Here is a 130,039-nt window from a genome sequence, read left to right on the forward strand (position 1 = left end):
CTGAGATCCCCCCAAAATCCACCTGGGAACCCCAAAAACACCTGAGATCCCCCAAAATTCACCTGGGAACCCCAAAAACACCTGAGGTCCCCCCAAAATTCACCTGGGACCACCCCAGAATTCAACTGATACCCCCCCCCCAAAAAAAAACACCTGGGAACCCACCAAAAATACCTGGGGACCCCAAGTTCACCTGGGAACCCCTAAAACACCTGGGACCACCCCAGAATCACCTGAGACCCCCCCAGAAATTCACCTGGGAACCCCCAAAAACACCTGAGACTCCTCAAAAAACACCTGGGAACCCCAAAAACATCCGGGACCTCCCAAAATTCACCCGGGACCTCCCAAACCTCCTTGGAAGCCCCAAAATCGCCCAAACCCTCCCCAAAATGCCCCAAAATTCTCCCACAGCCCCCGGATTTTGGGACCCTCGTGGATTTCAGAATCTCCCCCAGTTTGGGGTCGCACCTCGGGGTCCCCCAGCCCCCCCCCCATTTTGGGACCCCTCCCCAATTTGGGGTCCCACCTCGGGGTCCCCCAGCAGGGCCCGCAGGCGCCGCTGCCGCCGGTCCAGCAGCGTCAGGTGCCGGATGGGATTGCTCAGGGCCTCGGCCACGTCTGGGGAGAGAACGGGCAAAAACGGGCAAAAACGGGCAAAAACGGGGAAAAAAGGGCAAAAACGGGCAAAAACGGGGAAAAAAAATGGGGGAAAATGGGGGAAAAACGAGGAAAAAGCGGGGTTGGTTTGTTCCCAGGTGTGTTTAACCGCCCAGGTGTGTTCCCAGCTGTACCCAGGTGTGCCCAGGTGTGTGTGTTACCTGCCCAGGTGTGTTGGTTACCTTGGTGCCCCGCAGGTACGTGGTCCCCGGCCCGGGTCAGCAGCAGCAGCAGGGGTTGGTTGGTGTGTGTTTAACCCCTCAGGTGAGTGCCCAGGTGTGCCCAGGTGTGCCCAGGTGTGCCCAGGTGTGTTGGTTACCTTGGTGCCCCGCAGGTACGTGGTCCCCGGCCCGGGTCAGCAGCAGCAGCGCCGGCAGCAGCAGGGGTTGGTTGCAGTCGCTGCGCAGCGGCACGTAGTGATAGCCTGGGGGGGAGAGACCCCTCCCCAAATTGGGATCGGAGACCCCTCCCCAAATCAGAGACCCCTCCTCAAACTGGGAACCCCCCTGAGACCGGAGACCTCCCCTCAAATCCGGGACCCCTCCCCAAATCAATCAGAGACCCCTCCTCAAACCTGGGACCCTTCCTCCAACTGAGACCCCTCCTCAAATCGGGGACCCCCCAGAACTGGAACCCCAAAGGGGTCAAATGTGGGGGGGGAGGATGGGACTGAACCCCCCAGGGACCCCCAACCCCTCACCTGGCCCCACCTGTCCCCTCACCTGTCCATGTGTCTCACCTGAGCACAGGGCTGTCCCCATTCCCCCCTCACCTGTCCCCTCACCTGTCCGCGTGTCTCACCTGAGCACAGGGCTGTCCCCATTCCCCCCTCACCTGTCCCCACCTGTCCGTGTGTCTCACCTGAGCGCAGCGTGGCCACGGGCAGCACCCTCTGGCCCAGGAGCCGCCCGCCCTCCTCGTAGGCGGCCACGCGCAGGGAGGCCAAGGCGGGGAGCACCACCTGGGGGCACAGCACACCTGGGCACACCTGGGCACACCTGGGCACACCTGGGACAGCCCAGTGCCACCCCAGTGCCACCTGTGTGCAGGGCTGGGAGCACCACCTGGGCACACACCTGGGCACACACCTGAGATCCCCCAGTAACGCCAGGGACCCACCTGAGCTATTCCTACCCCTAAAATCGCCATTTCTCACCCCAAAACCGCCGGGATTTTTGCCCCCAGCCTCTCCCGGTCCCTCCCAGTTTATCCCGGTCCCTCCTGGTTTATCCCAGTTTATCCTGGTCTGTCCCGGTCCATCGCAGTTTGTCCCAGCTTGTCCCAGTTTATCCCAGTTTGTCCCAGTTTATCCCAGTTTGTCCCGGTCCCTCCCAGTTTATCCCAGTTTGTCCCAGTTTGTCCCAGTTTATCCCAGTTTGTCCCGGTCCATCCCAGTTTATCCCGGTCTGTCCCAGTTTGTCCCGCTCCGTCCCAGTTTGTCCCAGTTTGTCCCGGTCTGTCCCAGTCTGTCCCAGTTTGTCCCAGTCTGTCCCAGTTTGTCCCGCTCCGTCCCAGTTTATCCCAGTTTGTCCCAGTTTGTCCCAGTTTATCCCGGTCTGTCCCAGTTTGTCCCGGTTTATCCCGGTCCCTCCCAGTTTGTCCCGGTCTGTCCCAGTCTGTCCCAGTCTGTCCCAGTTTGTCCCGGTCTGTCCCAGTCTGTCCCAGTCTGTCCCAGTTTGTCCCAGTCTGTCCCAGTCTGTCCCAGTCTGTCCCAGTTTGTCCCGCTCCGTCCCAGTTTGTCCCAGTTTAGTTTGTCCCGCCCCGTCCCGCCGCGCACCTTGTGCAGCACCAGGGGCTCCTCGTCCCACACGGGGTTGAAGGCGTTCCCCGCGCAGGTGCGGGTGCGGCAGCGGCGCCGCGTGTCCACGGGCAGCCCGAACACCTCGAGCTCCACGAAAACCCCGACGCGGCGCTCGGTGAGGAACTGACCCGACAGAACCTGCGAAAACATCAAATTTGGTAAAAAAACCCAAAAAAACCCTGCAGAAATAGCCCAGAATTCAACAGAGATACACCAAAATCCCCAAAATCCCCAAAATCCCCAAAAACCCCAAAATCCCCAAAATCCCCAAAAACCCCAAAAACCCCAAACCTCACAGCAGCGATCAGTGAGGAACCGACCCGAGAGAACCTGCAAAAACACCCAAAATTACCCAAAACCCAAAAAAACCCCGCGGAAACAGCCCAGGATTCAGCAGAGACACCCCAAAATCCCCAGAACCCAGGTCAGGGGGCTCCGTCCGTGGGGGTTTTGGGGGGTTTTCATGGGATTTTGTGGAGTTTTGGGGTTTCCTGATTGGGGATCAGTTCCAGGTGAGTTCTGGGGTGGTTTTGGGGCAATTTTGGGGCCATTTGGGGCCAATTTTTGGGGAAATTTTGGGCCAATTTTGGGGCCATTTTGGGGGCCATTTTGGGGCAGTTTTAGGGCCATTTTTGGGGTGGTTTGGGGAGGTTTTGGGGCTGTTTTAGGGCTGTTTTTTTAGGGCCTTTTTGGGGCCTTTTTGGGGCTCACCTGCACGCTCAGGGTGCTGGCCACGATCCCATGTGTCCCCAAATTTGTGGGATTTTGGGGGATTTTGGGGGATTTTGGGGTTTCCCGGTTCGTGATCAGTTCTGGGTCAGTTCTGGGGGTTTCTGGGGTGGATTTTGGGTTCCCCAGGTGTGCCCAGGTGCGTCCAGGGCTCACCTGCACGCTCAGGGTGTTGGCCACGACCCCGCGTGGCCCCACATTTTGGGGTTTTCGTGGGATTTTGGGGTTTCCCGGTTCAGGATTAGTTCTGGGTCAGTTCCAGGCGTGCCCAGGTGCACTCAGGTGTGTCCGGGGCTCACCTGCACGCTCAGGGTGTTGGCCACGATCCCGTCCAGCCGCTCCTCCACGAAGGGGTCGAAGGTTTTGTCCGGGCGCCGCAGCGGCTCCGGCTTGAGCAGGAACCCCGAGCCGGCGTTGGCCTCGAACAGCGCCAGGTTCAGCTGCAGGGGCGTGTCTGCGACAGGTGGGACAGGTGAGGGGTCACACAGGTGGGACAGGTGTGCCCAGGAGTGCCCAGGTGTGCCCAGGGGCTCCGGCTTGAGCAGGAACCCTGAGCAGGCGTTGGCCTCGAACAGGTTCAGCTGCAGGGGCGTGTCTGCGACAGGTGGGACAGGTGTGCCAGGTGTGCCATGGTATGTCAGGTATGTCCCAGCTGCCCCCCAGGTGTATCCCAGGTGTATCCCAGGTGTGCCCAGGTGTGCCCAGGTGTATCCCAGGTGTGCCCAGGTGTATCTCAGGTGTGCCCAGGTGTATCTCAGGTGTATCTCAGGTGTGCCCAGGTGTGCCCAGGTGTATCTCAGGTGTATCCCAGGTGCTCACCCAGGCTCTGGAAGTTGAGCGCCGCCATCTGCACGCCGGCGTTCCAGAAGAGCTGCGGGTGGAAGTTGGAGGAGTCCACGCGGGTGCCCTTGGGGTACACCCGGCTCAGCTGGCGCTTGTTGTACCTGGGCCGGGGTCAAGGACGCACCTGGGCACACCTGAGAACCCCAAAAACCCCAAAAACCCCGAGAATTCACCCCAAAAACCCACCCAGAAACCCCAAATCCACCCCAGGCACACCTGGGCACACCTGGGAGCCCCCAAATCCCTGAGAATTCACCCCAAAAACCCACCCAGAAACCCCAAATCCACCTGGGAACCCCAAAAACCTCAAGAATCCACCCCAAAACCCACCCAGAAACCCAAAACCTCCTAAACTGAGACCAAAATCCCCCCCAACAAAGACCCTGAATGCCCCAAAATCCCCCAAATTCCCCAAAATGCACAAAAAGCCCCGAAATGCCCCGAAAAGTTCTGAAAAGCCCCATTTTTGGGCTGGTTTTGGGTCATTTTTGAGCCATTTTTGGGGTAATTTTTGGGGCCATTTCGGGGCCCATTTTGGGCCATTTTTGGAGTCATTTTTGGGGCTGTTTTGGGGTCATTTTTGGATCGGCTTTGGGGACTGGTTTTGGGCCATTTTTGGGCCGTTTTGGGTTTTTGGATACTCGACGAACTCGAGGGGGCTCTTGGTGAGCTGCTCCAGCCCCTTGGTCTCCACGAACGACGACATCTCAAAGCTCCTGTTGCGCTCTGGGGAGCCCCAAAAAACCCCAAATTCACCCCAAAATCCCAAACCGACCCCAAAGCCACAAACCCCACCCAAAATTATCCTGGAAACCCCCAAAACCCACCCAAAATTAACCCCAAAGCAGCCCAAACCACGAAACTCAGCCCCAAAACATCAAAATTCACCCCAAACCCACCCAAAATTCACCCTTAAATCAACACCAAACCCCCCCAAATCAACCCCAAAATTAACCCAAAATCAGTCCCAGGATCCCCAAACCTCCCAAATTTCACCTCCCAAACTCCCTCCAGTCCTCCCCAGACCCCAAATTCCCTCCAAAATTCCCCCAAAATTCCCTCAAATTGCCCCAAATGCCCCCAAAATCCCCCCAAAATTCTCCAAATCCCCCCCCAAAATGGCCTCAAATCCTCCGAATTCCCCAAAATCCCCCAAATTTGCCCCAAATCCTCACTCTGGGCGGCCTGGAAGGATTTGAACTTGACGGGCTCCACGTAGGTGACCAGGGTGGACATGGCCTCGGTGGCCGTCACCTCGCTGCCCGCCGTGCCCTGCCCACAAATCCTCATTGGGCACCCCAAAAACACCAAAAACCCCAAAATCCCTCATTGGGACACCCCAAAAACACCAAAATCCCTCGATGGAACAGCCCAAAAATACCAAAAACCCCAAAAACACGCAGCCAGGAACACCAAAAACCCCAAAATCCCTCATTGGGACACCCCAAAAACACCAAAACCCCACAAACGCACACCCAGGAAAACCCAAAATCCACACTGGGGCACCCCAAAAACACCAAAACTGCACACCCAGGTAAAACCCCAAAATCCCAAAAACACACCCAGCAAAACCCCAAAAATCCCCATTGGGGGAACCCCAAAAATGCACAGCCAGAAACGCCAAAATCCCCAAACCTCCCTGGCAACCCCAAAACCCCCAAATTTTCCCCCAAGGGGACCCCAAAGTTCCCCCAAACCTCGTCCGTCGTCGGCTTCTTCATCTCCGGGGGCTCCTCCTCCTCCTCCTCCTCACTGTCGGCCTCGCGCTCTGGGGACCCCAAAATCACCCCCAAAACACACCCCAAAATCACTCAAAACACCCAAATAAACCACCCCAAAATCACTCCAAAATCACCCCCAAAATAACCCAAAAATGACCCCAAAATCACCCAAAAATCCACCCCAAAATCATCCCAAACACCCCCAAAATCACCCCTAAGATCCACCCCAAAACACCCCAAAATCACCCCCAAAATAACCCAAAAATCACCCCAAAATCACCCCTAAAATCCACCCCCAAAACACACCCCAAAATCACTCAAAACACCCCAAAATCCACCCCAAAACCACCCCAAGCACTCCAGAATAATCCTGAGAGCCCCAAAATATCTTGAGAAAAACTCCCAAAAAAAATCCAGACCCAAAAAAATATTTTACCCATAACATCAAAACAAACAAACAAAAAAAAAACCCCAAAAACCCACAAAAAATAACCCCAAAAAAAACTGCCATAAACACAAAAAAAACCCCATAACCACCAAAAATCAACCCAAAAAAACTCCCAAAACACCACAAAAAATAACCCCAAAAAAACCCCAAAAATCACACCAAAAAAAACAAAAACAAAAACAAAAACAAAACAACCCAAAACCACCAAAAAAATAACCAAAAAAAAAAAAAAAAAACCAAAAGCCCCAAAATGCCCCAAACAGCCCCAAACTCACCGAGGGGTTTCCGGGGCTGCGCCCCCCGCTCGTCCCCGTTGGGGACCCCAAACTCGGGGGGGCCTGGGGGGCACAGGGGGGTCTGGGCTCATTTTGGGGATGATTTGGGGGATTTGGGGCAATTTCGGGGTTTTTAGGGTGCGGATTTGGGATGGATTTTGGGGCGATATTGGGGAGATTTAGGGGTTTTAGGGGGTGGATTTTGGGGGGCATTTAGGGGGACTTTGGGCTTTTTAGGGGGTGGATATTGGGGGGATTTGGAGGATTTTGGAGATTTGGGGTTTTTCGGGGATGGATTTTGGGGCTTTCAGGGGATGGATTTTGGGGAATTTTGGGGCAATTTGGGGGGCAGGATTTGGGATGGAGTTTGGGGGGGGGTTTGGAGGGGATCTGGGGTGGGTTTGGGTCATTTTGGGGTGGTTTTGGGGTATTTTTGGGTATTTCACCGCTGGTTTTGGGGTGGGGATATATAGGGGTATTTTAGGGCATTTTTGGGGTGTTTTAGGGTGTTTTTGGGGTAAGGATGTTTTTGGGATATTTTGGGGGTATTTTTGGGTGTTTTACCGCTGTTTTTGGGGTGAGAATGGTTTTGGGGCATTATTGGGGTATTTTGGGGTGTTTTGGGGGTATTTTGGGCTGGTTTTGGGTGTTTTACCGCTGTTTTTGGGGCGCAGCGGGGCCTCCCCCGGGCGCCGTTTCTTGTTCTTGATGAGGATCCGGCCCAGCAGCTCCTGGGGGCTGGGCAGGGGCACCCCGGGCTCCAGCTGCGCCAAAATCGCCAAAAATTAACCCAAAAATCAGCCCAAGTATCCCATAAAAACCCTACCAAAACCCCTGGCTCCAGCTGCGCCAAAATCGCCAAAAATTAACCCAAAAATCAGCCCAAATATCCCATAAAAACCCCACCAAAACCCCGGGCTCCAGCTGCGCCAAAATCGCCAAAAATTAACCCAAAAATCAGCCCAAGTATCCCATAAAAACCCCACCAAAACCCAGCTCCAGCTGCGCCAAAAACACCGAAATTCAACCCAAAATTAACCCTAAAACCACCCCAAATGTCCCACAAAACCCCCGGCTCCAGCTGCGCCAAAACCCCAAAAATCAACCCAAAAATCACCCCAAAACCACTCCAAACCCCCCGGATTCGCCCAAATCCCCCCATTTTCCCCCCAAACCCCCGGATTTTCCCAAACTCCCCGGTTTTCACCCCAAACGCACCGGGTATTTGTCCAGGGGCTCCGTGAGCAGCGCGGCCCCGAAGATGCTCCGGCAGTACTCGGCCATCTTCGCCTGCTGCCGCGCCCTGGGGGAATTCGGGGCATAAAACCCAAAAACGGACCCCAAATCTGAGAAAAGCACCCCAAAAAACCCCAGAAACCGCCCCAGAAACCCCAAAAACCCCCAGAAAAACCCCAAAACCGTCCGAGGCAGCGCTCGGACATCTTCGCCCGCTGCCGCGCCCTGGGGCGAAATTTGGGCTCTGAACCCCAAACTTTGACACCAAAAACACCCAAAATTGCCCCAAGAACCCCAGAAACCCCAAAAACACCCAGAAAAACCCCAAAAACTGCCCCAAAAAACCCCAAAACCACCCAAAGAAACCCCAAAAAACCAGCCCAGATAAACCCCAAAAACCGCCCCAAGAAACCTCAGAAACTGCCCCAAAACCACCCCAAAAATTGCCTCAAAAAACCACCCTAACAACCACCCCAAAAACCCCACAAACCGCCCCAAAAATGCCCCCAAAACTGCCCCAAAAACCCCACAAACCGCCCCAAAAACCACCCCCAAAACCACCCCAAAAACCCCACAAACTGCCCCAAAAATCCACCCCCAAAACCACCCCAAAAACCCCACAAACTGCCCCAAAAATCCCCCAAAGGATTCGGTTTTGGGGCACTCAAGGTGTTCCCGGGTGGGGGTTTTGTGGTTTTGGGGTTTTTTGGGATTTTGGGATTTTAAAGTTTTTTTGTGGGTTTTGGGTTTTTTTTTTTTGTTTTTTTTTTTTTTTTTTTTTTTGTTTGTTTTTGTGGGGATTTTTGGGGTTATTTTGGGGTAATTTTGGGGGTTTTTGGCTCACAAGTCCACATGGTTCTCGAAGCTCAGGATCACCGGGGTTTCTGGGGTTATTTTGGGGTAACTTTTGGGGATTTTGGCTCACGAGTCCACGTGGTTCTCGAAGCTCAGGATCACCGGGGTTTTTTTGGGGTTTTTGGGGTTATTTTGGGGTGATTTTTGGGGATTTTGGCTCACGAGTCCACGTGGTTCTCGAAGCTCAGGATCACCGGGTACGGCGACGTCTTGAAGGCGCTTTCGGCGATGGCCTCGATCACCTCCTGCCACAGCGGGGACCCAAAATACCCAAAAGTGACCCCAAAAACAGCCCTGGGACCCAAAAACCCCAAAACCGACCCCAAAACAGCCCTGGGACCCAAAAACCCCAAAAAACTGGGGTGGTTTAGGGGCAGTTTTTGGGGCGGTTTTGGGGCAGTTTTTGGGGCAATTTTGGGGGTTTTTGGGGTTACCTTGAAGAGCACCTCGGTGGTCACGGTGAAGCCGTGCTGGGCAGTTTTGGGGGTGTTTTTGGGGTGATTTTGGGGCAGTTTTGCAGTGGGTTTTGGGGCAGTTTTGGGGCAGTTTTGGGGCAGTTTTGGGGGTGCTTTTGGGGTGGTTTTTCGCTGGGATTTGGGGGTGGTTTGGGGCTGGTTTTGGGGTGGATTTTGGGGCTTTTGGGGCAGTTCTGGCTCACCTTAAAGGGCACCTCGGTGGTCATGGTGAAGCCGTGTTGGGCAGTTTTGGGGCAGTTTTGGGGCGATTTTGGGGCAGCTTTTGGGGCGATTTTGGGGCAGTTTTTCGCTGTGTTTTGGGGCAGTTTTGGGGCAGGTTTTGGGGTGGATTTCGCTGTTTTTGGGGCTACCTTGAAGGGCACCTCAGTGGTCATGGTGAAGCCGTGCTGGGCAGTTTTGGGGCAGTTTTTGGGGCAGCTTTTGGGGCAGTTTTGGGGCAGTTTTTCGCTGTGTTTTGGGGCAGGTTTTGGGGTGGATTTCGCTGTTTTTGGGGTTACCTTGAAGGGCACCTCGGTGGTCATGGTGAAGCCGTGCGTCACCAGCGGCTCCTCCTCCGGGGGCCGGCCCTGCCAGCAATCGAGCTCGACGCAGCGGCAGCCGCTGAGCAGCACCTGCCGGTACATCTCGGCCGAGGAGAGCCCGGTCAGCTGTCCGGCTGGGGCGGGAGAGACCCCAAAAATCAGAAAATTCACATTGAATATGGGGGAAACGCAAAAAACCCCGAGAAAATCCGATTGGGTACGGCTGAAATACAAAATATCCCAAAAAAACCCAAAAAAACGCTAAAAACCCCCAAAAAATCCCATCTCGGCCGAGGAGAGCCCGGTCAGCTGTCCGGCTGCAGTGGGAGAGGCCCCAAAACGGGAGAAAAAATCAGAAAAATCAGATTTGGTATGGCAGGAACAAAAAAAAACCCTGAGAAAATCCCATTAGGAATGGCTGAAATAGAGAAAACGCAAAAAAAAACCACCAAAAAAACCCTAAAAACCCCAATTTACAGCCCAAAACCCCAGCCAGAGACCCCAAACTTTGGAATTGAGCACCAAAACCACCCCAGAGATTTTGGGGTCGCGTTTGGGGTTTTTAGGGCGCGATTTTTGGGGTTTTTTGGGGGAGTTTTTTGGGGTTTTTGCAGTTCGTGCGTTTTTTGGGGTAGAATTTCGGGTTTTTTGGGTTTCGGGGTTCTTCGGGGCGCGGTTTTCACCTGTCAGGTAGGTGTTGTGGGAGGAGTTGATGAAGTAGCTGCTCAGGGGCTGGGTCATGTCCTGGTGCAGCCCCAGCGTCTCGAGGGGGACGATCGCGTTCTCGTCCCCGCCCAGGTAGCGGCAGAAACCCTCGAGGGAGAGCTGGCCTGGACCCAAAAATGGCTAAAATTAACCCAAAATTAACCCCAAAATACACACAAAACCATCCCAAAATCACCCCTCGAGGGAGAGCTGGCCTGGACCCAAAAATGGCTAAAATTAACCCAAAATTAACCCCAAAATACACACAAAACCATCCCAAAATCAGCCCTTGAGAGACAGCTGGCCTGAGCCAAAAATGCACAAAATCACCCCAAAATCACCACCAAAATCATGCCCAAAATAACCCCTCCAAGGACAGCTGGCCTGGACCCCAAAAATGTCTAAAATTAACCCAAAATCCACCCCAAAATTACCCCCAGAACCACCCCAAAATTATCCCCAAAATACACCCAAAATCACCCCAAACTCACCCCTAAAAACCCCCTCAAGGACCCCAAAAACCCCAAAATCTCCCCCAAATCCCCCTCAGCTTCTCCTTCGTGACCTTCAGCCACCCCAAACCATCCCAAACACACCCAAAACCCCCGGATTTCACCCCAAGTCTCACGCCTCTCTGCCGGAAGGTCCTGTTGGGTCCATATTGACCAATGAGGGTCTGGGCCCCCCGGGGGGGGAACAGGAGCCCCAAAACTGCCCCAAATCGCCCCAAAATCGCCCCAAACTCACCCAAATCACTCCAAATGCCCCAAAACCCCCGGATTTCACCCCAAAACCCCCCGATTTCACCCACACCCCGTTCTCTGAAGGTCCTGTTGGGTTCGTGTCGCTCGATGAGGGCCTGGGCCCCGCGGGGGTTCCGGGGGGGGAACAGGAGCCCCAAAACTGCCCCAAATCGCCCCAAAATCGCCCCAAACTCACCCCAAACTCACCCAAATCACTGAAAATGCCCCAAAACCCCCGGATTTCACCCCAAACCCGCATACCCCGTTCTCTGAAGGTCCTGTTGGGCTCGTATCGCTCGATGAGGGCCTGGGCCCCGCGGGGGTCCAGGGGGGGGAACAGCACCTCGTTGAGTCTGGGGTCTCGCTGCCGCGCGTTGACGAAGTCGCGCAGCTGCTCCCGGCTCACGTACGGCTTGCCCGCCGCCCCGCTGGGGGAACACCCAAAAAACGCGGAAACCAGCCCAAAAAAACAGCAAAAACGGGCGTGAAATCAAAATAAAAAACCACCCAGAAAAACCACACCAAAAACACCCAAAAAACACCCCAAAAATCCCAATAAGCACCCCAAAAATAACACAAAAATGAGCAGGAAATAAAAACTAATCCCAAAAAACACACCCCAAAAATCCCAATAAACACCCCAAAAAACACCCCAAAAATCCCCAAAACCACCCCAAAAATAACCCAAAAATGGGCAGGAAATAAAAACTAATCCCAAAAAAACATCCCAAAAACCCAATAAACACCCCAAAAAGAACCCCAAAAAACACCCTAAAAAAACACCCCAAAAATAACCCAAAAATGGGCAGGAAATAAAAACTAATCCCAAAAAATCACCCCAAAAAACACCCCAAAAATAACCAAAAAAAAAAATGGGCAGGAAATAAAAACTAATCCCCAAAAAACACCCCAAAAACGGGCAGAAAATAAAAAATAAATCCCAAAAAATCCACCCCAAAAACCACCCCGAAAATAACCCAATAAACACCCCAAAAGTAAGCAAGAAATCAAAAATAAATCCCAAAAAAACCCACCCCAAAAACCCCCCAAAAATCCCAATAAACACCCCAAAAATAACGCAAAAATGGGCAGGAAATAAAAACTAATCCCAAAAAAAAACACACCAAAAATCTCAAAAACCACCCCAATAAACCCGAAAAAGTGGGCACAGGAGCAGCCCTAAAAACAAAACAAATCTGACAAAAACACCCCAAAAAACACCCCAAAAAAACCCCAAAATCAGCACCAGAACGGCTCCCAAAACAAATCTGAAAAAACACCCCAAAAGCCCCCCCAAAATCCACCCCAAAAACCACCCCAAAAACCCCAAAAAATAGCCCAAAAACCCCAAACCCCCCAATAAACAGCCCAAAAACCCCCCAAAAAAAACCAAAACCCCAAAAACCTCAAAAACCACCCCAAAAATCAGCATGGGAACGACCCCAAAACCAAAACAAACCTCAAAACCAATCCCAGGCTTTTGGGGGAATTTTGGGAGATTTTGGGGGTTTTTTGGGGGGCGATTTGGGGAGGATTTTGGGGCATTTTGGGGCATTTTTGGGTCTCACATCTCCAGCAGGATCTTGTCCAGCTCCGGCCTCAGGCAGAGTTTGCTCAGAAACCTCCAGAAGGTCTCGAAGGGGAAAAGCTCCAGGGGGATGGCGGCGCCCTGGGGACCCAAAAACACAAAAATTCACCCCAAAAACAAAAAAATCAACCCCAAAACCCCCAGAACCCCAAAAACCACCCCCAAAAAAAAACCCCAAAACCCCCAAGAACACCAAAACCTCCAGAAGGTCTCGAAGGGGAAAAGCTCCAGGGGGATGATAGCGCCCTGGGGACCCCAAAAACATCAAAATTCACCCCAAAACCCCCAAAAAATCTACCCCAAAAACCCCAGAACCCAAAAACCCCAAAAACCACCCCAAAACCCTGCAATTTTTGGGATCCCTAATTTTTGATATCACCAACATTTGGCACTCGGGATCCTTGATTTTTTGGGACCTTTGATTTTGGGGCCTCCAATTTTTGAGAGCCCCCAATTTTGGGACTCCCATTTTTTTTTTGGAACCCGTGATTTTTTGGAATCCCCAAATTTGGGACTCCCATTTTTTTTTTGGAAACCGTGATTTTTTTGGAGTCCCCAGTTTTGGGATCCCCATTTTTTGGGACCTCCATTTTTTCAGGATCCCAAATTTTATGACCCCCAATTTTGGTTCCCGCCATTTTTTTAGGACCCCCAATTTTGGCCCCCTATTTTTTGAGACCCCAAATCTTAGTCCCCCATTTTTTGGGACCCCCAATTTTGGGATCCCAAATTTCAGGACCCTCAAGTTTGGGACCCCCAATTTTTGGGACCCCCAAATTTCAGGACCCCCAAGTTTGGGACCCCCATTTTTTTTTGGGGATCCCCAATTTCAGGATCCCAAATTCTGGGATCCCCAATTTTTTCGGGATCCCCAATTTTGAGACCCCAGTTCGAGCCCCCTGCTATTTTTGGGATCCCCATTTTTTTCAGATCCCAAATTTTCGGGGACCCCCAATTCTGGCATTCCCTATTTTTAGGATTTCCCCCCCCCCCGCCCAGATTTTGTCCTTCCCCAATTTTGGGACCCCAAATTTTGCCGTTTTTCCCCATTTTGGGGCCCACCCGGCCGCAGCCCAGCCCGCACGACTCCAGCGCCGCCTCCGCCCTTTTCTTGTCGGCCGAGAACATTTTCAGGATGCTGCCAAAAAAACCCAAAATTTCGGGATTGGGACCCAAAAAAAACCCAAAAATTCGGGGAGGAGTCCCCAAGATTGGGGGGATTCGTTTTAGGGGGAAAAAAAAAACAAAATTTTTGGGGTTCTCTCACTTTTTGACAGGGATGCGCCCGTCAGGGTTCAGCTGCAGCGTCAGCTTCGTGTACCTGGGGAATTTGGGGAAATTTGGGGGATTTTGGGGAAATTTGGGGGAATTTGGAGAAATTTGGGATGGGTTTGGGGTGGGTTTGGGTGAGTTTTGGGGCAGATTTGGGGCATTTGGGACATTTGGTTTTTGGGGATTTTGGGGGCAATTTCTGGGAAGATTTGGGAAAACTTTGAAGGAATTTTTGGGGAGGATTTAGAGGAATTTTGGGAGGGATTTTGGGGAAGATTTGAGGATCATTGTGGGGAATTTTTTTGGTGATTTTTAGGGAGGATATTAGGGAGATTTGGGGGGGATTTTGGAGAGGATTTTGAGTGAATTTCAGGGGATTTTAGGAGGGATTTTGGGGAAGACTCAGGGGTGATTTTAGGGATTTTTTTGGGGTGATTTTAGGGAATTTTTTGGGGGGATTTTAGTGAATTTTTTTGGGGAATTTTTGGGGAGATTTTCGGGGGGATTTCTGGGGAGAATTTTGAGCAAATTTAGGGGGATTTTGGGAGGGATTTCGGGGTGGTTCTTGTGGGGATTCTGAGGAGATTTGGGGCTATTTTCAGAGAAATTCTTACCAGGATTTTGAGGGGATTTTTGGGATGATTTTTGCAGGATTAGGGGCTCGTTTCGGGGAGGATTTTGAGAGGAATTTTGTGTGAGATTTGGGGGCGATTTTTGGGCTGGTTTTGGGCTGGTTCTGGGAGGGTTTTTGGGGTGATTTCAGGGGTTTTTTGGGGTGATTTTGGGGGATTTTGGGGTACCCACGCCTTCCTGAGCAGCGTGTTCCGGGACGGGTTCCGGGCCAGGATGTTCGTGGCCAACCTGAACAGCTCCTCTGTCCACACCTGCACGCCCGAATTTGGGGACCAGAACACCCCAAAAATACCCAAAACCACCCCAAATCACCCCCCCAAAAAAATCCCCAAAAAATCCCCAAAATCCCCCCACACCCAGGGTGGTCTCAGCACCCCCAACCCCTCCCAAATCCCCCCAAAATCCCCCCGGACCCCCTCCCCAAACCCTCAACCACCCAAAAACGAACTCCGGAACCCCTAAAAGCCCCCCAAATCCCCCCAAAATTGCCCCAAAACCACCCAAAAGGTCCCAAGCCCCAAAAATTCTCTTTAAAACTGCCCCAAAATCAACCCCAGGTCCCCCAAACCCCCCAAATTCTCCCCAAAATCGCCTTGAAACCACATCAAAAGGTCCCAGCACCCCCAGATCTTCCCCAAAACCCCTCAAATTCCCCCCAAAATCACCCCAAAAGGTTCCAAACCCCCCAAATTCTGCCCCAAATCACTCCGAAACCGCCCAAATTTTCCCCAAATCCCCCCAGAAGCGCCCCCAGCCCACCTGGGCCTCGCCGTCCTGCACGGCCACCAGGTTGAGGAAGCCGAGGGTGACGAGGTCGGGGCCGTGCACCACGGTCAGCAGGCGCTGGGCAGGGGGACCCCCGGGCCCCCCGAAACTGAGGGCGTCCCGGGTGCGGGGGTCCTGCCTCGGAGAGCCACAAATTGGTGAAAAACGGGTGAAAAACGGGTCAAAAATGGGTCAAAAATGGGTGAAACACGGGTGAAAAACGCGTCAATAATGGGTAAAAAACGGGTTAAAAATGGGTCAGAAACACCCCCGGGGACCCCGAAATTGAGGGCGCCTCTGGTGCGGGGGTCCTGCAAAGGGAGCCCCAAAACGCAACCAAAATGGACCCAAAACTGTCCGAAATGGGCCGAAACCCACCCAAAATGGGCTGAAAATGCACCCAGAGACCCCAAAACGGCTCCAAACGCCCCAAAACGGGACCAGAAACCCCCAAAAAAAGGCGCCCAAAGCGCCCCTGGGGAACCCAAAATCGGCGACCCCCACCCCAAAACCACCCAGGACCCCCCAAACCCTCCCCAAATCCCCCCCAAAGCCCCCAGGACCCCCCCAAATCCCCTCTGGGACCCCCAAATCCCCCCCAAATCCCCCCCAGGACCCCCCAAACGCCCCCAACCCCCCCCAGATTTGGGGGTCCCACCTTGGGGGCGCGGGCGAAGCGCCCCGTCCGCGTGTCCCGGACACTGCACAGGTCCAGCAGCTCCACCTCCTGCGGGACCCCAAAATTGGGTTAGAAACCCCCAAAATCGGGTCAGGGACCCCAAAAATGGGTTATGAACCTCAAAAAATGGGTTAGGGACACCAAAAAATGGGTTAGGGACCCCAAAAAATGGGTCACGGACCCCAAAAATCGGGATAGAAACCCCCAAAAATGGGTCAGGGACCACAAAAAATTAATGAAGGACCCCAAAATTGGGTTAGAAACCCTAAAAAACGGGTTAGGGACCACGAAAATGGGTCAGGGACCCACAAAATCAAGTTAGGGCCCCCAAAAATGGATCAAGGATCCCAAAAAATGGGGGGAGACCCCAAAAAACAGATCAGGGACCCCGAAAATGGATTAGAAACCCCAAAAACGGGTTAGGAACCCCAAATTGGGTTAGAAACCCTTAGAAATGGGTTAGGGGCTTCCAAAATTGGGTTAGAGCCCCCAAAAATGGGGGGCAGACCCCAAAAAATGGGTTAGAAACCCCAAAATTGGGTTAGGAAGCCCAAAAATGCGTTAGGGACCCCAAAAATTGGGTTAAGGACCCCAAAAATGGGTCAGGGACCCCAAAAAATTAACAAAGGACCCTAAAATTGGGTTAAGGACCCCAAAAATCGCGTCAGGGACCCCAAAAATTAATCAGAGGCCCCAGAAAATGAACAAAGGACCCCAAAATGGGCCCGGGACCCCCAAAGGAGCCGTTTCCGGGTGGGGGAGGGGCGGGGGCACTTCCGGGCCAGGGTGGGGGAGGGGCGTGGGAAAAGCCGCCCCCCCCTCCCCCCCGCCCCTCCCCCCTCCCAGGGGACCCCGCATCCGGCGGGGGGGGGGGAGGGGCCCCAAAATTGCCCAAAATTCCCCAAATTCCGGCTGGGGGGGGCTGATAAGGGGGGGGGAGGGGCTGATAAGGGGGGCACGGGGTGGGGGAGGGGTTTGGGGGGAATTTGGGGCTTTTTGGGGCCTTTTTGGGGGGTTTGGGGTCACTTTCAGGGGAATTTGGGGGCACTTTTGGTGTCGCTTTCAGGGAAAAATTTGGGGTCTCTTTGGGGTCATTTTGGGGCATTTTGGGGCATTTTGGGGTCACTTTCAGGGGGCTTTTGGGGCACTTTTGGGGTCTCTTTGGGGTCATTTTTGGGGCATTTTTAGGGTCATTTTGGGGTACTTTTGGGGCATTTTTGGGGTCACTTTCAGGGTAAATTTTGGGGTCACTTTCGCGGTGGTTTTGGTGCCAATTTGGGACATTTGGGGGTCACTTTTGGGGTCATTTTGGGGTCGTTTTGGGGGCATTTTTGGGGGCTCTTTGGGGTCATTTTGGGGACACTCGGGGTCATTTTGGGGCCAATTTGGGGTCGTTTTAGGGTCAACTTTAGGGCATTTTTGGGGTCACTTTCAGGGTGGTTTTGGGGTCACTTTCGGGGTGATTTTTGAGGTCACTTTTGGGACATTTTGGAGTCACTTCGGGGGGGTTTTGGGGCAATTTTGGGGTGACTTTCAGGGTCATTTTAGGGTCCCTTAAGGGTCACTTTGGGGTCACTTCAGGGCCGTTTTTGGGGTCACTTTTAGGAGACTTTTGGGCCATTTCAGGGCACTTTTGGGGTCACCTCAAGGTCACTTTCAGGGTGGTTTTGGGGTCACTTTGGGGCCATTTTGGGGTCCCTTAATGGCACTTTTGGGGTGCATTTTGGGGCGGTTTTTGGGGTATTTTGGGGTGCATTTTGGGGTGTTTTGGGGTGCATTTTGGGCTCTCACCGCGCTGGGCCCCGTCCAGTAGAGGAAGAATCCGTCGGGGTCGACCCTGAGCGTCACCGGGGTGTGGCTGGGGGGCTCCTGGGGACCCCAAACACTCCTGAGACCCCCAAAAACAACCCCAAAACCACCCCAAAAACACCCCAAAAACCCCACCTAAAACCTCTAAAACCTCCCGAGCCCCCCAAAACCACCCCAAAAACCCGCCTTTGAGACCCCAAAATCCCCCCTGAAACCCCAAATGCCCCCCAAAAAACTCCAAACTGCCCTAAAACTGCCCCAAAAAACCCCAAATACCCCAACTCCCACCCCCCACCCCAAAACGCCCCCAAAAATCCCCCCAAAAAACCCAAAACCCCCCAAATCCCACCAAGACCCCCAAAAATGGGGGGGGGGGGGGGCAGCACCCCGAAAAGGGAGAGCTCCCCCTCCCTCCCCGGGGCGGATTTTGGGGTGAAATTGGGAGATTTTGGGGTCCCGGGGGAGCTGGGGGGGGGGGGGGCAGGACCCAATTTCGCGGATTTTGGCCCCAAAATCGGGGTCAGGTCGGGAATTGGGGGCACGGGGGGGGGGAGGCGGGGAATTGGGGAGATTTGCGGGGGAATTTGGGTGATTTTGGGGGCAATTTTTGAGGGTGATTTTTGAGGTCTCCCGTGGGTGATTTTTGGGTGATTTCGGGGTAATTTGGGGGTAATTTTGGGGGGCGATTTTGGGGTAATTTCAGGGCGATTTTTGGGGTTTTCCAAGGTGATTTTGGAGGTGACTTTGGGGTGGTTTCGGAGTAATTTTGAGTTAGTTTTGGGGTGATTTCTGGGGTAATTTCGACGTGATTTTTGGGGTCATTTCGGGGTGGTTTGGGGATAATTTTGGGGTTACTTGGGGGCGATTTTCGGGGTAGTTTTGGGGTGGTTCGGGGGTCCCCCAACAAGCACCATGTTGCGGTAATTTGGGGGTAATTTTGGGATAATTTGGGGATAATTTTGGGGTGATTTCAGGTGGTTTCGGGGTAATTTCGGGGTGATTTTGGGGTGATTTCGGGCGGTTTCGGGGTCGCTCACCTCCTCCCAGCGGATGAATTTGCTGCCCCGCACGAGCAGCTCGGGCACGCGCGGCGGCTCCAGCGGGAGCGCGGACGGGACCGGAACCGGGACCGGGGCAGGAGCGGGGGCAGAACCCGGGGCAGGACCCGGGACCGATCCCGAACCGGGCACCGGACCCGGACCCGAGCCCGGCCGCGGCGCCGCCATCGCTGACCGGGACGGGGGCGTGGCCCGCAACCGCCAGGGGCGTGGCCTAACCAGGTGTGTCCTGAGGGGCGTGGCCGCAGCGAGGAGGCGGTACCGGAACTGGGCGCGGCTATAATCGGGTGCGTTCGCGCGGGGGGCGTGGTCAAAGCAACGCGGGGGGTCGAGCGGGGCGTGACTCAGAGTGGGCGTGGTCTCAGTGGGCGTGGCCGCGACACAAAGGAGCCCCCGCGGCGGCGTCGCGCGGGGTGGGCGTGGCCGCGGCGGGGGTGGGCGTGGCCGCGGCGGGGGCGTGGCCGCTTCCGGTCGGTGGTCGCGGCATGGCGGAGCCGCGCGGCGGCCCCGGGCCCCCGGTGCCGGTGCCGGTTCCGGTGCCGGTTCCGGTGCCGGTTCCGGTGCCCGGCGGAGCCGCCCCCGCGCAGGGCGGGCCCCGCGTCTGCTTCGCGCCCGCGGCGGCGGCGGCGGCGGCACCGGAGGAGGGCCCGGGGCGGGGCCGCGGGAAGGTCACGGTGCGCTACGACCGCCGCGAGCTCCGCAAGCGCCTCCACCTCGAGGAGTGGATCCTGGGGCAGCTGACGGCGCTCTACGACTGCCCGGTACCGGGAACGGGAACGGGAACCGGCAACGGGAACCGGGAACGGGGATCGGGAACCGGGAACGGGGATCGGGGCCGGGACAGGGAACCGGGACAGCGGGGACAGCGGGGAATGGGGGCCGGGCACCGGGGACAACGGGAAACGGGAACGGGAAACGGGAACGCTACCGGGCCCGGGACGGCGGGGACCGGGACCGGGAATTGGGGCCGGGCACGGGATCGGAGCCAGGACCGGAGACATGCGGGGAGAGGGGAGGGATCAGTACCGGGATGGGAACCGGGAACGGGACCGACACGGCGGGGGTGGCACCGGAACCGGCACCGGGACACGTGGAGAGAACGGGACCGGGACCGGGGACAGGGGTGAGAGCCCAACCGGGACCGGCTCCGGGACCCCGTCGGAACCCCAAAATTGTCCCAAACCAGCGCCAAGAATTGCCCCAAAATCACCTCAAAACCATCTCAAATCACCTCTAAAATCAGCCCCAAAATCATCTCAAAACCACTCCAAAATCACCTCAGGGTCATCCCCAAAATCAGCCCAAATCACCTCAAAAATCACTCCAAAATCAACCCCCAAACCATCCCCAAATTATCTCAAAACCCTCCCCAAAATCGTCCCAATCTCGCCTCAGAACTGCCCCCAAAATCACCTCAAAGTCACCCAGGATCAACCCCAAAATCTTCTTTTGGGCTCTCTCCCCTGACCTGGGGTCCCCTGCCCTCATTTCGGGCTTTTCTGGGTTCCTTTCCCCTGATTTGGATTTTTTGGGAGGTTTTTTTGGGTCCCCCTCCCCCAATTTGGGTTTTTTGGGGTTTTTTTTTTGTTTCCTTTCCCCTGATTTTGGTTTTTTTGGGTTCCTTTCCCCTGATTTTGGTTTTTTTTTTTGTTTCCTTTCCCCTGATTTTGGGTTTTTTGGGGTTTTTTGGGCCCCCAGGAGGAGGAGATCCCGGAGCTGGAGATCGACGTGGACGAGCTGCTGGACATGGAGAGCGACGGCGCCCGCAGCGCCCGCGTGCAGGTCAGAACGGGCAAAAATGGGCAAAAACCACTCCAAAACCACCAGAAACGCGCAGAAACCACCCCAGAACTGACGAAAACGGCAAAAAAAACCACCCTGAAACAGCCAAAAATGGCCAAAACCAGAGAAAAATGGCAAAAAACCCACCCTGAAATCACGAAAAATGACCAAAAACCACACTTAAACCACCAAAACCAGCTAAAAATGGCCAAAACCAGACAAAAACAACGAAAATAATCCCAAAATCACCCTGGAACTGCCAAAAACCACCCTGAAATCACCAAAAACGGCCAAAAGAACCTGAATTCAGCCCCAAAACCAGGAAAAGAACCTAAAATCACCCTAAATAACCCCAAAATCACCCTAAATAACCGCCAAATCAACCTAAAATTATTCTAAATAACTCCAAAGCCACCCTGACCCCACCTAAAGCAGCCAAACACAGCCAAATCACCCCAAAATCGTCCCAAAATTATTCTAAAAAACCCCAAAACCACCCTAACAGCCAAACACTGCCAAAGCCACCCCAAAATCATTCCACAATCAGCCGAAATAACCCCAAAATCGTTCTGAAATCACCCAAAACCGCCGGAAACCATCTGAAACCACCCGAGAAAACCCCAAAACCACGTGAAATCACCCAAAAAACCCCAAAACCACCTGAAATCACCTGAAAAAACCCCAACACCACCGGAAACCACCCAAAACCCACTGAAACTACCCTGAAACCACCCAAAAACCACCGAAACCACCCAAAATCCTCCTCACAATCATCCCCAGAATCGTCTCAGGTATCACCCAAAAATCACCAAAACCACTCCAAAAATCCTCCCAAATATCCCAAAAATCATCCCAAAACCATCCAAAAAATCACAGCAAAATTACCCCGAAATCATCCCAAAGTCAATCTCAAAAATTATCCCAAAAATAACCCCAAAAATCAGCACAAATCCACCCCAAAATCTCCCCAAAATGAACCCCAAAATCCGTTGGGGTCCCTCCCAGGAAGAATCCCCAAAATCTTCCCCAAAATCCTCCAAAATTACCCCAAAAATCCCCCAAATCCCCCCAAAAATTCCCCAACCCCACCCCTAAAATGCCCCAAATCCCCCCAAAATGCCCCAAAATCCCCCAAACCCCCTCAAATTTCCCCAAATTCCCCAAAATGCCCCAAAATGCCCCAAAATGCCCCAAAATGCCCCAAATCCGGGCGTGGCTGTGGGGGCGGGGCCTGGGGGGTTCAGCCCCGCCCCCCAATTTTGGGGACCCCAAATGCTGACCCCGCCCCCTCCCCTCCCCCACAGGAGATCCTCGTTGACTGTTACAAACCCACCGAGGTGAGCCGGACTTTGGGGTGAATTTGGGGCATTTTGGGCAATTTGGGGGATTTTTGGGGGATTTTGGGACAGTTCTGGGGGGGGGGTTTTGGGAGAGAATTGGGGGCATTTGGGGGGAAAATTGGGGCATTTTGGGCAATTTGAGGGGATTTTTGGGGCATTTTGGGGGGTTCTGGGTTCCTTTTTTGGGTGGGGGGGCTCCCATTTTTGGGGGGGATTTGGGGCAATTTTGGGGGGGATTTTTGGGACGGATCCCTGGGAGTTTTTAGGTGGAATTTCGGAGATTTTGGGTGGGATTTTGGGGAGGAATCCCCGGGAGTTTTTTGGGGGGAATTTCAGGAATTTTGAGGGCAATTTTTGGGACGGATCCCCGGGAGTTTTGGGGGGAATTTGGGGGATTTTTGGGGGGGGAATTTGGGGAGGTTTTGGGGGGATTTTTGTGAAGGGATTTCCAGGGAATTGGGAGGAATTTTGGGGGCATTTGGGACAATTTTGGGGGGCATTTTGGGGCAATTTCAGTGGGATTTTGGGCTGGGGAATTCTGGGGACCCCCGGAGGATTTTGGGGTCCCCTGACCCCCGTTTGCCCCCCCAGGCATTTGTGGGGGATCTCCTGGAGAAGATTCGGGGGATGCAGAAACTCAACACGCCCCAGAAGAAATAACCCCAAAATCGGGGGAATTCCCCCCAAAATCCGGGGGAGCCCCCAAACCTCGGGGGGACCCCCCCAAATCCCACCCCCGCCCCAATTTTGGGGGGACTCCTCCATTTTTGGGGTCCCCCCCCTGCAATGATAATCACCCCCCCCTCCCCCACTGGTTTTGGGGGGTCCTGGGAGGGATTTTGGGGGGCATTTGGGGGTTTTTGGGGTTTTTTATTTTAGTTTTTTTTAAATTCTGGGGGGTGGGGGGGTTTGGGGTTGTTTTTATATGGGTTTAATAAAAGCAGCTTTGACATTTTTTCCTTTTTTGTCCTTTCTCGCCCCAAAAAAAACCCGGCACCAAAACCTTTGGGTTTAACCCTTTATTGGCCCCAAAATTTGGGGGTTTCCCACAAAAAGTCCCCCCCCAAAAAAAAAAAACAGGGGGGACCCCAAAATCCCGGGTTTGTGGGGGGAGGGTTTGGGGGAAATTCTGGGGGTTTTGGGGTCCCCTAAAGCTCCGGGCGCCGCTCGATCTTCAGCAGCTCCACCTCGAAAATCAGCACAGCCCCCCCTAAAAACGGGGGGTCAGCACCTCAGAATTACCCCAAAATCCCCCCCAAATCACCCTGAAATCACCCCAAAAATCACCCAAAATCCCCTCAAAATTACCCCAAAATCTCCTTAAAATTATCCCCAAAATCACCCTGAAATCCCCCCAAAATTACCCCAAAATCACCCCAAAACTACCCCAAAAATCACCCTGTAATTACCGCAAAAATTGCCCTTAAATCCCCCCAAAATTACCCAAAAATCCCCCAAAATCCCCCCAAACCCCAAAATCCCGTATTTTTACCCCAAAATCCCCCTTTGGGGGGGTCAGGTCTCACCTGGGATTTTCGGGGGGGCTCCTCGGTCCCCGTAACCTGGGGGGGGAAATGGGGAGGGGTCACCGGGGCCGTTTGGGGGATTTTCCCCCAATTTTGGGTCACTTTTTTGGGTTTTTCTCCAATTTTTGGGGTCCCCCCGTTTTAGGGACAATTTCCCCCATTTTTAGCGTTTCTCCCCAATTTTGGGGTTTCTTTTTTGGTTTTTTCCCCCCTCCCCCCATTTTAGGGTCTCCTCACCCCCAATTTTTGAGATTTCCCACCCAAATTTTTGGGTTTTTCCCCAGTTTTTTGTATCCCCCCCCCCCCCCCCAGTTTCATTTTTTCATTCCCACCCAAATTTTGGGATTTTTTTCCCCATTTTTGGCATCCACCCCAAATTTTTTTTTTGTTTTCTCCCCATTTTTGGGATCCCCACCCAAATTTTAGGGTTTTTTCCCCCAGTTTTTTTTAATCCTACCCCAGTTTTGGAGTTCCCACCCAAAATTTGGGTTTTCTCCCCCGTTTTTGGGGTCTCACCCAGCTCCGGGGGGATCACCAGCTTCCTCTTCTCCCCCTCGCACATCCTGGGGGCCAAAATTCACGGAATTCACCCCAAAATCCCTGAGCCCCGAAATCCCCAGAATTCACCCGAAATCCCCCGAATTACCCCCAAAATCCCTGAGCCCCAAAATCCTGAGAATTCCACCCAAAATCCCCAGAATTCCCCCAAAATCCTGGGGTCAGTGGTCACTCAGTGGTCACTCAGTGGTCAGTTGGTCACTCAGGGTCACTCAGGGGTCACTCAGGGTCACTCAGTGGTCAGTTGGTCACTCACCCCAGCAGGCCCTGGTCCCAGCAAGAACACGAACGGTCAGTGATGGTCAGTGACGGTCAGGGATGGCCAGGGTGGGTCAGTGGGCACTCAGGGTCACTCAGTGGTCAGTTGGTCACTCAGTGGTCACTCAGGGTCACTCAGGGTCACTCAGTGGTCACTCAGTGGTCAGTTGGTCACTCAGTGGTCACTCAGTGGTCACTCAGGGGTCACTCAGGGGTCAGTTGGTCACTCAGGGGTCACTCAGGGGTCAGTTGGTCACTCACCCCAGCAGGCCCTGGTCCCAGCCCTTGATGACCTGCCCGGTGCCCAGTGAGAACACGAACGGCTGCTCCCGGCTCAGGCTGCTGTCAAAGGGGGTCCCGTCCTCCAGCGTGCCCTGCGCCAGCGCCACCAGGGAAAACCGGTAAAAACCAGCACGGACCAGTATAAACCGGTACGGACCAGTACAGGCTGATATAGACCAGTACGGACCAGTATAAACTGATATGGACCGGTAAAAACCAGCACGGACCAGTACAGACTGGTATAAAGCAGTACGGACCAGTAAAAACCAGTATGGACCAGTACAAACCAGAACAGACTGGTACAAACTGGTACGGACCAGCAAAAACCAGTATGGAGCAGTGTGTGTCCCAGTCCCTCCCAGCGTGCCCCAGTCCATCCCCGTCCATCCCAGGGTGTCCCAGGGTGTCCCAGCACTCCCAGTTTGCCCCAGTTTGCCCCAGTCCCTCCCAGTTTGCCCCAGCTCATACCGTGTAGTGCAGGGTCAGCACGTCCCCCCGCCGCGATCTCTCCCCGCGGCGCTCCGGGCGCCTCCCCGCGTGTCCCAGCGTGTCCCAGGGTGTCCCAGTGTGTCCCAGCACTCCCAGTGTGTCCCAGTCTGCCCCAGTTTGCCCCAGTTTGCCCCAGTTTGCCCCAGTGCCTCCCAGTGCCCCCCAGTACCGTGTAGTGCAGGGTCAGCACGTCCCCCCCGCCGCGATCTCTCCCCGCAGCGCTCCGGGCGCCTCCCCGCGTGTCCCAGTTTATCCCAGTGTGTCCCAGCGTGTCCCAGTTTATCCCAGTTTATCCCAGTGTGTCCCAGTTTGCCCCAGTTTGCCCCAGTTTGCCCCAGTACCGTGTAGTGCAGGGTCAGCACGTCTCCCCGCCGCGACCTCTCCCCGCGGCGCTCCGGGCGCCTCCCCGCGTGTCCCAGTGTGTCCCAGGGTGTCCCAGTGTGTCCCAGCACTCCCAGTGTGTCCCAGTTTGCCCCAGTTTGCCCCAGTTTGCCCCAGTGCCTCCCAGTGCCCCCCAGTACCGTGTAGTGCAGGGTCAGCACGTCCCCCCGCCGCGATCTCTCCCCGCAGCGCTCCGGGCGCCTCCCAGCGTGTCCCAGTTTATCCCAGTGTGTCCCAGTTTGCCCCAGTTTGCCCCAGTTTGCCCCAGTACCGTGTAGTGCAGGGTCAGCACGTCTCCCCGCCGCGATCTCTCCCCGCAGCGCTCCGGGCGCCGCCGCACCCCGATCTGCACCTTGCGGGGCTCGGCCGCCAGGGGGCGCTCGGGGGGCAGCGACAGCGCCAGCGCCAGCAGCAGCCACTGCAATTAACACAATTAATGGCGTTAATTGGCGGTAATGTCACCTTATTGACACCTCAACGTCACCCCGAGTGTCACTGACGGCGCCAGCGCCAGCGCCAGCAGCAGCCACTGAAAATTAACGGAATTAATTGTAGTTAATTGTGTCATAAATGTCACCTTATTGACACCTTAACATCACCCCGAGTGTCCCTGACGGCGCCGGCAGCAGCCACTGCCATAAACGACATTAATGTCACCGAAATGTCACCGAAATGCCACTTATTGTCACCTTAATGCCACGTACTGTCATTTATTGTCACTCGATGTCCCCTATCGTCATTTATTGTCACTTATTGTTACTCAGTGTCTCCCATCGTCATTTCTTATCATCTGTTGTCACCCCTTGCCATTTATTGTCACCCAATGTCCCCTATTGTCATTTATTGTCGTTTATTTTCGTTTATTCTCCTTTATTGTCCCCGCCCCCGCCGCGGCCGCTGGGAGGCGCCGTGCGCGGGCGCGCCCGTGACGTCACCGGCGCCGAGGCGATGACGTCACGGAGCCCCACACCTGCGGTCCCGCCCATTCCCCGCCCCCGGGACCCCCCCGCGCCCCTCCCCCGCTCTCCCGGGCCTCCCCCACCCCCCCCCGGGATCCCCGGAACCCCCCCCGGCCCCTCCCGAGCCCCCCCCGCCCCCAAATCCGGTCCCGGGACCCCCAAATCCGCCCCTCCCCCCCGCACCTCCGCCGCCATCGCGGTTCCCGTCGGGATCACGTGACCGTCGCCGCGCCTCCGATTCCGGCCACGTGACGCGCTGTTTCCCGCCGCGCGATTGGCTCCCGCCGGTCACGTGGCGCCGCCGCCGGAAGCGGAAGCGGCGGGGATGGCGGCGCGGCGCGCGGTTGCCATGGTAACGGCCGGGCCCCGGTGGGGTTAATTAACCCCCCAATCAGCGCTAATTAGCGCCCCCCTCCCCCCCAGCAGCGCCTCATTTGCATGGGGAGCCCCCGGCGCGGCCGCCGCTCGGCTGCGGGGTTCGGGACGGCGTTAATTGGGCGTTAAATAGTCCTGCGGGGTTAGGGGGCAATTAGCGTTAATTAGCGGGGCGCGATGGGGCCGCGGCTGCTGGACATCGATCGGCACTGAATAAGTTGCCAATATTTTGCTAATTCATAAGCAAAACTAATCAAGGGCCTTATTGACAATAATTATGAGCTGATTAACATTAATTATGACCTAATTAGCATTAATTAACGGGCGGTTTCTTGTTATTTCATCACCGATAAATCGTTGTTTAATTAATAAAAATTAATGACTTTATTAATAAATATCAGAAACTTAGAAGTAATTAATAGCCTGAGTAATTCAATTAACGCTCTAATTAGCAATAATTAAGGACCAAATGCGTGGGAATTGCTGATTTAATGGTAATTAATGTCCTGAATAACGGTAATTAACGCCGGTCACTCCCACAATCCTTAATTGTCGGGTCTCTGAATTAATTAATGGTTAATTAGTGCTTAATTAGTGCTTAATTAAGGGTTAGTCGCTAATTAAAGGCGTTAATTGCAGGGGCCCTGGGCCGCGCCGCTCCCCGCACGCTGGGCCCGGGCCTGGAGGGGCCTCAGCACCAGGTGAGACCCAAAATTATCCCAAAACTGACCCAAAGTGTCCCAGAATATCCAAAATCTGCTACAAAATGCCCCAAAATTGCCCCAAAATGTCCAAACATACCCAAAACCTGCCCCAAAACTTCCCAAATTCACCTGGGAACTCTGAATCCACTCCAAAATATCCAAAAACTGCCCCACGATTCCTGAAACTGCCCCCAAATCCCCCAAAATGGCCCAAACTGCCCCAAAATACCCCAAAACTGTCCTGAAATTCACCTGAGAACTCCAAAAACTGCCCCCAAACTGACCCAAAATATCCCCGAACTGCCCCAAATCATGCAAAAATTCACCTGGGACCCCCAAAAACTCCCCCGGGACCCCCAATTCTGCCCCCAAAATATCCCAAATCTGTCCCAAAATCCCCAAACTGCCCCAAAATATCCAAGAACTGCCCCAAAATATCCCAAAATTCACCTGGAACCCCCCAAAATGTCCCTAACTGCCCCCAACTATCCCAAAATGGCCCCAAACTGCCCCAAAATTCAGCTGGGAAGCAAAGAAAACGCCCCCAAACTGCCCCAAAAACGCCCCCAAAATGTCCCAAACTGCCCCCAAAATGTCCCAAATTCCCCCCAAATCGCAGGCAGGGCCCCCCCGACCCGCACTCGGTGCTCGGGGTCCGTCCCGGGGCCTCCCCCAGGGAGATCCGCGCCGCCTTCCTGGCCCGCTGCAAGGAGGTACCGGGAGCACCGGGACGGACTGGGATAGACTGGGGGGAAACCCGGCACCCGGGTTTGGGGTGAAAAACGGCGATTTTGGGGGGGAAATCGGCACCGGGAGGGACAGAAACGGGAGGTTTGGGGATAAAAATGGGGCTGGGACAAACTGGGAGGGGATTGAGGAGAACTGGGGGAGACTGGGGGGCAAAACCAGGCGGTTTTGGGGTGAAAAACTGCGATTTTGGGGAGAAAACAGAGGGGTTTGGGAACTAACTTGGGCCTGGGAGGGGACCCCCCCCCCCCCGGCCATTGTCGCCCCTCACGGGACCCCACTCGGACCCTACCAAGTGTCTCAGGGGGGTGTCCCGCGTTTTGGGGACCCCGCCCCACCCTTTTCTCCACTCCCAAGGACCCCAAATTTTCCAGGGGGTGTCCTCAGGTGTCCCAGGTGGGGTCCCGTGTTTTGGGGACGCCCCCGTGGTCACTCTCACCCCCCCGGTGGTCGCTGTCACCCGCCCGGCCATTGTCGCCCCTCATGGGACCCTCTCAGACCCTACCAAGTGACTCAGGGGGATGTCCCGTATGTTGGGGACCCCTCCCCACCCTTTATTCCCCCTCCCAAGGACCCAAAATTTTCTGGGGGGTATACCCAGGTGTCCCAGGGTGTCCCCAGGTGTCCCAGAGGGTTTCAATGTTTTGAGGACCCTCCCGTGGTCACTGTCACCCCCTGTGTTCACTGTCACCCTCTGTCCCCTCCCGGGACCCCCTCTCGGACCCTACCAAGTGTCTCAGGGGGGTGTCTCGCAGTTTGGGGACCCCTCCCCACCCCTTTTCCCCGTCCCAAGGACTCCAGATTTTCCAGGGGGTGTCTTCACCTGTCAGAGGGGATCGTCCCGATTTTGGGGTCCCCTCCCTGCCCGTGTCCCCCCCCCAGGTTCACCCCGACGGGGACCCCTCGGACCCCTCCCGCCATGGCCGCTTCCTGCGCCTGGCCGAGGCCTACGCGGCCCTGAGCGCCCCCCGGGCCCCGCCCCGGGACGGCCCCGGGACCCCCGCCCGGGACAGCGCCGAGACCCCCCCCAGGTAACGGGGACGGGGATGGGGAGGTCCGGGACAGGGGGTTTGGGCGGTCCTGGGGTGGTTTTGGGGGGGTCTCGGGGGTCCCTGAGGGTTTTAGGGGGGACCCAAGGAGATCCTATGGGTGTGGGGGGGCGGTCTTGGGGGTCCTTATGGGGTCTCTGGGGTCCCATGAATTCGGGGGGGTTTTCCTGGGGGTCCCTGGGGGTTTTGCGGAGATCCCTGGGGGTCCCTGGAGGGGTCATGGGGATCTCTGGGGGTTTTGGGGAGGTCCCTGGGGGTCCCAGAGGGTTTTGGGGGCTTTCTGGGGGTCTCCCGGGGGTCCCACGCGTGCCCATTCCCAGCTGGGATCGGGAGCGGCGGCGCTGGGAGCAGAACCGGCGGCACTGGGACGAGAACCGGCGCTACTGGGAGCAGTTCCGAGCCCCCCGGGGCGCCCCCCGAGCCCCCCACCGGCGGCTGCTGGGGCTGCTGCTGCTGCTGATGGCGCTGGGGGGGCTGGCACACGGGCTGGCCTACAGGTGGGGGCTCTAAAATGGGGCTGGGGGCTCCAAAATGGGGCTGCTGCTGCTGCTGATGGCGCTGGGGGGCTGGCACACGGGCTGGCCTACAGGTGGGGGCTCTAAAATGGGGCTGGGGGCTCCAAAATGGGGCTGCTGCTGCTGCTGATGGCGCTGGGGGGCTGGCACACGGGCTGGCCTACAGGTGGGGGCTCTAAAATGGGGCTGGGGGCTCCAAAATGGGGCTGGGGGCTTGAGAAATGGGGCTGGCGTACGGCCTGGCGTACAGGTTGGGGCTTCAAAATGGGGTTGGGGGCTTCAAAATAGGGTTGGGGGCTTCAAAATAGAGTGCATTTGGGGGTGCATTTTGGGGTGAATCCCCCCCGGATTTGGGGGTGCATTTTGGGGTGAATTCCCCGTATTTCAGGGCACATTTTGGGGTGAATCCCCCCGGATTTGGGGGTACATTTTGGGGTAAATTCCCCGTATTTCGGGGCACATTTTGGGGTGAACCCCCCCATACTTCAGGGCACATTTTGGGGTGAATTCTCCGTATTTCGGGGTACATTTTGCCCCCTCCCCAGGTACGTGGCCGGGGCTCACGCCGCCTTCCTGGACGAGCAGGACCGGAAGCTGCGCGCGGCCTACGAGAGAGCGCGGAGCCGGTGGGCACCGGGGGGCGTTTGGGGGGTCCCGGGGGGATTTGGGGGGTTCGCAGGGGGTTCGCAGGGGCGTTAAAGGGGATTTTGGTGGGACTTTTGGGGACATTTTGGGGGTCTCTAAGGAGGGGGAGGGGGTGAGGAGGGGTCGGGGGGGAGGGGGTGTCTCTGTCCCCGCCCCCCCCGTGACCTTTTGACCCCTGTCCCTCAGGGCGGGGTCGCACGAGGAGCTCCTGAAGCGGCTGCGGGAGCGGAGGCGGGGCCGGCCGGGGGGAGGGGGAGGGGAAGGCAGCGAGAGGGGGGGAGGGGAGGGGTCCTGACCCGCCCCCCCCTCCCCCTCCCCGTCCTGCCCTCGGACCCCTCCCCCACCCCCCCAACCTCCTGCCCCTCCCCCCGCTGCCCCTCCCCCTCCGCGCTCCGCCGGGAGCCCCCAGGTGAGGCCGGGGTGGGGGAGGGGCGGGGATACCCCTGGGGAATCCCCTGGGTGGGGGAGGGGCGGGGAACCCCCCCGTTGTCCCCAGGCCACGCCCACCCCGCCATCAGGCCACGCCCCCTCTTCCTGTATGAGTTTTCGCGCCCTTTTCTTGGCCACTCCCCTGTCCCCTCACGATCTTCCCCGCCCCCTCTCCGGCCGCACCCCCTCCGCACTCCTATTGGCTCGCTTCGGCCGCGCCCCTCCTTCCCGCGGCTCTGATTGGCTCCGCCGTTCCCGTCGTGCCACGTGACCGCCGGTCCCTCACGGAGCCGCCGCCATGTCGCGGGCGGCGCGCTCGGTCCGTGCCGCGGCCGGGGCCAGGTCGGGCCAGGCGGCGGCGCCGAGGCCCGTCCGGATCCTCATCCCGGCTGGCGGGGCCGCGCCGGGGCCGCCCCTGGGGCCGGTGCTGGGGCAGGTGCGGGGAGGTTTGGGGGGAACCGGGGGGGTTTTGGGGTGTCCCGGTGCTTCCTCCGGGCCCGAACCGACCCCGACCCCTCCCCGGTGCTTCCGCAGCGCGGGGTCTCCATCGCCGCCTTCTGCAAAGACTTCAACGAGCGCACCCGGGACATCAAACCCGGGGTCCCTCTGAGGGTCCGGCTGCTCGTGAATGTGAGTGGGGGGGGGGGGGTACCGGGATCCCCCCCCGGGGCACCGGGACCGCCCCGTGACCTCCCCGTGCCCCCCCGTGCTCCCCCAGCCCGACCGGACCTACTCGCTGACCATCGGGACCCCCCCCACCTCCTACTTCCTCAAGGCCGTGGCCGGAGTGGAGAAAGGCTCGTCCAGACCTGGTCAGGGAGGGGTTCGGGGGTCCTGAGGGGGAATTTGGGGATCCCGAGGGGAAAATTGGGGATCCTGGGGAGGGATCTTGGGGTCCTCACGGGATTCTGAGGTGCTGGGGGGCGCTTGAGGGGTCCTGGAGAGATTTTGGGGGGGGATTTGAGGGAATTTTGGGGGTCCTGGGAGAATTTGGGGGGAATTTGAGGTCCTTGAGGGAGTTTTGGGTGTCCTGGGGGGGGGGGGATTTGGGGGGTCCCAGGGGGAACATTGGGGGTCCCAGACTCACTGACCGCAGCCCCCAGGCCACGAGCCGGCCGGGGTGGTGTCCCTGGCGCAGCTGGGGGATATTTTGGGGTGATTTGGGGATATTTTGGGGTCCCGCAGGTCACGAGCCGGCCGGGGTGGTGTCCCTGGCGCAGCTGGGGGATATTTTGGGGTGATTTGGGGATATTTTGGGGTCCCGCAGGCCACGAGCCGGCCGGGGTGGTGTCCCTGGCGCAGCTGTTCGAGGTGGCCGTGGCCAAGCAGAGGGACCCCGTGGTGGCCACGCGGGGGACGCCGCTGCCCGCCCTGGTGCGATCCCTGGTGGGCTCTGCCCGCAGCCTCGGCCTGCTCGTGGTGCCCAGGTGGGACAGAGCCCCCGACCGAGACGGGAACTGACCCTGAGACCCCAAAACTGACCCCAAAAACTGACCCAGGACCTGATCCTGAGAACCCCAAAAACTGAACCTGAAACCCCCCTAAAGTGAGCCTGAAAGCCCCCAAAACTGACCCCAAAAACTGACCCCAAAACTGACCCTGACACCCCCAAGCCGGCCCAGAAACTGACCCTGACACCCCCAAAATAGCCCCCCCAAAACTGACTCTGGGCCCATAAACAGCCCCTGATGCCCCCCAAGAAACTGCTCCTGATGCGCCCCAAAACTGCCCCCCACTCACCCAAAAACACTCCCCAAACCATCCCCAAAAACTGCATGTAAGCCCCCAAAACCTGCCCCAGACTGCCCCAAAACCACCCCCCAAATCAGCCCTTGATCCCCCCAAAACCCCTCCCCAACCAGCCCCAAAAAGCAGCTCCTGAGCCCCAAAACTCTGCCCCAAACCGCCCAAAAACAGCTCCAAGTCACCCCAAATGACCCCGAACCCCCCCGACTCTCCCAGGCCGAACCCCAAACTGACCCCAGACCCCCAAACTGACCCCAAACTGACCCCAGACCCCCCCAAACTGACCCCAGACCCCCCCAAACTGACCCCAAACTGACCCCAAACTGACCCCAGACCCCCAAACTGACCCCAAACTGACCCCAGACCCCCCCAAACTGACCCCAAACTGACCCCAGACCCCCCCAAACTGACCCCAAACCCCCCAAACTGACCCCAGACCCCCAAACTGACCCCAAACTGACCCCAAATCCCCCAAACTGACCCCAGACCCCCAAACTGACCCCAGACCCCCAAACTGACCTCAGACCCCCCAAACTGACCCCAAACTGACCCCCGACCCCCCAAACTGACCCCAGACCCCCAAACTGACCTCAGACCCCCCAAACCCCCCCAAACTGACCCCAGACCCCCAACCCCCCAGGCTGAGCCCCCAGGCCGTGGCCGAGGCCCAGCGGCGCCGCCGGGAGCTCCAGGAGGCCGCGGCGCCCCCTGGCGGGCAGGACGAGGACGAGGGGGGGGCCCGCAGGAAGTGACCCCTCCCCAAAATGGACCCCAGAACATCGGGGACCCCTCCCCGAATACACCCCAGAACATCGGGGGGGCGCAAAACATCGGGGACCCCTCCCCAAATAAAGAGCTCCTCCCACAGACCCACGTGGGGTTTGTAATTTGGGGAGGGGTCCTGAAATGTCTGGAGTCTCTTTAGGGGGGATTTGGTGTCTTTTTTGGGGGGGGGGTTGGGGTCTTTTTGGGGGGGATCTGCACTCTATTTGGGGTCTTTTTTTGGGGGGATTTGGGGTCTCTTTTTGGGGAGGGGTTTGGGGGTTTGAGGTATTTTTTGGGGGGATTTGGGGTCTCTGGGGGGATTTGGAGTCTCTTTTTGGGGGGGGTTGGGTGTCATTTATTGGAGGGATTCCCTCATTTTTGGGGAGGGGGCGAGTGGGAGTCCTTTGGGCCTTCATCCTCATCTTCATCTTCCTCCCCCTCCTTCTTCTTCCTCACCCCCCCTTTATGGCTCCTTGCTCGTTCTCATCTTCCTCCCCTCCTCTTTCATCCCCCTTTATCCTCACTCATCATCATCATCATCATCATCTCCCCTTTTCCTCCCTCACCCTGCTCCTCCTCTTCCTCATCCTCAGCACCTTTCCAGCTCCTTCCTCATCCTCACCTTCCCCATCTTCATCCCCTTTTTCCTCCTTCTCCTCATCCTCTCTCCTTCCTCATCCTCTCCCCCCCCCCCTTTTATGGTTCCTTCCCCCTTCTCATCTTCATCTTCATCCCAGTTCCTGCTTCATTTTCCTCCTCATCCTCCTCCTTCATCCCCCTTTATCCTTCCTCATCTTCCTCCCCCTCATCATCCTCATCTTCATCCCCTTTTCCACCATCCTCATCCTCCTTTATCTTCATCCTCATCCTCCCGCTCCCCTCTCCTTCATCCCCCTCCTCTCCATCCTCATCCTCCCCCCCCCAAACGCCGCCGTTGCCATGGAAACGCTGCGGGGGCGGGGGGGAACCCCGGGAATTGGGGGAGACCCCTGGAATTCGGGGGTGGGGGGGGGGGTCCCGAAAATCTGTGAGGGGTCCCGAAAATTTGGGAGGATCCCGGGGATTTTGGGGGAGATTCCGGGAATTTGAGGGGGTTCCAGGATTTTTGGGGGGGTCCCGATGCCTCGGGGGGGTCGGGGGGCGCCCCAGTCTCTGTGGGGGGTCCCGGGGGTCTCCCCCTCCCCAAATTCCCCCCCGAACCGCTCCCGGGGGGGTCCCGGCGCGGCCCCGCCCCCCGCGCTATTTTGGGCTCCCCGCGCTATTTTTGGCTCCGCGGCTTCGGCGCCCAAATTTGGCAGCGGCGGAGCCGGGGGGGAGGGGCGGGGGGCGGGGCCAGAGCCGGGGGCGCCCGCGCGGGGGGAGGGGAGCGGGGGAGGGGGAGGGGGGATCCCAGAGGCCCGGGGGGAGGGGAGGGGAGCGCAGGCTCCGCCCCCCCGGCCCGAACGGGGTCCCTCGGCCGCGGTGACCCCGCCGGTGTTCAGTGAGGGCTCCCGGTGGTCAGTGAGGGCTCCCGGTGGTCAGTGTGGGCTCCCGGTGGTCAGTGTGGGCTCCTGTGGTCAGTGTGGGCTCCCGGTGGTCAGTGAGGGCTCCCGGTGGTCAGTGTGGGCTCCCGGTGGTCAGTGAGGGCTCCCGGTGGTCAGTGTGGGCTCCCGGTGGTCAGTGTGGGCTCCTGTGGTCAGTGTGGGCTCCCGGTGGTCAGTGCGAGCCCCCCTTGGTCAGTGTGGGCTCCCTGTGGTCAGTGTGGGCTCCCGGTGGTCAGTCTGGACTCCTTGTGGTCAGTCTGGGCTCCTGTGGTCAGTGTGGGCTCCCGGTGGTCAGTGTGGGCTCCCGGTGGTCAGTGCGAGCCCCCCTTGGTCAGTGTGGGCTCCCTGTGGTCACTCCCACCCCCTCCGGCCACGCTGACCCCCAGGCTCCCCCCCGACCATCGCTGGACCCTCTCCCTCCCCTCACTGACCCCCAATGGTCCCCCAGCCCCACTGACTGCTCCCTCTCCCCACTGAGCCCCATGGGCTCCTCCATCTCCCCACAGCCCCATTGACTGCTCCATCTCCCCACCGGCTCCTCCCTCTCCCCATTGACCCCTCACTGTCTCTTCCATCTCCCCATTGCCTGTTCCATCTCCCCATTGATCTGCCATTGACTCCTCCCTCTCCCCACTGAGCCCCATTGATTGCTCCCTCTCCCCATTGACCCCCATTGACTGTTCCCTCTCCCCATTGATCCCCCATTGACTGTTCCCTCTCCCCATTGACCCCCATTGACTGTTCCCTCTCCCCATTGATCCCCCATTGACTGTTCCCTCTCCCCATTGACCCCCATTGACTGTTCCCTCTCCCCATTGATCCCCCATTGACTGCTCTATCTCCCCATCTCCCCATTGCTCGTTCATTGGCTCCTCCCTCCCCACAGCCCCCCATCTCCCCCCATCTCCCCCCATCTCCCCCCATCTCCCCCCATCTCCCCCCATCGCCTCCCCCATCTCCCCCCCTCCCTCCCCCCCCGCCGGGGCGTGCCCCGCCCCCCGCTGGCCCCGCCCCCCGCGCCGTCTCCATCTCCAATTTGGGAGCGATCCCCGCGTCCCCCCCGGCCCCGCTCGCGCGTCAGCGTCACCGGTGACGCCGCGCTCGCGTCCCCCGGTGTCCCCCCCGCGCGGGGGGCGGCGCGGCGCCGGTGACGCGGCGCTGACGCGGGGCCCGGGCGCGCATAAAGCGGCGGCCCCGGGCGGCGGCGCGGGCGGAGGATGCTCCGCTCCACCAAGGGCGCCTCCAAGGCGCGCCGCGACCAGATCAACGCGCAGATCCGCGCCCTGCGCGACCTCCTCCCGCTGCCCGACGGCGACCGGCCGCGCCTCTCCTACCTGCACGTCATGGCCCTCGCCTGCATCTACACCCGCAAGGGCGCCTGCCTCCGGCCAGGTACCGGCACCGGGCACCGGCAGCGGGGACCGGGACGGAGCGGGGAACGGGAGAGGGACCGAGCGGGGATGGGGACAGGGAGCGGGGATGGAGCCGGGATGGGACCGGGATGGGAGCGGGGACGGAGCGTGGACCGGGAGAGGGACCCGGGATGGGGATGGACCGGGGACGGAGCGGGGATGGGACCGGGGATGGAGCGGGGACAGAGCGGGGACAGAGCCGGGACCGGGGACAGCACCGGAGCGGGGATGGAGCAGCGAGAGAAGCAGGAGCGGCGGGGACAGGACCAGGAGAGGGAGCGGGAACGGGGATGGAACCGGGAACGGCACCGGGAAGGGAGCGGGGACGGGGGATGGAGCGGGGATCGACCCGGGGACAGCACCGGGGATGGAGCAGGACCGGGGATGGAGCCGGGAACGGCAGCGGGAAGGGACCGGGGACCGGGCTCGGAGCGGGACCGGGAGCGGGACGGGGACCGGGTCAGGGACAGGGACAGGGATGGGATCGGGGACCGGGACCGGGGACAGGGACCGGGGCCGTTCAGCACCGCGGGCAGGGACCGGGGCCGGGGCAGCACCGCGGAGAGCGGCCGGAGTTCCCGTTCAGCACCGCGGAGAGCGGCGGGGACCGGGAGGGGCAGCGGGAGCGGGGACCGGGGTCGGGATCGGGGACGGGGATCGGGGACGGGGATCGGTGACGGGGATCGGTGACAGGGATCGGGACCGGCGACCGGGAGGGGCAGCGGGAGCGGGGACCGGGATTGGTGACAGGGACTGGCATCAGTGATCAGTGACAGGGACCGGGATCAGGGACCGGGATCAGGGAGAGGGATCGGGGACCGGGATTGGTGACAGGGACCGGGGACAGGGACAGAGGAACCGGGACAGGGACAGGGACCGGGACGGGCCCGGCGCCGGTCACACACGGGAGGGCTCCGCTGCCCCCGGCGGCCCCGTTGGTGCCGCCCCGCGGTGCCCCCGGTGCCGGGCGGGCTCTGACCGCGCTGTCCCCGCTGTCCCTCGCCAGGCCCGAGCCGCGGCGCGCCCCTGGAGCTGCTCGGGGGGCCCGAGCTCGCCGACCTGGTGGCGTCGCTGCCCGGGTTCCTGCTGGCCGTGACCCGCGAGGGGAAGCTGGTCGGGGTCACCGACAACGTGGCGCAGCACCTGGGGCACTCCATGGTGAGCACCGGGGGTCCCGGGGGGCTCGGGGGGCCCGGGGGGCTCCGGGGGGCCCGGGGGCTCACCCCGGCCTCCCCCCATGCCTGCCCCCCCAGGTGGACCTGGTGGCACAAGGGGACAGCATCTACGACCTGCTGGACCCCGCCGATCACCCCCTGGTGCGGCACCAGCTCAGCCTGCCCGGGCCCCCCCAGGCAGGTGGGTGGGGGTCTGGGGGGTTGGGGGGAGGGTCTGGGGGGTCCCGGGGGGATTGGGGGCGTGGGGGGTTTTGGGTTTCGGGGGGTCCTGGTGAGGTTTGGGGTCTGGGGGAGCGAGGGAGGGATGGGATGGGGAGATAGAGGGGTGGACAGCAGGACAGAGGGATGGACAGAAGGATGGACAGCAGGACAGAGGGATGGACAGACAGACAGAGAGTTCGGCAGAGGAATGGGCACCGGAACAGAAGGATTGGCAGCAGGACAGAAGGATGGACAGCTGCACAAAGGGATGGACAGAGGGGTGGACAGACAGGCAGAGGGACAGACAGATGGACAGACAGACAGCCGCACAGAGGGGTGGAGGGACGGACAGGAGCATAAAGGGATGGACAGATGGACAGACAGCCGCAAAAAGGGACGGACAACCGGACAGCTGGACAGAGGGACAGACAGCCGGACAGCCGGACAGAGGGACAGACAGCCAGACAGCCGGACGGACAGCCGGACAGCCGGACAGACAGCCCCCTCTCCCCCCCATAGAGCGCCTGTTCCGCTGCCGGTTCACCACGTCGCGCGCCTCGCGCCGCCCCAGCGCCGGCCGCAAGCTCGTTCTGCTCCGGGGGCGCTTCCAGGAGCCCCCCGGGACCCCCGGGACCCCCGGCAGCGCCCCCCCCGCGCTCTTCGTGGCCTTCTGCGCCCCCCTGGACCCCCCGCCCTGGCCCTGCCCCGACTGCCTCCTGCTGCCCGCGTTCCAGAGCCGGCACGCCCGCGACCTCGCCCTGCTCGACGTGTCCGACAGGTGAGGGGCTCACCTGCCATGGGAGGGGGCACCTGGGATGGGGAGGGGGCTCACCTGGAGGGCTCAGCTCGGCTGGGGTCACCTGGGCTGGTCTGGGAGAGTCCCGTCCACGTGGTCAGTGAGTGACCGTGTCCGTGTCCGCAGTGTCCTGGCGCACCTGGGCTACGGCCGGGCCGAGCTGCTCGGCCGCTCCTGGTACCGCCTGCTGCACCCTGAGGACCTGGGGCACGTGGCCCGCCAGCACCTGCGCCTCGGTCAGTGCCACCTGGGGGTCCCTGGGGGTCACCTGAGGGTCCCTGTCCCCTCCCCTGCCATCCCTGGGTGTCCCCAGGGTCCCTTGGGTGTCCCTGTCCCCCTCGTCATTCCTGGGGTCCCTCTGTCCCCTCTGGGTGTCCCCCATCGCTGTGGGTGTCCCCACTGACCATCCCCTGCCCTTGGTGACCCCACTGACCATCCCCTGACCCCACTGACCATCCCCTGACCCCACTGACCATCCCCTGACCCCACTGACCATCCCCTGACCCACTGACCGTCCCCTGACCCCACTGACCATCCCCTGACCCCACTGACCATCCCCTGACCCCACTGACCATCCCCTGTCCCACTGACCGTCCCCTGACCCCACTGACCATCCCCTGACCCCACTGACCGTCCCCTGACCCCATTGACCGTCCCCTGCCCTTGCTGACCCCACTGACCATCCCCTGTCCCCACAGCGGGCGCGGGGCCGGAGGCTCGGGGCGAGGTGGTCACTCGGCTGCAGCGCAAGGACGGCCTGGGCTGGACGTGGGTGTACGCCCGCCTGCGGCCGGAGGGGCCGGCCCTGCTGGCCCACAACTTCGTCATCAGGTCAGTGGTCACTGCCCAGCGGTCAGTGCTGAGTGCCCAGTGGTCAGCGGTCAGCGTTGAGTGCTTAGGGGACCTTGGCTGCCCCTGGTGACCCCGGGTGGCTGCAGCGGCACTGACCGCACTGACCGCTGCCCCGTCCCCCCGCAGCGAGGCCGAGGCCTGGTGCCTGCGCCAGCAGCTGGCGGCCGAAGCCCCCCCGGGACCCCCGGAGCCGTTCGGGCCCGGCCTCGACTTCCCCGCGAGCGACCGCGAGCTGCCCCTGGAGCTGCCCCTGCGGCCCGGCCTGGGGCTGGCGGTCAGCGCCGGGGGCGCCGACGGACACGGACACGCGCTTGGACACGGCGCTGACCCCGGCCTGGGGGCCACCGTCGGACACGGGCTCGGACACGGACGCAGCGCTACGGCCATGGCTGACCCGGGCCTGGGGTCCGGCATTGCACATGGCCTTGGACATGGACGCGGTGCTACGGCCACAGCTGACCCTGGACTTGGAGCCACCATCGGACACGGGCTCGGACATGGCGCTGACCCTGGCCTGGGGTCCGGCGTTGGACACGGGCTCGGACATGGACACAGCACTCCGGCCACTGCTGACCCCGGCCTTGGGGCCACCATCGGACACAGCCTCGGAGCTGCCCTGGGCAGTGGCGTGGAGCCCGGCCTGGGGCCTGGCATTGGACATGGGCTCGGACATGGACACGGTGCTACGGTCGCCGCTGACCCTGGCCTGGGGCCTGGCATTGGTCACAGCCTCGGACACAGCGCTGCGGCCACTGCTGACCCTGGCCTGGGGTCCACCATCGGCCTCGGACACGGCGCTGCGGCCACTGCTGACCCCGGCCTGGGGCCTGGTGTTGGACACGGCCTGGCAGCCAACGCCACGGTCACCGTTGACCCTGGACTTGGGACTGGCATCGGACACGGCCTTGGGGCCACCACTGCGGCCACCACTGACCCTGGACTTGGAGCCACCATTGGACACGGCCTTGGGGCCAGCACTGCGGCCACCCCGGGGTCAGTGGCCCCAAACGTCGGCCACGGCCTGGGCTCGGACACCGGCCTGGGTCTCGGCGTGGGAGGCGGCCTCAGAGTGGACATCGGCCTGGACGTGGCGGCTGGAGCTGACGCTGACCTCGGGGCCGAACTGGGGCCGGCCGGAGTGACCGCTGGCGTGGCCGGAGTGACCGCTGGCGTGGCCGGAGTGACCGCTGGTGTTGCCCTGAGCATCGGGCCCGGCCTGGCTGGCGGCGCCATCAGGGCCAGCGTGGGGCTGGGCATCGGCGCGGCCGCGCTGCCCCCGGACATCGGAGTGACCGTCGGGGCCGGAGCCGCGGCCGGACTCAGCCTGGGAGCCAGCGTAGGGTCAGCTCTGCCGGCCGGCGCTGGACTGGACAATGCTGGGCTCGGACACAACGCTGGGCTCGGACACAATGCTGGACATGGACACAACACTAGCCTCGGGCAGAACCCTGGACTGGACAACGCCAGCCTCGGACACAATGCTGGAAATGGACAGACCCCTGGACATGGACACAATGCCAGCTTTGGACACAACTCCGGCCTTGAACAGAACCCTGGGCTCGGACAGAACCCTGGCTTTGGACACAATTCTGGACTCGGACAGACCCCTGGACATGGACACAATGCCAGCTTTGGACACAACTCTGGCCTCGGAACCAATTCTGGACTCGTCTCCGGTGTGGGCCTGGTGTCTGGAGCCTCCCTGGGCCCCGAGCTGGACATTGGCCTGGGCATGGACATCGACCCCTGCTCGGACACCGGCCTGGGCCCCGTTTCCTGTTCGGACACCGGCCTGGGCCCCATTCCCTGCTCGGACCCCGGGCCTGGGCTGGGCCTGGGCCCCATTCCCTGCTCGGACACCGACCTCGGCCCCGTTCCTGTCTCCTGCTCGGGCCTGGGCTCGGCGCTCGCTTTCGCCGTGGGCGCCGCGCTGGGCTCCGGCCTGGCCCAGCCGGGCCTCGCTGCCGACCCCGACCTCGGGCTGGGCCTGGCCGGGCCCCTGGCGCCCCCCGCCCCGCCGGGGCTGCTCCGCCTGGGGCTGGGCGTGCCCGAGCCCCCCGGCCCGGCCGGTGCCGAGACCTGGACGCCGCCGTACACGCCGCGCCAGGCGCCGCCGTTCCCCTTCGGGCCCCCCGAGCCCCCCGAGGAGAAGCTGCCGCCGAGCCCCGAGAGCCCCGGCGGGGCCGGGCCGGGCGCGGGGGGCCCGGGGGGGGCGCTGCTGACCCCCGAGACGTCGCCGCCGCCGGTGCCCCCGCTGCCCGCGGGGCCCGCGGGGCCCGTGCCCGGTGCCGGCGCGGCCGTGCCGGCGCTGCGGCGGCTGCTGCAGGGGCTGGCGGCCATCGCCGCCCGCGGGGGGCCCCGCCGGGGCTCGGCGGCCGCTCCCGGGGCTCCCCCCCGGCCCGCGGGGCCGCCCCCGGCCCGGTCGCCCCGCGACCCCTTGGCTGCTGCCGCTGCTGCTGCTGAGTTGTATCAACTCCCCCAGAGCCGCCTGCAGGACGCCTTCCGCAAAGGTGGGCACGGGGACGGGGACCTGCGGGGGTTTGGGGCGGTTTTGGGGTTTTCAGGGCGGTTTTGGGGTTTTTAGCGTAGTTTTTGCGACAGTTTTGGGGTGGTTCTGGGGGGTTTTTGGATCAGTATCGGGGTTGTTGGGATGGTGTAGGGGTTTTTAGGGTGGTTCTGAGGGCATTGGAGTGGTTTTAGGGGTTCTCAGGGTGGTTTTTGGGTCTTTTGGAGGGGTTTGTGGAGTTTTTGGAGCAGCTTTGGGGATCTTGGGGCAGTTTTCGGGGTATTCTGGGCAGTTTCGGGGTTTTTGGGGCAGTTTTTGGGTCAGTTTGGGGGGATTTGGTTGGCTTTTGGGGGAGTTTCGGGGGTTTTGGGATGGTTTTTGGGTCAGTTTCGGGGTTTTTGGGGTAGTTTTTGGTGCAGTTTCGGGGTTTTGGGGGCAGATTTTGGTGCAGTTTTGGGGTTTTTGGGTCAGTCTGGGTTTCCAGCCTGTCCCTGACGTGTCCCCTCTCTGTCCCCAGCCGGAAGCCAGCGCGCCCCGTCGTTCTGAACTGAAGTCTGTGACGCGACTTGCCCCCAGTATGGCATATTGTCATTGTCACCCCGGCCCGGCCAGCGCCCCCCGGCCCGGCCGCCCCTGCCCTGCCGCCCCCCCTTCGGGGCCGCTCGTGCTAATTTAACTCGTAACGAGTCTCTAAGGTAATTGGGGGGGGGCTGGTGGCCCCCCCCGCCCCCAGCCCGGACGCCTGGGGACGTCCCCGTGTCCCCAGCAGTGTCCCCAGCAATGTCCCTCTGTCCCTTTGTCCCTCTGTCCCTTTGTCACCTCCCCCCACCTCGGGCTCTGCGTTTTTGGCAGAGCCCCCTCCCCAAAATCGTGTCCCCTCGCCCCCCCATCCCCTCGTGGGTGTCACCCTCAATGTCCCCAAGGTGGGGGACCGAGGCACGATGTGGCTTGATGTCCCCAAAGTCCCCAACAATGTCCCCACCAATGTCCCCAATTATGTCCCCAAAGTCCCCAATTATTTCCCGAATAGTGTCCCCAGTATTGTCCCAAATTTTCCCCAATTATGTCCCCAGTTATATCCCAAATAATGACCCCAAGAATGTCCCCAGTTTCCCCAACAATGTTTCCCAAGAATGTCTCCAATAATGTCCCCAATATCCCCAATAATATCCCCAGTATTGTCCCCAATGATGTCCCCAAGCCCTGGGGCCGAGGCACAATGTGCCTCAGTGTCCCCAATGTCCCCAACACCCTCCAAGGGACATCCTGGCCTGATGTCCCCAAAGCCCCCGATGTGCCCAACATCCCTGATGTGCCCAAATGTGTGTCCCCAATGTCCCCAACCCTTCGGACTGAGCCTGTTCAGCGTCCCCAGTGCCGCCGATGTCCCCAAAGGAGGAGAACGCCGTCACCGCGCTCACGGGACCGAGTCCCCAACGTGTCCCCAATGTCCCCAACACGTCCCCAACGAGTCTCCAACACGTCCCCAACGCGTCCCCAATATCCCCAAACGTGTCCCCAATGTCTCCCCTGGCAATAAAAGTGTCGCCCAATGTCCCCGTGCCTGTGGCAGCTCCTTTGGGGAGGGGGTGGCAATTTGGGGAGGGGAACATTGGGGACATTGGGGGGTCTGGGGGGGACAAAAAACTCGGGGGAGCCCCAGGGAGGAGCCAGGGGTCGGGATGTGCTGGGATGTGGGGGGGACGCCGGAATTTGGGGGGATTTGGGGAGGATTTTGGGGTCCCGGGAGTCCCGCCGGAGCCGCCAGGCCCCGCCCCCAGCGCGCAAACCACGCCCACAATGCTCAAACCACGCCCCCTAGAGATGAAACCGCGCCAATTCACTCCGCACAAAGCTAATCTGCATAACCCCGCCCCCTGCTGTTGAGGCCGCGCCTTCTCCGCCTCGCGCATGCGCAGCTCCTCCCGGCGTCGGCGCAGCGCGGTGAGTCCCGGACTGGTCCCAGTGAGCCCAAACTGGGACCGGCGACCCCAAACTGGGACCAGTAACCCCCGGAACTGCACCCAGACCCTTCCCCATCCCCAAACTGCGACCGGCGACCCCAAACTGGTCCCAGTAACCCCAAACCGGGACCAGTAACCCCAAACTGGTCCCGATCCCCCCGGAACTGCACCCAGACCCTTCCCCATCCCCAAACTGGGACCGGCGACCCCAAACTGGGACCAGTAACCCCAAACTGGTCCCAGCATGCCGGAGTGGTCCCGGCTGCGCGCCGGCCCCAGCGACCCCCGGAATCCTCCCAGTAACCCCCAGTATCGCCCAGCAGCCTCCCAGTAACCCCCAGTCCCTCCCAGTCCCCCCAAATCCCCTCTCCCAGTATAACCCAGTATATCCCAGTGCCCCCCATGACCCGTGCCCGTGTTTTGGGGGGCTGTGCGTGGCTCCTGGGGGCTCTGGCCCTGCTGCAGACCCTCTACCTGCGCTCGCTGCCGCCCCCTCCCCACCATTCCCATTCCCGCGCCCCCCGCCCCAATTCCCGCCCCCCTCGGGGGGTCCTGGACGCCTCGGGCTCGTTCCGGGTCTTCTGGGACGTTCTGGGCTCTCCCCCGGGCTGGGCCCGCGCCCCCCGCCCCGAGCTGGTGCTGGCGGCGCACGGGACCCCCGGGCGGGCGGCGGCGGCGCTGGGCGGGGGTCTCCAAAAAGGGGAGGGGTCCTGGGAGGGGCCGCTGTCCCTGGCCGTGTTTGGGGAGCCCCGGGGGGGGCTCCAGGAGCTGCTGGGGGTCCTGGCGGGGCCGTGCCGGGCGCTGAGGGGGCGGCTCCGGCTGCAGGTGGTGCAGGGGGCGGCGCGACCCCCGCCCCGAATCCCGGCAGCGCCCCCTCCCCAGCCATGGCGCGGGGGGTGCCGGGGGGCGCTGGCCCGGCTGGCGGCCGCCGACCCCCCCAGTTACGCTCTGGGGGTGCCGTACCCCGGCAATCTGCTCCGGAACGTGGCCTGGCAGGGCGCGGCGGGGGGCGGGCCCGGGCCGAGACCCCCGCCCCAATTCTGGCAGCGCTTCGTGCTCGTGGTGGACGCGGACGTGGAGCCGAGCCCGGGGCTGCGCGAGGGGTTCCTGGAGCTGCTGCGGGGCGGGGGGCTGGACCCCCAAAACTGGGGACGGGACCCCCGGAACTGGGGGGGACAGGAGCCCAAAAACTGGGGGGGACAGGGGGACCCCAAAGCTCCAGGGTCTTGGGGAGTTTTGAGGACTCAGGGGGATTTGGGAAACCCCAAAACTTTGAATATTCAGGGCAGTTTGGGGTTTCAAGGGGATTTTGGGAACCCCAAAATTTTGGGGGCCTCTGGAGGGCTGGGGGTCTCCAATACCTCGGGGGTCCCCAATGGCCTGAGTGACCCCAACATCCAGAGTGACCCCAACGCCCCGAGTGACCCCAAAACCCTGAATGACCCCAATGCTCTGAACGCCCCCAAAACCCTGAGTGACCCCAAAACCTGGAGTGACCACAATGACCTGAGTGACCCCAAAGCTTTGAGTGACCCAAAAGCCCAGAATGACACCAAAGCTTTGAATGACCCCAAAGCCTTGAGTGCCCCCCATGCCCCACATGAGCCCAATGCCCAGAGTGATCCCAACGCCCCGAACACCCCGAGTGCCCCCCATGCCCCCGGCGCCCCCCAGGCCCCCGCTGGCGCCCCCCCCTGGGCCCGGACCCTCTTTGTGCTCCCGGCCTTCGAGCTGCGGGGCTCGGGGCCGCCCCCCGGCTCCAAGGCGGAGCTGCTGCGGCTGTGGGGCGCGGGCGAGGCCCGGCCGTTCTATGGGGCGCTGTGCCCGCGCTGCCAGGCCCCCACCGCCTTCGGCCGCTGGCGGGCGCTGCCCCCGGGCCCCCCAGGCGCCCCCCGGCTGCACGTGGCCTACGAGGCGCCCTGGAGGGACCCCTGGGAGCCGTTCTACGTGGCCCCCGCCCGCGGCGTGCCGCCCTTCGACGAGGGCTTCCTGCAGTATGGCTTCAACCGCATCAGCCAGGTGGGGAACGGGGGAAATGGGGGTCTGGGGGGGAAATGGGGGGGCTTTGGGGGTCTAGGGGGTCTTCAACTGCATCAGTCAGGTCAGGGATGGGGAAAATGGGGGGAATTGGGGGGCTTGGGGGGGCTTCAACTGCATCAGCCAGGTGGGGAACGGGGGGAAACAGGGAGTGGGAGGGGGTTTGGGGGGGCTTGGGGGTCATGGGGTGGGCATAGTGGCCTTGGGGGGGTCATGGTGGCCGTGGGGTGGTCTTGGGGGTCATGGGGTGACCATGGGGTGGCCACGGAGGCTGGGGGTGCTGCTCTGTGGGGTCTGAGGGGGTCTCTGGGTGCTTGGGGGGGTCTGTGAGGGTCTGGGTGTGACCCCCCCGTTGCCCCTTCCCCAGGCCTGCGAGCTGCACGTGGCCGGGTTCCGGTTCGCGGTGCTGGACGGGGCCTGGGTCACCCACCGGGGCTGGAAGGAGCCGGGCGGGTTCCACATGGGGCGCGAGGCCGAGCTGGGCCGCAACCGGCAGCGCTTCCGGGAGTTCAAACGGGGACTCAAACTGAAATATCCTGACTCCCCCCGGCGGTGCTGAGCTCACCTGGGACACCTGAACACACCTGGGAACCCCTCATAAACACCGGGGACAGCTGGTGACAGCTGGGACACACCTGACACACCTGGGGTTCCATGAGGGGCATGAGGCCGAGCTGGGCCGCAACCGGCAGCGCTTCCGGGAGTTCAAACGGGGGCTCAGACTGAAATATCCTGACTCTGACCGACGCTGCTGAGCTCACCTGGGACACCTGAACACACCTGGGACAGCTGAAGACCTTCCAATGGACACCTGGGGACTCTCCAATGGACATTTCAGGACACACCTGGAGACACCTGAGGACCCTCCAGTGGACGTCTGGGGACACCTAAGACAGCTGAGGACCTGCCAGGACAGCTGGGGACTCACCTAGGACACCTGGGGACCCTCCATGGACATTTGGGGACACCTGGGGACACCTGGATGCCCCGTGGACATGGGCATGACCGTCCCTCAGTAAACATGGCCACCTACCCAGGATGCCTCTGTGTGGGTGATGTCACGGGGGGCGGGACGAGCATCTGCCTCCAGTCCGGACCAGTAACGCCCAGTCCGGACCAGTAAAACCGAGCGTGCGAGGCCGAGACCATGCCCGGGTTGTTTACCACGGTAAACTACAGCTCCCAGCATGCATCGGGCGCAAACACGGCCGAGCTTCCGCCGCTACTTAAAAACCACAGCTCCCAGGATGCCGCGGAGGAAACATGGCCGTCACGCCACTTCCGGTTTTGCCTCGAAATTTGAACTTCAATTCCCATGATGCATCGGAAGGACGTGGCCGGAAGTGGTGATGATTAATGGGACTACAGCTCCCGTCATGCACTAGGGCAACATGGCCGACTCCCGGGCCGCCGTTTAATGGAGGTCAGGCGCGGCAGCGCCTCCTGGCGGGCGGGAGGACCAAAATGGGGGGTGGGGGGGAGGTTTGGGAGGGGGAGGAGCAGAAAAAGCCGGTGGGGGGGGAGGGGCGATGGGAGGAGGGAAAACAATCCCAAATTTGGGAGGGGGCGGGGCCCTGAAATTCGAGGTGGGGGGAGGGGACAGGGTCCCACATTTTTTGGGGGGGTTTGGGACACCCAAATCCAGCGGGAGGATCCGATTGGAGTGCAAATTCCCAAATTTGAGCCCAAAAAACCCCAGAATGACCCGAAGTGCACCAAAGTCGCGGTTAATAAACAAATTTTATTTGCGTTTTCCACCCCGGATTTTCTCCCGTTAATCGGCGTTAAAGTGCTGCAAAGGGAAAAGGTTTCTTCCATTCTCTGAGGGTTATTTATTATTTTTTTTAATTTTAATTTTAATTTTAATTTATTTAAACTTCTCCCCAAAAAATATTCCTCATAAACAAAACTTTACCCCGGACGATCCCTTTAAGCTTTGGGGATAAACGAGACGGAAATTTATCAAATTATAGTACAAAGGATGTAACAAATAACACAAAAAACCAGTCATAAAACAGCTTTAAAAAAGGAAAATAAAATAAAAATGAAATAAAAATAAACCCTCGGGAGCGGCTCTGGGCTGGCTCCGTCCTGTCGGAGTCATTCGAGCTCCGGGTCTTGTGCCACGGATGGAATTTCCCAGCTCAGGGGACACTGATCCACTTCAGAGGTCACAGTTCTGTTCTTTGGTTTGTTTTTAGGAATAAATCCACGTTTTTTGGTTTATTTTTAATAATAAACCCACGGCTTTCGTTTATTTTAGTAATAAATCCATAGTTTTGGTTTGTTTTATATAATAAATTCTTATTTTTTGGTTCATTTTATGTAACAAGTACATTTTCTTTGGATTATTTTATTAATAAATCCATATTTATTGGCTTATTTTATTAATACATCCATATTTTGGTTTATTTTATTAATAAATCAGTGGATTTGGTTTATTTGATTAATAAATCCATATGTATTTATTTTAGTAATAAATCCACTTTCTTTTTGTTTATTCTGCTCAATAAAACCACATTTTTTGGGTTTCTTTGGCTAAATCAATTTAATTATAATTTTTAATTCTTCCCATTTTCTTGGTTTATTTTCTTAACAGATCAAATATTGCTTCTGTTAATTCTTTAATTTATTTTTATATTAATTTCTTCAATAAATCATTTTATAAATAGATCCACATTTTTACTTTTTTTTTTTTTTTAGTAATTCCTATTTATTTGGTTTATTTTTTTTGGGTAAATCCATATTTTTGCTTTTTTTTTAATATGGTTTTGGTTAGGTTTATTTTTAAATAAAAAATTCACAGTTTGGATTACTTTTTTAGTAAAAAATCCACAGTTCAGGTTGGTTTTTTAATAAAAAATCCACAGTTTTGGTTTCATTTCTTTCGCAAACTAAAAAAACCCCAAATTTTGAATAAGTCCATCGACCCAGCAGAACCTCCAGCCCCGCAAAAAAAAAAAAAAAGAAAAAAAAAAAGAAAAAAGCCAAAAAAAAGTTTGAAACAGAGGGAAAAAAAAATTCATTTCCATGAACCAAACACTGAAAATATTTGGGGGAGAGGAGGGAGGAATAAAACGGGGGACACAAAAATAAACCCCAATAAAAATATAAAAAAAAAAAAAAGAAAAAAAAGAAATAAAAATATAAATGGGAGAGAAGAAGCACTTGGCATGCGGGGGGGGAGGGACCCCAAAATCCGGGGAGAGGGGGGGACCCCCAGCCCCTCCCCCCACTCTGTACATGTGGGGGTCCCTCGGGGCAGGGCTATGTACAACCCCCCCGGGGTCACTGCTGACCACTGCAGGGGTCACTCATGGCCTCCTGGTGGCCATCCCAGGTGGTCACTCATGGCCTCCAGGTGGTCACTCCCCCAGCGGTCACTCCCTGACCCCGCCGGCGGTCACTCCTTGCGTTTGGCCACGGCCAGCTCCAGCCCCGGCAGCCGGACCCCGGCGCGGGCGCCGCCCTCGGACGACGACGATGACGACGAGAGCCGGGCGGGCTGGGGCGGCGGCGATGACCCGCCCTCGTGCCCGGGGGTCACCTCGTAGCTGCCCTTGCCCTTGGAGCCGATGCCCCCGAAGGTCCCGAATTTGCCGCGGGGCTGCCGGGCGCCCTCGGGCTCGGCCTCGCTGAAGGACGACGAGCGCGGCCGCGCCTTCTTGCCGCGGAACAGCGAGAACTTGGCCTTGCCCGCGGGCGCCTCGGCCTCCAGCTCGCCCTCCAGGCTGCCCTTGGAGCCGGACGCGGAGCCGGGCACGGAGCCGGGCACGGAGCCGGACGCGGCCTCGGGCGACCCCGGGGTGATGCCACTGCCAGCCCGGCCTTTCTGCTTGGAGAAGTTGAACTTGGGCATCTTGATCTTGGATCTCTTGAGCCGCGCCTCGGCCTCGTCCGGCTCCGCCTCGGGGAACTCGACGTCCACGCCGACCTCGCGGCCCTTAGGCTCGGCCTCCGAGAAGACGAATTTGGGCATGCGGAGCTTGGGGAAGGACACCTTGACCTGGCCGCCCTCGGTGCCCAGCCTGGGGCAGGAGGCGTGGAACGTTCCGGAAGCGGCGCTGACCGACGGCGGCGTGGCCTCAACGCCACCTTTGACCTTCGGCCCCTTCACGTTGAGGTTCAGCCCCGAGCCGGACACTTCCATGGCCGGAGCCTCCAGGTGGACATTGACCCCTCCGTGAGGGGCGTCCACGCTGACCTTTGACCCTTTGATGTCACCGGCCATGTCCACATTTGGTCCTTTCAGCCTCAGGTCAGCGTCTGGCGAGGAGAATTTCGGCCCTTTCAGCTCCACCTCAGGGCCTTCCAGCACCCCCTTGACCTTGGGGCCCTCCAGAGCGACCCCCGCGTCCCCCCCGGGGCTGGCGACGCTGAACTGGGGCAGCTTCAGCGAGGGCAGCTTGATGGTGCCCCCCAGAATCTCAAACCCGGCGTCATCCGATGACACCTGGGGGGCTTTGATGCCCACCTCTCCTTTCACCTTTGGTCCTTTCGTGCTGACATCCACATCCAGGCCGGACACATCCAGCGAGGGCCCCTGCAGGTCCCGGCCTGCCCCCGGGGACTGGACGGAGCAGGGACCGCCCCCCTGGACCTCCAGAGTCGGGGTCTTCACCGTGGGCAGCTTCACCTTGCCCCCGAGGCCGCCGAGGTCCAGGCCCACGCCAGGCCCTTCCACGGAGCCCGAAATGTCCAAATCTCCCTTTAGTTTTGGTCCTTTCAGGTTCCCCTCCAGCTCAGCTCCGGAGATCTGGGGCCCTTTGAGCTTCACGTCCAGCTCCGAGCTCACGTCCGGCACTTCCAGCCCCAGACCCGCTCTGCCCCCCTTGGGCCACCCCAGGCTGACCTCGGGACCTTCCAGTTGTGCTCCGCCCACGCCGACCTCACCTTTCACCTTTGGTCCTTTCACCTCAACGCCGACCCCGGCGGGGCCCTTCAGCTCCCCCCCGACCTTCACGTCCCCTGCGCCCACCTGGACCCCGGGCAGTTTCAATTTTGGGCTCTTCAGGTTCACCTCGGGGCCCTCCACATCCACGTTGAGGTCGCCCTTGGCCTCTAGATCGCCCTCGACTTTCGGGGCCTCCCCGCGGAATTTGTGTGATTTCAGGTCGAACTCGACGTCTGGGAAGGAGATCTTCCCAAACATGGGTTTCTTACCCTTGGGAGATTTCACGGCAGCGCTTCCGCCTGCGGCGACGTCGGGGCCGCTGAGCTCCGCCTCCAGCTCGGCCCCGGCCGCGCTCACCTCGAATGCGCCCTTCTTGCCCTTCACTTTGGGGCCGCTCATGTGGATTTTGGGCATCTTGAACTTGCTCTTCTTGCCCTTCGCGGCCAGGTGGGCCTCGGGGGACTCCACGCTCAGCTCCGCCTCGGGTAAATCCACCTCAGCCTTGGGGGTCTTTATGCCGAACCCAAATTTGGACTTTTTGAACTTGGGAGCTTTGATGTTGGCTTCTGGGACCTCCACGTTCACGTCGGGACATTCAACGTCAACCTCAGGGCCTTTCACGCCGAATTCTGGGCCTTTGAGCTCGACCTCGGGGCCCTTCAGGTGACCTTCCACCTTGGGGGTGGAAATGTCAAAGCCGCCCTTGGTTTTGTGGCCTTTCAGGTTCAAGTCTATCTCGGGCATGGAGATTTTGGGGACGTTCACGTGCATTTCAGGCATTTTCAGTTTAGGGCCTTTCACTTTGCCCTCCGGACCTTCAACGTTGACCTCTGGCAGGCTGAGATCGACCTTGGGCCCAGACAGATCCACCTCGGCCTTGGGCAGGTTCACGTCCACCTCGGGCCCTTCGCCCTTCAAGCCAAATTTGGGCATTTTCATTTTGGGCAGCTTCACCTTCCCCTCCAGGCCATCGACGTCGACGGCGGGGCCCTCGATGTCCACCTTGGGGCCTTTGATGTCCAGATCAGGGCCCTTGAGGCCCCCCTCGAGCTTGGGGCCGTGCAGGTCAGCGTCACCTTTGACCTTCAGCCCCTTCAGGTTCAGGTCAATGTCCGGCATGGAGATCTGGGGGGTCTTGACATGAATTTCGGGCATCTTCACCTTGGGCCCTTCCAGGGTCACGTCTGGAGCCTGAATGTCCACCCTGGGGCCCTTGAGGTCAACATCTGGGCACTGCAGGTTGCCCGCCAGCTTCGGGGCAGAGACATCAACATCACCCTTGATTTTGGGGCCCTTCAGGTTGAAATCGACGTCGGGCATGGAGATCTTGGGGGCTTTGATGTTCATCTCGGGCATCTTGAACTTGGGGCCTTTGATCTTCCCCTCTGGCCCCTCAATGTCCACACTCGGCATCTCAACGTCCACCTTGGGGCCGGACATGTCCAGGTCTCCTTTTGGGAGGTTCATGTCCACCTCGGGGCCTTCTCCCTTCAGCCCAGACATCCCAAATTTGGGCATCTTGAATTTGGGCATCTTGAATTTCCCCTCAGGCCCGTGAATGTCTACATCGGGTGCCTCAATGTCTACCTTGGGGCCTTTGATGTCGATGTCTGGGGCTTTCAGGTCACCCTCCAGCTTTGGGACAGAGACATCAACGTCCCCCTTCAATTTGGGGCTTTTGAGGTTGAAGTCGACATCAGGCATGGAGATCTTGGGGGCCTTGATGTGCATCTCGGGCATCTTGAACTTGGGGCCTTTGATCTTCCCCTCAGGCCCTTCCAGCTCCACATCAGGGAGATCAACATCGACTTTGGGGCCTTTGATGTCAATGTCTGGGGCCTTCAGGTCTCCTTCAACTTTGGGAAGGGAAACATCAACGTCCCCCTTCAGTTTGGGGCCCTTCAGGTTGAAGTCGACGTCGGGCATGGAGATCTTGGGGGCCTTGATGTTCATCTCGGGCATGGAAAATTTGGGACCTTTGGCTTTCCCGTCCACGCTCAGCTCAGGAGCCTCCAGGTCCACGTTGGGGCCCGAAATGGCCACGTCGCCCTTGGGGAGGGTCAAGTCAGCGTCCACCCCATCCCCCTTGAACCCCGGCATGGAGAATTTGGGCATCTTGAACTTGGGCAGTTTGAATTTGCCCTCGGGGCTGTCGATGGCCACCTCGGGGCCGGTGACGCTGACCTCGGGCCCTTTCAGCTCTCCCTCCACGCTGGGCAGGGACACGTCCACGTCACCCTTGACCTTGGGGCCCTTCAGGTTCAGGTCAATGTCGGGCATGGAGATCTTGGGGGCCTTGATGTGCATCTCAGGCATCTTGAACTTGGGGCCCTTCACCTTCCCCTCTGGGAGATCAATGTCCACCTCTGGCCCCTCAATGTCCACCTTGGGGCTGGACACATCCAAGTTTCCTGAGGGCAGGTTCACATCCAACTCGGGGCCTTGCACTTTGGGCCCAGAAAAGCCGAATTTGGGCATCTTGAACTTGGGCATTTTGATTTTCCCTTCTGGGCCGTGAATGTCCACATCTGGCACATCAACGTCCACTTTGGGGCCCTTGATATCAATTTCAGGGCCCTTCAGGTCACCTTCAAGTTTAGGGACAGAGACGTCGATGTCACCTTTGACTTTGGGGCCTTTGAGGTTGAAATCAAGGTCAGGCATGGAGATCTTGGGGGCCTTGATGTGCATCTCGGGCATCTTGAACTTGGGGCCTTTGATCCTCCCCTCGGGCCCTTCCAGCTCCACATCGGGGAGATCAACATCGACTTTGGGGCCTTTGATGTCGATGTCTGGGCCCTTCAGGTCTCCTTCAACTTTGGGAAGGGAAACATCAACGTCTCCCTTAAGTTTGGGGCCTTTGAGATTCAAATCAATGTCAGGCATGGAGATCTTGGGGGTCTTAAAATGCATCTCGGGCATCTTGAACTTGGGGCCCTTCACCTTCCCCTCTGGCAGCTCCACGTCCACCTCTGGACCTTCAATGTCCACCTTGGGGCCGGACACATCCAGGTCTCCCTTTGGCAGGTTCACATCCACCTCAGGGCCTTCTCCCTTCAGCCCAAATTTGGGCATTTTGAACTTGGGCATCTTGAATTTCCCCTCTGGACCATGAATGTCCACGTCAGGTGCCTCAATGTCCACCTTGGGGCCCTTGATGTCGATGTCTGGGGCTTTCAGGTCACCCTCCAGCTTTGGAAGGGACACGTCCACATCACCTTTGACTTTGGGGCCTTTCAGGTTGAAATCAACATCGGGCATGGAGATCTTGGGGGCCTTGATGTGCATCTCGGGCATCTTGAACTTGGGGCCTTTGATCTTCCCCTCAGGCCCTTCCAGCTCCACGTCAGGCAGGTCAACATCGACTTTGGGGCCTTTGATGTCAATGTCTGGGGCCTTCAGGTCTCCTTCCAGCTTGGGAGCAGAAACATCAATGTCTCCCTGCAATTTGGGGCCCTTCAGGTTCAGGTCAAAGTCGGGCATGGAGATCTTGGGGGCTTTGATGTTCATCTCGGGCATCTTGAACTTGGGGCCTTTGATCTTCCCTTCGGGACCCTCAATTTGAACATCTGGGGCAGAAACATCAAATTCAGGGCCTTTCACGTCCATCTTTGGCCCTTTAAGGTCTCCTTCCAAGCTGGGCAGGGACACGTCCACATCTCCCTTCACTTTGGGACCTTTCAGGTTGAGATCAAAGTCTGGCATGGAGATCTTGGGGGCCTTGATGTGCATCTCGGGCATCTTGAACTTGGGGCCTTTGATCTTCCCCTCAGGCCCTTCCAGATCAACATCGGGGAGGTCCACATCGACTTTGGGGCCCTTCAGTTCAATTTCAGGTCCTTTCAGGTCTCCTTCCATCTTGGGGACAGAGACATCAACATCCCCCTTCAATTTAGGGCCCTTCAGGTTCAGGTCAATGTCGGGCATGGAGATCTTGGGGGTCTTAAAATGCATCTCGGGCATCTTGAACTTGGGGCCCTTCACCTTCCCCTCTGGGAGGTCAATGTCCACCTCGGGGCCTTCCATGTCCACCTTGGGGCCGCACACGTCCAGGTCTCCTTTTGGGAGGTTCACATCCACCTCGGGGCCTTCTCCCTTCAGCCCAAATTTGGGCATTTTGAACTTGGGCATCTTGAATTTTCCTTCTGGACCGTGAATGTCCACATCAGGTGCCTCAATGTCCACCTTGGGGCCCTTGATGTCAATGTCTGGGGCTTTCAGGTCACCCTCCATCTTTGGAGCAGAGACATCGATGTCACCCTTGATTTTGGGGCCTTTGAGTTTGAAATCAACATCAGGCATGGAGATCTTGGGGGCCTTGATGTGCATCTCGGGCATCTTGAACTTGGGGCCTTTGATCTTCCCCTCGGCCCCCTCAATGTCCACCTCTGGCCCTTCAATGTCCACCTTGGGGCCTTTGATGTCAACGTCGGGCAAGCTCAGGTCCCCCTCGATTTTTGGCGCAGTCAAATCGATGTCCACCCCCCCTTTGACCTTGGGACTTTTCAGGTTGAGGTCCAGGTCTGGCATGGACAGGTTGGGGACTTTGATGTTCATCTCAGGCATTTTGAATTTGGGGCCTTTGATTTTCCCTTGCGGGCCCTCGATGTCGACGTCGGGAACCTCCACGTCCACCTTGGGTCCCTTCAGGTCCACCTGGGGCAGGGACATGTCCACGTCCCCCTTGACCTTGGGGCCCTTCAGGTTCAGGTCGATGTCGGGCATGGAGATCTTGGGGGCTGTGATGTTCATCTCGGGCATCTTGAACTTGGGCCCTTTGATCTTCCCCTCCAGCCCCTCAATGTCCACCTCCGGACCTTCAATGTCCACTTTAGGACCGGACACGTCCAGTTCTCCTGTGGGCAGGTTCACGTCCACCTCTGGCCCCTCCCCTTTAAACCCAGGAACACCAAATTTGGGCATTTTGAACTTGGGCATTTTGATTTTCCCCTCCGGGCCGTGAACGTCCACATCGGGGGCCTCGATGTTGACCTTGGGGCCCTTGATGTCCACCTCAGGACCCTTCAGCTCCCCTTCCAGTTTGGGGGTGGACAGGTCAAACTCCCCCTTCATCTTGTGCCCCTTCAGGTTCAGCTCCACGTCCGGCATCGACATTTTGGGTGAAGAAATGTTCAGAAAAGGCATTTTGAATTTGGAGCCCTTGGATTTTCCCTGCACGTCCAAATCCGGACCCTGGACCTCGACTTTGGGGCCGGACAGTTCCACCTCAGGCTTTTTAACCTTCACATCCACCTCGGGGCTCTGAACTTTTGGGCCAGAAAAGCCAAACTTGGGGAGTTTAAACCTGGATTTTTTAGCTTTTCCTTCCAGGTCCACCTTCAGCCCCTCCAGCTCCAGCTCCGGCCCTTTGATGTCCACTTTGGGGCCTTTCAGCTCGCCCTCCACCTTGGGCAGAGAAGCATCGAGGTCACCTTTGAGTTTGGGGCCCTTCAGGTTGAGGTCAATGTCGGGCATGGAGATCTTGGGGACGTTGAACTGCAGCTCTGGCTTCTTCAGCTTGGGCCCCTTCAGTTTCCCCTCGGGGCCCTCAATGTCCAGCTCGGGGACAGAAACGTCGACTTTTGGACCCGAAATGTTGACCTCGGCCTCGGGAAGGTTCACGTCCACCTCGGGACCTTCAACTTTGGGCCCAGAAAAGCCGAATTTGGGCATCTTGAACTTGGGCATTTTTATTTTCCCTTCTGGGCCGTGAATGTCCACATCAGGTGCCTCAATGTCCACTTTGGGACCCTTGATGTCCAGTTCAGGGCCCTTCAGGTCACCCTCCAGCTTGGGGACAGAGACATCGACATCTCCCTTTAATTTGGGGCCTTTGAGGCTGAAGTCAACATCGGGCATGGAGATCTTGGGGGCCTTGATGTGCATCTCGGGCATCTTGAACTTGGGACCTTTGATCTTCCCCTCAGGCCCTTCTAAATCAACATCAGGGAGATCAACATCGACTTTGGGGCCCTTGATATCAATTTCTGGGGCTTTCAGGTCTCCCTCGAGTTTTGGAGCAGAAACATCAACGTCTCCTTTCAGTTTGGGGCCTTTGAGGTTGAAGTCGACATCAGGCATGGAGATCTTGGGGGCCTTGATGTGCATCTCGGGCATCTTGAACTTGGGGCCCTTCACCTTCCCCTCTGGGAGGTTAATGTCCACCTCTGGACCTTCAATGTCCACCTTGGGGCCGGACACATCCAGGTTTCCTGTCGGGAGGTTCACGTCCACCTCGGGGCCTTCTGCCTTGACCCCAGGCATCCCAAATTTGGGCATTTTGAACTTGGGGAACTTTATCTTTCCCTCAGGCACGTGAATGTCCACATCTGGCACATCAACATCCACTTTGGGACCCTTGATGTCCAGTTCAGGCCCCTTCAGGTCACCTTCCAGCTTGGGGACAGAGACGTCGATGTCACCTTCGACTTTGGGACCCTTCAGGCTGAAGTCGACGTCGGGCATGGAGAACTTGGGGGCTTTGATGTGCATCTCGGGCATCTTGAACTTGGGGCCTTTGATCTTCCCCTCAGGACCTTCCAAATCAACGTCGGGGAGATCAACATCGACTTTGGAGCCTTTGATGTCGATGTCTGGGGCTTTCAGGTCACCCTCGAGCTTTGGAGCAGAGACATCGATGTCTCCTTTCAGTTTGGGGCCTTTGAGGTTGAAGTCAACATCGGGCATGGAGATCTTGGGGGCCTTGATGTGCATCTCGGGCATCTTGAACTTGGGGCCCTTCACCTTCCCCTCTGGGAGATCAATGTCCACATCTGGACCTTCAATGTCCACCTTGGGGCCGGAAACGTCCAGGTTTCCTGTCGGGAGGTTCATGTCCACCTCGGGGCCTTCTACCTTGACCCCGGGCATCCCAAATTTGGGCATTTTGAACTTGGGGAATTTTATTTTTCCCTCAGGCCCATGAATGTCCACGTCTGGAACATCAACGTCCACTTTGGGACCCTTGATGTCCAGTTCAGGCCCCTTCAGTTCACCCTCCAGCTTTGGAAGGGACACACCCATGTCGCCCTTGACCTTGGGGCCTTTCAAGCCGAAGTCAACGTCAGGCATGGAGAACTTGGGTGCCTTGATGTGCATCTCAGGCATCTTGAACTTGGGGCCTTTGATCTTCCCCTCAGGCCCTTCCAGCTCCACATCAGGGAGGTCCACATTGACTTTGGGGCCCTTGATGTCCAGTTCAGGCCCCTTGAGGTCTCCTTCAACTTTGGGAAGGGAAACATCAACATCGCCCTTGACCTTGGGGCCCTTCAGGTTCAGGTCGATGTCGGGCATGGAGATCTTGGGGGTCTTAAAATGCATCTCGGGCATCTTGAACTTGGGGCCCTTCACCTTCCCCTCTGGGAGGTCAATGTCCACCTCTGGTCCTTCCATGTCCACCTTGGGGCCGGACATGTCCAGGTCTCCTTTTGGGAGGTTCACATCCACCTCGGGGCCTTCTCCCTTCAGCCCAAATTTGGGCATTTTGAACTCGGGCATCTTGAATTTCCCTTCAGGCCCATGAATGTCCATGTCAGGTGCTTCAATGTCCACTTTGGGACCTTTGATGTCGGTGTCTGGAGCTTTCAGTTCACCCTCCAGCTTGGGAGGCGAGACATCAATGTCCCCTTTGACTTTGGGGCCTTTGAGGTTGAAATCGACGTCAGGCATGGAGATCTTGGGGGCCTTGATGTGCATCTCGGGCATCTTGAACTTGGGGCCCTTCAGTTTCCCCTCAGGACACTCCAGGTCAACGTCAGGGAGGTTGACATCAACTTTGGGGCCTTTGACATCTAATTCAGGCCCTTTCAGGTCTCCTTCCAGCTTCGGAGCAGAAACATCGATGTCCCCCTTGACTTTGGGGCCCTTCAGGTTGAGATCAAAGTCAGGCATGGAGATCTTGGGCGCCTTGAAGTGCATCTCGGGCATCTTGAACTTGGGGCCTTTGATCTTCCCCTCTGGACACTCCAGCTCCACGTCAGGAACCTCAACGTCCACTTTTGGACCTTTCAGTGACACCTCTGGCCCTTTGAGGTCCCCTTCGAGCTTCGGCACAGACACATCGGCGTAGCCTTTGACCTTGGGGCCCTTCAGGTTCAGATCAAAGTCGGGCATGGAGATCTTGGGGGCCTTGATGTGCATCTCGGGCATCTTGAACTTGGGGCCCTTCACCTTCCCCTCGGGGAGCTCAATGTCCACGTCAGGAGCTTCGATGTCCACCTTGGGACCTTTGATGTCCATGTCTGGGCCCTTCAGGTCACCCTCCAGTTTTGGGGCAGAAATGTCCATGTCCCCCTTCAGTTTGGGGCCCTTCAGGTTGAGGTCAATGTCGGGCATGGAGATCTTGGGGGTTTTGAAATGCATTTCGGGCATCTTGAACTTGGGGCCTTTGATCTTCCCCTCGGGACACTCCAGGTCGATGTCAGGGAGCTCCACATTGACCTTGGGGCCTTTGATGTCGACATCCGGGGCCTTCAGACCTCCCTCGATTTTTGGGACAGACACATCCACATCTCCCTTCACTTTGGGGCCCTTCAGGTTGAGATCGAAGTCGGGCATGGAGATCTTGGGGGCCTTGATGTGCATCTTGGGCATCTTGAACTTGGGGCCTTTGATCTTCCCCTCGGGGCCCTCCAGCTCCACGTCGGGCACATCCATGTCCACTTTGGGTCCTTTCAACTCCAGATCCGGCACTTTCACGTCACCTTCTATCTTTGGGGCAGACACGCCCACATCTCCCTTCACTTTGGGACCTTTCAGGTGCAGGTCGACATCAGGCAGAGAAAACTTCGGTGCCTTGATGTTCATCTCGGGCATCTTCAGCTTGGGTCCCTTCCACTTCCCCTCGGGACCTTCAACGTCCACCTCAGGAACGTCCACATCCAGCTTGGGACCTTTAATGCTAACATCTGGACCCTTCAGGTCACCCTCCAACTTGGGGACGGAGACATCAACGCCCCCCTTGACTTTGGGACCTTTCAGGTTCAGGTCGATGTCAGGCATGGAGATCTTGGGGGCTTTGATGTTCATCTCAGGCATCTTGAACTTGGGGCCTTTGATCTTCCCTTCTGGCAGCTCCACATCCACCTCTGGACCTTCAATGTCCACCTTGGGGCCGGACACATCCAGGTTTCCTGTCGGGAGGTTCACGTCCACCTCAGGGCCTTCTGCCTTGACCCCAGGCATCCCAAATTTGGGCATTTTGAACTTGGGCATCTTGAATTTTCCTTCTGGACCATGGATGTCCACATCTGGTGCTTCAACATTGACTTTGGGGCCTTTTATGTCCAGTTCAGGCCCCTTCAGGTTCCCTTCCAACTTGGGGATGGAGACATCACCGCCCCCCTTTACCTTGGGGCCCTTCAGGTTGAGGTCGATGTCGGGCATGGAGATCTTGGGGGCTTTGATGTTCATCTCGGGCATCTTGAACTTGGGGCCTTTGATCTTCCCCTCTGGCCCCTCAATGTCCACACTCGGCATCTCAACGTCCACCTTGGGGCCGGACATGTCCAGGTCTCCTTTTGGGAGGGTCACATCCACCTCGGGGCCTTCTCCCTTCAGCCCAAATTTGGGCATTTTGAACTTGGGCATCTTGAATTTCCCCTCTGGACCATGAATGTCCATGTCAGGTGCCGCAATGTCCACCTTGGGGCCCTTGATGTCGATGTCTGGGGCTTTCAGGTCACCCTCCAGCTTTGGGACAGAGACATCAACGTCCCCCTTCAATTTGGAGCCTTTGAGGTTGAAGTCGACATCAGGCATGGAGATCTTGGGGGCCTTGATGTGCATCTCGGGCATCTTGAACTTGGGGCCTTTGATCCTCCCCTCGGGCCCTTCCAGCTCCACATCGGGGAGATCAACATCGACTTTGGGGCCTTTGATGTCAATGTCTGGGGCCTTCAGGTCTCCTTCAACTTTGGGAAGGGAAACATCAACGTCTCCCTTCAGTTTGGGGCCTTTGAGATTCAAATCAATGTCGGGCATGGAGATCTTGGGGGCCTTAAAATGCATCTCGGGCATCTTGAACTTGGGGCCCTTCACCTTCCCCTCTGGCAGCTCCACGTCCACCTCTGGACCTTCAATGTCCACCTTGGGGCCGGACACATCCAGGTCTCCTTTTGGCAGGTTCACATCCACCTCAGGGCCTTCCGCCTTGACACCGGACATCCCAAATTTGGGCATTTTGAATTTGGGTATCTTGAATTTTCCTTCTGGACCGTGAATGTCCACGTCAGGTGCCTCAATGTCCACCTTGGGGCCCTTGATGTCCAGTTCAGGCCCCTTCAGTTCACCCTCCAGCTTTGGAGCAGAAACATCGATGTCTCCTTTGACCTTGGGGCCTTTCAGGTTGAAATCAACATCAGGCATGGAGATCTTGGGGGCTTTGATGTTCATCTCGGGCATCTTGAACTTGGGGCCTTTGACCTTCCCCTCTGCGCCCTCAATGTCCACACTCGGCATCTCAATGTCCACCTTGGGGCCGGACATGTCCAGGTCTCCTTTTGGGAGGTTCACATCCACCTCGGGGCCTTCTCCCTTCAGCCCAAATTTGGGCATTTTGAACTTGGGCATCTTGAATTTCCCCTCTGGACCATGAATGTCCACGTCAGGTGCCTCAATGTCCACCTTGGGGCCCTTGATGTCGATGTCTGGGGCTTTCAGGTCACCCTCGAGCTTTGGGACAGAGACATCAACGTCCCCCTTCAATTTGGGGCCCTTCAGGTTCAGGTCAATGTCGGGCATGGAGATCTTGGGGGCCTTGATGTGCATCTCGGGCATCTTGAACTTGGGGCCCTTCACCTTCCCCTCTGGGAGGTCAATGTCCACCTCTGGACTTTCAATGTCCACCTTTGGGCCGGACATGTCCAGGTCTCCTTTTTGGAGGTTCACGTCCACCTCGGGGCCTTCTGCTTTGACCCCAGACATCCCAAATTTGGGCATTTTGAACTTGGGCATCTTGAATTTCCCCTCAGGCCCGTGAATGTCCACATCAGGTGCCTCAACGTCCACTTTGGAGCCCTTGATGTCCAGTTCAGGCCCCTTCAGGTCACCCTCGAGCTTTGGCAGGGACACGTCCACGTCCCCCTTGACCTTGGGGCCCTTGAGGTTGATGTCCACGTCAGGCAAGGAGATCTTCTGCGTCTTGATGTGCATCTCGGGCATCTTGAACTTGGGCCCTTTGATCTTCCCCTCGGGCCCCTCCAAATCCACGCCGGGCACCTCCACGTCCACCTTCGGCCCTTTAATGTCCACTTCTGGAGCTTTCAACTCCCCTTCCACCTTGGGGAGGGACACGTCCACATCTCCCTTCACTTTGGGTCCCTTCAGGTTCAAATCCACGTCCGGCATCGAGATTTTGGGGGATTTGATGTTGAGTTTGGGCATCCGGAATTTGGGACCTTTCACCTTCCCTTCTGGACACTCCAAGTCCACCTCAGGCACGTCCACATCCACCTTGGGACCTTCCACATCCACCTTGGGACCTTCCACATCCAACCTGGGACCTTTCACGTCGATTTTGGCACTTTCCACGTCCACTTTGGGGCCTTTCACGTCCATTTTTGGGCCCTTCAGCCCAGAAATTCCGAGGTCCCCTTTGAGTTTCGGGGCCTTCAAGCCCAGATCCACGTCGGGCATGGAGAGTTTTGGGGTCTGAACATTGAGTTCGGGCATTTTGAACTTGAGGCCTTTCCCTTTGACCTCTGGCCCTTCCATGTTCACGCTGGGGATGTCGATGTCCACCTTGGGGGCAGAAATGTCCATCCCGGGGGCAGAAATGTCCATTTTGGGGGCAGAAATGTCCATCTTGGGGACATCAATGTCCACCTTGGGGGCAGAAATGTCCACCCCCCCTTTGGGAAGGGTCACCTCGTGCTCGGGGCTCTGTCCCTTCACCCCAAATTTGGGCATTTTCATCTTGGGGAACTTCAGTTTGCCCTCAGGCCCTTGGATGTCCAAATTTGGGGCTTCAACCTCGACTTTGGGCCCTTTGAGGTCCAGCCCGGGGGTCTTCAGCTCCCCTTCCAGTTTTGGGGCGGAAACGTCCAAATCTGCCTTGACTTTGGGCCCTTTGAGGCTCAGGTCGATGTCGGGCATGGAGATCTGGGGGGTTTTGATGCCCACCTCGGGCACCTTCATCTTGGGGCCCTTCAGGTCCACGCCAGGGACCTCGACTGTGACACCGCGACCCGAAACGTCCACCCCCCCTTTGGGAAGGGTCACCTCGAGCTCGGGGCTCTCTCCCTTCACCCCAAATTTGGGCATTTTCATCTTGGGGAACTTCAGTTTGCCCTCGGGCCCTTGGACGTCCAAATCTGGGGCTTCAACCTCGACTTTGAGACCTTTGATGTCCAGCTCGGGGCCCTTCAAACCCGGCACGGACACGTCCAGGTCGCCACTGGCCTTGGCACCGTTCAGGGTCAGCTCGACGTCTGGCATGGAGATTTTGGGGGCCTGGATGTCCAAACTCGGCGCCTCAACGTCCATCTTGGGGCCGGACACCTCCACGCCGCCCTTTGAGAGGTTCACGTCCAGCTCTGGACCTTCTGCCTTGACCCCGGGCATCCCAAATTTGGGCATTTTGAACTTGGGCATCTTGAATTTCTCCTCGGGGCCGTGCACGTCCACTTCGGGTGCTTCAACGTCCACCTTGGGGCCCTTGATGTCCACGCTCGGGACGCCGATGTCCACCTTGGGGCAGGAGGCATCCACCCCCCCTTTGGGAAGGGTCACCTCAGCGCTGGGGGTCTCTCCCTTCACCCCAAATTTGGGCATCTTCAGCTTGGGGAACCTCAGTTTCCCCTCGGGGCTCTGGATCTCCATTTCTGGGCTCCCCACCTCCACTTTGGGGCCTTTGATGTCCAGCCTGGGGCCCTTCAGCTCCCCTTCCAGTTTTGGGGCACCAACATCCACATTTCCCTTCACCCCGGGCCCCTTGAGGCTCAGGTCGATGTCAGGCACGGACACTTGGGGGGTCTTGATGCCCGTCTCGGGGCCTTTGATGTCCACTCCGGGCACCTCCACCCCAATCTGGGGCCCTTTCAGGTCCAGCTGTGGCCCCCTCAATTCACCCCCCAGGGTGGGCACAGCCACGTCCACTCCTCCCTTCGGCCCCTTCACGCCAATGTCCACCTCCACGCCCTTCAGGCCACCCCCAGGCCCAGCCACGTCCACCTGGGGCCCCCTCAGGTCCACCTGGAGCCCCTTGGGGCCGAGTCCTTTGGGGTCCCCTTCCCCTCTGGGGCCCCTGAGGTTCAGGTTCACGTCCGACAGCGAAATTTGGGGCGTTTCCACCTTCTTGAAGGTGGGGCCTCTCCATTCTCCCTCCAGGGCCACCTCAGGGCCGGCCACGCCCTCGGGGATGGCCACGCCCTTGGGGACATCCACGGTGGCGCCGCCTTCGCCCTGTGCGGTGAATTTGGGGAAGGTCAAGTGCGGAATTTTGATTTTCCCTTTTGCGCCATCCGTGGTTGGGATCTCCACGCTGGGGACGTCCAGCGGAGGGGAGGGGACCTTGGTGGCACCTTTGACTGCCACATCCACCTGTGGCACCGGGGCGGGCGAGCAGGTGACATCCACCCCAGCGTCCACCTGTGAGGCTGGAGCTTCACCGCCGGCCTGGACCCCGAATTTGGGGATTTTTAACGTCGGGATCTTGATTTTCCCCACGTCCACGGAGGAGGAGCCGCCGAGCTCCCCGTGGGGACACGGAGCCCCTCCGGCCACGTGCAGTGACCCGTCTAGCTCTCCGAACTGTCCATTGGCCTCCACGCGCGGCGAGGCCCCGGCGCCCTTCCAGCCCGGCAGGCATTTTCCAGTTTCTCCAGCAGGAATTTGGCTCAGGTGAAGCCCCTCAGGTGTCGCGGGCAGGTGGACATCGAGGTCGCCGTCGTGGCCAGAGACATCCACGGTGTAGGCGGTGACCCTGCGGGTGACCGTGATGGTTCTACTCTGCGTCCCCTCGGCCTCGGGGCCCTCCTCGGACCTGAGCCGCGGTTTGATCTTGGTGGTGTAGATGCGCCGGTACTCCTCGTCATCGCCACTCTGAGGGGGACACCATGGTGGTGAGAGCTGGATGGTGCTGCCTGCCCGTGCCCAGCATCATCATCATCCTCATCCCCATCCCCGTCCTTGTCCTAATCCCCATCCCCATCCTCATCCTGTTCCTCATCCTCGTCATCGCCGCTCTGAGGGACAGATGGTGAGGGCTGGATGGTGCTGCCTGCCCGTGCCCATCATCATCCTCATCGCATCCCCATCCTCATCCCCATCTCTGTCCCTATCCTAATCCCCATCCTCATCCTCATCATCGCCGCTCTGCGGTCATGGAGATGGTGAGAGACGGGCACTGCTGCCCGCCCGTGCCCAGCATCATCCTCATCCTCTTCGTCATCCCCATCCTCATCCCCAACCCCATCCATGTCCTTATCTTTGTCCTCATCTTCCTTCTCATCCTTATTTTCAGCCTCATTCTCATCCACACTCTCTTTCCCATCCTCATCACCTTCATCTCCATCCTTATCTTCATCCTCATCTCATCCTGATCATCTCCATCCTTATCTTCATTTTCATCCTCATCCCCATTCTCCTCCTTCTCATCCTCTTGCTCTCCTTATCCTCATCCTTGTCCCCATTCTCATCTCATCCCATCTTCATCATCTTCATCCCCATCCTCCTCCTTTCTTCCTCCTCCTCCTCCTCACTCACCAGCACGACCTCGGGGCTGCCGGGCACCAGCTCCAGCTGACCGCAGCCGTGTCCGGCGTGGCCGCAGGCGTGTCCGGCTGTGGGCGAGCGGTCGCCGCGCCGCTGCAGCCGCAGCCCCAGCGTGTGCTGGCCCAGGCTCTGCAGCAGCTGCGCCGCCTCCCCCGACGGCAGCTTGTCAAAGTAAACGGTGGCGCCGACGATCTGATCCCCTGGGGACACCGGGGGAACATGGGGGGGACGGGTCAGGGGGCTGGGGACACCCCTGTGCCCACCCCAGTGACCCACAGGGACAGGGGGGACAGGCGGGACAGGTCAGGGTGCCGAGTGACTATGGGGTCACCACCCATGGGGACAGGGGGGACGGGTCAGGGGCGTGGGGACACTGGGATGGACCCCCCTGTGCCCACCTGAGTGATTGTGGGGTCACCATCCACGGGGACAGAGCCAGAAGTTCCTGAGATGCTCCCAGACCAGCCTAGGTGTGGGTGGAGCCCCCAGGTGTGGGCGGAGCCCCCAGGTGTGCCGTGCCCACCTTCCTGCACCACACCCATGCCCTGAGCCCCCAGGTGTGCCTGGATCGCCAGGTGTGCCCGGAGCCCCCAGGTGCACCCAGGTGTGCCGTGCCCACCTTCCTGCACCACGGCCATGCCCCGAGCCCCCAGGTGTGTGTGGAGCCCCCAGGTGCCCCCAGGTGTGCCTGAGCCCCCAGGTGTGCCGTGCCCACCTTCCTGCACCACGCCCATGCGCGCGGCCGGCGAGTTCTGCTGCACGCGGCGCACGAAGACGCCGTCGTCGGTCTGGGCGATGGTGATGCCGTGGGAGCCGCTGCCCGTCCAGCTGGGCAGGAGCAGCTCCCGCGTCTCCTCGGGCTCCATCTGTGCCAGGGGACACGGGAAAGGGTCAGTGTGGGGCTGGACACAGGGCTGGACACAGGGCTGGGGGTCACTGTGGGGCTGGGGGTCAGCAGGGATGGACACGGCTCCCGCTGCCCGTCCAGCTGGGCAGGAGCAGCTCCCGCGTCTCCTCGGGCTCCATCTGTGCCAGGACAGGGGTCAGTGGGGCTGGACATGGGGTCAGAGTGGGGCTGGACACGTGGCTGGGGGTCAAGAAGAGGGGATGGACACAGCGTTTGGGGTCAGGGTGGGGCCGGACATGGGGGCAGGGGCTGGACACAGAGTCCGGGGGTGAGGGTGGGGATGGACACCGGGTCTGGGGTCCGCAGGAGGGGATGGACACTGGGTTTGGGGCCAGACACGGCTCTGGGGTCAGGGCAGTGGCCGGACACCGAGGGTGGGGATGGACACTGGGTCTGGGATGGACACCGGGGGTGGGGTCAGGGCAGTGGCTGGACACCGGGTCTGGGGATGGACACTGGGTTTGGGGCCAGACACGGCTCTGGGGTCAGGGTGGGACTGGACACTGGGTGTGGGGATGGACGCGGCTCTGGGGTGGACAGTGGCCAGAGGGCGGCTCTGGGGTCCGAGCAGGGGATGGACACGGGGTTTGGGGTCAGGGCAGCGGCCGGACACGGGGCAGGGGATGGACACGGCTCTGGGGCCGGACACGGCTCTGGGGTCAGGGTGGGGATGGACACTGGGTTTGGGGCTGGACACGGCTCTGGGGTCCGAGCAGGGGATGGACATTGGCTCTGGGGTGGACAGTGGCCGGAGGGCGGCTCCGGGGTCCGAGCAGGGCCGGTTCGGCCGCGCTGACCTTGGCGGGTCCCGGTGCCGGATCCGTCCCCGCAATCCTCGGGCCTCGCTCGGGAACCTCGCGGCGGCTCCGGTGACACCTCCGGGCCTGGGGGGACACGGGGGGGGACACCGTGGGACATCGGGGGGACATCGGGGACACCCCTGGGACAGCGGGGACACCTCCCGGCCCTGGGGGGGACACGGGGGGACACCGTGGGACATCGGGGGGACACTCCCGGGACAGCGGGGACATCGGGGGGATACCCAGAGGAACATGGGGACACCCCCAGGACAGCGGGACACCCCCGGGACAGCGGGGACCCCCCCCGGGGACATTGGGCACAGTTTGGGGACCGGGGGCACCCCCCCCCGGGGACACTTTGGGGACCCCCCCGATGTCCCCAGGGCCCGCTCGGAGCCCGCGGATTTTTGGGATTCGCGGGAATTCCGGTCGGGAAGGGCGGGGCAGCGTGGGGGGGGGTGGCACCTGTCCTCTGTCCCCTGTCACCCCTCCCTTATCACACCGTGCCCTGAAATTTTGAGGGAATTTCTCCGTTTTTAGACAATTTCGGGGATTTTTTTTTTTTGCACAACCTCCCCCCCCAAAGACGGGGAGGGGGACACGGGAGGGGGGGCGGTGACACTGATGGGGGGGCGGAGGCACATTTGGGGGGTTGGTGACACATTTGGGGCGTTGGTGACACTCTTTATGGGGGGGTCGCGCTGCCCGGTGCCCCCCCCGTGCCGGGGGTGTCCCCCCCGCCCCCCCCGGGCCCGGAAGGTTCTGGAAGCTCCGCTCGGTGCCGGCCGGACGGGTTGGTGACTCAGAGCGGGGTGGGGGGGACACGGGGGGGCCCGGGGGTGACTCAGAGCGGCCCCGAGCGCTGGGAGCGGCACCCGCGCCGGGAATGAGCCACAAAACGCAAATTTCACCATTTTCCACCGTGTTTTCACCAGTTTTACCCATTTCCTCGTGGCGGGGGGGGTCACATGTGTCCACCCCCCATGGGTGACCCAGCCCCGAGTGCCCCCCCCGGCAATGCCGCCCCCCCCGCGCTATTTTTGGGGTGCAAACCACGCGACCCCCCCCTCCCCTCCCCCCCCCGCGGTATTTTTAGTGTCCCCCCCCCTCCCCCCCCGCGTCCAAAAAGCCGCAGAGAGACCGGGGGGGGAGGGGATGCCACCGGTGTCACCCCCCCCCGGTGTCACCTCCCGCTGTCACTTTGTCACCAATGCGGGGGTCCCCAAACCCCTCCCCCGCCTCCCCATTTTTTCCCAATTTGTTCAATTTTCCCATTTTTTCCCCATTTTCCCCCCACTTTTCCCCATTTTTTGCCGTCCGTCCGGGGCCAGACCCAGACTTTGGGGACGGGATCCCCAAATTTGGGGGGTTCCGCGGGCTGTGACCCCTCCCCAAATCCGGGCGGGGCCGGGGCCGGGGACCCTCCCAGGAAAAGGCAAATCCCGGAAAAGCTTCCCAAAAAACGGAGGGAAATGGGATAAAACGGGAAAAATAAAGTGGAAAAATGGGGGGAAAATGGGGAAAAAAGAGGGGGAAATGGGGGGGTAAAATGGGACTAGAATAGGGGGGAAAATGAGGATAGAATGGGGAAAAGAGGAGGGAAATGGGGGGAAAATGGGGGGGAGGAAATGGGGAGAAAACGTGGGGAAAGGGGAAAAAGGGGGGGGAAAAGGGAGGAAATTGGGAACAATTGGAAAAAATTGGGAAAAAATTGGGAAAAAATTTGGGAAAAATAGGAAAAAATGGGGAAAAGATGGGAAGGAACCCCAGGCCCAGGAGGAGGAGGAGGAGGAGGAGCGGGCGGGGCCGCGGCCGGTACCGGTCGGACCGGCTGGAGCGAGAGTCCCGCGGGCGGCGGGCACCGCGCGGCTCCGGGAGGGTCCCGGACCGGTTCCACCGGGTCCGGCCCGGCCGCTGCCCGCGGCACCGTCCGGGGGTGTCCCCGGCCCCGCCCGGCCCCCTCCCCAAACCCGCCCCGGGAACCCCAAAACGCGCCGGGATTTGGGGAGGGGGCGCGCGGGAATCGCCCCCGGCCCCGGTGGAGTTTGGGGGGTCCCAGGGTGGGGCGGGGGTGTTCCCAGTTTTTGGGGGGGGGGGGGGGGGGGGGCAGAGGGGGAAGTGGCGCCCGGAGCGGCCGCGCCCCAAAAACCGCAGGGACCGCGGGGGGGGGGAGAGGGGGGAAAAGGGGGAATCCCCCTCCCCAAATCCCCAAATCCTCTCCCCAAAATCGTCTCCTTGGGGGGCTTTGGGAACCCCAAAATCACCGCGCCCCACCCCAAAAACGGCAGGGACCGCGTGGGGGAAAAGGGGGTGAAAGACGGGATCCCCCCTCCCCAAATCCCCCACCCCAAATTCTCTTCCCCAGATCCCCTCCCCAGGGGAGTGTTTGAGGTTTGGGAACCCCAAAATCGCCGCGCCCCCCCCCCCCCCCAAAATCGCCGCCCCCGCGCTGCGAGCGGCGCTGATGAGCGTTAATTACCGAACCCTCATTACCGAGCGCCCACGCGCGGCCGCGCCCTCGCGGGATCCCGGGGATCCCCCCCCGCCTCCCCCCCAAAATCGGCACCGGGACCCCCCCCGGGGTCCCCCCGGTCCGGGCGGGGCCCTGAGAGGGGAGGGGAGGGGGGGGAACCGCGGCCCCGCCCCCACCGGGGACTCCCCGGGCGCGGCCGGAGGGGGGGCGGGGGGGGGGGCCACGCCCTGAGCGCGCGCGGGATCCCCGGGACCCCCCGGGACCCCCCCCGGGCTACCCCGCCCCCCCTGGGACTCCCCGGAGCTCCGGGACCCCCCGGGACCCCCCCCCCGGTTCGGTCACGGGACACGCGTGGGTTTCCCCCCCCCTCCCCCCGTCCCGCGGCGCTCCCGGAGCCCCCCCGGGACAAACGAGACCCCCCCCGAACCCACGGCGGTACCGGAACCCCCCGAGAGCGTCACGGGACGCCCCCCCCGCACCCCGGGACACCCCCGGAACCCCCCGGGAGCACCGGGACCCCCCGGGACACGCCCGTGCCAATCTCGGAACCACCGGGACCAACTCCCGGCACTCTCGGAACCTCCCGGGCCCGTCCCGGGACCACCGGGACCCCCCCCGCCCTCCCGGCGCTCCCGGAGCCCCCCGGGACTCCCCGGACACTTCCCCGGCAACTCCCGGGACCACCGGAACCGCCCCGGGACCGTCCCGGGACCCCCTCGCGCCCCTCCCGGAGCCGCCGCCCGTCCCGGCGCGGTCCCGGTGCCCCCCGGTGCCCCCGGTCCGGTCCCGGTGCCCCCGGTCCGGTCCCGGTGCCCCCGGTACCTGCGCGCTGCGGGCTCAGCGGCCGGGCCGGGCCATGGCGGTGCCGGTACCGCAGCGGCCCCGGCGGCTCGGTCCGTGCGGAGTGGCCGCGCCCGGGCGGCTCCCGGCTCTTGTAGGGCGGCGGAGCCTCCCCCGCCCCCGGGGAGGGCCCGGCCCGGCCCGGCCCCGGGACAGGGAGCGGCCCGGGACAGCCCCGAGCGAGCGGCGGCGCAGCGGGAGCGGCCCCGGCGCGCCCGGACCGGGAACGGGAACGGGAACCGCACCGGGGCGGCACCGGGACGGGGCTGTTCTGGACACGGTTCTGGACACGGTTCTGGACACGGTTCCAGGCCCGGTTCTGGGTCCGGTCCAGGCCCACTTCTGGTCCCAGTCTGGTCCCGGTCTCGTGCAGTTCTGGGCCCAGTTCCAGTCCCGGTCTGGGCCCCGTTCTTGGCCCGGTACAGGGCGGTTCTGGCCCAGTCTAGTCCTGGTTCTGGTCCCGGACTGGCGCTGTTCTGGGCCCAGCCTGGGGCAGTTCTGGGTCAGATTCTAGTCCCAGTCTGGTCCCGGTTCTGGGCCTGGTCTAGTCACGGTTCTGGTCTCGGTTCTGGGCCCGGACTGGTGAAGTTCTGGGCCCAGTTCCAGTCCAGGTCTAGTCCCGGTTCTGGTCCCAGTCTGGTCCTGGTTCTGGGCCTGGGACGGGGCAATTCTGGTCCAGGTCTAGTCCCGGTTCGAGGCCTGGCTGTATCCTGGTTCTGGCCCAATTCTGGGCCTTGTCTATTCCCGGTTCTGGTCTGGTTCTGATCCCGATCCGGTCCCGATTTTAATCCCAGTCCTGTCTAATTCTGGTCCCGGTCCCAATCTGGTCCCACTCCTAAACCTGATCCAGTCCCAGTTCCGATCCCGATCCAGTCCCGGTTCCAGTCCTGGTTCTGGTCCCGGTGTAATCATGGTTCCTGTTCCAGTTCTGATCCTGATCCAGTCCTCGTACCAGTCCCGGTTCTAGTCCCGGTTCTGATCCCGGTATGGGTTTCAGTCCCAGTTCTGATCTCAGTCCGGTCCCGTTTCCAATCCTGGTTCTGGTCCCAGTTCCGGTCCGGGCTCCATTGGACAATCCCGGACTGCGACCCCCAGCCCCTCCCCCGGCACCCCCAAATTCCCGCCTGCCTCCCCAGGTGAGTCCCAAGCCCCGCCCCCCCCAGGTAACCCCAACACCCCCAGGTGAGCCCCAAATCCGGGGGGGGGGCGGGAGGGGGGGAATCCCCCAGACCCCCAGAATCACCCAGAACTGGGGGGGCACTGGGGGGGACTGGGAGGGATACTGGGACAGGACTGGGGAGTGCTGGGGAGCACTGGGGGGCACTGGGGTTACTGGGAGCACTGGGATGGGACTGGGGGCGTACTGGGGGGTATACTGGGGTATACTGGGATGGGACTGGAGGATTCTGGGCAGGGACTGGGGGACACCGGGATGGGACGGGGAGGCACTGGGCGGTACTGGGGAGCACTGGGGGGTGTTGGGACCCTCAGGCACTGCTCCCAGTTCGGCCCAGTCCATACTGGGAGCCACAATCTTCCCAAAATCCGGGACTTTTCCCACTCTTGAAAATCCAATTCCTCCCAAATTTCCCCAAACTCTTCCAAACTCTCCTGAATTTTCCCCAAATTCCCTCAAATTCTCCCAAACTTTCCCTAGAAATTCTCCCCAATTTCCCCAAATTCCCTCAAATTCTCCCGATTTTCCCCAAATTCCCCTGAAATTATCGTCAAATTCCCCCAAATCCCCCTTCCCGATCTCTTTCCCCGCCTGCGGTTCCAGGGCCGTTCCCGGTGGAACTGGGGCCCATTTTGGGGCAATTTCGGGTCAATTTGGGGCTGTTTTGGGGCCATTTTGGAGTTGATTTTGGGGCCATTCCTGGTGGGACCAGGACCGATCCCGGGCCGGTTCTGGGGCCGTTCCCGGGGTGGTACCGGGACCATTCTGGGGCCGGTTCCGGGGCCCTTTTGGGGCTGTTCTGGGGCCGTTTTGGGGCAGATCCTGGGTGGGATCGGGGCCGATCCTGAGGCTGTTCCCGAGTGGAACCGGGGCCGATCCCGGGTGATTTTGGGGCCGATCCGGGGCAGTTTTGGGACCATTCCCGGACAGTTCTGGAGCCGATCCCGGGACCGATCTGGGTCCGATCCAGAGCCGATCCCGGGTCCGTTTTGGGGCCACTCCCGGATCCGTTCCCGGGGCAGTTTTGGAGCCGTTCTGGGGCCGTTCCCGGGCAGTCCTGGAGCCGTTCCCGGGCCGGTCCTGGGCTGTTTTGGTGCCGTTCCCGGGTAGTTCTGGAGCCACTCCCGGATCCGTTCCCGGGGCAGTTTTGGAGCCGTTCCGGGGCCCGTTTTGGAGCCGATCCGGGGCCGTTCCGGGCGGTCCCGGAGCCTCCGGTGCCAAATCCCGGCGCATTCCCGAGCGCTGCCTCATCACCCCCGCCCCCCCGGGCCCCGCCCCGGGCCCCGCCACGCCCGGGGGGACACCAGGGGGACACGGGGGGGACACGAAGGGACACCGGGAACACGGGGGGGGGACTCGGGGGGGACCCGGGAGGGACACCGGGAACACGGGGGGGCACATGGGGCGGACGCGGGAGTGGGACACAAAGGTGACACGGGGGGGGACATTGGGGGACACCCCAGACACCCCTCCCCTCCCGAAACCGCGGCTCGCGGTGGGGGAGGGGCGGATGCGCTGTCACCTCCAGATGTGGCGACACCGCTGGAAAGGACACGGGGGGGGGGGGGACACGAGGGGACCCCCCCGGGGCGGGGGGGAGGGGTTGTTTGGGATTTTGGGATGTTTGGGATTTCGGCTGTTCGGGATTTTGGATGTTTGGGATTTCGGCTGTTTGGGATTTTGGCTGTTTGGGATTTCGGCTGTTCGGGATTTTGGATGTTTGGGATTCCGCCCTGGCCCGGCGCCACCGGGGCCGCGCTTGGGGACACGTGGGCGACAAAGGGGGGGCGGCAGGGGGGTCTGGGGGGGGCAGCGCGGGGGAACCGCGGAATTCACCAAAATTCACAAAAAAAATTGCTCAATTCCGGAATTCCTGGAATCCCAAAAATTCCCGGATTCCCAAAAATTCCCAGATTCCCGGGAGCCGCGGGACGGGGACAGGAGGGGACAGGAGGGACAGCGGTGGTGGCACCTGGGTGGGGACAGCTCACGGTGACACCGCCCTGGGGCACTCGGGTGGCACTTTAGCGGTGCCAGCTCACCTGGGACACCTGGGGGCACTTTGGGACACTTGGTGGCACTCGGGCGGCACTCGTGGGGTGCCAGCTCACCCTGGGGCACCTGGGTGGCACTTTGGTGACGCTCAAGCAGTGCCACCTAACCCTGGGACCTCTGGTGGCACTTTGGGACACCTGGTGGCACCTTGGTGGCACCTGAGCAGCGCCACCTCACCGTGGGACATTTGGTGGCACCTTGGCGGCGCTGGGCGCGGCCTGGCGGTGACACTGGGCGTGGCTTGGCAGCGGCACCGGGGCGCGGCCCGGCCGGGTGTGGCCCCTGGTGACACCTTGGTGGCGCTGGGCGTGGCTTGGCAGCGGCACCGGGGCGCGGCCCGGCCGGGTGTGGCCCCTGGTGACGCTGCGGTGACGCTGCGGTGACACCGGGGCGGGGCCCGGCCCCGGGGATGCCCGGGCGGTGCCCCTGGGACAGGTGCGACCCCTCCCCCCCCCCAGGTGTGACCCCTCCTGTCCCCTCCCCCCCCCGCGGGATTCGGGGCCCCGGGGGGGGGAGGGGACAAGGGGGGGGGGGGCGCTGTCACCGCCCGGGGGTGACTCAGGAGGGAACTGGGAGGGACTGGGACCAAACTGGGATCAAACTGGGAACAAACTGGGAGGGACTGGGGCTAAACTGGGGGGAGCCGGGAGTAAAGTGGGGCTGAACTGGGACTCAACTGGGACTGAACTGGGATCAAACTGGGACTGAACTGGATCCAGATGTGGCCGCTGGGGGAGGGGCGGGGCCACATCTGGCACTGTCCGGGGTGGGGGAGGGGAAGCCCAGGAAGGAAATGGGGGAGGGGTTACTGGTTTGTACTGGTTTGGGGGCGGTTACTGGTTTTTTACTGGTTTATACTGGGAGCGCCTCCCCCCAGATGTGGGGGAGGGGATTCTGGGGGGCATTCACAGAAAATTCCGGAATTTCTGCCCCAATTTTGTCGGGATTTGGGATTTTTGGGGTTTTTTTTGTTGTTTTGGTTTTTTTGGGGCTGGGGTCACCCCAGGACCCCCCAAAATTCCCGTGACTGCTCCAGGTTCTCGTCCTGATCGAAGCTTTTGAGGGATTTGAAGGAAAAATCGGGAATTTTGGCTACCCTGGGATATCCTGGAACCTTTTGGAACTCCCTGGAATGTCCCAAAATCCCCCAAATCCTCCCCCAAAAAAACCCCAAAATTCTCCCCAAAAAATCCCTCAAAAAATTCCAAGCCCTCCCAAAATCTCCTAAATCCTCCCCAAACCCCCAAATTGCCCAAAAAACCCCAAACCACTCCAAACTCTCATCCTGTCCCAAACTTTTTATTGGATGGAGAAACAAAACTCCCAGAGGGCCCCGAAATCCTGGGATTTCAGCCCAGAATTCTGGGATTTCATTTGAATATCTTGCCCTGGTTGAAAGGCTCTGAAACCCAAGGATTTTTGCCCAAAATCCCAGGATTTTGACCCAATTTATTTAAAGACCTTGCCCTGCTTGAAAGGGCCTGAAACCCGGGATTTTTGTCCAAAATCCCAGGATTTCAACCCAAATTTTATTTAAATATTTTGACCTGCTTGAAGGGCTCTGAAACTCTTCAATTTCTCACCAAAAAAAATCGAATTTTTGACTGCAAACACTGGGATTTTTGCCCAAAATCACGGGATTTTATTTGCAGATTTTGCCCTGGTTGAAGGGCTCTGGAACCCCGGATTTTTTGCCCAAAACCCGAGGAATTTGCCCCATTTCATTTGAAGATCTTGCCCTGGTTGAAGGGCTTGCCCACGTGCCTGAACTCGCCCTCCCACATGAAATACTCGGTCACCAGCGTCCGGCACTCGGCGCTGTCGGGGTCCAGCTTGCGCCAGGTGTACGACTCGTAATCCACCTGCCAGTCCGGGCACAGCTGCGAAAAATGGGGCAAAAAACACAGAAAATGGGAGTTAGTGACAAAAATCCTGAATTTCCTGCAAAAAAATCTGATATTCCTAGCGAAAACCCCGTGAAAATCGGATATTCCTGTCAAAAACCGCACGGAAATTGGGATTTTGGGGTGTAGGACTCATAATCCACCTGCCAGTCTGGGCACAGCTGGGGAAAAACAGGGAAAATGGGGATTATTGACAAAAATCACAATTTTCTGCAAGAAAATCCGATATTCCCAGTGAAAACCCTGTGAAAATTGGATATTCCTGTCAAAAACTGCACGGAAATTTGGATTTTTGGGGTGTACGACTCGTAATCCCCCTGTCAGTCCTGGCACAGCTGGGAAAAATTGGGGAAAAGCCAGAGAAATTAGGTATTAGTTAAAAAAATAAGTTTTCTGCAAAAATAATTGGATATTTCCATCAAAAACCCTATGGAAATCGGCATTTTTGGGATATTTCAGCGGAGATTTTTGGGGTTTGCTCCCTGTAAACCTCATCAGACTGATTTTTTGGGGGGAATTTTGTGGATTTTTGCAATTTCCTCACCATGAAAGCACCTCCTGCCCCCTCATCACCCAGACCTTGCGTTTTGGGATATTTCAGTGGGGATTTTTGGGATTTTCTCCCCGTAAACACCATCCCATGGATTTGCTGGGATTTTTTGAGGTAAATTTTGTATTTTTTGGTATTTCCTCACCGTGAAGGCCAGCTCCTGCCCCCTCATGACCCAGACCCCCGAGATGCTGCTGTCGTGGTCCTTCCCAAAGAGCACCACGGAGGCGAAGGCATTCTTCCTCAGCTTGTCCAGACGCTGGAACATCCCTGCGAAAACGGGGGAAAAACGGGAGAAAATGGGAAAAATGGGACAAAAATCACAGAAAAAACATGAAAAAACGGGGAAAAAATGAGAAAAAAATGGGATAAAATGGGAAAAAACGGGAAAAGACAGGGAAAACCAGGAAAAATCGGAAAAAAACAAAAAAAAAAGAGGGGGAAGGGAAAAAATGGGGAAAAATGGGAAATAAATGGGAAAAATGGGAAAAAGGGGAAAAAATGAAGGAAAAAAGGGAAAAAACAGGAAATAATGGAAATGGAAAAGAATGGGGAAAACCTGTAATGAGGCTGCAGCTCATGAAGGTGTGGCTCAGTTCCTTGGGGTGGGACAGGACAAGGACAAGGACAGGGATAGGGATGAACATAAGGAAAAAGAGAATGATGAAGACGCTGAGGATGAGGACGGTGAAGATGAGGGTGAGGAAGGCGCACCTGTGATGAGGTTGCAGCTCATGAAGGTCTGGCTCAGCTCCTCGGGGTACCGGTACTGGCAGTACCACAGGGACCAACCCTCGCGGTCAAAGTGCTCCCAGAAATGGGGCAGGGCCACGCTCAGCGTGTCCTCGTTGGAGTACTTGCGCTTGAACTCGTCCAGGACAAACGGACTGCGGACAGACAGAGTGACGCCTGAGTGACCCACAGTGGCCACTGACCCCTCACAGTGACCCTGACCCCACGGTGTGACCCTAAACCCCGTGGTGGTGTCCCCCTGTCCCCACGCTCAGCGTGTCCTCGTTGGAGTGCTTGCGCTTGAACTCGTGCAGGACAAACGGACTGCGGATGGACAGATGGACACACAGAGTGACCCCTGAGTGACCCTGAGCCCTCAGTGATGACCCCTGACTCCTCAGTGTCCCCAGGTGTGCCCCTAACCCCCCCAGGTGTGTCCCCACCTCTCGAGCAAGTGTGCAAAGCCCTTGGCCTTGGGCTCGGCTGCCAGGACCTGCCAGGCGTGTCCCTAACCCCTCCAGGTGTGTCCCAGGTATCTCAGGTGTGTCCCAGGTGTGTCCCCACCTCTTGGGCAGGTGTGCAAAGGGGTCCTTGGCCTTGGGCTCAGCTGCCAGGACCTGCTCGCACTCGTCCAGCTCCTCCTCGGGCTGCGGCCGCTTCTCCTCCTTCCGGGGGGGCTTCTCCTTCTTGGGGGGCTCCTTCTCCCCCTTCTCCCCCTTCTTGGGGGGCTCCTTGTCCTTGTCCTTGCGGGCCTGGCTCTCCGCAAACTTCTTGGCTTTGTTAACAAAAAAAATCTGATTAATTTGGAGCTTTTTTAGGGAAAAAATGCACAAAAATTCGCTGCATCTCCCCCAGGTTTGCCCAGGTGCCCACAGGTGTGTCCCACTTCCCAGATGTGCCCATGTATCCCCCCAGGTGTGCCCACCGTCGAACTGGGCCATCCTCTGGCACAGCTGCACCTCGCCCAGCACGGCCTTGAACTGGGGCTGGTTCAGGCAGGTGAGGAACCAGCGCGTGACGTTCCCAAAGGGGCCCCGGAACGCCGGGTCCAGCACCTGGGGAGGGATAAACACCCTAAATACACCTGGGATCTCGTAAATACACCTGGGATCCCCAAAACCACCCCCAGAACACCCCTAAACCCCTCTGGGATTCTGAAAAAACCTCCCTGACACCCCCAGAATGACCCAAAATGGCCCCAAATCCCCGTGGTACCTGTTTGTAGAGCCAGAGCAGGGCGCAGACCAGGCTGATGTCAGCCAGGCTCACCCTCTCCCCCACCAGGAACGTTCTGGTTCTCAGGTGCCCGTCCAGGACCCCCAGAACCTTCCGGACCTCCTCCTTCGCCACCTCCGTGGCCTGCGGGACCAAACATCGGTGAATGGAACCCAAAATTGGGATGGGGGACCCCAAAATTGAGGAATGCACCCCAAAATTGGTGAACGCATCCCAAAATTGGGGAATGGACTCTGAAATTGGGGGATGCACCCCAAAATTGGGATGGGGGACCCCAGAATTGGGGAACAAGGCCCGAAATATGGGAATGGGTCCCAAAATTGGGAAACAGACCTTGAAATGAGGGAATGGACCCACAAAAGGGGAATGCATCCCAAAATTGGGATGGGTCACTCTGAAATTGGGGAATGCACCCCAAAATTGGGATGAGGAACCCGAAATATGGGAATGGACCCCAAAACTGGGGATAGGAACCCCAAAACCACCCCTGACCCTCCCAAATCCCCTCAGATCTCCCTCAAGACCCCCCCTAAAAACCACAAATCTCCCCAGACCTGTTTGTCATAGTGCAGGATGCCCAGAGTGGGGAACACCCAAATAATAATATAAAATAAATTAAAAAAAAAAAACTGAAAAAATCTTAAAAAAACCCCCAAAAAATCCCAAAATGTCCCCAAATCCCCCGGTACCTGTTTGTTGTAGTGCAGGATGCCCAGCGTGGGGAACACCCAGGTGCTGGCCGGGGGGACGATGTCGCTGTCGGCGAAGTTCACCCACTGCAGGACAGCAGCTGCGGCCTCAGGGGTGCTGCCCCGCAGCTCCTCCGTGCTCACTGGGTGGGAAAGGGTTAATTCATTAACCAACAGGGTAATTAGTTACCCAGCATGGATATTAATTAGCCACGAGGGTCGTTAATTAGCCAAGGGCTCCGTTATTAGGTGAGACATACATTAAAGGGTAAAGGAACAAGGAACGATCAGAGTTGTGAACTCTTGTCTTGAATTCACTGAGAAGTAAAAAGGGTTAATTAATTGGCCAAGGAGGATTGTTAATTAGTCAAAGGGATCACTAATTAGACAAAGGGGTCATTAATTAGCCAGGAGGGTCGTTAATTAGATGCAAAACTGGTTAAAAGGCAAGAACACATTAAGAGGGGGATTGAAGCAATGAGGTTGGAGCTGACTGGGGGCAGAAGAGTTAATTAATTAACCAGCAGGATAATTAATTAGCCAAGAAGAGCATTAATCAGAGGAAGGACTCGTTAAAGGATAAGAGAAGTCATTAATGAGCAAAAGGGATCATTAATGAGCTATCCCTGATTGATTCTGAGCCCCACAGGAAAGGGTTAATCAATTAATGAATTAATTAACCAAGAGAAAGGAGACCAATTAAGAGCAGAACTGCACTAAATAAGGCCCAATTAGGCCAATTAATTAATTAATGACCCACCATAGTAGGCGATGGCGTTGCTCTCGAAGACGCAGAATCCGTCGTCGCCTTCGAAGGCCGGGACCTGCGGGGGAGATTTGGGGTGAAACTCCCAAAAACAAACCCCCAAAAAACCCCAAAACTTTAAATTGTCCCATCAAAAATTACCCCAAACCTTTAAATTCACACCTAAAAAATCCCAAATCCCCCCAAAAACCCCAAATCCCCCAGAAACCTCAAGTTCCCTCCCCAAACCCCAAAATCCCCAAACCCCAAATTCTGTTAATGCCAAACTTCCCAAATTCTGATTTTTGGGGTTTTTAGGGTGTTTTTTGTGGTCAGACCTCAGCTTCCCCAATGGGAACTTCTTGCGGAACTGGGGGGTCTGAACCCCCCCCAAAACCCAAACCAAATTTTTAGGTTATTTTACCTTTCTCAGGGAACTGGGAGGTCTGAATGTCCCAAACCTTAAACTCAAACCCCCCAAACCCCAACTTCTGCGTTATTTTATGACTATTTTACCTTTCCCAGAGGGAACTTCTTGAGGAACTGGGGGCTGCGGTTGGTGTGGCCGAAGCTGAAGTGCGGCGGGGTGGAGAGCACGCGGAGCCGGGCGCCCGAGTACTGAGCGGCAATCAGGGCCTTGAAGGCTCGCCAGTTCTCGGGGTACGTGTACAGGGTCTGGGGATGGCACTAGAGCGTCACCAGGGTGTCCCAAAAAAGTCCCCAAAAATTTGGGACATTGGGTGGCACAGGGGGTCTCGAATTTGGGACCTAAAGTTGGACCCGCGGTGATTGGGGTGTGAAATCGTGAGATTTTGGGGTACAGGATGTCCTGAGGGTCCCCAAAGTGTCCCCAAAAATGTGGGACATTGGGATGGCATAGGGGGTCCCGAATTCGAGAGCCGCAGTGATCGTGGTCTGAAATCGCGCCAGATTTTGGGGTACAGAACGCCCAGAGATCCCCCAAACTGTCCCTAAAGTATCCTCAAAATGTCACCAAAGTGTCCCCAGGGTTTGGGACATTGTGGCACTGGGGGTGCTGAAATGGGGACTTCAAGTTGGACCCCCAGTGATTGGGGGGTGAAATCCCCCCGGGTTTTGGGGTACAGGACAGCCAGAGGGTCCCCAAAGTTGCATCAAAATGTCCCTCAAAGTGTCGCTAAAGTGTCTGCAAAATGTCACCATAGTGTCCCCAAGATCTGGGACACAGGGGTGACAGAGGAGGTCCCGAATTGGGGACTTAAAGCTGTGATTGGGGTGTGAAACCCCCCGGATTTTGGAGTACAGGACGCCCAGAGGGTCCCCAGAATGTTCCCAAGATTTGGGGCTCTGGGGTGACACTGAGGAGGCACAGAGGAATGAGGGCTCTGAAACCCCCCGGATTTTGGGGTACAGAACACCCAGAGGGTCCCCAGAATGTCCCCAAGATTTGGGACAGTGGGGTGACACTGAGGGTCCCGATATGAGGGGGTACAAGAGAATGAGGGCCCGAGCCCCCCGGATTTTGGGGTCCCCGGGCAGGATTTGGGGGGAAATCGGGGCAGGGAGACCCCAAAATGTCCCCAAGGGTGTCTCCAAAAGTGACACCGCCCCCTCCCCTCATGAGGGGACACCCCCAACCCCCCCCCGCGCCCTCCGAGCCCGGCTCCCCTCAGGGCCGCCCCCCCCCCCCCCCGCTCCCTTCCCGCCGCCATCTGCGCCCCCCGGAGCATCCCCGCCGCTCCGGATCCGGCCGGGCCTCATCCCCGGTGTCCCGCGGCTCTCCCGGTGGCGGAAGAGAGGCGGCGGGGCGGCGGGGGAAGGAGGATGGCGGCGGATGGCGGCAGCGGCCGCACTCACCCCGGACACCGCCATCTTGGAGGGCGCGGAGAGAAGGCCGGGCCGCGGCCGCAAAGCGCGGAAGGGGGACAGGGCGACAGCGCGACAGCGGCGCGCGGCCACGCAAAGCGCGGTTGCCGTGGAAACGAGGGTGCGCTTAAAGGGGCGATGCCGCCTTAAAGCGGTGATGGCGCGGTGGGGCCCGCTCCGAGGTAAAGACCCCTCCCCAAATTCCAAACCCCGCCAAAAGAAGAGGATAAGGCGCAAAATTGATGAAAAAAGCCTTTTATTTGGAATGTGGAGGGGAAAGGCAGAGCCCCACCAGCTCTGGGGGTGGCCCTGCCACCAGAACCCCCCAAAATTGGGGACAGACCCCCAAAACTGGGGGGGCACAAATTGAGGAGGGGTCGCAGCTGCTGCTGGGGCTCAGCTGACGAGGCCTGGGGGGAGAAGGGGAAGGGGTGAGGGCGGAGAGATCCCAAATCCCCCTCCCCCAAATTCCCCTGGGGGTGCCCCCAGCCCCAAAAGCCCCCCGAGGACCCCCAAAAATCCCCCCTGGACTCCCAGAACCCCTCTGAGACCCCCAGAACCTCCAGAATCCCCCCAGAACTCACCCAGGTAATCATCCATCAAGGAGCCAATGGCAAACTGCAGGGGAGAGGAAAGAATTTCAGGAATCCTCCCCAAATTTTGTGATTTTCCCCCAGAATATCAGGATTTCTCTCTCAAATCCCAGAATTTTCCCCAATTTTGAGCTTTTTCCCCCTCCCAAATTTTGGAATTTACCCCCCCCCAAAATATGAGATTTATTTCCCGGATTTTCAGGATTTCCCCCCAGATTTTGGGATTTCTGCCCCCCCAAATTTTGTGATTTTTTTTCCCTTCATTTTGGGATTTTCCTCTCCAAATTTTGGGACTTTTCCCCCTCCCAATTTTTGGGTTTTTCCCCCCATTTTTGGGGTCCCCCCGCACTGACGATGTCGTTCTTGTCCACGCGGGTCCCCACGATCTTCAGCCGGATCTCATCGTCCTGCTGGATCACGATGTCCTGGGGGGGACAGACGGACATTGGGGACCCCCTGAGACCCCCCAAAACTCCTCAAACCCTTCAGGACCCCCTCCCCAAATCCCCCAGACCCCTTAGGATCTCCCCAAGCCCCCCAGGGCCCTGCTGGATCATGATGTCCTGGGGAGGTGGACAGACGGACAGACAGACATTGGGGACCCCCTGGGACCCCCCCAAAGCCCCCCAGACCCCCCCAAGTACCTCCAGACCCCCCCGAAACCCCCCCAGGACCCCCCCAAACCCCTCAGAACCCCCCCAGGATCCCGAAGAGCCCCCAGATGCCCCAGGACCCCCCCAAAACGCCCCAGGACCCCCCAAAGACCCCCCTCACCTCATCGACGGTTTTGTAGCAGGGGGGGTTGGAGTTGGGGTCGAATTCCATCTCGGAGGGGATGGACTGGGGGGAAAGGGGGCGTCAGGGCGTCCCAGGGGGTCCCCAAAGGGATCCTGGGGCACATTTGGGGTCCCCAAAGGGATTTTGGGGCAGTTTAGGGAGATTTGGGGTCCCCAAAGGGATTTGGGTGGAAATGAGGGGGGGGTGTTGAGGGGTCAGGGAGGGCCCCAGGAGGAGTTTTGGGGTCCCCTCCCCCCTCAGTGGCACTTTGGGGTGTCCCCTCCCCCTTTTGGGGTGTCCCCTCCCCCTTTGGATTGTCCCTGCCCCCTTTCCCTGTGTCCACGCCCCTTTAGGATTGTCCCCGCCCCCTTAGGGTTGTCTCCGCCCCCTTTCCGAGTGTCCCCGCCCCTCTCACGTGGCGGGAGATGAAGCAGGACATCGGCCCGATCTCGGTGAACAGCCCGACCTGGGGAAATGGGGCAAAAAGGGACAGAAACGGGAAAAAGGGACACAAAGGAACAGAAGGGGAAAACAGGGTTAACAAGGGGGTAAAAAGTGACAAAAAAGGCACAAAAAGGGACAGAAAATGGGTGGAAAAGGGATGGGAAGGGGGGTCAGGGCCCTGCAGAGCCCCAGAATTGTCACCTGGGTGACCCCAAAACACCCCCAGGACCCCCCCAAACCTCCCCGGAACCCCCCAAAATCCCCCCGAACCCTCCCGAGACACCTCGGGGTCACCCCCGAAGTGTCACCTTGTCCCCCTGTGTGACCCCTGACCTTGTTGACCTGGGTGACCACGGCGTCCACGACCTCCCCCTTGAAGGGCCGGAACACGATGGCCTTGTAGCGGACGGGGTACAGGACAAAGCCACGGCCGGGCTGGATCACACCAGCCCCAATATTGTCAATGGTGGTCACTGCTATAACGAATCCGTACCTGAAATGAGATTAACTGGAGTTTTATTGGGATTTATTGGGGTTTATTGGGGTTCCCTTGTAGCGGACGGGGTGCAGGATGAACCCCCGGCCGGGCTGGATCACACCGGCACCGATGTCATCGATGGTGGTGACAGCGATGACAAACCCATACCTGAAACAGGGGATTTATTGGGGTTTATATGGGATTTATGGGGTTATTGGGGTTCCCTTGTACTGGACAGGGTAAAGGACGAAACCACGGCCGGGCTGGATCACACCGGCTCCGATATTGTCAATTGTGGTGACAGCAATCACAAATCCATACCTGTAATGGGATTTACATTAAATTTATTGGGGTTTGTATGAGATTTATTGGGATTTATTGGGGTTTTATTGAGGTTTATTGGAGTTTATTTGTGTTTATTTGGATTAATTTGGGTTAATTGGGACTTATTTGGGTTTATTGGGGTTTACTGAGATTTATTGGGGTTTATGCGAAATTTATTGGGGTTTATTGGGATTTATTGAGTTTTTGTGGGTTTTTTGGGCCATTTGGGATTTTTGTGGGTGCTTGGGGTGACCCAGAGGCATCTCAGCAGAATTTAGGGGGATTTTGCGGGTTTTAGGGTGGATTTGGGGGGTCCCGGGGTTGTTTTGGGTTCTTTTGGTGCCGTTTTTAGCATTTTTGGGGTTCTCGGGATACCGGGAGGTCCCGGGGGGCATCCCAGGGATGCCCAAGGGAGGGATTTTGGGTTTTCCGCGGGTGGATTTGGGATTTTTGGGGCTGTTTTTTGGATTTTCGGTCCCTCACGGTCCGCCCCGGTTCCCGCGCTCACTTCCCGGTGCAGGTCCCCTCCACCTCGGTGAAGAGTTTCTGTTTGACGGTGTTGAGCAGGTTGGGCCCGAAGTACCGGGGGTGCAGGAGGATCTCGTGCTCCAGGGAGATCTGCGGGGGCACCGGGAGGCACCGGAAGTTACCGGGAACGCTCCGGGAGGGCTCCCAAGGGCGGGAACACCCCCGGGACCCCTCCCCGGTGTGACACGTGACCCCCGGTGTGACACGTGACCCTCCCGGTGCCGCACGTGACCCCCCGGTGCCGCTCACGTGGTAAAACATCCTCGGGCCGCCGCCGCTTCCGCAACGCTTCTGCTTCTGCCGGAAGTGACGGAATCCCGCCAGCGAGCGCGGCGCTGATTGGTCGCCGAGGAGCGAAGCCCCGCCCACCAAGATGAGAGCTGCGCCCAGGGAAGGGGCGGGGTTGCGGCCCGAGAGAGGGCGGTGATTGGTCGGTTATGGGCGATGGGCGGGGACAGGTGGGTGATTGACAGGGCGGGGATCGGGAGTGCCCCGGGAGCGCCAAAGACCCCCAGGGACCCCCGGGAGCCCCCAAAACATTCCGGGGACCCCCAAAACACCCCCAGGATCCCCAAACCTTTCCCCAAATCCCCTCTGGACACCCCCAGACCCTCCTGAGACCCCCAAACCTTTCCCCAAACCCCCTCCCAACCCATCTGGTCACCCTCAAGGAGCTTCTGGATACCCAGACCCTCCTGAGACACCCAATACAGCCCCGGGACTCTCCTGAGACCCCCCAAAACTCCCCTGGGACCCCCAAACCATTGCCCCCAAGCCATACAGACACCCCCAAGGACCCCCCAAACACCCCCAGCCCCTCCCAAACCCCCCTCAGGACCCCCACACTCCACACCGTTCTCTCTTTTCTTTCCTTTTATTACAAATCTGTATCTCCGCCTCCCCTGACCCCCAACCCCAAACCCCCGCACCCCCTGTTTTGCCCCCTCAGGGGTAGAACCTTGCGGCCAGCAGCCCCAGGCGGTGGATGTTCCTGTGCAGCACAGCGTGCAGCACCGCCAGGTGTTTGCTGAGGTCGCCGTCCCTGCCGAAGTCCCTGCGGAACACGCCCAGCTCGGGCTGGAAGGTGAATTTCTGGGGCAGGGGGCTGTTCTCGCGCAGGTAGCCCCACACGCTGAGCAGCAGCAGGTGCACCTCGAAGGGCGCCAGCTCGGGGAACAGCTCGTGCATGTTGCCCAGCACAGGCGGCAGCAGGGAGCCCTCGGCCAGCAGCGCCACGAGGGCGCAGGACGCGCGCAGGTGCCAGGGCGAGGCGCCCGTGCTGGGGTCCCTGCAGGCGTCCCAGTGCGCCACCAGCCCGGCCAGGAGCCCGCGGAGCAGCACGGAGCAGTAGCACAGCGCGGGGTGCCCGCCGGCCACGAGCCGCAGCAGCGGGAACAGCAGCGGGTGCTGCCGGAAGCGCCGCAGGATGCGCAGGTCCCGCTCCACCGTGGCCCGGGCCAGCTCCTCGGGCGGCCAGGCCAGCTCGGCGCCCGCAGCCTCAGGGCACACGGCCTCCACCAGCGCCGCTGCCACCGCCTTGGCGGCCTCGGCGGGGCCGGAGCCGCGGCAGCAGCGCAGCAGGAGGCTCAGGAAGGTCTGCGTGTTGCGGTTCAGCTCCTCAGGGCTGCGCTGGCCCAGCCCGGCGTGCGGTTTGAGCCCGCGGCCGATGACGCCGGCGTGGAACACGGACCAGACGCCGCCCGCCGTGGTGAGGCCGGCGGTGAAGCGCTGGTTGGTGTCCAGCAGCGACAGCGGCGGCGGCGCCGGGGCGGCCTCGGGGCCCGGCGGGTCCGCGCTGCCCCCGAACAGCTCGGCGTTGTGCCCGCCCAGCGCGCCCTCCACCAGCTGCGCCAGCACGGCCTTGGCGGCCGCGGGGCTGACGGCGCTGAGCCGCGCCAGCAGCCGCACCCCGGGCGCCAGCGCGGCGGCATCGCCCCGGCGCAGCCCTGCGAAGAATCCGCGCACGGCGGCGCGCACCGCGGGCAGCAGGTGCGCGGGGGGCAGCGCCCGGGGCAGCGGGCACGCCGCCAGCAGCCGGCACGCCGCCTCCGCCACCTCGGCGCACGGGTGCAGCAGCAGCTGCGCCAGGTCCGGCAGGTGCCGCGCCAGCGCCGCGCCCAGCGCCGCATCCCCGGGCTCGCCGTCGTCGCCGCGCGGCTGCAGCAGCAGCGAGAGGTTGCGCAGGAGCTGCGCCAGCTGCGGCTCAGGCAGGCGGCCGGCGTGGATCTGCGCCACGGCCGCGGCCACAGCGGCGGGCAGCGGGTCGGGCAGCACGGCGCGCAGCCCCGCGTGCAGCTGCGGCGCCAGCGCCAGCTCCTCGGGCGTGCGCGCCAGCGCCAGCAGGTAAAACAGCGCCTCGGCAGCGCCGTGCGGGGCCGAGTGCACGGCCAGCAGCGCCAGCAGCTGGTGCTGCCACAGGCAGCGGCGCCGCTCCAGCCGCAGCGTGTCCTGGCACAGCTCCCGTACGTGCGGCCGCAGCGCCTCCAGGAAGGGCACCGGGCGCGCCGGGCACTCGGCCAGGCTGGCCGAGCTGCGTGAGTGCACCAGCTTCTGCAGGTGCAGCAGCAGCAGCTGCAGCAGGCGCTCGCAGGCCTCGCGCACGCCCTCGTGCAGCGCCGGGCCCGGTGCCGTGATCACCGAGGCGGGCGCGGCCGTGGCCAGCAGGAAGCGCAGCGTGCGCAGCGCCCCCGCCGAGGTGTGGCACAGCAGGTGCACCACCACGCCCACCACGCCCTCCAGCTCGTCCCGGGACACCGAGGAGAAGTGCTGGTGCAGCTGGTTGAGCACTGGTGGCTTGAGGGAGTCCACCAGCTCGGGGGACACGGCGGCCAGCAACGCCGGCGACATGAGCGCCAGCTGCAGGAGGAAGGGCACCGTGGCCTTGTGGTGCTCGCGGGGCGAGCCCAGGCTCTCGTGGAACATCCGCAGCAGCTCCTGCTTGATGCTGCCGGCGTGGCGCGAGGCCAGGTGGCCCAGGATGCCCACCACCGAGGCGATCTTGGGCACGCGCTTGTCGCCCGCCGTGCCTGCGGCCTCGGCGCCGCCGTGCGCGCAGAAATCCTTGAGGCCGCAGGACAGCACGCGGCTGATGATGGTGCCGGGGAAGGAGGAGCCCACGTGCGCCACCACCCAGTCGAAGTGCGGCGAGTGCTGCACCGACGTGTCCAGCAGCGCGTCCACGCACGCGTCGGGGCAGCTGCCCACCATGGCGGCCAGGCACTGGCTGTAGATGTCCAGCAGCGCCCGCGTGGCCGGGCACGCCATCCACAGCTGCAGCAGCTCGTTGAGGCTGGCGGCGGGCGGCACGCCGGGCCGGTTGGCGTACTTGCTGCTCAGCTGCCCCATCAGCTCGCTGGCCCACGCGGCCACGCCGGGCGCCCACGCCCGGGGATTGGCGGCCACCAGCTCGGCCAGGGCCCGGCGCGCCTCCTGCAGCACCTCGGCGCCGGGCGTGGCCTTGGGGGCGGGCCCGGGGGCGGGGCTCTCGCGCTGCAGCAGGTGCTGGCACACCTGCTCGTCGAAGAGGCCGCGCAGGTGCTGCAGGGCGGCGTGGCGGGCGGGGGGCAGGCAGCGCAGCAGGCGCAGGGCACAGCGGGCGTGGGCCGGGGGCGACAGCGGCGTGCCCTGGACGGGGTCCAGCCCGCTCAGGAACGCCTTCACCTCCTGGGACAGCTCCTGGGCACTGGGGATAGAGGAGAAAATGGGTTAAAACAGGGTTAAAATGTGTTAAAATTGGGGTACAGTGGGTTAAAATGGGTTAAAAGCGGGGTCCCCTGCACGGGGTCCAGCCCATTCAGAAACACCTTCACCTCCTGCAACAGCTCCTGGGCACTGGGGATAGGAGAAATGGGTTAAAGTGGGGTGAAATTGGGAAAAATGTGAATAAAATAGGGTTAAAGAGCGGTAAAGTGGGTTAAAAGGGGCTTTAAATTGTTAAAAAGGGGTTAAAGCGAGGTTAAAATAGGTTTTAAAAAGTTTAAAATGGGTTAAAATGGAGGTGAGGGAGACTCCCAGAGGGGTGAAGGAAGGGGCGGGGGGGGCTCCAACTCGGGGGGACAACGGCGGGATGGGGGAACCGGAGGGGAACCGGAGGTCGGGCCCAGCTCCGGGGGTCGGGTCCGGTTCCGGGGGTCTCTGAGGGGCGGGACCGCTCCCAGCTCCGGGGGTCGCGGCTCCCACCCCCAGGGAGGTCCCGCCGCCCTCCCCTCGCCCCCCGGACTGTCCCCGCTCCCCGGACTGTCCCGGTGTTCCCGTTTCCCCCCCGGTACCTGAGCGGCGGCCGGGGGGGGCTGGCGGCACCGGGGGGGTCGCACAGCGCCATGATGGCAGCGGCCGGGCCGGGCGGCTGCGCATGCGTTGAAAGAGTCCAGCACCGGAAATACCCCCCGCCCCTGCGGCCCAGCGCGATGGTTCCGCCCCTCTCGCGGCGTCACCGTGAAAAGGGTCCCCCCTGGGAGGGACTGGGGACTGGGATTTGAGACACTGGTGCCAAACTGGGGACACTGAGAGGGACTGATTTTATTGGTTTTTAGGGGTTTTTACTGTTTTTCCTGGAGCTGTTTTTTTCTTGGACCAGTTTTTACTGTTTTTTACTGGGTTTTTTGCTGATTTTTTTCTGTTTTTTACTGATTTTTACTGTTTTTGGCGGTTTTCACTGGTTTTTACTGGGAGGACCCGGGGGGCGGGGTTCGCGCGCCGCGCGGGGAGGTGGGCGTGGCTCGCGCGCCGCGGCTCGGCCCCCGTCCGTGACGTCTTATATCCGAGCATGTGACGTCATCGCTGTGCGCCGCGGGAAGAGCTCGCGGGACGGCGCCGGTCGGTGGGGGAGGGGTCCCGGGGGTGGGGGAGGGGCTGCCCCGCGTGGGGGAGGGGTCCGGGGGGCGGGGCCCAGCTTGGGGGAGGGGCGGGCCCAGTTTGGGTTGGGGTGGTGGGCAATGATCCCAGTGCGGCCCAGTCTGGGCTCAGGGGCTCCCAGTGTGGGGTCAGCGTGTCCCTGACAGCAGCTCTGGGGACATCTGGGGACATTTTGGGGCCATTCGGTGACGTTTGTGCCGTCCCCCAGCCATGAGCAGTGACCTGGACGTGTTCGTGGGGAACACGACGCTGATCGATGAGGAGGTGTACCGGCTGTGGCTGGACGGACACTCAGGTATGGCAGGGACACACCTGGGACACACCTGGGGACATTGGGGACACACCTGGGACACACCTGGGACACACCTGGGGGATGGGGACAGCAGGGACACAGGCACAGAGGAGGTGTACTGGCTGTGGTTGAACGGACACTCAGGTAGGGACTCACCTGGGGACAGGTGACACCTGGGACATGGGGACACACCTGGGGACGTTGGGGACAACTGTGACACACCTGAGCACACCTGGGGGACATTTACTGTCCCCAATATCTCCAGTGTCCCTTGGTGTCCCCAATGGCCGAGGCGGCGGCCCGGCGGCTCTGCGGCGGTGTCCCATGTCTGTGTCTGTCTGTCTGTCCCAGTGGCCGAGGCCGTGCCCCTGATGTCCCCAATGTCCCCATTGTCCCCAGTGGCCGAGGCGGTGGCCCGTCGCCTGCGGGGCGGGGTCCTCGAGCGCGAGGGGACGTCGGTGGCCGTGCTGCAGAGCGACACCCGCGACCACTACAGAACGTTCCAGATGCTGGAGCGGCTCCTGCACGCCCCCCCCCCGGCTGCTGCAGCAGCTGCTGTTCCAGATCCCCCCCGAGAGACAGGCCCTGCTCGTGCAGAGGTACTGGGATGGACTGGGATGGACTGGGATGGACTGGGAGGGACTGGGAGGGAACTGGGAGGGACTGGGAGGGACTGGGAGGGACTGGGAGGGAACTGGGAGGGACTGGGAGGGACTGGGATGGACTGGGAACGCTGGGATATACTGGGATGGACTGGGAACGCTGGGAGGGACTGGGGACACTGTTCCAGATCCCCCCCAAGAGACAGGCCCTGCTCGTGCAGAGGTACAAACTGGGATAGACTGGGAGGGACTGGGAGCACTGGGAGCACTGGGAGCTGGTTTTCCCCTAATTTCTCCCCCATTTTTGGGGTTTTTTCCCTGCTTTTATGTTTTTCCATAATTTGTCCCCATTTTGGGGGTTTTCTCTCCCCATTTTTGGCGTTTTCTCACAGTTTGGGGGTTTTTTGGCTCCCCCCAGGTACTACGCTTTCGACGAGGCGCTGGCCCGGGAGCTGCTGGGCAAGAAACTCTCCAAGGGCACCAAGAAGGAGCTGGACGAGGTCAGCGCCCGCACCGGGGTGGGGATCCGCAGCTGCCGCCGCCAGGTGCGCCCCGAAAACGGGGAAAAACATCCCAAAAATGGGGGGGAAACCCAAAAAACTGAGGAAAACCCCCAAAATGGGGAGCCCTGAAACGGGGGAAGAAAAAACCCAAAAAACTCGGGGAAAAATACCCCAAAAACTGGGAAAACCCCAAAGATGGGGGTCTGGGGGGGCCCTGGGGGTGTTTTTGGGGTGCTGACCCCCCCTGTCCCCCCAGTTTGACAACTTCAAGAGGGTTTTCAAGGCGGTGGAGGAGCTGCGGGGGCCCCTGGCCGAGAACATCCAGCAGCTCTTCCTGCTGCCCCCGGCCCTGGCACGGTGAGGGGGGGGCACACTGGGGGTCCTGGGGGGTCTGGGGGGGTCCTGGGCTTGGGGGAGCTTTCAGGGCCCCGCAAATGCTCCCGTGGTTGGGGGAGTTTGCCCCATTTTTCCCCTCAGGAACTACACTGCCATTGTGTTCTTTGGGTTTTGGGGGGTATTTGGGGTTTGTGGGGGGTGTTTTGGGGGGTGTTTTGGGGGATGTTTATGGTTTTGGGGGATATTTAGGGTTTTGGGGGTTTGTGGGGGGTGTTTAGGGGATGTTTTGGGGTGCCCTGACCCCCCATTTTCCGCACCAGGGACTATGCCGCCATTGTGTTCTTCTGGATTTGGGGGATATTTGGGGTTTGTGGGAGGGGCTTTGGGGGTTTTTGGGGTCCCCTGACCCCCCTTTCCCCCCAGGGACTACGCCGCCATCGTGTTCTTCGCCAACAGCCGCTTCGAGACGGGCAAGAGGCGCCTGCAGTTCCTGAGCTTCGGGGACTTCGCAGCCTGCGCGCAGAGCATGATGGCCCACTGGAGCCAGGGGGCTCTGGGTACCCAAAAACACCCAAAATCCCCCCAAAAACACGCCAAAACCCCCAAAATCCCCAGAATCCCCAGAGCATGATGGCCCACTGGAGCCAGGGGGCTCTGGGTACCCAAAAATACCCATGACCCCATTGTCCCTGTGACCCCATGACCCCGGTGACCCCACTGACCCTGTCCCTGTGACCCTGTGACCCCAGTGACCATGGTGACCATGGTGACCCCTGACTCCCCTGTGACCCCAGTGACCATGGTGTCCCCGCTGTGTCCCCACTGTGTCCCCACAGCCCCTGAAGCAGCTGATCCCGACGGGGACCTGCCCAAGTCGTTCCTGCAGGACCTGAAGGAGCTGAAGGTGCTGGTGAGCGACAAGGACCTGCTGGACCAGCACAAGAGGTGGCACTGGGGACGGGGACAGGGACGGGGATGGGGATGGGGATGGGGATGGGGACAGGGATAGGGAGAGGGATGGGACAGGAATGGGGACAGGGATGGGGACAGGGATGGGGACAGGGACAGGGATGGGGACGGGGATGGGGACAGGGACAGGGATGGGGACAGGGATGGGACTGGGATGGGACAGGGACAGGGACGGGGATGGGACAGGGACACCCCCGGGGACACCCCTGGGACGGAGATAGGCCTGGGAGGGGGACAGGGACAGGGATGGGACAGGGACGGCGACAGGGATGGGAGGGGACAGGACAGGGACACCCTGGGATGGGGACTGGGACACCCCTGGAATGGAGGTCCCCATTTTGGAGGGTCCCTGGGGGGGTGGATCCTGGCTCTGGGGGGGTCCCTGGGTGGGGGTCCCAGGTTTGGGGGGTCCCTGGGGGGGTCCCGGTTTTGGGGGGTTCCCGGGGGGGGGTCCCGGTTTTGGGGGTCCCCAGCCCCCCCAACCTGCCCCTTCCCCAGCCTGGTGTGCTCGGCCCTGCGGGGGAAGATCTCGGTCTACAACGAACTCGAGGCCAATTTCAAGGTGAATCCCCCCAAAACCGGGGTGTACTCGGTGAGGGGAGGGGTTTCCAAAACTCCCGGGGGCTGCTGGGAGGGGGAGGGGCTCCCCCAAAATCCTGGGACCCCCCAAAATCCCGGGGGAGCCCCCGTGCACGTTTGTGGGGGAGGTTGGGTGGGAGGGGAGGGAATTTAGGGGGTTCCCAATGCCCCCGCTGTGTTCCCCCCGGCTCTGGGGATCCCCAATGCCCCCTTGGATTTGGGAGTCCCTGACAGCCCCCGTGCCTCCCCAGGCTCTGTCACGGGCGCTGGTGAACGTGGGGGGGAAGCTGACCCACGCCCGCGACGTGCGGGACTTCTTTGTGGACCTGGTGGAGAAGGTGAGGGGCACCCCAAAAACCGCACCCCAAAAACCACACCCCCAAAATGGCACCCAGAACCCCCCCGGGGACCCCCCTGGAGTGGGACCCCCCCAGATCCAGGTGGGTTTTTGGGGTCCCCCCAGGTGATCGAGCCGTGCCGCTCCGACAAGTGGAGCCCGGGGGACCTGAGGCTCTTCCTGACGCACTACACGGCAGCACCCCGAAACCTGCCGGGCTTCAGGTGGGCCCCAAAACCCAGAAACCCCCTAAAACACCCCAAATTCCCCCGCTGAACCACCCCAAATCACCCTGAAACCTGCTGGGCTTCTGGTGGGACCCCAAACCCAGGAACTCCCCAAATCTTCCCCCAGGAGCCTTTAGGGGAGCCCCAAAGCCGCCCAGAACGGGGCTGGGGGTGGTTTGGAGCTCTGGGGGGATTCCCCAAAAGCGAGGGATCCCCCAGATCCCACTTGTGCCCCCCAAAAATCCCAAAATTTAATTTCTGCCCATTCTGCAGGCACCAAGCGCTGTGGGAGCGCTACATGGCCGCCATCAGCGCCTGCCTGCTGCGCATGTACCACGACTGACCCCAAACTGCGCCCCAAAACTGCACCCCAAAACTGCACCCCAGAAATGGACACTGCCCTGGAACTGTGCCCCAAAAACAGGACATGGCCCCAAAACCGCACCCCAAAAGCAGCACCCCAAAAACGGCCATCAGCGCCTGCCTGCTGCGCATGTACCACGACTGACCCCAAACTGCACCCCGAAACTGCACCCCAGAAATGGACACTGCCCTGGAACTGTGCCCCAAAAACGGCACCACAAAAACGGGACATGGCCCCCAAACCGCACCCCAAAAAGGGCACCAAAAATGGACACTGCACTGGAACTGTACCCCAAAACCGCACCCCAAAACCAGCGCCCCAAACACGGCCATCAGCCCCTGCCTGCTGCACTTGTACCACGACTGACCCCAAAAACGGCACCCCAAAAATGGGGACAGCCTCAAGGACTGCACCCCAAACTGCACCCCTGAAACGGACACAGCTCCAAAAACGGCACCCCTGGGAAATGAAAGGATCCAGAACCTGCAGTGACCCCGAAATGGGGGTACCCCAAAAGCTGGAGGTACCCCAAAGCTTGGGCAGCCTCCAAATATGGGACCCCAAACAGGACAGGAAACGCGAAAACCCAAAGGGCCGAGGATGGAGCATCAGCACCCCAAAATTTGGGTGTTTGGGGAACCCGCAGGAAGGGACCCCGAGCACCAGGACACCCCAAACCCGGACACCCCAAAACCCGGACACCCCAAATCCCAGACACCCCAATCCTGGGACGCCCCAAATCCCGAGGAGCAGCAGCGGCAGCGCCCCAAAAACTGGGACATTGGGAACGGGGAGACACCAAAAAAGGGGGGATCCCCAAAACCGGGACCCCCCAAACCAGGGGTGCCCCTCCAGTGTGACCCCAAAAATTGGAGTGGGGGGGCAATAAAGAGCCGGAATCGAGGCTGAGGTGGGGCCGTTTGTGGGGGGGGCGGTCCCCAAAATTTTGGTTTTGGGGTGGGAGGGGCAGAGTTGGGGGGAGGGGCAGAGTTTGGGGTGGGCAGAGCGGGGTCCCCAAAATCTGGAAATGGGGAGAGGGAGGGGGGAGGCCCCAGATTTTGGGGAGGGGGGAAAAGGGGAGGAGCGTTGGGGTGGGGGAGGGGCTCTCCCGCGCTCCGGGGCCAATTTTGGGGAGGGGGCGGAGCTGTTGAGCCTGGGGGCGGGGCCAGAGCTGAGCGGGGTGAGTGAGGCCGCGGGGGGTTCTGGGGGGGGTCCTGGGAGGGGGGCTCACACCCCACCCCCCCCTCCTCTGCGGGGCCCCCCCCGACACCCCTCCCCCACAGAGACGCCCCTCCCACCCGGACCCAGAGGGGCCTTTGGGGGGGGATGGATTGGGGGGGTTCCCGGACGCTCCGGGGGGTCGCGGAGTTGGGGTGACCCCGTGCCCCCCCCCAGCGCCATGGGCCCCCCCGCGCTGCTCTTCCTCCTCCTCCTCCTCCTCTCGCTCGGCGCCAGCGTGGCCCCCGCGGCCCCCCCGGACCTGGAGGAGCCCGAGGATTACGCGGTGGGGAAGGGGATATGGGGGGAGGGGGCGCGTGGGGGGGTCCTGGCCCCTTCCCCAAACCTTCCTGCCCCTCCCCCAACACCTGAACCCCCTCCCCAAAAACTCCTCAGCCCCTCGCCCCTCCCCAAACTTCGGGAGCCGCTGTGGGGGAGGGGCTGGGGTGGGGCGGGGGGCTCGGGGGCTGTTTTTGGGGGGGGTCGGGGGGTGGTTTTGGAGGGGGGGTGACCCCCTCTCGCCCCCCCCCCGCAGGAGTGCAGCGATGGTTACGAGTGGGACCCCGAGACCGAGCACTGCAAAGGTGGGCGAGGGGATGGGGGTTGGGGGGGTCCGCACCCGGCGGGGGGGGCGGGATCCGCGGGGTTTGGGGGTCCCGGGGTCCGTGGGAGGCGTTCGGGGGTGATTTGGGGGGGGGTTGGGGCTCCCTGGGTGTTTTGGGGGGTCCGGGACAGAGTTGTGGGGATGGGTTCCCCTCTGGGGCTGTATTTGGGTCGGGGGTTTTGGGGCCCCTCTCGGGACGTGTTTGGGTCGGGATCTTCCCTCTCAGGCTGTTTTTGGGGGGTTTCCATGGCCCCTCTCGGGCAGTGTTTTGGGTCGGGGTCTCCCCTCTCAGGCTGTTTTTTCGGGGGTTTCCATGGCCCCTCTCGGGCAATGTTTTGGGTCGGGGTCTCCCCCCCTGACGCCCCCGTCGCCCCCCAGACGTGGACGAGTGCGCGGTGGGGTCCCCGCCGCCCTGCCGGGGCTCCATGAAGTGCCTGAACCATTTCGGGGGGTACCTGTGCCTGCCGCGCTCGGCCGCGCTGCTCAGCCCCGGGCCCGGGCCCGGCCCCGCCCCGCCCCCCGCCCCGCCCCCGCGCCCCCCGACCCCGCCCCCCGACGGCCGCTGCCCGCCCGGCTTCGGCCCCGCCCCCGACGGCACCTGCGCAGGTAAAGGGGGCGGGGCCTGCGAAGGAGGGGCGGGGTTGGGTGGATGCAAATTGGTGGGCGGGGTGGAAAGGGGTGTGGTTATGTGGATGCAAATTGGTGGGTGGGGAGGGGGACGTGGTAATATGGATGCAAATCAGTGTGCGGGGCTGCGGGAAGGGGCGTGGTTATGGAGTTCCCCATTTCGGGGGGGATTCCCCATTTCGGGGGGCATTCCCCATTTCGGGGGAATTCCCCGTTTCGGGGGTCCCTGTCTCCCCCTCCCACTCTCCCCCCCTCCAGACGTGGACGAGTGCGCGGGGCCCCCCCCGTGCCGGCCCAGCCAGGAGTGCATCAACGTCCGGGGGGGCTTCGAGTGCCGCTGCCCCCCCGGGTACCGGCACCGGGACACCGAGTGCGTGGGTCAGTGCGGGGGGAAGGGGGGGGAGGTCTGGGGGGGGTTGGGTGGGAATGGGGGAGGGTTTGGGGGGGTTTAGGCTGAAGGGGGCTGTGGGGATCCCTGGTGTGGGTGGCTGTGGCTCCCAGGGGTCTTCACGGGCTGGTTTCGGGTTGGTTTTGGGGTGAATTTGGGTGTTTTTGGCGCAGACGAGGACGAGTGCCAGTTCCGCTGGTGCCAGCACAGCTGCGCCAACTCCCCCGGCGCCTTCTCCTGCCGCTGCCACCCCGGCTTCAGCCTCGGCCCCGACGGCCGCTCCTGCCTCGGTAAGAGCCCCCCCAGCCCCGCCGGGACCCCTCCCCGGCCCTGCCGGGGGTCTGGGGGCGGTGAGGCCCCCCGGACCCCGCCCCAAGCCCCGGGGTGTCCCTGTGCCCCCAGACGTGGACGAGTGCTCGATGGGCGCCCGCTGCTCCCAGCGCTGCCTCAACACCTTCGGCTCCTTCCGCTGCCGCTGCCGCGCCGGCTTCGCCCTGGGCCCCGACGGGCACCGCTGCCTCGGTAAGCCACGCCCCCCCGGGACACGCCCACTGGGTAAATGGACCCGCCCACCAGGGTCTGGGTAAATGGGCACGCCCACAGCGGCAGGGACACACCCACCGCGGCAGGGACACACCCACCGGGGTCGGGACACGCCCAGTTGGTCTGGACACTCTGCCCGCCCCGGGGGTCTCTGTGCCCCCCCCTGGCGATCTCACCAGGGTTTTTCTGTGCCCCCCCCGGGGGTCTCACCTCTCTCTCTTATCCCCCCCCACCCCGGGGGTCTCTCTTTCCCGCCCGGGGGTCTCACGGGGGTCTCTCTCTTTGTCCCCCCCGGGGTCTCTCAGACGTGGACGAGTGCCGGGGGGGGGTCCGGTGCCAGCACCGCTGCCAGAACCTCCCGGGGGGCTTCAGCTGCGTCTGCCCCCCCGGCTACACCGAGGAGGGGGGGCTCTGCAAGGGTAGGGGGATTTTGGGGGCAGTTTGGGATGCTGGGGGGGGCTCTGCCGGGTTAGGGGGCGCTGGGGAGGGGTTGGGGGAGATTTGGGGGATGATGAGGGTCTCTGGGGCTGTTTGGGGGGGGTTTAGGGTGGGTTTTGGAGGTTTGGGGGGGCTGGGGTGGGGTTTGGGGGAGCTCTGGGAGGGCTTGGGGGATTTTAGGGGCGGGTTGGGAGTTTTGGGGGGCTGTGGGGCCGTTGGGGACTGGGGGGCACCAGGGTAGCGGGGGAGCCGTTTGTGGGGGGTGGGGGGGCTGTGGGCACCTTTGGGGGGCTTTGGGATTGGTTTGTGGGGGATGGGGGGCACTGGGGGGGGGGGTCTCAGCCCCCTTCCTCCCCCCCCAGACCGGGACGAGTGTTCGGAGGGCTCCCACGGCTGCGGGGGGGCCCAGACCTGCCTCAACACCTTCGGGGGGCACCTGTGCGTGCCTCGGGAGCTCTGCCGGGGGCCCTACGCCCCCCACCCCCGAAACAACGGGTACGAACCCCCCCCAAATCCCCCAAAATCCGGGGGGACTCCCCCTCACCCACCCCGGGAGGGCTCCTGGGCAGTTTTGGGGGTCTCAGCTTTGGGGACCCCCCCTCAATTCTCCATTTTGGGCCCCCAAGGACCTGCGTGTGCGCCGGGGGGGTCCCGGGCTGCGCCCCCCCGCCCCCGCTGGCTCCTGCACCGGTTCCTGGCGCTGCCCGAGACCCCCGAGGCGCCCACCGGGATCTTCCAGCTCCGGCACCCCCCGGTCGGGGACCCCCAGAGGCTGCGGCTGCGGGGGGGCCCCCCCGGGACCTTCCGGCTGAGGGTACGGGGGGACGGGGGGCGATGGGGGGGGGTCAGGGGGGCTCTGGGGGGGTTTGAGTTCAATGGTGTATGTGGCTGTATTTGGGGAGGGGGCTCCAGGGTATTTTGAGGGGTCTCTGGGGATCTCTGGGGTCTCTTTGGTGTCTCTGGCTCTATTTGGGGAGGGGTCTCCGGGGTATCTTGGGGGGGGGGCGTTCGGTGAGAATTTGGGGTTCATTCGGGCGGAATTGATGTCTCAGTGCGTGGCCCTGCCTCCCCGCAGGCACTGACCAATCACAGCTCGCTGCTGGAGCTCGTGCGCCCCCTGGCGGGCCCGCGGCAGCTGCTGCTGGAGGTGGAGCTTCTGCGCCCGGGGCCACGCCCCCCGCCCCAGGCCCCGCCCCTCGGCACGGAGGGACCGAGCCCCATCACAGAGGGACCGCCCCCCGGCGCCTGGAACCCGCCCCCTCCCACTGGGCGGGGCCTGGCTTTGCTCCGCCTCCATCTGTCAGTGGGGGCCCACCCATTCTAGGTGGGGGGAGACCGCCAAAAATCCACTGGGAACCCCAAAAAATCCACTGGGACAACCAAAAATCCCCCAGGACCCCCAAAATCCACTGGGAACCCCAAAAAATCCACTGGGACCCCCAGAAATCCCCCAAGACCCCCAAAATCCCCCCAGGATCTCCCAAAACTCCACTGGGACCCCAAAAAATTCCACTGGGACTCCCCCAAAATCCCCAGGACCCCCAAACACTCCTTGGGACCCCCAAAAAATCCACTGGGACCCCCCAAAGCCCCCAGGGCCCCCAAACTGTGCCCTGGCACCCCCGAAGAACCCCCAGGAACCCCAAAAAAACGACTGGGACCCCCAGTATGGGGGCAAAGAACAAATGTCCTGATCAGTTTGGTGTGCTGGGACCTGGGAGGGACTGGGACAAACTGGGATGAACTGGAGGGGCACTGGGGAGGGACTGGAGGAACCACGACAAACTGGAAGGCACTGGGAGGAAATTGGGAAGAACTGGGGAGGGACTGGGAGGAACTGGGGGGAACTGGAGAAACCAGGACAAACTGGGAGGGACTGGGAGGGGAATTGGGAGGGACTGGGATGAACTGGGGAGGAACTGGTGCCCCCCAAGGACCACACGGATGCTTCTGCCTCCCCCTCCACAAAGGGGTGCCCTTTATTTGCCCCGCCCACCCGCGGAAGCCCCGCCCCCAGCGGGGGCGTGGTCAGTGCCCCACCCGCACGTGGGGGTTGTTGAGCGGCTCGAGGGCGGGGTCGGCATCGGCCACGCCCCTGGCCAGGCTGGCCAATAGGATCAGGAGCAGCGCGAAGGCCGCGGCCCCGCCCAGGCACAGGGCCAGCAGGGGGCGCTGCGAGAGCGCGCGGGGGCGGCACCTGCGGGGGGGGCACAGGGTGGGGGGGGGGCACAGAGGGACCCCTGAGAGATCCTCAGGGACCCCCAAAGGAACCCCCACATGGAACCCCAATTGGTGCACAATAGGACCCCCAGAGGGACCCCATGACCCCCCCCCAAGGGACCCCCCAATAGAACCCCAATTGGTGCCCAATGGGACCCCCAGAGGAACCCCATGATCCCCCCCCACCCAAGGGACCCCCAAATGGAACCCCAGGGGTGCCCAAAGGGACCCCATGACATCCCCAGAGGACCCTGAATGACCCCCCAAAGTGCCCCCCAGAAGGATTCCATGACCTCCCCTAAAGTGACCGCAATTGACCCCCACAAAGGGACCCCCAGCCCCCCCAGGGGAGCCCCAAACCCCAGCCGGGAAGCCCCCAGACCCACCCCAGCCCCAGGGCAGCCCCAGACCCACCTGAACCCCGGGGGCAGCCACGCCCGGGGTTTCCTCCGGTATTTTTTCTCCTCCTCGTGGTCGGGGGGGCTCCAGAGCTCGCGACCCCCCAGGGGCTTGCGGGGGGCGGAGCCTGGGTGGAGAGGGCGGAGCGACCCTAAAGCCCCGCCCCCACAATGCCCAGCGTGGGGGGGTCCCAGCCCCAGCGGACCCTTCAGTCCTTGCAGCCCCCAGACTCACCCAGCTCCCCCCAAAGCCCCCAGACTCACCCAGCCCCTCCTGAAGCCCCCAGACCCACCCAGCCCCTCCTGAAGCCCCCAGACTCACCCAGCTCCCCCCGAAGCCCCCAGACCCACCCAGCCCCTCCTGAAGCCCCCAGACTCACCCAGCTCCCCCCGAAGCCCCCAGACCCACCCATCCCCTCCTGAAGCCCCCAGACTCACCCACGTGCAGCATCGGGGTCTCCCCTCCCCCCATGTGCACCACGGCGTGGGGGCTGGGGGAGCTCGGGGGGGGCTCCGGGGGAGTCACGGGGGCTGTGGGGGCAGAATTGGAGTTGGGGGCTGCCCAGGGGAGTCTCTGGGGTGGTGTTGAGGGTCCTGGAGTGGTTTTGGGGGGTCCCTGGGGTGTTTTGGGGTCCCAGGGTGGTTTTTGGGGGCCCCTGGGGTGTTTTGGGGACTTGGGGGCTGTTCCTGGGGGTGTTTTTGGGGTCCCAGGGGGTGGTTTTGGGGGTCCAGGGGCTGTTCTTGGGGTGGTTTTGGGGTCTCCCCTCACCGTCCCAGCCCCTGTCTGGCTCCGGGCACGTCTCAGGCTCCGGCGGCGTCTCCGAGTCCTCAATCTGGGGGGAGATTGGGGGTGTCAAGGGGGTCTCTGTGGGGGTCTGGGGGCTCACTGGGGTCTCTCTGGGTCACTCACCAATGGCAGTCCCAGCCCGGGCCGGGCCCAGGCCGCCGTCCGGAGCCGCGCCCGCAGCGCCTCGGCCACGGGGCCCTGCAGGTTGGGGGGGGGGAACAGCGCCCCCCCCGCACTGGGGGCAGCGGTGCCCGGCGGGGGCCGTGCGGGGGGGCAGCGCCCGAGCCCACCCCGACAGGCAGGGCCAGTGGAACACGTCTGGGGGGAAAATGGGGGGTCAGGAGACACCCAGGAACCCCCTGGAATGCCCCCAGGTCACTCCCAGCCTTCCCTGGAGCCCCCCCAGGCCCCCAGACCCTCCCAGACCCCCCCAGACCACCCCAAATCCCCTCAATTCTGCACCCACCGTAGCAGAGCAGGCGCACGGTGTCCCTGTCCCCCAGCGGCGCCTGGCACAGCGGGCACTGCGGGCTGTAGTCGCTGTCCTGCAGCCACTGCAGGTACGAGCGCACGATGCACTGCGGGGACAGGGGGTGTCAGCGCCGATGAGCCCCCCCGGAGCTCCCCGGGACCCCCCGGAGCCCCCAGCCCCACCTTGGGGTGGGCGCTGACCAGGCAGCTCTCGCAGACGTTGACGCGGTGCTCGAAGCAGAAGAGCGTTGTGACGCGGCGCTTGGGGCACTTGCACAGCCCCATGGCGGCCTGGGGGGCTGCAAATGAAATGGGGGGTCCTGGGGGGCTGGAAATGGGGGGGTCCTGGGGAAGAGTGGTGATGCAGCGCTTGGGGCACTCGCACAGCCCCATGGCGGCCTGAGGGGAAATGGGGGGGTCTGGGAGGCTGAAGGGGTCCTGGGGGGCTGGGGAGGCCTGAATTGGGGGGGGGGAGGGAACGGTCTCGGGGGGCTGGGGCTTTCCTTGGCCACGAGAACATCCAGGACCCCTCCCCAGAAAAAGCCCCCGAGAAGCTCCTAGGACCCCTCCCCAGAAGGAGCCCCCCAGAATATCCAGGACCCCTCCCCAGAAGAAGATCCCAAGACCCCCCCGCAGGAGAAGCTCCCAGGACCCCTCTCGCCCTCTCCTGCTGCCCGAGACCCCTCAGGAAGTCCCGGGACTCCCCAGAGCCCCCCGCACACCAAGGGGACACCGCAAAGCCGCGCCCGGCGCTCCCCAGGATCCCCCAGCCCCTCCTGGAGCCCCTGGAGCCCCCCAGACCCCCCAAATTTCTCCCCCCCCCCACCCCCCACTCACACGTTCCTATGGCGACGCGCTGCCCCGCTGGCGCTTCCGGGTGCGTCGCGTCCTGGTGGCGTCACCGGCCGCCGCCGCGCGGCCACACCCAACATGGCCGCTCCCCGTGACTGCCTTGGCGCGCGGCGCGGGGAGATGACGCAACTTCCGGCGGTTCGAACCGCCATGGCGGGAGCTGGTGGCGGGCGGCGCTCGGCGGGGGCGACCCCGAGGGGTGAGGGGGTGTCCCGGGAGGGACTGGGGGGTCCCCGAGGGGTGAGGGGGGTCCTGGCGGGACTTGGGGGAGTCCCGAGGAGGGGTCTGAGGGAGGCCTGGGGGGGCTCCTGGGAGCGTCCGGGGGCTCTGGGGGATTTCTAGGAGGCTCGGGGGGCTTCTGGGGGTCGCGCCCCCCCCCTCACCCCCTCCCATCTCCCCCTCCCCAATTCGCAGTGACTCGGAGCAGCTCCCTGCGCTCGGTGGTCTCGGAGCCGCGGGGGGGCCGGAGCCCCCGGGACCCCCGGGACCGCAGCCCCGTGAGTGGGGGCCGGGGGGGCGCTGGGGGGGCACCAAGGGGGTGGGGGAGGGTCCTGGGGGGGTCTCGGAGCTGGGGAGGTTTTGGGGGGGTCCCAGGCCGGGTTTTGGGGGGGATGTCTCGGGGCAGCTCTCAGACCACTCCCGTCCCCCACAGGACTTTGAGCGACCCCGACGGAGCCCCCGGGTGAGTTGGGGGAGGGGTGGGGGGGGGGGTGAGGGGGCGTCCTGGTGATCCCAGGACCCCTCCCCACACTGACCCCCCTCTCTGCCCCTCCCCCACAGCTGCAGAGCCAGAAGGAGAACGGCCCCTCCCCCCCCTGCGCCCCCTCCCCCGTCTGTGCCGCCCCCTCCCCCTCCTGCGCCCCCTCCCCCCCGCCCTCCCCCCTCCCCTCCCCCCTCCCACGTGTCCGTCGCTCCTACAGCCGCCTGGAGGGGGGGGGCGGGGGGGTTCAGCCCGCGGGGGGGGCTCCCCCTGAGCCCCCTCCCTCTCAACGTGCCCCTCCCCCCCCCCGAGCCCCTTCCCCCCCCGCCCCCCCAGATCTCCCCCCTCGGCCTCCCCGGCATCGGCCCCGCCCCCCCTGAGCGCAGGAGGAAGAGGAAGGTGACGCCCATCGATGTGAGTGACACCCCGGGGCCCGCCCACACTGCTGGGACCCCCCCCAGGACCCCCAGGGACCCTCCTGGGACCCCCCCGGGACCCAACCCTAACCCAAGGACCCTTTCCATGCCACTGGGACCCCCAGGCACCCCCCCCAGGGACCCCCGCTGCCCCCTCGGACCCTCCTGATCCCCATTTCCCCCCACAGAGCCAACACTGCCCCAGACCCCCCCCCTTTTCTCCCCCTGACCCCCCCATTCCCCTCGCCATGCTGCTCCCGGCACCCCCGGGCCCCCTCAGCCCCACAGACCCCCACAGCCCCCCCCCACAGACCCCCCCTGACCCCCCATCTCCCCCTCATCCCCCCCAGGTGTCAGAGCTGGAGGCCTGGGCCGCCTCCATGAACGCACTCTTCGAGGAGGCCGAGCGCTTCCATCTGGTTGTGGAGTGACCCCAGACCCACTGAGACTCCCAGAGACCCTCGAGAACTCAAGAGACCCCCAGAGACACCTGGAGACCCCCAGAGACCTCTCAAGACTGCCAGAGGCCCCTGGAGACCCTCGAGAGCTCAAGAGACCCCCAGGAGATCCCCGGGAGAAGCCCCCAAGACCCCTGGAGACCTCCAAGGATACCTGGAGACCCCTGGAGACCCCCATGGACACCCCTGGAAAGCCGCAAGAGCTCAGGAGACACCTGGAGACCCTTATGGGACCCCTGGACTCCCCCCAGTGTGTGAGACCCCCCCCCCCCCCCCCCAGTGTGGGACCCTTCCCACATGTGAGGTGAAACCCCCCCGATTTTTGGGACCCCCTCGGGTACGCCCCCCGCCCCCGTTTGTTGTTTTTTCCTCAATAAATTCGGGTTTTCCCGCGGCCTCGCTGTGTAATGACGCAGTTTGCGACGTCACAGACCCGCAAAATTCGGTCACTGTCTCTTTAAGAGCAGGGGCGTGGCCGTGCTGGAGCCAATCACCGCGCGGTGTGGTGACATCACCTGCCGGAGGGGCGTAGTTCCTGCTAAGCCACGCCCTCGGGGCGCCCAGGACCCCCCAGGAAACCCCCCCGGCCATGGAGCCCCCCCGAGTGGCGCCCCCTCCCCCCGAGCTGGAGTTTGGGGGGCCCTGGGGTGAGGGGTGGCGGGGGGGGCACGACCGGGGCCCTTTTTGGGGGGGGGGGGGGAGGGGCGTCCTGAGCCCCCGGTCCCCTTCGGGGGGGGCGGGGTCCCTTTTTGGGTCTGGGCCCCCTCGGGGAGGGGTGGGGAGTGACCCCTGTCCATTTTTTGGGTGTGGGGTCACACCTGGGGGTCCCCAGGTGCCTTTTTTGGGGAGGGGGGTCTTGCCTGGTGGTTGAGGTCCCCATTTTGGGTCTGGGGTCCCCCTAATTTGGGTCTGGGGTCCAACCTATGGGTATCTTGGGTCTGGGGCACCTGTTTTGGGTCTGGGGTCTCACCTGTAGGTATTTTGACTCTGGAGTCCCCCTAATTTGGGTCTGGGGTCACACCTGGGGGTATCTTGGGTCTGGGGTCCCTGTTTTGGGTCTGGGGTCTCACCTGCGGGTGTTTTGGGTCTGGGGTCTCTCCCCCCCAGGCACGGGGGCTCTGTCGCTGCTCCTCCCTTTGGGGCTCGTGGGGGTCGTGAGTGCCACAGTGGGGGAGGGGCGGGGGGGGGCCTGGGGGGCCCCTTCCCCCCCCCTGGCCGCGCCCACCCCCCCCGCGCTGGCGCTGGTGCTGGCGTGGGTGGGGGCGCTTGGGATGGGGGCCCGGAGACCCCCGAGGGTGAGGGGGGTCGGGGGGTGTTTGGGGGGCTTCTGGGGAAACTTGGGGGTCTGGGAGGGATTTGGGGGGCACTGGGGCGGTTTGGGGGGATTTGGGGAGCCGGGATGGGGGATGTGGGTAAGTTTGGGGGGGGATGTGGGCAGGTTTGGGGGGGGATCTGGGCAGGTTTGGGGGGGGATCTGGGCAGGTTTGGGGGAGATTTGGGGGGTCACGGGGGGGGTTTGGGGGGTCTCGGGGGGGCTCAGGTGCTGTTGGGGGGCTCCGGGGGGTCCCATGGGGGTCTCAGGGTGACGCCGCTGTCCCCCCAGAGCCCCGGTGACCCCCCAGGACCCCTCCGGGACCTCGGCTGTGAGTGGGGGGCGCTCGGGGGGGTCTCTGGGGGGGCTTCGAGCTCCGGGCCCCTCGGGGGGGTCCTGGGGGGGTTCAGGGTCCGTTCAGGTCCTTTGGGGGGGGTTTGGGTGCGGGCGGGGGGCTCGGGGGCCCCCTCGTGGTCAAAGGGAGTCTCGGGGGTCGTGGCCCTCACTGGGGGGGTCCGCTTGGGGGTCTGGGGGAGGGTCCCGGGGGGGTCCCCGCGGGGGTCGCCCCCCTCACGGCCGCTGTCCCAGGGCTGCTGTTGCTGGGGGCGGCCCTGGGGGGGTCGCTGGCCCTGGGGGTCCCTCTGCCCCCCCTGTGCCCCCTCCTTCCCCCGCTGGCCGCGGCCGCCTCCAGCGTCGCCTTCGGCCTCGCCCTCCTCATCCTCGCGCGGCGGCGGCTGCGGGGCGGTGGCACCGGTGAGCGGGGGGGCGGGGGGAAAATGGGGGTCTGGGGGAGAAATTGGGGGTCTGGGGGCCGGGGGGGGAATGGGGGGGGGAATTGGGGTCCGTGGGGGGAGGTTGGGGGGCTGGGGGGGGAAATTGGGGTTTGGGGGGGAACTGGGGTCCTGGGGGGTAATTGGGGGCAGAATTGGGGTCTGGGGGATTTTGGGGGGTCCTGGGGGGGTCCCGGGGGTGCTGAGGCCGTGCCCCTCACCCCCCCCAGGACACCCCGTGTATGAATTCTTCGTGGGGGGAGGAGCGGGGACCCCCCTGGAGCCCCCCGAGAATCTGAGCTGGGAGCGGGTCGGGCTCTGCGCCTGGGTACGGGGGAAACTGGGCAAACTGGGCAAACTGGGGGGACTGGGGTAACTGGGAGGGACTGGGGGGGGGAATGGGGGGACCTGGGCAAACTGGGGGGAATGGGGAGGGAATGGGGGGGACTGGGAAGGACTGGGGGGGGAATTGGGGGAACTGGGAGGGACTGGGGGGGGAATGGGGGGAACTGGGCAAACTGGGGGGGCTGGGGGGTGGAACTGGGGAAACTGGGAGGGACTGGGAGGGAACTAGGGGAGAGACTGGGAGCACTGGGAGCAGAGCCCAGGAGATTAACGAGCTCTTCCCCCTCTGTCCCCCCCGTCCCCACCCGTGTCCCCAATGTGTCGCCCCAGTTCCTGGTGCTCTCCGCGGCCCTGGGGGAGCAGCAGCGCCTTTGGGGCTCCCCCTCGCTGCCCCTGGCGCTCGTGGCGGCCGCGCAGGGGGCGGCGGTGCTGCGGCGGCTCAGGGTGGGGGGGGCACATGGGGGGAGGGGGACACGGTGAGGGCAGTGGGGGTGAGCATGGGGTGGCACATGGGGGGGGCATATGGGGGCGGTGCTGTGGTGGTCAGGGTGGGGGGGGGCAGTGGGGAGGGGTCTGTGGGGTCTCCAGGGGGGTTTTGGGATGTGTTTGGGGGTAGGGGGTGTGTTTGGGGTGTGTTTGGGTATCCAGGAGATTTTTGGGTTTTTTTGGGATGTGTTTGGGGTGGGGGGGGTTGTGGGATACCCCTGGGGAATTTTTGGGGTGTTTTTGGGGGGGTTTTGGAGTGCCTTTGGGGTGGGGGGGGGGGTTATGGGGTGTGCTTGGGTCTCCAGAGGAATTTTGGGGTCCCCGGGGGAGTATTTTGGGGTGTATTTGTGGGTGGGGGGTCTGTGGGGGTCTCACCTCTCGCCTCTCCCCAGGAGCTGAGCGTGAATCCTGCCCCCGGCCCCGGGGGGTTCCTGGGGCTCTTTGGGGGTCTCGCCTGGGGCCCTTTCGGGGCTCCCCTCCCGGTGCTGCTGCTGCTGAGGAGACCCCAGCAGGGGCTGGGGGGCGCCGGGGGGGCGGCCTGTGGGGGGCTCTACGGTGGGCATGGGGGGCACTGGGGGGATTTTGGGGGAATTGGGGGCATTTGGGGGGCACTGGAAGAGATTTGGGGGGCACTGGGGAGATTTGGAAGGAATTGGGGGCAAGTGGGGGAATTGGAGGAGATTTGGGGGGAACTGGAAGAGATTTTGAGGGGAACTGGGGGGATTTGGGGTCAATGGGAACACCAGGGATTAATTGGGGATTATTTGGGGGAATTAGGGGTGTGGGCAGGATCGGGGTGGGGTGGGTTCAGGGGAACTGGGGGGCTTTGGGGGCGTCCCTGAGGAGCTTGGGGCAGTTTAGGGGGGCCCTGACATCCCCCTCCCCTCCCATTCCCCCCCAGCTCTGGGCTTGTGGATCTTCCATGGCGCCACCACCCAGAGAAGCCTCTTCAGCCGCGACCCCCGAGACCCCCGGGTGGCCGGTGAGAGCCCCCAGGGCCGGGACACCCAAACGGCCGCGGATCTCCAAATGCAGGACCCCCCAAATCCCTGTTCCACCCTCTCCCCAGGTCTCGCCACGGTTCCCACGGCCACGGGGCAGCTGCTGCTGGCCGGGGGCTGGTGGGGGCTCGTGCGACGCCCCGATGACCTCGGGGAGCTGCTGATGGCCTTGGGCTGGACCCTACCCTGCGGTGAGACCCCCAAAACCCCGTGTCCCTCCCAGATACCTGAGCCTCCCAAAACCCCGCCGGGGTGCCCCTCCTTCACTGGGGTCACCCCAAAACCCCGTGTCCCTTCCTCCCAGACACCTGAGCCCCCAAAGTCCTGTGTCCCCCCCAGATAGATGCATGAGCCCCCCAAAACCCCGTCTCTCTCTCCCAGATACCTGAGCCCCCCAGAACCCCGTGTGCCTCCCTGCCACACACCTGAGCCCCCAAAGCCCCGTGTCCCACCGTGTCCCCACCTCTGAGCCGCCCCTGTCCCCCCAGGTCTGTCCCCACCGCTGCTGCTGCTCCTGGCAGGGGCGGCGCTCCGGGAGCTCCGGGCTCTGCAGGGGGAGCGGCGGCAGCGGCGCCGCTTTGGGGGGGCCTGGGGGGGGCTGTGCCAGCGCGTGCCGCACCGCCTGCTGCCCCTGCTCTACTGAGGGCCCCCGAGACCCCCGGCATTGCCCACATTGCCCGTGGGAGCCCCCGGGATTGCCCACATTGCCTGTGGGACCCCCCAGGCCCCCCGGGATAGCGCACATTGCCTGTGGGACCCCCCGGGATCGCCCACATTGCCTGTGGGACCCCCAAGGCCCCCCTGGGACCCTCCTGGGCTCACCCACATTTCCTGTGGAACCCCCCAAGGCCCCCCCCATCTATTGAAGCACCTTTGGAACCTCCCCATCTCAACTCTCATGTGGTTGTTTCTATTTAATGTGGTTGTTTCTAATTAATGGCCAATCACAGTCCAGCTGTCCTGACTGTCTCGGTCAGTCACAAGCCTGTTATCATTCTTTTTCTATTCTTAGCCAGCCTTCTGATTAAATACTTTCTTCTATTCTTTTAGTAAAGTTTTAATGTAATATATATAATAAAATAACATATTGGCCCTTCTGAAACATGGAGTCAACGTTCTCATGTCTTCCCTCCCATCCTGAGACCCCAGCGAGCACCACCACCCCACACTCCCACTCCCCACCGTTTACTGGCGCTGCCGGGACCTCTCCCATCAACTGAGGGGCCCCCTGGGACCCCCCACACCCGCCGAGAGTGGGGACGTCCATCAGTCCTGTCCCTTAATGAGCAGCTTTTCTGGAAGTTCATTAATCCTGTTCCTTATGGAGCAACTTTCCCGGACAGTAATCAGTCCTCTCCCTTAACGAGCAGATTTCCCGGATGTTAATCAGTCCTGTGCCTTAAGGAGCAGCTTTCCAAGTCCCGGTTCTCTGGACGTTCATCAGTCCTGTCCCTTGACCAGCGGATTCTCTCTCGGGCCGTTTCCTTGCCGCCTGCCCATCTCAGTCCAGCTCCTCGATCAGCCGCCGACCCTGCACCCCCCTGTCAGCCGGGGGCGGCCGGGGACCCCCGAAACCCTCCTCAACCCCGTCCCTGACCAGCCAGGGTACCCGATCCTCCTGCCCCTCCCTGGGGGACGGCCGAGGCCCTCCCCAGACCTTCTCCAGCCCCTCCCTGATTTCGGCCACCGCCGCCTCCTCCGCGGCCACCTCGGCGTGAACCGCCCGCGCCTCCCGGGCGAGCTGGGCGAGCTCCTCGGGGGCGCCGCGGCTCCAGCTCAGCAGGAACCCGGCCTTCTTGCGCGCCGCTCGGAAGCGGCTCCGCTCGGGGGGCGGCAGCGCCCGCGCCCCCGCCTTCAGCAGCCGCCACAGGTGCCACAAAGCTGCCGCCACGTCGGCGCCGGGGTCGCGACTATCGCGACCCTCCAGCAGCTGCGCCACGGCCAGGAGCGCGCCGCTGTCGCCGAGCGGGCTCAGGGGCAGCCCCGCGGCGCGGGCGTCGCGCCGGGCGCTCAGCAGCGCCTCGGCCGTGCTGCCGAAGGGGCGGCGGGCGCGGAGCGCGGCCGAAGCGGCGATGGCGGCCGCGGGGAGCTCGGGCAGCAGCGTCTCGTCCCCGCCGTGCAGGCTCAGCGCGAAGGCGTAGCCGAACAGCGCGTTCGGCAGCTGGAACCGCACCAAGGGCGACGGGGCCGCGGCACGGAGGGCGCTCAGCGGCGGCACCGAGGCCGGGACGGGCGGCGCGGGGCCGGGCCGGCCTTCGCCGCCCTCCTCATCCTCCTCCTCGACCCCCGAGCCACCGCCGAGCTCCTCCACTGGCCCCCGCCCGCGCCACCACCAGGGCCGCCACTGCGGCAGCAGCGCCGCGGCCTCCCCGGAACTCAGCAGCTGCCGGAACCCGTCGCGCTCCGCCTCGCTCAGCTGCTCCCACAGCCCGCGGCCCACAGGCCGCGCTGGATCCCCGGGCTCGCGTAGTTCGCGCAGCCCGGGCGGCGCGGGGCCCCGGGGGGGAGAATCGCGCTCGGCGCGCAGCGCCTCAAGAACCTGGTCGCGGTAAAAGGCCTCGGCGCAGGGGCCGTGGGCGCGGTAGCAGCGCAGGGAGCAGAGGCGGCGGTGACAGCGCGGGCATGTATAGGACGCCGCGGAGGCGCTGCAGAACCTACACGAGCCGTCCGCCACCTCCGCCGCCATGGCGGCGTCTGAGGCCGGCGCGGGGGCCGGGCCCGCCGAGGCGATTGGCCAATCAGGGCTCGCAGTCTGGGTGTCCCCGTCCGTTCGTCGCCTTCCGCCGAGCTCCGCCGCTCGGGTTTTTCCGTCTCCGCCCTCTCCGCCATTCGGACATCTCCGGCAGCACTCGGCTCTTTTCGCCGCCCACCTCCGAACCAGACCCCTCTCGCTGTAACTAGTTAATTAACGCTCCCCCTTAATTAGCACCCTATGACAGAGCCTGCCAGGAGAGGAGTGGCCAGGACAGAGGGTGCTCTGGGTGCGAGATGAGGGGGAAGGATGAGCGGGATCCCCCAGGCAAAAATTTTTTACAATTGCAGGGGAAGGGCATTCCCCCTTAGTTTAAAAAAAACTTTTTTCATCATTGGAGAGATTTAAAGTGAGGAAAACCCCTCTTTTCCCAATACTTAAGGAGAATGAATTAAAGGGCAGAAACTATTTATTTACCATTGTATTAGTTTCAGTAGAGGTAACTGCTCCATTTCCTCTTGTTAAGGGGTTCACTAGAAGGAAGCTCTACCTTTTTCAGCATTTTAAGAGTTTAAAACCACATTTCAGAGCACTTTTTTCTGTGCAGTAGGACTAAGTATCTCAGAGAAGGGTGAGCCTAGCATGCACTTAATCCTTACACTACCTGGGAGGCTTTTATTTTTCTTATTTTTACTTATAATGTAGATAGCCAAAATTAGAGGTCCTAAGGAGACTTAGACTATTCATATCATTAGTATTCTTCTCCACCCAGTTTAATCACATGGGAAGTACTACTTAGTAGTCACTAAGAATAGGTATGTAAGTTAACAGCAAATTACCCAATTTATCTAGTTATGCTGCCTAAACAGAAAGTTTTATTTCTTACCAGTTTTCTTCACTTGTGCTCCAAGTAGCTGTTGTAAAAAAGAAAGTGCTGTTATTTTTCTCAAGAGTTTTTTTCTATAACAAGCCCTTCACTCCCCTTCAATTCAAGTCTGAGGGGCGAAACAGCGCCAGCTGCTCTGAGGGCTTTTATACCTGGTGAGAGTCGCCCCCTCCCTTTTCCCGGGTGCCATGGGAATGAGAGGCGGGCACAATCAGGGGTATATTAACCCCAGCCTTGGCTGAGGGGCTTCATTCCCTCTCTGGGATGTGCTGGGGTAAGAGCTCTACTCTCATTTCAGTGAAGAGGCTCTTTCAGCTTATCTCAGCTTCTTTTCAGCGGGTGTTTCTGGGCATCTAAAGAACAGAGGCTTTGAAGATTCTGTGAAGTAAACAGCATGGAATAGAAGGCGTATTTAGGTTCATGATTTTGGATTCTGTGTTTAGGGGTGGTAGAGTGCATTTGTAATTTCTGGTTTAGTTATTGTTTGGGTTTTTTTTGTTTTTTTTTTTTTTTTTTTTATTTTAGAAGGAGTGCAGCTTCCAGAGATTCCTGGTTGTGTCAAGTACCATGCTTTTTTCAACAGATTCATCATGTCACAAGAGGGATCTGCCCAGTGTCAAGGATGATGTTTGAGATTGAGGCTTCAGGTGAGTTGAGGATTGTGATTAGGAGAGGGAGGGTGAGCAGGTATGCAGGTATACAGTTAGGAATTATTGTGGGTGGGGGGAGGTTTGAAGGTAGCAGGGTGAAAAAGGATGTTTATTTGAGGAGCCCCCTAAGGCTTCTCAGAAGCCTAGCAGAGGCATTCCCATGTCCTACAGCACACAAGGTTATCTACTGCACTCATAGGAATGCCATTCAACTTTGCCTTTCTCTAACCCAGGTGTCACCCCTAATAAAGGCCACAGCCTTGTAATCAGGGTGAAGCTGGAGCCTGAAGGCGCCAGGCACACTCAGGAGAGGGCAAGTAGCTGCCTTGCTGGGATTTGGCCCACATAACTCTGGACTCACACTTTGGTTTTGGTTTTCTTTATTGTAGCTGACCCAGAAGCTCACAGGCCACCACGGGGCCCTCCAAGGCAAACTCATTTCAGGTGCAATGTGGATCCACATCACCGATCATCCAAAAGATAAGTTGGGGGCTATAGCTTGGAGATGGGATGATGAGAGAGTAGCAGGTTGGGAGTTCTTAGGCCAGATTTAAAAATGAGCAGAGGGAAAAGCAATCTTCTCCAAGGGCCTCTTAGGACAGCTAAAGGGAGAGGCTTTACTTTTGATGGCAGCTTTCAGGTGGGCCGTGCAGAACAGCTCTGGTTTGTGTCGTGTTGTCCGGTGTGCCGTGTTACCTGGTGTCTTTGGGGTCCCTTTTGCCTTCCCCCCTCAAACCCCTCACCACAAGCATGCTGTGTCGTGTTTCATGTCCCCCTGTTTGTCACGTTCTGTGTCACGGGTGCCTGCACACGTTTGTGCCGGAGCTGTTCTTCCCTGCCGCATGGCCTGCTGCAATAGGACAAGCCTGGGGAGTTGGAATTTGTAATGTGGGGTGTACTTGGGCTGTAGATGCTATTCCTAGGTTGGCATAAGGTGTTTGCAGCTTGTGAGTTGTCCTGGAGGTGTTTGACATATGTTCTAACTTTCTTTCAGGTGCAGATGCCTTGCATCCCTGGCAGAGGGTCAGGGTTAGGAGTAGGAGGTGCCGGGCCTTCTTAGGAGCACTGTGAGTAGCACACTGGTGGGGTTTTGGGTGATGTGGTGCCAAGATCAGGCACTGATGTTTAGTTTTCTCTATAATACAGCTGTCTGAGAGACACCAGCGCGGTGACAGCAGGACCTTCCCAGCTGACGAGGTGGCCTTTCTTTGCACCTGAGACCAGCATCCCCTGATGTCTGAGAGATAAGTAGAGGGCCATGACCCACAGAGGGGATGAAAGCGGAGTGCTGGTTTGGGAATTACTGGGAGGGGTTTTGGAGTCCCCTTGGAGATGGGGGTGTCCATGAAGTGGCCCCTTAGGCCCCGTAAAAGCCAAGTCTCACATTTGATCACAGTGCTGAGGTGTGCAGGAGGGCAGAGCAGTCCCGGTGTGTATCGTGTCACTTGTCTATTGTGCATTATGTGTTGCTTGTGTATCTCATGTCTTTTTCCTTAGCCCTTTGAGGGTCCTGTCAGAAACCCTGGCATCATTGGTAGCATCTGTCATCTCTGCATTCCTTGGCCTGGCACCCAGGCCATAGATGCAATTCTGATACCTGTCTGAGCTCCCCAGTCAAAAGTTCCCTGTTTAGAAGCATCCAGTCAGTTGTCTTTTCAGGTCTTGTTCTCAGCTGTATGGACAGCTATGCCCCACCAGGATCCATTATGGTGGATTAGGACTTTTTAATAATACGAAGTTAGGTAGAGGCTTCTGATTGTAGGATTCCTAGGCATCCATCTTTGTAGTTCTTGGAAGAAATAATTCAGTTTAGCATCCTCTTCCTCCAGGGTTCTGTGAGCCTCATCAGCTCACCATCGGTCTCAGCTCGGTCATCTTTTGCATTCTCTCAGTCCTTGCAGCTGTTTTCCTTGCTAAGAGATTTCTGTCTGTGTCTTGTGTCCTTTGTTTGTCACGTCTGGTCTGTTCTGTGTCACGGGTGTGTGCACACATTTGGGACGGGGCTGCTCTGCCCTGCCACATAGCCAGCTGCAATAGGAGAATCCCAGGGACTTGAAGTTTGTAATCTGGGGTGTACCTGGACTCTAGATGGGATTTGTAGATGGACACAGGATATCTGGAGCTCATCAGTTATCCTGCAACAGTGTGACTCTTGTCCTAACTTTTTTTTCAGATTCAGATGGATTAAATCTGTGCCAGAGGGCCCCATCCCAGGTGAGGGGATTCCCCCGAGCAGGTGAGGCCCCATTTGTCTCTGCAGCAGCAGTGTATGTGGTGACTCTGTTACAGCTCTGTTCTTTGTGTTTCTTTTTAGGAAGTCAATCTGGATGCCAGCAGTCAAGGTGAGCAGCGGAGAGAAGTGGTTGTTATTGCTCAGCTCTCAAGCACAACAATTTTTCAGCAGATTCATCATGTCACAAGAGGGATATGCCCAGTGTCAAGGATGATGTTTGAGATTGAGGCTTCAGGTGAGTTGAGGATGGTGCCTGGGAGAGGGAGGGTGAGCAGGTATCCAGTTTAGGAGTTCTTGGGAGGGGTTTTGAAGGCAGCAGGGTGAGAAAGGGTGTTTATTTGAGGGCCCCCCCACACAAGGCTTCTCAGAAGCCTAGCAGAGGCATTGCCATGTCTTAGAGCACACAAGGTCATCCACTGCACTCACAGGAATGCCATTTAACTTTGCCTTTCTCTAACCCAGGTGCCAGTCCTAATGAAGGCCACCGCCTTGGAATGGGGATCAAGCTGGAGCCTGAAGGAGCCATGCACGCTCAGGAGAGGGCAAGTAGCTGCCTTGGTGGGATTTGGCCCACATAACTCTGGACTCGCACTTTGGTTTTGGTTTTCTTTATTGTAGCTTTCCCAGAGGCTCACAGGCCATCACAGAGCCCTCCAAGGCAGACTCATTTCAGGTGCAACGTGGATTTCCCTCACCGATCATCTAAAAGATAAGTCGGGGGCCACAGCCTGGAGATGGCGGAGTAGCAGGTTGGGAGTTCTTGGGACAGATTCAAAAATGAGCAGAGGGGAAAGCAATCTTCTCCAAGGGCCTCTTAGGACTGCTAAAGGGAGAGGCTCTACCGTTGATGGCAGCTTTCAGGCGGGCAGTGCAGAACAGCTCCGGTCTGTGTCATGTTGTCCGGTGTGCTGTGTTCCCTAGTGTGTCTTTGGGGTCCCTTTTGCCTTCTCCCCTCGAGACCCTCACCACAAGCATGATGTGTCGTGTTTCATGTCCCCCCTGTTTGTCACGTTCTGTGTCACGGGTGCGTGCACACATTTGTGCTGGAGCTGTTCTGCCCTGCCGCATGGCCTGCTGCAATAGGACAAGCCTGGGGAGTTGAAATTTGCAATGTGAGCTGTACTTGGGCTCTAGATGCTGTTCCTAGATTGACATAAGGTGTTTGCAGCTTGTGAGTTATCCTGGTGGTGTTTGACATGTGTTCTAACTTTCTTTCAGGTGCAGATGCATTCCACGTGTGGCAGAGGGTCAGGGTCAGGAGGTGCCAGGCCTTCTTAGGAGCGCGGTGAGTAGCAGAGTGGTGGGGTTTTGGCCGATGCGATGCCAAGATCAGGCACTGATGTTTGGTTTTGTTTAATACAGCTGTCAGAGAGACCCCAGCCCCGGTGCCAGCAGGACCTTCCCAGGTGACAAGGTGGCCTTTGTTTGCACCTGACAGGGACCAGCATCCCCAGATGTCTGAGAGATAAGTAGAGGGCTGTGACCCACAGAGGGGATGAAGGCATGGTGCTTGTTTGGGAATTACTGGGAGGGGTTTTTGAGTTCAGTTTGGAGGGGGGAGTGTTCATTAAACGGCTCGTTAGGCCCCATGAAAGCCAAGTCTCACTTTTCATCACAGTGCTGAGGTGTGCAGGGCAGAGCAGTCCCCGTGTGCATCGTGTCACTTGTCTGTTGTGCATTGTGTGTTGTTTGTGTATCTCCTGTCTTTTACCTTAGGCCTTTGAGGGCCCTGTCAGTACCCCTGGCATCATTGGTAGCATCTGTGATCTCTGCATTCCCTGGTCTGGCACCCGGGCCACAGAACTTTTGACTTGGGAGCTCAGACAAGCATCAGACTCTCTTCTCTCTTTGGAAGCATCCAGTCAGACATCTTTTCAGGTCTTGTTCTGAGCTGTATGGACAGCTGTGCACCACCTGGATCCATTATGGTGGATTAGGACTTGCAATAATATGAGGTTAGGTGCAGCATTCTGACCGTAGGATTCTAGGCATCCACCTTTGCTGTTCCTGGAATAAATCATTCAGTTAGCATCTTCTTCCTTCAGGGTTCTCTGAGCCTCATCAGCTCACCATCGGTCTCGCCTCGGTCATCTCCTTTTGCATTCTCTCAGTCCTTGCAGCCATTTTCCTTGCCAAGAGATTTCTGTCTGTGTCTTGTGCCCATTGTTTGTCACGTCCTGTCCTGTGTCACGGGTGTCAGCACACATTTGGGATGGGGCTGCTCTGCCCTGCCCCATAGCCTGGTGCGATAGGAGAAGTCTAGGAGACTTGGAATGTGTAATGTGGGGTGTAGTTGGACTCTAGATGGGATTTGTAGATGGACACAGGATATCTGGAGCTCATCAGTTATCCTGCAACAGTGTGACACTTGTCCTAACTTTTTTTTTCAGATTCAGATGGATTAAATCTGTGCCAGAGGGCCCCATGTCAGGTGAGGGGATTTCCCTGAGCAGGTGCGGCCCCATTTGTCTCTGCAGCAGTAGTGTATGTGGTGACTGTGTTACAGCTCTGTTCTTTGTCTTTCTTTTTAGGAAGTCAATCTGGATGCCAGCAGTCAAGGTGAGCAGTAAAGTGGTTGTTATTGCTCAGCTCTCAAGAACAACAATTTCTCAGCAAATTGATCATGGCACAAGAGGGATCTGCCCAGTGTCAAGGATGATGTTTGAGATTGAGGCTTCAGGTGAGTTGAGGATTGTGACTGGGAGAGGGAGGGCGAGCAGATATCCAGTTAGGAGTTCTTGGGAGGGATTTTGCAGGCAGCAGGGTGAGAAAGGGTCTTTCTTTATTTATTTGAGGACCCCCGACACAAGGTTGTTCAGAAGCCTAGCAGAGGCATTCCCATGGCTTACAGCATACACGGTGATCCACTGCACTCACAGGAGTGCCATTTAACTTTGCCTTTCTGTAACCCAGGTGCCACTCCTAATGAAGGCCACAGCCTTGGAATCGGGATGAAGCTGGAGCCTGAAGGAACCAGGCACACTCAGGAGAGGGCAAGTAGCTGCCTTGGTGGGATTTGGCCCACATAACTCTGGACTCACACTTTGGTTTTGGTTTTCTTTATTGCAGCTGATCGAGAGGCTCACAGGCCATCACGAGGCCCTCCAAGGCAGACTCATTTCAGGTGCAACGTGGATTCCCATCACCGATCATCCAAAAGATAAGTCGGGGGCCTTGGCCTGGAGATGAGAGAATAGTGGGTTGGGAGTTCTTGGGGCAGATTTGAAAATTGGCAGCCGGAAAAGCAATCTTCTCCAAGGGCCTCTTAGGAGAGCTAAAGGGAGAGGCTTTATTTCTGATGGCAGCTTTCAGGCGGGCAGTGCAGAACAGCTCCGGTCTGTGTTGTGTTGTCCAGTGTTCTGTGTTCCCTAGTGTGTCTTTGGGGTCCCTTTTGCCTTCTCCCCTCGAGACCCTCACCACAAGCATGCTGTGTCGTGTTTCATGTCCCTCTGTTTGCCACGTTCTGTGTCACGGGTGTGTGCACACATTTGTGCCGGAGCTGTTCTGCCCTGCTGCATGGCGTGCTGCAGTAGGACAAACCATGGGGAGTTGGAATTTGTAATGCTGGCTGTACTTGGGCTCTAGATGCTATTCGTAGATTGACATAAGGTGTTTGCAGCTTGTGAGTTACCCTGGTGGTGTTTGACATATGTTCTAACTTTCTTTCAGGTGCAGCTGCATTCCACGTGTGGCAGAGGGTCAGAGTTAGGAGGTGCCGGGCCTTCTTAGGAGCGCGGTGAGTAGCAGAGTGGTGGGGATTTGGCCGATGCAGTGACAAGATCAGGCACTGATGTTTGGTTCTCTTTAATACAGCTGTCTGAGAGACCCCAGCCCCGGTGCCAGCAGGACCTTCCCAGGTGATGAGGTGGCCTTTGTTTGCACCTGACAGGGACCAGCATCCCCAGATGTCTGAGAGATAAGTAGAGGGCTGTGACCCACAGAGGGGATGAAAGCAGGGTGCTGGTTTGGGAATTCCTGGGAGGGGGTTTTGAGTCCAGTTTGGGGAGGGGGGGGGGTGGTGTGTTCATGAAGTGGCCCCTTAGGCCCCCTGAAAAGCCAAGTCTCTCTTTTGATCGCAGTGCTGAGGTGTGCAGCGGGGCAGAGCAGTCCTGGTGTGTCTCGTGTCACTTGTCTTTTGTGCATTATGTGTTGTTAGAATATGCCATATCTTTCACTTAGGGGGGCCTGTCAGTACCCCTGGCATCATTGTTAGCCTCTGTGATCTCTGCATTCCTTGGCATGGCACCCAGGCCACAGAACTTTTGACTCGGGAGCTCAGACAGGCATCGGAATCTCTTCTCTCTTTGGAAGCATCCCATCTGATGTCTTTTCAGGTCTTGTTCTGGGCTGTATGGACAGCTATGCCCCACCTGGATCCATTATGGTGGATTAGGACTTGTAGTAATATGGGGTTAGGTAGAGGATTCTGACCGTAGGATTCCTAGGTATCCTTTTTTGCAGTTCTTGGAATAAATCATTCAGTTATCATCTTTTTCCTTCAGGGTTCTCTGAGCCTCATCAGCTCACCATCAGTTTGAACTCAGTCATCTCCTTTTGCATTCTCTCAGTCCTTGCAGCCATTTTCCTTGCCTAGGGATTTCTGTCTGTGTTGTGTCCCCGTTTTCTGTCCTGTCCTGTCTTTCCTGTGTCACGGCTGTCAGCACACATTTGTGCCCGAGCTGCTCTGCCCTGCCGCATAGCCTGGTGCAATAGGAGAGGGCCAGGGGATATGGAATATGTAATGTGGGGTGTAGTTGGACTCTAGATGGGATTTGTCGATGGACACAGGATAGCTGGAGCTCTTCAATTATCATGCAACAGTCTGACTGTTGTCCTAACTTTTTTTTCAGATGCACCTCCTCAGATGACTGCAGTAGTTCTGTAGGTTCCTTCTTCTGAAAGGGAATAGGGCTCAAGAATTCATATTCCAGCGAATTTTTGCAAGTCCTGGCTTGTATTGTATCTTCCTATGGTGGCTTATGTTGTATGTACCTATACATCTGTCTTTTATTGGATTTTGGGGTAGAAAATTTATCAGTCCAGAGTGGGGACAAGTCCTAGCTGCCAGATAGCCACTCGTTGACACTTCCTTTCGTCTCGCAGGTCCCCGAGGCTGCTGATTTCCCCAGGATCTGCCATTTCACCTCAAGGAGCGGCAGCCAGAAGATGTGTCAAAGCACCTTCTTCAGCATCTCAGGTAAGGGCCACCGTGAGCATGTAAGTGGAAGGAGTATGTGTGAGAGCACGTGGCTGTGTCTGTCTGCTCGTCTCTGTGTGTGTGAGCGCATGCTGACTGGATTTAACCTTGTGTGTGTGACTTTTGCTTTCCAGGTTTTGCAACTCCTTGTTAAATTTAGAATAAAAAATCCCCAGCTGCCTTCCACCCTGGCTGATTTTTTTTTTTGGTCCTGGCCAAGTAAAAACCCAGAAAAATACCACAAGATAGGCTAGAAAAGAACCAAAAAACCAAGAAAAAAACCCCAATATGGGTGAGAATACCGAGAAAAAAACCCCCAAGATGGGCAAGAAAAAAATGCAGAAAACACCCACAGAAAACCAAGAAAAAAACCCCAGGATGGGCAAGAAGAATCCCAGAAAAACAATGCTACATGGACCAGAAAAAACCCAGGAAAAACCAGAAAAAAAAACGGAAAAAAAAGGGAAAAAAATCCCAAGATAGGCAAGGAAAAAAACCCCCCCAAAAAAACCCACAAGATGGGCAAGGAGAAGATCAACAAAAAACCCAGAAAAATCACAGAAAACCCCCAAGAAGGGCAAGAAAAAACCCAGAAAACACCCACAGAAAACCAAGGGAAAAACCCCAAGATGGGTGAGAAAACTCCCAGGAAAAAAAAACAAGATGGACCAGAAAAAAACCTTAAAAAACCAAGGAAAAAAAAAAAAAAAACGGAAAAAAACCCAAGGATAGGCAAGAATACTCCAGAAAAAACCTCAGAAAAAATCCGCAAGATGGGCAAGAAAAAACCCAGAAAAAAAACACAAAAAAAACCCCCAAGATGGGCAAGAAGAAATCTGGAACAAACACCCCAAGACTGGCAAGAAAAAACGCCAAGATGGGCAAGACAAAACTGACGTAAAACCGGCCGTAAAGCGCGACTGTCGTAAAAGGTGCCGTAAAGCGCGACTGTCGTAAAACCGGCCGTAAAGCGCGACTGTCGTAAAACCGGCCGTAAAGCGCGACTGTTGTAAAAGGTGCCGTAAAGCGCGACTGTCGTAAAAGGTGCCGTAAAGCGCGACTGTCGTAAAAGGTGCCGTAAAGCGCGACTGTCGTAAAACCGGCCGTAAAGCGCGACTGTCGTAAAAGGTGCCGTAAAGCGCGACTGTCGTAAAAGGTGCCGTAAAGCGAGACTGTCGTAAAACCGGCCGTAAAGCGCGACTGTCGTAAAAGGTGCCGTAAAGCGCGACTGTCGTAAAAGGTGCCGTAAAGCGCGACTGTCGTAAAAGGTGCCGTAAAGCGCGACTGTCGTAAAACCGGCCGTAAAGCGCGACTGTCGTAAAAGGTGCCGTAAAGCGCGACTGTCGTAAAACCGGCCGTAAAGCGCGACTGTCGTAAAACCGGCCGTAAAGCGCGACTGTCGTAAAAGGTGCCGTAAAGCGCGACTGTCGTAAAAGGTGCCGTAAAGCGCGACTGTCGTAAAAGGTGCCGTAAAGCGCGACTGTCGTAAAAGGTGCCGTAAAGCGCGACTGTCGTAAAACCGGCCGTAAAGCGCGACTGTCGTAAAAGGTGCCGTAAAGCGCGACTGTCGTAAAAGGTGCCGTAAAGCGCGACTGTCGTAAAAGGTGCCGTAAAGCGCGACTGTCGTAAAAGGTGCCGTAAAGCGCGACTGTCGTAAAACCGGCCGTAAAGCGCGACTGTCGTAAAACCGGCCGTAAAGCGCGACTGTCGTAAAAGGTGCCGTAAAGCGCGACTGTCGTAAAACCGGCCGTAAAGCGCGACTGTCGTAAAAGGTGCCGTAAAGCGCGACTGTCGTAAAAGGTGCCGTAAAGCGCGACTGTCGTAAAAGGTGCCGTAAAGCGCGACTGTCGTAAAACCGGCCGTAAAGCGCGACTGTCGTAAAAGGTGCCGTAAAGCGCGACTGTCGTAAAACCGGCCGTAAAGCGCGACTGTCGTAAAACCGGCCGTAAAGCGCGACTGTCGTAAAAGGTGCCGTAAAGCGCGACTGTCGTAAAAGGTGCCGTAAAGCGCGACTGTCGTAAAACCGGCCGTAAAGCGCGACTGTCGTAAAAGGTGCCGTAAAGCGCGACTGTCGTAAAAGGTGCCGTAAAGCGCGACTGTCGTAAAACCGGCCGTAAAGCGCGACTGTCGTAAAACCGGCCGTAAAGCGCGACTGTCGTAAAAGGTGCCGTAAAGCGCGACTGTCGTAAAACCGGCCGTAAAGCGCGACTGTCGTAAAACCGGCCGTAAAGCGCGACTGTCGTAAAAGGTGCCGTAAAGCGCGACTGTCGTAAAAGGTGCCGTAAAGCGCGACTGTCGTAAAAGGTGCCGTAAAGCGCGACTGTCGTAAAACCGGCCGTAAAGCGCGACTGTCGTAAAAGGTGCCGTAAAGCGCGACTGTCGTAAAACCGGCCGTAAAGCGCGACTGTCGTAAAAGGTGCCGTAAAGCGCGACTGTCGTAAAAGGTGCCGTAAAGCGCGACTGTCGTAAAAGGTGCCGTAAAGCGCGACTGTCGTAAAACCGGCCGTAAAGCGCGACTGTCGTAAAAGGTGCCGTAAAGCGCGACTGTCGTAAAAGGTGCCGTAAAGCGCGACTGTCGTAAAAGGTGCCGTAAAGCGCGACTGTCGTAAAAGGTGCCGTAAAGCGCGACTGTCGTAAAAGGTGCCGTAAAGCGCGACTGTCGTAAAACCGGCCGTAAAGCGCGACTGTCGTAAAACCGGCCGTAAAGCGCGACTGTCGTAAAAGGTGCCGTAAAGCGCGACTGTCGTAAAAGGTGCCGTAAAGCGCGACTGTCGTAAAAGGTGCCGTAAAGCGCGACTGTCGTAAAACCGGCCGTAAAGCGCGACTGTCGTAAAAGGTGCCGTAAAGCGCGACTGTCGTAAAAGGTGCCGTAAAGCGCGACTGTCGTAAAACCGGCCGTAAAGCGCGACTGTCGTAAAAGGTGCCGTAAAGCGCGACTGTCGTAAAACCGGCCGTAAAGCGCGACTGTCGTAAAAGGTGCCGTAAAGCGCGACTGTCGTAAAACCGGCCGTAAAGCGCGACTGTCGTAAAACCGGCCGTAAAGCGCGACTGTCGTAAAACCGGCCGTAAAGCGCGACTGTCGTAAAAGGTGCCGTAAAGCGCGACTGTCGTAAAACCGGCCGTAAAGCGCGACTGTCGTAAAAGGTGCCGTAAAGCGCGACTGTCGTAAAACCGGCCGTAAAGCGCGACTGTCGTAAAAGGTGCCGTAAAGCGCGACTGTCGTAAAAGGTGCCGTAAAGCGCGACTGTCGTAAAAGGTGCCGTAAAGCGCGACTGTAGTAAAAGGTGCCGTAAAGCGCGACTGTCGTAAAAGGTGCCGTAAAGCGCGACTGTCGTAAAACCGGCCGTAAAGCGCGACTGTCGTAAAACCGGCCGTAAAGCGCGACTGTCGTAAAACCGGCCGTAAAGCGCGACTGTCGTAAAAGGTGCCGTAAAGCGCGACTGTCGTAAAACCGGCCGTAAAGCGCGACTGTCGTAAAACCGGCCGTAAAGCGCGACTGTCGTAAAACCGGCCGTAAAGCGCGACTGTCGTAAAAGGTGCCGTAAAGCGCGACTGTCGTAAAAGGTGCCGTAAAGCGCGACTGTCGTAAAACCGGCCGTAAAGCGCGACTGTCGTAAAACCGGCCGTAAAGCGCGACTGTCGTAAAAGGTGCCGTAAAGCGCGACTGTCGTAAAACCGGCCGTAAAGCGCGACTGTCGTAAAACCGGCCGTAAAGCGCGACTGTCGTAAAAGGTGCCGTAAAGCGCGACTGTCGTAAAACCGGCCGTAAAGCGCGACTGTCGTAAAACCGGCCGTAAAGCGCGACTGTCGTAAAAGGTGCCGTAAAGCGCGACTGTCGTAAAAGGTGCCGTAAAGCGCGACTGTCGTAAAAGGTGCCGTAAAGCGCGACTGTCGTAAAAGGTGCCGTAAAGCGCGACTGTCGTAAAAGGTGCCGTAAAGCGCGACTGTCGTAAAACCGGCCGTAAAGCGCGACTGTCGTAAAACCGGCCGTAAAGCGCGACTGTCGTAAAACCGGCCGTAAAGCGCGACTGTCGTAAAAGGTGCCGTAAAGCGCGACTGTCGTAAAACCGGCCGTAAAGCGCGACTGTCGTAAAAGGTGCCGTAAAGCGCGACTGTCGTAAAACCGGCCGTAAAGCGCGACTGTCGTAAAAGGTGCCGTAAAGCGCGACTGTCGTAAAAGGTGCCGTAAAGCGCGACTGTCGTAAAAGGTGCCGTAAAGCGCGACTGTCGTAAAACCGGCCGTAAAGCGCGACTGTCGTAAAAGGTGCCGTAAAGCGCGACTGTCGTAAAAGGTGCCGTAAAGCGCGACTGTCGTAAAAGGTGCCGTAAAGCGCGACTGTCGTAAAACCGGCCGTAAAGCGCGACTGTCGTAAAAGGTGCCGTAAAGCGCGACTGTCGTAAAAGGTGCCGTAAAGCGCGACTGTCGTAAAAGGTGCCGTAAAGCGCGACTGTCGTAAAAGGTGCCGTAAAGCGCGACTGTCGTAAAACCGGCCGTAAAGCGCGACTGTCGTAAAACCGGCCGTAAAGCGCGACTGTCGTAAAACCGGCCGTAAAGCGCGACTGTCGTAAAAGGTGCCGTAAAGCGCGACTGTCGTAAAACCGGCCGTAAAGCGCGACTGTCGTAAAAGGTGCCGTAAAGCGCGACTGTCGTAAAAGGTGCCGTAAAGCGCGACTGTCGTAAAAGGTGCCGTAAAGCGCGACTGTCGTAAAAGGTGCCGTAAAGCGCGACTGTCGTAAAAGGTGCCGTAAAGCGCGACTGTCGTAAAAGGTGCCGTAAAGCGCGACTGTCGTAAAAGGTGCCGTAAAGCGCGACTGTCGTAAAAGGTGTCGTAAAGCGCGACTGTCGTAAAAGGTGCCGTAAAGCGCGACTGTCGTAAAAGGTGCCGTAAAGCGCGACTGTCGTAAAACCGGCCGTAAAGCGCGACTGTCGTAAAAGGCGCCGTAAAGCGCGACTGTCGTAAAAGGTGCCGTAAAGCGCGACTGTCGTAAAACCGGCCGTAAAGCGCGACTGTCGTAAAACCGGCCGTAAAGCGCGACTGTCGTAAAAGGTGCCGTAAAGCGCGACTGTCGTAAAAGGTGCCGTAAAGCGCGACTGTCGTAAAACCGGCCGTAAAGCGCGACTGTCGTAAAAGGTGCCGTAAAGCGCGACTGTCGTAAAAGGTGCCGTAAAGCGCGACTGTCGTAAAAGGTGCCGTAAAGCGCGACTGTCGTAAAAGGTGCCGTAAAGCGCGACTGTCGTAAAACCGGCCGTAAAGCGCGACTGTCGTAAAAGGTGCCGTAAAGCGCGACTGTCGTAAAAGGTGCCGTAAAGCGCGACTGTCGTAAAAGGTGCCGTAAAGCGCGACTGTCGTAAAACCGGCCGTAAAGCGCGACTGTCGTAAAAGGTGCCGTAAAGCGCGACTGTCGTAAAAGGTGCCGTAAAGCGCGACTGTCGTAAAAGGTGCCGTAAAGCGCGACTGTCGTAAAAGGCGCCGTAAAGCGCGACTGTCGTAAAAGGTGCCGTAAAGCGCGACTGTCGTAAAAGGTGCCGTAAAGCGCGACTGTCGTAAAAGGTGCCGTAAAGCGCGACTGTCGTAAAACCGGCCGTAAAGCGCGACTGTCGTAAAAGGTGCCGTAAAGCGCGACTGTCGTAAAACCGGCCGTAAAGCGCGACTGTCGTAAAAGGTGCCGTAAAGCGCGACTGTCGTAAAACCGGCCGTAAAGCGCGACTGTCGTAAAAGGTGCCGTAAAGCGCGACTGTCGTAAAACCGGCCGTAAAGCGCGACTGTCGTAAAAGGTGCCGTAAAGCGCGACTGTCGTAAAAGGTGCCGTAAAGCGCGACTGTCGTAAAAGGTGCCGTAAAGCGCGACTGTCGTAAAAGGTGCCGTAAAGCGCGACTGTCGTAAAAGGCGCCGTAAAGCGCGACTGTCGTAAAACCGGCCGTAAAGCGCGACTGTCGTAAAACCGGCCGTAAAGCGCGACTGTCGTAAAACCGGCCGTAAAGCGCGACTGTCGTAAAACCGGCCGTAAAGCGCGACTGTCGTAAAAGGTGCCGTAAAGCGCGACTGTCGTAAAACCGGCCGTAAAGCGCGACTGTCGTAAAAGGTGCCGTAAAGCGCGACTGTCGTAAAACCGGCCGTAAAGCGCGACTGTCGTAAAAGGTGCCGTAAAGCGCGACTGTCGTAAAAGGTGCCGTAAAGCGCGACTGTCGTAAAAGGTGCCGTAAAGCGCGACTGTCGTAAAACCGGCCGTAAAGCGCGACTGTCGTAAAAGGCGCCGTAAAGCGCGACTGTCGTAAAAGGTGCCGTAAAGCGCGACTGTCGTAAAACCGGCCGTAAAGCGCGACTGTCGTAAAACCGGCCGTAAAGCGCGACTGTCGTAAAAGGCCCTAGGTAGGTTCTAGATACAGTTCTAGGTCTAGTTCTAGGTGCGTTCTAGGTATGTTCTAGATGTAGTTCCGTACACTGAATATGGTCTGGGTGTGGTCTAGATTACGTTATAGGTGCGTTCTAGACTGCGTTCTAGGCATGTTCTGGGTTACGCTCTAGGTTTGTTCTAGATTGTGTTCTAGGTGTGTTCTAGATTGCGTTCTAGGTGTGTTCTAGATTGCGTTCTAGGTGTGCGCTAGATTGCGTTCTAGGCACGTTCTAGATTGCGTTCTAGGTGAGCGTTAGATGGCGTTCTAGGCGCGTTCTAGACTCTAAATTGCGTTCTAGATTGCTTTGTATTGGCCTCTAGATTTGCGTTCTAGGTGCATTCTAGACATGTTCTAGACTCTACGAATCGTTGTAGATTGTGTTCTAGGTATGTTCTGGGTTCCGTTCTAGGTACAGTTCTAGGTACGTTCCAGAATGTTATGTTCTGTATATGTACTAGATATGTATTAAGTATGCTTCCGGATATGGTTCTAGGTATGGCTCTATGTTATATAGAATTATGTATAATATATATTAATAATATATAATACATACAATATATAATTCTATATAATCTATATAATACAATATATAAAGTATATATTCTATTTACAAATATTAATTGGTTTCACTCCAAGTATGAATTGAATTTGGCTGCTCAGTCATGCAACAAGCTGGTCCTTCATCTGAATGGATGTGCTTGCTTGAATGCTGGCCAGTGCCTGATGGCTGGAAGGCAAATGAAACTTTCCCTCACAAAATTGTGCAGTGGTATCATGGGTTGACTGGGAAAAAATAATGTATTTTCCTATGCCCGTTTCAGTTACTGTTGATTATTTTCAGATTCAGAATAGAAGCATAAATTGTCAAAGCAAAATACCAGGTGAGAATTCTCTGAGGAAGAAGGAAAAGCCAGGCGTTTTTATAATCCCTAAAAGTTTGTTCTTTAGAAGAATCCAAACATAAACTTAACTCTTGAGCATTTATGTTTATACAATTCATTGTACTCACAGGAAATAACATTAGGAATTGATTACTGCTGGTATCACCCCCTTCATAGCTGTGTGGACTAAGTTGATTCCAGTCATGTACAGAACTTGTGGCATTTTACTTCTTCAATTGTAATTGTTGTCCCAACCTCAATTTGAACCTGAAATGTCACCAGACTATCCTTTTTAGGTTAAAATAGAAAATAAAATATTGGAGCCTTTTGACTTCAGTAGTCTAACTCTGCTGAGTTTCCAGGATCCATCTGTAAATTAGTTTGGCTTTCAGCTTCCACTGTCCATAACATGTTCACTGTTCATGATTTTAACTTCAGACAGGGAACTGATGTTCAGGCAAAAATGGATGGTTTAACACATAGCTCTAGATATAGCTCTAGATATAGCTCTAGATATATAGAATTAGATATAATATATAATAATAATATATAATATATAAAATATATAATTATATATAACAATAGATATAATATTATCTATAAAGTATATATTCTATATAAGATATATTTCTATGAATACTATATATTTATATACATATTTTCAACTGCTTCTCAGATGAAAATGATTCAAGAACACTCCTCTTTCCAGACCAGTGACAAAATTGGATTTTCAGCAGAACAAAACACGTGTGAGCTCTCAGGTGGGGAGCTCCAGAGTCCTGAGCCCCCAGCTGATTCCAGTGCTGCCTTCTGTCTAATCCCAGCCTGTGTTGGCAACCTGCCCTCCCATTTCAGCAGAAATTCAGAGAGGTGAGCTGGAGTCACTGGGCACAGCACAGTGGCTGGAGCTCATCAGCCTGTTCCATACAGAAACCAGCTCTAGCAGAGTTATTCTGCTCCTGTGGTGTGCTCAGCTGGGCTGAGGTGAATCAGTCTGTTTGAATGGATTGCCTGGGAGCATCATGCAGTAATAGTCTCAAAGTGCATTGTCACCATATCCTTACCTGCTCAAGGAAAATTCCCTGGAGCTTTGAGTGCTAAGAACATGGAGTGCATGGAGGAATGGTTTCCTTCAGGCTCTCTGGTTTCCCAATATGTTTTTGGTGGCGACTGGTTCATGGAGAGGATGAGAAACAAGTATGATGTTCTGTAGAAGAAGGTTTATTAGTTCTGTTGGTCTCTGACTATATTTCTGTTATTAATCTGTTTTAGTTAGTAATTGGACAGGTCACCTGTGCATAGGACTGGGAGTTGTTATAACTCCTCTAGGTGAGGCTGTAGCATGTTTCTTCAATCCTTGGCATAGAGAGGAGTCAATACCATGTTATTTAATGGAGGCTGAAGAGTGTTTGTGCTCCTAAAATATTTGAGACAAGGAAGATCCTGTCCATAGTGATTTGATAAAGGACAGGGATCCTACCCTTTCTGTCTGTCAGTGCTGACTCACATGTGTTTGTTATTTGCAGCATACCACTGCCTGTGTAGCTCTTAAGACCCCCTTAGGCATCCAGACACAGTCTGTATCTCAAACAGCCTAAAAATTCAATGATGGGATGAATTCTTTTGGAGACTATTTTTCTCTTATTAGGTTCCTATCTCAAGTGAACAAACTGCTTGATTTACAGCACTGTTGTTTGAGAGGTTCCCTTGTGTAGCTGAAGATTCGTGTAATTGCTACTTTGCAGCAAATAAAAAAAATTTCTCTGGTTCAAACTGCAATTTGACTATTTCTGATGTGTAGAGCCCATTATCAGAGCCTTGATGAGGCGCAGAACAGATTTGGATGAAAATGATGAGATTTGGATGAAATGGCCCTCCATCAGGGCAGGCTACAAAGATCCTCCTCTTTGAGGTATTGGCCCTTTTGATGCATAAAATGCATGAAAATTTGCTTGAAAAGTGCAAGTTGATGAGTAAAAGAGAATTCACAGTAATTGTAGTGAAATGAAAAAAGAAAACAGGCAAAAGCATTGGAAAGAATATGTTTAATTGCATGTAATTACTTGATGTGGGTTTCAGTCAGGGAAAAAAGGAGAAAGGAACATGCTAAATAGCGCTGGTGTGGCAATTACTCTTTGATGATTTTCTCAAATGACTGAACTTTGTGTATTATTAAAAAAAATAAAGATACAGCAACAACAAAAACAAAAAAAAAAAACCCAACCAGGAAAACCACACACACTACTTTATGTTGTAAGAACTTTGCTGTATCAGTCAAAATGCTCTGCCACGTCTTTCACCTCATGATTTTTGCATGTGTAGACAAAATGAACTTTCTTTCCTGGTAATGCTGTGTCAACATGCTAGGTGGGATGCAAGTTTAATAGTTTTAACTATCAGGGTGTGAGTAAAACATTGCCTGGGTTATCTGATAGCCTAAGCACTTTGAGATAGAGCTTCTCAGTTGAACGATTTTTTGACATGCCAGGTTTGCTGACAAACAAATCTGAACAAGTTGCAGTCTGGTGAAATAAAAATACAAGAGAAGCAGAAATAGAGGTCCAATAGAGGTGGGACAAGGTTCCTAGCACTAATTCAAATGGTTTTGTCTCTAAACAAGTAATCAGACTGTGGTGGTGTTTGAGGGTCCCCAGGACAAGGGAAGAAATGACATCTGATAATGCCTCATCTTCCCTGAGGAGGCTTCCAGTAAGGAAAGGACAAATGCGGGAGTCTGGGGCTTCCCTTCTGGGAAATTGAAAATCGAGGAAGAAAACTAGATAGGGACAAAGAAAACTGATGCTATCCTTCTGATAACAGAACTGAACTCATAAATGAATTTAGGACTGGTCCTCAGCATCTTTTAGGATTCTGTCAATGCACCTGTGACTGAGACTGGCAGTGATTTTCCCAGGTACAAAAATACAACTTCATTTCAATGTGAAGGATTAGTCAAGGTCCAGCTGTATTTTGCTTGGAAAAAAATTCTGCCTGCTATATCTGCACCAGAACAGGCTTATTGGTGGAATTCTTTTCTGCAGATGTGGCAATTTTTGGGGGGGCTGTTTTTGGTCCTAATCTGGATTATTTCTTCTGGTTTTTGTGATAACTTTCACAGATAGGCAGGTAACTGGTAGTATTCTCCCAGTCTAAGTAGGTTTCTAGGAAAATGGAGTAGTAATAAAAAAGTAGGCATAGCAAGCTAAAGAAAGAAAAGACCTGTGCTGCATCTTTGTAGCCTTTTTTTTATTTCACTGTGATGGAACACCACTCAGCTGAGTAAGGAAATATTGTCCAGTTCAGACTGTAATTGAGTAGAATCTGACTTATTTGGGGCTGAACACAAAAGTGAGGATAAATCAAGGAATTAACAAGACCGAGAGAACAGACTCTACTTTCCAAATCCCAGAGTGCCAGTGCTGGAAAGTTTATTGTAATGGAATTTCAAGCCAGGATTTCCAGGCTCAGGA

General features: G+C 59.3%; 16 protein-coding genes across 21 annotated transcripts in view; 8 read left to right on the plus strand and 8 right to left on the minus strand.

The window, feature by feature from the left end:
* Positions 1–18,985, minus strand: part of LOC131570011 (1-phosphatidylinositol 4,5-bisphosphate phosphodiesterase beta-3-like) — a 27,929-nt gene extending 8,944 nt beyond the window's left edge. Inside the window, exons 1-24 of the mRNA XM_058822344.1 lie at positions 18,797–18,985; positions 17,742–17,819; positions 15,930–15,998; positions 15,266–15,406; positions 14,678–14,757; positions 13,869–13,922; positions 13,664–13,739; positions 12,582–12,682; positions 11,275–11,441; positions 10,249–10,395; positions 9,542–9,699; positions 8,731–8,813; positions 7,696–7,780; positions 7,133–7,241; positions 6,478–6,540; positions 5,731–5,801; positions 5,209–5,305; positions 4,675–4,759; positions 4,010–4,134; positions 3,490–3,644; positions 2,438–2,599; positions 1,522–1,621; positions 980–1,084; positions 472–621 (exon numbers count right to left, since the gene is read on the minus strand). Coding sequence (XP_058678327.1) covers positions 472–621; positions 980–1,084; positions 1,522–1,621; positions 2,438–2,599; positions 3,490–3,644; positions 4,010–4,134; positions 4,675–4,759; positions 5,209–5,305; positions 5,731–5,801; positions 6,478–6,540; positions 7,133–7,241; positions 7,696–7,780; positions 8,731–8,813; positions 9,542–9,699; positions 10,249–10,395; positions 11,275–11,441; positions 12,582–12,682; positions 13,664–13,739; positions 13,869–13,922; positions 14,678–14,757; positions 15,266–15,406; positions 15,930–15,998; positions 17,742–17,819; positions 18,797–18,985 — 2,650 coding nt within the window. The remainder of the gene's footprint in view (positions 1–471; positions 622–979; positions 1,085–1,521; positions 1,622–2,437; positions 2,600–3,489; positions 3,645–4,009; positions 4,135–4,674; positions 4,760–5,208; positions 5,306–5,730; positions 5,802–6,477; positions 6,541–7,132; positions 7,242–7,695; positions 7,781–8,730; positions 8,814–9,541; positions 9,700–10,248; positions 10,396–11,274; positions 11,442–12,581; positions 12,683–13,663; positions 13,740–13,868; positions 13,923–14,677; positions 14,758–15,265; positions 15,407–15,929; positions 15,999–17,741; positions 17,820–18,796) is intronic.
* A 312-nt stretch (positions 18,986–19,297) lies between these two features.
* On the plus strand, positions 19,298–22,787 carry LOC131570041 (protein phosphatase 1 regulatory subunit 14B-like). The gene is made up of 4 exons (XM_058822375.1): positions 19,298–19,578; positions 20,516–20,599; positions 21,904–21,936; positions 22,531–22,787. The coding sequence occupies exons 1-4, from the start codon at positions 19,303–19,305 to the stop codon at positions 22,597–22,599; spliced, it is 462 nt and encodes a 153-aa protein (XP_058678358.1). The 5' UTR covers positions 19,298–19,302; the 3' UTR covers positions 22,600–22,787.
* Positions 22,788–22,943: 156 nt separating this feature from the next.
* On the minus strand, positions 22,944–26,622 carry FKBP2 (FKBP prolyl isomerase 2). Of its 3 annotated transcripts, none has more exons than XM_058822452.1 (6): positions 26,576–26,622; positions 25,705–25,851; positions 24,543–24,655; positions 23,982–24,028; positions 23,466–23,501; positions 22,944–23,149 (listed from the first exon to the last, which is right to left on the minus strand). In XM_058822452.1, exons 1-6 carry the CDS (start codon positions 26,585–26,587, stop codon positions 23,088–23,090), a joined length of 417 nt encoding a protein of 138 aa, XP_058678435.1. In that variant the 5' UTR covers positions 26,588–26,622; the 3' UTR covers positions 22,944–23,087. The 3 variants fall into 3 exon arrangements, with proteins under 3 accessions (XP_058678435.1, XP_058678434.1, XP_058678436.1); XM_058822451.1 differs by lacking the exon at positions 26,576–26,622 and adding an exon at positions 26,123–26,286; XM_058822453.1 differs by lacking the exon at positions 26,576–26,622 and adding an exon at positions 26,138–26,221.
* A 70-nt stretch (positions 26,623–26,692) lies between these two features.
* On the plus strand, positions 26,693–33,489 carry MRPL11 (mitochondrial ribosomal protein L11). Of its 2 annotated transcripts, XR_009275842.1 has the most exons (8): positions 26,693–26,744; positions 27,407–27,468; positions 28,091–28,184; positions 29,101–29,249; positions 29,588–29,764; positions 30,328–30,408; positions 30,614–30,836; positions 31,391–31,433. XR_009275842.1 is itself a non-coding variant. In XM_058822436.1 (5 exons), the coding sequence occupies exons 1-5, from the start codon at positions 31,155–31,157 to the stop codon at positions 33,352–33,354; spliced, it is 600 nt and encodes a 199-aa protein (XP_058678419.1). In that variant the 5' UTR covers positions 31,056–31,154; the 3' UTR covers positions 33,355–33,489. The 2 variants fall into 2 exon arrangements, 1 of the variants encoding a protein (XP_058678419.1); XM_058822436.1 differs by lacking the exons at positions 26,693–26,744; positions 27,407–27,468; positions 28,091–28,184; ... (2 more) ...; positions 30,328–30,408; positions 30,614–30,836 and adding exons at positions 31,056–31,292; positions 31,575–31,668; positions 32,124–32,283; positions 33,243–33,489 and having other exon boundaries at positions 31,391–31,486.
* Positions 33,490–36,107: 2,618 nt separating this feature from the next.
* On the plus strand, positions 36,108–40,468 carry NPAS4 (neuronal PAS domain protein 4). The gene is made up of 8 exons (XM_058822345.1): positions 36,108–36,270; positions 37,309–37,460; positions 37,556–37,658; positions 38,198–38,456; positions 38,601–38,710; positions 39,173–39,305; positions 39,453–39,672; positions 39,782–40,468. Exons 1-8 carry the CDS (start codon positions 36,108–36,110, stop codon positions 40,466–40,468), a joined length of 1,827 nt encoding a protein of 608 aa, XP_058678328.1.
* A 2,747-nt stretch (positions 40,469–43,215) lies between these two features.
* Positions 43,216–47,185, plus strand: B4GAT1 (beta-1,4-glucuronyltransferase 1). Its single transcript, XM_058822346.1, has 4 exons — positions 43,216–43,270; positions 43,721–43,776; positions 44,262–45,815; positions 46,201–47,185. The coding sequence occupies exons 1-4, from the start codon at positions 43,216–43,218 to the stop codon at positions 46,390–46,392; spliced, it is 1,857 nt and encodes a 618-aa protein (XP_058678329.1). The 3' UTR covers positions 46,393–47,185.
* Positions 47,186–48,927: 1,742 nt separating this feature from the next.
* On the minus strand, positions 48,928–70,515 carry AHNAK (AHNAK nucleoprotein). The gene is made up of 5 exons (XM_058822414.1): positions 70,442–70,515; positions 67,144–67,230; positions 66,155–66,305; positions 65,431–65,639; positions 48,928–64,767 (listed from the first exon to the last, which is right to left on the minus strand). Exons 3-5 carry the CDS (start codon positions 66,303–66,305, stop codon positions 49,237–49,239), a joined length of 15,891 nt encoding a protein of 5,296 aa, XP_058678397.1. The 5' UTR covers positions 67,144–67,230; positions 70,442–70,515; the 3' UTR covers positions 48,928–49,236.
* A 4,459-nt stretch (positions 70,516–74,974) lies between these two features.
* On the minus strand, positions 74,975–81,420 carry EEF1G (eukaryotic translation elongation factor 1 gamma). The gene is made up of 10 exons (XM_058822389.1): positions 81,384–81,420; positions 80,064–80,222; positions 79,563–79,626; positions 78,803–78,945; positions 78,093–78,236; positions 77,803–77,932; positions 77,442–77,652; positions 76,860–77,032; positions 76,291–76,415; positions 74,975–75,571 (listed from the first exon to the last, which is right to left on the minus strand). The coding sequence occupies exons 1-10, from the start codon at positions 81,396–81,398 to the stop codon at positions 75,413–75,415; spliced, it is 1,323 nt and encodes a 440-aa protein (XP_058678372.1). The 5' UTR covers positions 81,399–81,420; the 3' UTR covers positions 74,975–75,412.
* Positions 81,421–81,631: 211 nt separating this feature from the next.
* POLR2G (RNA polymerase II subunit G) lies at positions 81,632–84,842 on the minus strand. Its single transcript, XM_058822442.1, has 8 exons — positions 84,786–84,842; positions 84,517–84,626; positions 83,540–83,699; positions 83,178–83,228; positions 82,760–82,825; positions 82,339–82,410; positions 81,977–82,010; positions 81,632–81,802 (listed from the first exon to the last, which is right to left on the minus strand). Exons 1-8 carry the CDS (start codon positions 84,795–84,797, stop codon positions 81,789–81,791), a joined length of 519 nt encoding a protein of 172 aa, XP_058678425.1. The 5' UTR covers positions 84,798–84,842; the 3' UTR covers positions 81,632–81,788.
* A 639-nt stretch (positions 84,843–85,481) lies between these two features.
* On the minus strand, positions 85,482–89,303 carry INTS5 (integrator complex subunit 5). The gene is made up of 3 exons (XM_058822347.1): positions 89,202–89,303; positions 88,805–88,881; positions 85,482–88,218 (listed from the first exon to the last, which is right to left on the minus strand). Exons 1-3 carry the CDS (start codon positions 89,301–89,303, stop codon positions 85,482–85,484), a joined length of 2,916 nt encoding a protein of 971 aa, XP_058678330.1.
* Positions 89,209–94,489, plus strand: FIBP (FGF1 intracellular binding protein). Its single transcript, XM_058822405.1, is given in 12 exon segments — positions 89,209–89,351; positions 89,599–89,685; positions 90,082–90,212; positions 90,214–90,281; positions 90,703–90,829; positions 91,044–91,144; positions 91,547–91,680; positions 91,960–92,068; positions 92,591–92,654; positions 92,923–93,009; positions 93,135–93,232; positions 93,509–94,489. Coding segments are annotated over 11 exon segments (1,074 nt in total). The 5' UTR covers positions 89,209–89,351; positions 89,599–89,600; the 3' UTR covers positions 93,579–94,489.
* Positions 94,490–94,756: 267 nt separating this feature from the next.
* LOC131570015 (EGF-containing fibulin-like extracellular matrix protein 2) lies at positions 94,757–99,324 on the plus strand. Its single transcript, XM_058822348.1, has 12 exons — positions 94,757–94,779; positions 94,995–95,103; positions 95,353–95,401; positions 95,800–96,027; positions 96,307–96,426; positions 96,610–96,726; positions 96,839–96,958; positions 97,285–97,398; positions 97,780–97,912; positions 98,044–98,231; positions 98,493–99,091; positions 99,313–99,324. The coding sequence occupies exons 2-12, from the start codon at positions 94,999–95,001 to the stop codon at positions 99,322–99,324; spliced, it is 1,785 nt and encodes a 594-aa protein (XP_058678331.1). The 5' UTR covers positions 94,757–94,779; positions 94,995–94,998.
* A 67-nt stretch (positions 99,325–99,391) lies between these two features.
* ZFPL1 (zinc finger protein like 1) lies at positions 99,392–102,301 on the minus strand. The gene is given in 9 exon segments (XM_058822447.1): positions 99,392–99,614; positions 100,052–100,163; positions 100,474–100,566; positions 100,805–100,868; positions 100,946–101,053; positions 101,055–101,140; positions 101,289–101,400; positions 101,477–101,592; positions 102,131–102,301. Coding segments are annotated over 8 exon segments (846 nt in total). The 5' UTR covers positions 101,579–101,592; positions 102,131–102,301; the 3' UTR covers positions 99,392–99,445.
* LOC131570101 (uncharacterized) lies at positions 102,267–104,063 on the plus strand. Of its 3 annotated transcripts, XM_058822449.1 has the most exons (5): positions 102,290–102,344; positions 102,560–102,642; positions 102,798–102,827; positions 102,926–103,259; positions 103,612–104,063. In XM_058822449.1, the coding sequence occupies exons 1-4, from the start codon at positions 102,296–102,298 to the stop codon at positions 103,223–103,225; spliced, it is 462 nt and encodes a 153-aa protein (XP_058678432.1). In that variant the 5' UTR covers positions 102,290–102,295; the 3' UTR covers positions 103,226–103,259; positions 103,612–104,063. The 3 variants fall into 3 exon arrangements, with proteins under 3 accessions (XP_058678431.1, XP_058678433.1, XP_058678432.1); XM_058822450.1 differs by lacking the exon at positions 102,926–103,259 and having other exon boundaries at positions 102,281–102,344; XM_058822448.1 differs by lacking the exons at positions 102,560–102,642; positions 102,798–102,827; positions 102,926–103,259 and having other exon boundaries at positions 102,267–102,344.
* A 245-nt stretch (positions 104,064–104,308) lies between these two features.
* Positions 104,309–108,720, plus strand: LOC131570016 (delta(14)-sterol reductase TM7SF2-like). The gene is made up of 7 exons (XM_058822349.1): positions 104,309–104,366; positions 104,827–104,971; positions 105,323–105,362; positions 107,025–107,187; positions 107,534–107,614; positions 107,702–107,824; positions 108,122–108,720. Exons 1-7 carry the CDS (start codon positions 104,309–104,311, stop codon positions 108,274–108,276), a joined length of 765 nt encoding a protein of 254 aa, XP_058678332.1. The 3' UTR covers positions 108,277–108,720.
* ZNHIT2 (zinc finger HIT-type containing 2) lies at positions 108,647–110,319 on the minus strand. The gene has a single exon (XM_058822440.1). It carries the CDS (start codon positions 110,317–110,319, stop codon positions 109,135–109,137), a length of 1,185 nt encoding a protein of 394 aa, XP_058678423.1. The 3' UTR covers positions 108,647–109,134.
* Positions 110,320–130,039: the final 19,720 nt, after the last annotated feature.

Source organism: Ammospiza caudacuta, chromosome 32 (genome assembly GCF_027887145.1).
Source record: "Ammospiza caudacuta isolate bAmmCau1 chromosome 32, bAmmCau1.pri, whole genome shotgun sequence".
Lineage (NCBI taxonomy): Eukaryota > Metazoa > Chordata > Aves > Passeriformes > Passerellidae > Ammospiza > Ammospiza caudacuta.

What these genes read in the sequence shown, in the direction of transcription:
- LOC131570041 (XM_058822375.1), top strand. Translation starts at nt 19,303, where the DNA reads ATGGCGGAGCCGCGCGGCGGCCCCGGGCCCCCGGTGCCGGTGCCGGTT. An exon ending in CGGCGCTCTACGACTGCCCG is followed by an intron (nt 19,579 to 20,515) that starts GTACCGGGAACG and finishes TTGGGCCCCCAG; the next exon opens with GAGGAGGAGATCCCGGAGCT. An exon ending in CCCGCAGCGCCCGCGTGCAG is followed by an intron (nt 20,600 to 21,903) that starts GTCAGAACGGGC and finishes CCTCCCCCACAG; the next exon opens with GAGATCCTCGTTGACTGTTA.
- FKBP2 (XM_058822451.1), bottom strand. Translation starts at nt 26,143, where the DNA reads ATGACAGTACGTGGCATTAAG. An exon ending in TGACAGTACGTGGCATTAAG is followed by an intron (nt 25,852 to 26,122) that starts GTGACAATAAGT and finishes TGTTAATTGCAG; the next exon opens with TGGCTGCTGCTGGCGCTGGC. An exon ending in GGTGATCCCCCCGGAGCTGG is followed by an intron (nt 23,502 to 23,981) that starts GTGAGACCCCAA and finishes TTCCCCCCCCAG; the next exon opens with GTTACGGGGACCGAGGAGCC.
- MRPL11 (XM_058822436.1), top strand. Translation starts at nt 31,155, where the DNA reads ATGTCGCGGGCGGCGCGCTCGGTCCGTGCCGCGGCCGGGGCCAGGTCG. An exon ending in GGGTCCGGCTGCTCGTGAAT is followed by an intron (nt 31,487 to 31,574) that starts GTGAGTGGGGGG and finishes GTGCTCCCCCAG; the next exon opens with CCCGACCGGACCTACTCGCT. An exon ending in GGCCTGCTCGTGGTGCCCAG is followed by an intron (nt 32,284 to 33,242) that starts GTGGGACAGAGC and finishes CCAACCCCCCAG; the next exon opens with GCTGAGCCCCCAGGCCGTGG.
- NPAS4 (XM_058822345.1), top strand. Translation starts at nt 36,108, where the DNA reads ATGCTCCGCTCCACCAAGGGCGCCTCCAAGGCGCGCCGCGACCAGATC. An exon ending in GCCCGGGCCCCCCCAGGCAG is followed by an intron (nt 37,659 to 38,197) that starts GTGGGTGGGGGT and finishes TCCCCCCCATAG; the next exon opens with AGCGCCTGTTCCGCTGCCGG. An exon ending in ACCCCGGCCTGGGGGCCACC is followed by an intron (nt 39,673 to 39,781) that starts GTCGGACACGGG and finishes CTACGGCCACAG; the next exon opens with CTGACCCTGGACTTGGAGCC.
- B4GAT1 (XM_058822346.1), top strand. Translation starts at nt 43,216, where the DNA reads ATGTCCCCAAAGGAGGAGAACGCCGTCACCGCGCTCACGGGACCGAGT. An exon ending in CACGGGACCGAGTCCCCAAC is followed by an intron (nt 43,271 to 43,720) that starts GTGTCCCCAATG and finishes CCTGCTGTTGAG; the next exon opens with GCCGCGCCTTCTCCGCCTCG. An exon ending in CCCGGCGTCGGCGCAGCGCG is followed by an intron (nt 43,777 to 44,261) that starts GTGAGTCCCGGA and finishes GCCCTGCTGCAG; the next exon opens with ACCCTCTACCTGCGCTCGCT.
- AHNAK (XM_058822414.1), bottom strand. Translation starts at nt 66,305, where the DNA reads ATGGAGCCCGAGGAGACGCGGGAGCTGCTCCTGCCCAGCTGGACGGGC. An exon ending in CATGGGCGTGGTGCAGGAAG is followed by an intron (nt 65,640 to 66,154) that starts GTGGGCACGGCA and finishes CGGTGTCCCCAG; the next exon opens with GGGATCAGATCGTCGGCGCC. An exon ending in GCAGCCCCGAGGTCGTGCTG is followed by an intron (nt 64,768 to 65,430) that starts GTGAGTGAGGAG and finishes TGTCCCCCTCAG; the next exon opens with AGTGGCGATGACGAGGAGTA.
- EEF1G (XM_058822389.1), bottom strand. An exon ending in TCCTGCACTACAACAAACAG is followed by an intron (nt 78,237 to 78,802) that starts GTACCGGGGGAT and finishes TTGGTCCCGCAG; the next exon opens with GCCACGGAGGTGGCGAAGGA. An exon ending in GAGGATGGCCCAGTTCGACG is followed by an intron (nt 77,653 to 77,802) that starts GTGGGCACACCT and finishes TTGTTAACAAAG; the next exon opens with CCAAGAAGTTTGCGGAGAGC.
- POLR2G (XM_058822442.1), bottom strand. An exon ending in GAGGGGACCTGCACCGGGAA is followed by an intron (nt 83,700 to 84,516) that starts GTGAGCGCGGGA and finishes ATCTCATTTCAG; the next exon opens with GTACGGATTCGTTATAGCAG. An exon ending in TGGTCACCCAGGTCAACAAG is followed by an intron (nt 83,229 to 83,539) that starts GTCAGGGGTCAC and finishes CCATTTCCCCAG; the next exon opens with GTCGGGCTGTTCACCGAGAT.
- INTS5 (XM_058822347.1), bottom strand. Translation starts at nt 89,303, where the DNA reads ATGCTCGGATATAAGACGTCACGGACGGGGGCCGAGCCGCGGCGCGCG. An exon ending in CCGCCCCCCGGGTCCTCCCA is followed by an intron (nt 88,882 to 89,201) that starts GTAAAAACCAGT and finishes ACGCATGCGCAG; the next exon opens with CCGCCCGGCCCGGCCGCTGC. An exon ending in CCCCCCCGGCCGCCGCTCAG is followed by an intron (nt 88,219 to 88,804) that starts GTACCGGGGGGG and finishes CTCTATCCCCAG; the next exon opens with TGCCCAGGAGCTGTCCCAGG.
- LOC131570015 (XM_058822348.1), top strand. Translation starts at nt 94,999, where the DNA reads ATGGGCCCCCCCGCGCTGCTCTTCCTCCTCCTCCTCCTCCTCTCGCTC. An exon ending in CGACGGCCGCTCCTGCCTCG is followed by an intron (nt 96,727 to 96,838) that starts GTAAGAGCCCCC and finishes CTGTGCCCCCAG; the next exon opens with ACGTGGACGAGTGCTCGATG. An exon ending in GGAGGGGGGGCTCTGCAAGG is followed by an intron (nt 97,399 to 97,779) that starts GTAGGGGGATTT and finishes CTCCCCCCCCAG; the next exon opens with ACCGGGACGAGTGTTCGGAG.
- LOC131570101 (XM_058822448.1), top strand. Translation starts at nt 102,296, where the DNA reads ATGGCGGGAGCTGGTGGCGGGCGGCGCTCGGCGGGGGCGACCCCGAGG. An exon ending in GGCGGGGGCGACCCCGAGGG is followed by an intron (nt 102,345 to 103,611) that starts GTGAGGGGGTGT and finishes CATCCCCCCCAG; the next exon opens with GTGTCAGAGCTGGAGGCCTG.
- LOC131570016 (XM_058822349.1), top strand. Translation starts at nt 104,309, where the DNA reads ATGGAGCCCCCCCGAGTGGCGCCCCCTCCCCCCGAGCTGGAGTTTGGG. An exon ending in GGAGTTTGGGGGGCCCTGGG is followed by an intron (nt 104,367 to 104,826) that starts GTGAGGGGTGGC and finishes TCTCCCCCCCAG; the next exon opens with GCACGGGGGCTCTGTCGCTG. An exon ending in CCGAGACCCCCGGGTGGCCG is followed by an intron (nt 107,615 to 107,701) that starts GTGAGAGCCCCC and finishes CCCTCTCCCCAG; the next exon opens with GTCTCGCCACGGTTCCCACG.
- ZNHIT2 (XM_058822440.1), bottom strand. Translation starts at nt 110,319, where the DNA reads ATGGCGGCGGAGGTGGCGGACGGCTCGTGTAGGTTCTGCAGCGCCTCC.